Below are 144179 nucleotides of genomic sequence, written 5' to 3'. Positions count from 1 at the left end.
TTTTAGAAGATTATTTTCTTTGGTATTAGCAGTTTCCTATAAAAGACCAACCTTTTCTGGCAGTAATCTGCTCTTGATAGACACAAGAAAACCTGGCAAGAGGCACCTAAATATCCACCTAAAGTGGATACAAAGCAGATCATGACATCAGTGAAGTGGTGAAATACTCATTTACAAGCCTGGTGCTGGCCTTCAGGTTGGTGGTCTCAGGGAGAGCATAGGATGGATGAAAGTGGATACTCCAGCTTTTACACCTTTGTGCTGCAAACCTGCTGAGAGGCAGCTGCTCATTAAAGCACAGCAGTTTGCTCAACACCAACTAGATATTATAGCTGGTTTTGGGTCAGACCACAGACAGAGAATAATTAGGATTTTACATTGATTTCATACTTGTCACCTCCTTAGAAGAAGATACGGGAAATAAAACATTTTTAACTGATACTTCAGAAAATCGGGATTCTGTTCCATTCAAAAGCACTGCAGTTATTCACTGTAGAGTTCTGGTTGACTGTTATTTGCTCCATACCAATGGCAGTGGATTTGCTTTTCATTTACTTCGCAAAATATATTATGATTTCACTATGTATCTTTTCATAGACTCTCATAAGAAAGTAGTCGGCACCACAACCCAAGGAAAAGCAAACACTGCCTCTGCCCAGTACCCCTCGTTGGGTGTGGAGCCCCATTAGCTAAAGACCATTGCAGACTCCCACCCAGCAGCTGCTTATTAATTTTCCTGTGCAATATGCACAGATGATACAAAGGCTGTGAAACTGTAATTATTGTAATAAACTGACCAAATTTGCTCTTGACTTAACTTCTGGTCTTCCTTATTTTATTTATTTTTTGTGGAATGTGTTAGTAAAAAATGGTTACATCCTTACATTCATGACCCATAAAATCCTGTGGTTTGCTTCCTGTAAAACACCACTCTAGTATAAAGAATACTGGAAATACTGCAGTATTCTCTTTCATTGCTCTGCTGCAATCTGTGGACTTTAAAGAATATACATTCTTACAGTGATTATTCTGTACTGTGTACCTATGCACGAAGCGGTGGAATTGGTGTCACATTCCTATACTACCTTAAGTGATTTATTATCCTTATTTCCTTAGGGCTTTTTGTAGTAATGGCAACCTGCATAACAACACTGATTACATAGCACTTGATTCCACTTTTGCTTAATTCAGTTCTACTTTTTGCACTTTGCTAAAAATGCATTTTCTAAGCATTCACTTATCATATAGGCAGCTAATTAATAGTCTTCATATTTATCAATGTACATGTTACAAATTTCATGTTATGTAGTTTTCTAAATAATAATTTTGAAAATTTTATTACAATTGTTCAAAAATTTAACATAAATCTGTGAAGGTGATACTTGAAAGCAAGCAAGAGAGAAATCAGCTCCTCCCCCCTTGTTACCTGAAACCTGGTTTAATATACTTGTGAATGTTTTAGAAACTTACTTTTGGTTCAGTCATCCTGCACTTTGCATTTGCATGAGCAAATCACTGCTAATTCCCTTTCAGTGAGCTGGTCTTCCAGTACATTGACTAAATCTTAGTTCATTTGGACACAGTTGTGTGAATTGTGGATGGTCTCATAATTTCTGTTTGCTTATTTTCAAGGTCAGTGTTGATAATGAAAATTTGTTACTATTGACACCATAATATTTTCACTTGCATATCCCTGTTTTTGCATTTTTGTTTTTGTTTTTGTTTTTTTGTTTTTTTTTTGCTTTAGCTAGTGGCAAAATGTTCTGAGTGAAGGGAACTTATAACAACATTGGCACAACGTTTATTAATTATAATTGGTAATTATTCACTTTTTCACATTACTTTTCTCTTGTATCTTGAAATTGTAGAGACTATTTGAAATACGACTTCATCTTGATAGCTGTAGCCCATTCCTGTCTATTAGAGACAAGATGTGTACTTTATATATATATGTATACACACACTAGTGGGCTTAATTAGTTAGTATGATTACCATGAAAAGACATTAAATCTGAGCTACAATCTCAATCTACACATAACTGTTGCCAGCCACCTTATTTTTTAAACAAGCAACTGGTGTTAAATCCTAGAACCCTATTATATTTGAGCTTTGACTTCTGTTAGATACACAGATGCTCCAAGTATTGTAGAAGAAAATAAAAAGCCACTGACTAATTGTTCAAAAGACAGAGCCTTGATCTTTTATGCTGTTGTCTTATCTAAATACTAGTGAGTAAAGCAAATCAGATTAAAGGAGGAATGTTTGTTTCTTATCCCTTAGACTTGGTGAAATCTCGGTTTATCTGCCGATTATCAGACATATTTGTGCTTCAAAATCCAAACATCTGTTTTCAGGCAGTGTTTTCCTTTTTTATTGACCTTCATCACAGCCCAGCATCTGTCTAGTAATTCTGTATTAGAATTCTAAAGATTTCAAACGTACAACGGAGATCAATCTAAAAGCAAGATTGTGTGGTCACCTCTAAATATGAAAGGTAAAACCAAAAGAAGCAAGAATAGCTCAGTGTAAAAATCAGTTCAATTCCCTTTTATTTCCCCGTAGGCTCTTTCATTTCTAGCAGAAACTTGTCCTCCTGACATCTTCATAAGAAATCATCATGGTACCATTCATGTTCAAACAATTTTTATTCAAAAACTGTAAGTCACAGCAGTTCAGATGGACTTGGATTGGTAAACATTCTTGTATTACAGTATTCCAAAAGGGGAAAAAATCCTGTAAAAAACAATTTAATTTTTGTGATTATGTAGTATTCATTTCTGAAGGAGAAGATGGATGTTAAAGACATAAACAAAGTAGAAAATGTTGTTTACCTGAATTAACAATATTTGAAATACAGCCAGAATTGAAGCTGCAGTAAAGTTTGTAAGTTTATCTTCTATGTCAATAGCATGTAGAATAACTGCTTGCTTTGCTTAACTAGTTATTTTGCAGAAAAGAAAATCAGCATATCTATCTGCAGATTAATTATGAGCAATTATTAATAATTAAATTTTAAAAAGAAATCTTATTTTTATTTCAAGTTCAAATAATGTACATATTTATGAGTTTTTCCTTCTTAACATCTTAAAAACCTGTTTTAAAACCCATCATGATACTTCACAAAACTAACAGCTTTAATTGCTTGTTGTTCTCAGGATAACCTTTGCATGTTTTCTATTGGTTACAAAGTTAATAAAATTAAGCTCAGTATTCTGCAGCTGTTGAAAGGATGTTTATAAATGGCTTCACAGTATGATGCCAGAATTTTCTGTGTTTTCAGTTCAGAAAATATAAGTACCTTTTTGAAATTTCAGATGTGTCACTGACTTTTCTGGTCACATCCACATTTAGGCAACAAGTGTAAATGGGCTGTACACGGAAATGTTAATTATTAAAATTTTGCATGGATTTAGGTGTCTGACTTCCTTGGATGACCAAGGGAATTACAGACCAGTCAGTCTCACCTCTGTCACTGGCAAAATCTTGGAGCGGACTCTCCTGGAAGGCATACTAAGGCACATGAAAAACAACGAGGTGCTTGGTGACAGCCAGGATGGCTTCACTAGGGGGAAAACCTGCCTGACCAATTTGGTGGGCTTCTATGATGGTGCTATGGAACTGATGGACAAGGGCAGAGCAGTTGATGTCATCTACCTGGACTTGTGCAAAGTATTTGACACTGTCCCACATTACATCGTTGTCTCTAAATTGGAGTGTCATCAATTTGATAGGTGGACCACTCAGTGGATAAAGAACTGTCTGGATGGCTGCACGCAAAGAGTTCTGGTCAACAGCTCAATGTCTGGCTGGAGATCAGTAACGAGTGCTGTTCCTCAGGGATCGGTGTTGGGATCGGTCTTGTTCAACATCTTTGATGGTGACATGGACAGTGGGATTGAGTGCGCCCTCAGCAATTTTGCCGATGACACCAAGCTCTGTGGTTCGGTTGATACACTGGAGGGAAGGAATGCCATCCAGAGGGACCTTGACAGGCTTGTGAGGTAGGCTGATGCCAACCTCATGAAGTTTAACCATGCCAAGATCAAGGTCCTACGCCTGGGCGGGAGCAATCCCAGGCGAAACTACAGGTTCGGCAGAGAATAGATTCAGAGCAGCTCTGCGGAGAAGGACTTGGAGGTGTTGTTCCATGAAAAAATGAACATGAGCCAGATTCAGTGTGTGCTCACAGCCCAGAAAGCCAGCCTTATCCTGGGTTGCAACAAAAGGAGCATGACCAGGAGGTTGAAGGAGGTGATCCTGTCCCTCTACTCTGCTCTCTTGAGACCTCACTTGGAGTGTTGTGTGCAGTTCTGGTGTCCTCAACATAAAAAGGACATGGAACTGTTGGAACAAGTCCAGAGGAGGGCCACGAGGATGATCAGGGGACTGGAGCACCTCCCATATGAAGACAGGCTGAGAAAGTTGGTGCTGTTCAGCCTGGAGAAGAGAAGGCTGCGTGGAGACCTCATAGCAGCCTTCCAGTATCTGAAGGGGGCCTACAGGGGTGCTGGGGAGGGACTATTCGTTAGGGACTGTAGTGGCAGAACAAGAGGTAACAGGTTGAAACTTAAACAGGGGGGATTTGAATTGGATATAAGGAAGAAGTTCTTTACTGTAAGGGTAGTGAGACACTGGAATGGGTTGCCCAGGGAGGTTGTGAATGCTCCATCCCTGGCAGCATTCAAGGCCGGGTTGAACAGAGCATTGGGTGGCATGCTGTGAGGTGTCCCTGTCCATGGCAGGGGGTTGGAACTGGATGATCTTAAGGTCCTTTTCAACCCTAACTATCCTATGATTTTATGATTCAATGACTACTGAATGCTGCTTATAGTAATTAGCTACCTTTTTCATAAAGAGTTTCATAAATTAAACAAAAAAAACCCAAAACACTACCACCAATGAAAACAACAAAACAAAACACAAGCTAAACTGAGTAAAATCCAAATTTTAGAGGTATTAAATTTATCTGGGGAAAAAAAAAACAAAACCAAAAAACAACAAGCAAATAACAAAACAAGGACCCCTCCCCCAACAATATCAAACAAACAATAAAAGTAACAAAGGATCTTTATATGCTTTGTTGGCTTATTGGGTTTTTTTCATTGTGTGTTCTAGACCAGAAAATCTCCAACTGGTGTCCCTTGGTGACTCACAGCCACTTAACTTATTGAATGCTATTAGCCAGCTTCCTATTTTCAAGGCTTTAAATCAAAGTGAGACTGTGGATATTTATGTTCTTCTGAATTCTGCATAAGTAAATAAAAAAGGCAGAAAACTATTTTATACTATATGACTGTATGGTGCTCGCATGCAGAACACCATCAACTTTGTGGATGCATTTTGAAATAATGTAATTAAAGCTAACGATCTTACTATAATTTCTTTTATGAAAGGCATTTAGCCCTATTATAGACTTAAGAGACTTTTACACAGGTTTACTTACTTGATATGGTTTAGAAAACAACCTGAATATGTAATGAAATTCCATTACCAGTATTAGTGTTGTTTCCCTGTCCATCATTGGTAGTAGCACTTTGAAACACTTATGGTGGGATCAGAGGACTTTTCAGATGCTTAAGCTTTACCTGTAAATCAGTAAAGGACAGTCCTAAATTTTTAAGTGCTTTAGAATATGCTCCAAAAGTGCTTGAACAATGCAAGCATTGTATTGTAATGGCTATTGTGATCACTGCAGTTCTTGCCAGCTTTACACTGCAATTTTCAAAATTGTCCAAGAAATATGTATTTCATTTCTAATGAACATCTTGTAATATAATATACCTGAATGAAGGCAATATTTTGGTAGTTTGACATGACTTGGTCAAGAGAACAGTTGTAACAAAAAATTTTAAGATGCCTTTCTTTCCTAAGACTCCCCTCTGCACCAAGAGCTCTGGGAATCACTCATCTGCTGTATTAGGAGATATTGTGCTTCTATTGCTCATGTAGTTCCAGTCCAAACAAGCTGCCTCTGACTCCTACAGGGAACACAAACTTTCTTATTGCTTCATTTGGGGGATGAACATGCCAGTGTTATCTCTGCCACTGTCAGTCATTTGGAAGAGGATTTATTTTGGTCATCGGTGCCAGGGGGCACAAAAGCACTTCAGTATGAAGCAGCTGAGGATAATCTCCACAAAAGACGTGACTGTTCACCCAGCCGATACATACACCTGTGTGCCAGATCTCTGCAGCTGTGGTCAATGTGGACTGAAGTGCTGCTCGTGGTGCACAGTGTACCATATGTCATAATTTTATTAGAGAACGGTTACAATAAAGGAAAAGAATTAAATGTCTAAGGTTTTGGGTTTTTTCACATGTTGTATAATTTTTACCTGCTTGCTTTTCATTATTTTGCTCCCATTCTACCAAAAATGGATGAGATAGATAATGAGTAGTGTCACCCCATTAAGCACTTCTGTAACATTTTTAGTCCATGAATAGCAGAATAAAGTCACCATGTACATGATCTAAAAGAGTTATAACATGCACCAGCATGTAAAGTTTATGTGTGCAAGTCTTCACTTGAATTCATTCACAAAAGATAGTCAACATTATAACCTTGGAAGTTTTGGCTTTATAATTTCACCTCAATGACAACAAATGTCCTCAAAACTACTTCAAATGTAATACATCCTGGCATATTAGCTAAAGAGCATAGCTATTTGATAGGATTAACTTAAATGCACAATTAGTTATTTAAAAATTCAGGCAATACATTTGTTTTGAAATGGTATTAGAGTGGAGATGTGTATTTTTTCTTTTCTGTTTAGATAAATACCTGTAGAAAAGTAAAATATTGCATTAATGTATGCAGGTGGAAGTTTTTTAGAATGCTTTCACTTGTTTAGATCCTCAGAGTAGTTTCAAAAGTAGTCCAAGAGTTTCTGTAGCATTTAACTAGGGATGCTTCTGACAAACTAAGACCTATTGCTCACAGCACATCAATGTTCAGGTAGCAGCAGACAGCAGTGGTTTAATGGATAATTTTTCACTTCCACCTGCTGTTATCAAGATGATCCATTTCTTTAAAACTGAAGCTGGTGTTGTGTTCACAGTTATCAGATGGTATTGTGTTCACAGTCTGTTATTTCATCGCATTCAGTGACAAGTCACCCACTGGAATATGACAGCCATGCTGTAATGAAAAGAGCCCCACACTACATTTCTAACCACATGTGAAACTACTCAAATGATGTCTCTGCTGCCTGTAGGTGAGTACAGAGAGCAGTTCTGAAAAAAACACAGCACATTTTCCAAGCTGAAGCAGGTGACAGTAATATTATTGCATAACTTATACTGCAGAGGAAGTGGCTTCTGACATTTTCATGTCATATGAGACCTCAAGGCCATGGAACAATTTGCATCATACGTTAATTCTTGTTATATAAGGTTAGAAGAGTACTAACCTCAAAGCACTTTTTGCTGTCATTACACATACTAATAACTACACATTGTTCGTGAAAGGGGGAGGTGGTGCTTGACCCTCTTTGTCATCCCCATGGCCCTCCTCTGGATTTGCTCCAACAGTTACATGTCCTTCTTAAGCTGAGGATACCAAAACTGGTACTCCAAGCAGGGTCACATTAGAACACAGTAGAGGGACAGAATCACCTCCTTCAACCTGCTGGTCACACTCCTTTTGATGCAGCCCAGGATACGGTTGGCTTTCTGGGCTGCAAGCGCACACTGAATCCAGCTCATGTTCAGTTTCTCATCAATTAACTGCCCCAAGTCCTTCTCCTCAGGGCTGCTCAGAATCTATTCTCTGCCCAGCTGCTCAGCCTGGAGAAGGGAAGGCTGTGTGGAGACCTTATAGCAATCTTCCAGTGTCCGAAGGGAGCCTAGAAGGATGCTGGGAAGGGACTCATCATCAGGGACTGTAGCTACAGGATAAGGGGAAATGAGTTTAAACTTAAACAGGAAAAGTTCAGGTTAGATATAAGGGTTAGATATAAGGAAGGTTAGATATAAGGAAGAAGTTCCTTACTGTGAGGGTGAAACAAGTTGCACAAGGAAGTTCTGAATGCTTCATCCCTGGCAGTGTTCAGTGCCAGCTTGGTTGGAGTCTTGGGTGACATGGTTTAGTGTGTGATGTCCCTGCCAACGGCATTGGGGTTGTAATGAGATGATCTTAAGATCCTTTTCAATCCTGACTATTCTATGATTCTATAATTCTATGAAACATACCAGTGGCATAGAAGCTTGTGTTACCTGTCTAAACTCAAAACAGCAGCACATCTCTGTGTAAAGATGTCAAGTGAACAGAGTATGCACATTTTGTAAAAGTTTGAGGAACAACATATTTAATTACAGAAATTCCAGCCAGAGTTACTATGCACAAATAGCAAATGCACAGCTAAGTAGTCCATAGTTAACTGTGGTGAGAGCATTGCGGCCATCCTCCTACAGCAGTGGGATCAGAGGAGCATCTCATCTGTATGCTTAGGAAGTGGTACTAGAAGCTGTAGCCCAAATGTAATCTCTTAGTTTCATATGTATGCAAAATTTTATTTTTTTTATTTAGAGGAAGCTAATGTTATTAAGTATGTAGATGAATGGTTTGACTACAAACCATTAATATTGACACCATCTCTGGCAAATGCCCCTCATTCCCTCTATTGTCCTCTGCCCCTCCAAGCAAGCACACAGATGGTTATATATTCAGCAGCAATTACAAGGTTTGCAAATTGAAGTCAGACCTCTGAAAGGTTTGGTGACAGCAAAAAATTACTTCAGACTCTTCAGGAAAAGGATAATGAAACAATATCCAAAGCCAGCTTATGTACTGGCTAATCTATGGTTTATTTTCTTTTTAAAGTCTCTTCAAAATAATGGCACTTTTATAAAGAGAGAGAAAGATCTGACCCCCAGTGCCAAAAAACTTTGATCCACTGTATAAAAGATATAATGATGAAGAAAACAGGAAATTTGTTTAAGAGACTTTATGAAAGGAGGAGTTTCTACATTTTAATATGAAAATCATACAGGAGACATTTTATTCTGCTGAATATTGTCTATAGTAACTTTCATTACTCCTATCATACATCCGATTTTTCGTCTCTAACCAGACATCTTTATTTTATATTTTTTGCATGCTCAATAACCTTTCAAATAATTTTTACTAGGTGAAGAATATCATGCCATTTAAGATACTTTCTAATACGGAGAAGAACAACTTCTCAAGCAAGTTTTCCAGAATTGTGAAAGCCTCCTGATAGCAGTAATTATAAAGAATGACAGTATAGGTGGAACATTCCTGTCTTTTTAAATTTCTTTTTAGCTATGTGTTATATAATGTCTTTTTATTATATTCGAATCTTTCATTTTTGAAACTAACTGCACATGAAATCCTAGGCTTCTCAAGCTTCTTTTACCATTTGGACTCAAAGCAAAGTAATTTTTCCTGCATCATTTCTCCTTTGTTATCTTGTCTTTCCATCAGATTCTCCATTAGCTCAGTTATAGGACTGCTACAATTTTTACTGCTACTATTATGTATGAACTATTAAATCATTTGCTATTCTCCAAAACATATTTGTGTATAAAGGTCTAATTTTGAAAGGCTGAAAACTCATCTCAACATTATCACACTGGTAATCAAAGAAGTAATTGCACAAAATAGTTTAGAATAAGATGCACAGTAATTCAGCTTTAGGCATGCAATTTATTTGCAGTTATAAAAGATAATATTTGCATATATGGTTGGTTATTTTTCTTTCTTGACTACCTTAAGATTTTCAATGTGGAAATAAAGAGAACTCATAACATAATATGAGATACTGCTGCAAAATCCACACCATATTGGCTATCAGATAATTCAATTGAAATGTTTTAATAAATTTTATCTCGGGCAAGTGATGAGTATTTGAGCTGTACACCAATGTTTTTAATGCAGTCTCTTCTTCAATCCACAGGATAGTAACAAATGAATAACTGCTACAGATGTATCTCTAAGCAGAGTGAGCAGGACCTGGTGCAGATTCAGCAGATCACTCTTCCCTCCTTTCCACAGCACTCTTACAGAATGAATCAATGGAGATTTTAATTTCCTCAGCTTAACCTTTTCTCTCTCATATGCTGTAATGCAGAGTACCCCTAGTCATAGTGTTTACTGCTAAAATCCATCAGGTGTTGCATACTCTGCAAAAGATTTTGTGTAAATGGGGTATGTCATTATCACGTGAATATTAATTGCTCTGTTGTGGCACACTATTGACTTTTTTGCTCTTCCAAAGAAAAGCTCCCCATGAGGTCAAAATTACTTAAGTAACTGAGAAGTTATAACAGATGCTTGAGTCAAACTGATGCACAGAAAGAATAATTCCAGTTATACTCTGGAAGTAAAATATATTATATTTGTACCCTAGCAAGCTTGCACAGTGTACAAATCATTGTAAAATTTGGTATAATGTGGTTGGAAATTTGTATGATTAAGGCACTATTTGTTGTAAGCAGTATGATTCTTCATGACTCATCTTATTTTACTCTTTTTCAGTTCATATTTCTCCAGCAGAGCATAGCAAAGTGGTAATCTGCTCAGATTTCAGTCATGTACTTCAGGTGAAAGAAAAAAAGTTTCCCCTGAATGATCTGCTCCAGGAGCAACAAACACCAGGAGTATTGCAGTTCAGAAGTTAATATCTTATAACATGAAAATTAAATAACAGAATTTAATGGAATATAAACATTGTCCATAATATAGGGTGAGATATATATTGCATTATACTTAGCTGGTAAGTATAATTCAAGGTGATATATCTTTAGCTTTAAAAGGTTGTTTAGACTTGTTACAACAAATAAACCAGGAGCTCTGCCAACCAGTGTATATTGGCTTAACTGCTTGTATAATTACTACTTAAATCATCAAGTAAAGTAAAAGACTAGCTATTATGGCTTTTATACATGGGGAAGAAAATATTTCTTCTTTATTCTATATATTTGTAGAACAATATACCCCAACTGCTCGAACGCAGTTTCAGAACTATATGGGCCCTAAATCTACAAGATAATTATATGCTGAAATTTTATGATTTTAAGTTATGCAAATATTGTATCCTGAAAGAAATTCTTCTGCTTCAATTATAGAGTTAGGCACTTTGAAATTATGTTCTTGTGCGTATAAAGGCACAGCTAATTTTTACATGTGTAAAGATTGTGTAAATCATGGTCGAATTCTGTTTGTCTTGCATGTCTAAACATTCTTCTTTTTTGTTGCTGAAAATAGAGTAGAAAATGCATAAATGTCATAAGACCCTTCAGGATATACACTGAATTCATAATTGTGAGGGTCAGTCAAAAATGGGTGATCAGAAATAGCTGCTCAGATGTTAATGTATTTCTTGTGTGAAAACATGCATGGATATTCACTGCTTATGAACCTGCAATTGTTATAGCCTTGTATTGCATAATCTCAAACCCCTACTTCAAGGATGAAAATTCTGTCCTTTACGCCATTGATTTCCATGGTCTTGCAGTTTCTCCAAAGACAAATAATGTTGGAACAAAATAGTAACGTTAAGCAGTAAAGTGTCATCACTAAGAGGATTTGCTCTTAAAGGTCAAATAAGAATATGTCACCCCTCTTTGATTAATAGTCCATGATGTTAGTGGATATTGATTACATTTAAGAGCCTGTGGGTAAGAGGCAATTTAAATTATCTTCAAGCAACCATACAAAAAAAAAAAAAAAAAAAAAAGAAATAAGGCTCATTTAAAAGTACATACTAACAGGTGTTATTCCTGTGAATTCTGTTTGAGGAAGGGGAGATAGAAGAGAATTACCCGTTTTGTAAAAACTGATTGTAAGCACTAGTGAAGACATCATGAAGGCAGTAGTTGTCTACATTCTGATCTGCTCTGCTCATGGTATCAATTACAGCAGTGTGGCTATACAGCATTTTTTCATTTTGTCACACAAATTCAAATCACAGTGTCATCCTCAGCTTTTGACATCTGAACAAATAATACTTTTGATTGAAGTACTGTGGGAAAAAACAGAATATATCACCCTATCAGATGCTTTTTCAAGTTCTTTTAGGCAATTTATCATTCCCTTGTGTTTTATTCATAGTAGTAGAAATTTATTGCTCTGGAGCTGATATAGAATAACAATCTGTACTCATGAACTTTTGTATTACTCATTTAACTAACAATTCCAAATTTAGAGGTTTCTTTGTGTAAGTAAGTTTCGCATATGCTTAGCAAATATTGCATACCATAATTGAGTAGGGAGACCCTGGGTCTTTGTTTACAGAAAGCAAAGCTGTGCTGTTAAAACAGTGGTGAAATATTGCCTCCCTGTTCTAATAATCTACATTTACAGTTCCATGCTAATAAGTATATAACTTAAGGGAAAAATTATGTCCAGATTGCACAGGGGGAAAGTCATGTACTCTTAACATTCACTTGTGTTTTCAGAGCCATCTGAAATCTGCTATTCTGTCAATATAGGGAGATCTGCTGTTTCTGAATGGTTGTAATCGTATATTATGTTATTATGTAATTATGTTAATCTTATAATTAATTGTCTTTTAATGAAGGTATGCATATTTCAATGTTTACTTCCATTAAGAATCATAGTCTATCACCAGTTTTGAAAGCAAGTTGTCTCAGTCTTTCTATTTTAGAACCTCATGGTATTTCACATGTACAGTATGAAAGTATTAGAGTACAGTACTGTTTAAAAGTTATTTAACATACAAACCAGCATAGAGATAAAATACAGGGTTGCCTGAATGGAAAGAGCAGTATGTGAACACAGTATGTATGCAGGCCACCTATGGACATACACAGGCAATCTGAAACTCCCCATATGTGTCAGATTCATGCACATATGCCACTTCTACAATATGCATGTTATTATATGGTAGCATTTTTCTGACTATTAATCATATTAAAAGGAAGCTTTTAAGTCACCAATGCCACCTTCGTAGTCATTATCTGCTTATTTAATTACTTTGTGTTCTCACACCACAAAACCAAAATTCACGTAAGAAGAAGCAGTAAGAGTTTGCACTTTTATAGAATCATAGAATAGTTAGGGTTGGAAAGGGCCTTAAGATCATATGATTCCAACCTGCTTGCCATGGGAAGGGACATCTCACACTAAAGCATGCCAGGCAAGGTTTCGTCAAACCTGTCCTTGAACACTGCCAGAGATGGAGCATTCACAGCCTAACTGGGTAACCCATTCCAGGGCCTTACAATAAAGAACTTCTTCCTTATATCCAATTCTAACCTCCGCTGTTTAAGTTTTAGCCTGTTACCCCTTGTCCTGTCACTACAGTTCCTAAAGAAGGGTCCCTCCCCAGCATCCCTATAGGCCTCCTGCAGACACTGGAAGGCTGCTATGAGGTCTCCATGCAGCCTTCTCTTCTCCAGACTGAACAGCCCCAACTTTCTCAGCCTGTCTTCATACAGGAGGTGCTCCAGTTCCCTGATCATCCTCGTGGACCTCCTCTGGACTTGTTTCAATGGTTCCATGTCCGTTTTAGGTTGAGGACATCAGAACTGCACACAGTACTCCAAGTGAGATCTCAAGAGAGCAGAGTAGAGGGGCAGGATCATGTAACATCTAGATTGTATTTATTATAGTTTATTATGAAATTATGTATTATGTTGAAAATGTATTTGAAATTATGTATTATGTTATGAAATTATGAAATTATGTATTATTAATTATGTTATGTATTTATTATATTTATAAATATTTCATCTCTTTTATAGTTCTTTCTTAATGTTTTGTAATTTATTCTTTCACAGGAACAATATTCCTATTCAGTTTTGTCGACTATACAATCACCATCAAAGGAGGCCTTTGACCTGCTGGTCATGCTTCCTTTGATGCAGCCCAGAATACGGTTGGCTTTCTGGGCTGTGAGGGCACACGGAAGCCAGCTTATGTTCATTTTCTCACTGACTAGCACCCCCAAATCCTTCTCCGCAGGTCTGCTCTGAATCTCTTCTCTGCCCAACCTGTAACTGTGCCTGGGATTGCTCCCACCCAGGTGTAGGACCTTGATCTTGGCATGGTTAAACTTCATAAGGTTGGCATCAGCCTACCTCACAAGCGTGTCCAAGTCCCTCTGGATGGCATTCCTTCCCTCCAGAGTATCAACCGAACCACAGAGTTTGATGCCATCAACAAACTTGCTGAGGGCACACTCATTCCCACTCTCCATGTCACCATCAAAGATGTTGAACAAGACCGATCCCAACACCAATCCCTGAAGGACAGCACTCGTTACTGGTCTCCAGATGGACATTGAGCTGTTGACCAGAACTCTTTGCGTGCAGCCATCCAGACAGTTCTTTATCCACTGAGTGGTCCACCTATCAAATTGATGTCTCTCCAATTTTGAGACAAGGATGTCAGGTGGGCTAGAACTAGATGATATTAAGGTCCTTTCCAACTCTAGCTATTCTGTGATTCTATGTGGGACAGTGTCAAACACTTTGCACAAGTCCAGGTAGATGATGTCAACTGCTCTACCCCTGTCCATCAATTCCTTAGGCCCATCATAGAAGGCCACCAAATTGGTCAGGCAGGATTTCCCCTTAGTGAAGCCATGCTGGTGGATTTCATCAGGTTCCATGGACTTGTGTACATTCAGGTTCTTAAGATCAAATCTTTCAAATCAGATCCTCTCCTAGAGTGGGCCTAGGGTCTTCATTCTCACAGCCCTGGCATCTGCATTCCAAGACTTGGGTAGTGTGGTCAGAGCATTTGCCAGTGAAGACTGAGAAAAAGAAGTCATCCAGAACCTCAGCCTTCTCCAAATTCAGGGTAGCCAGTTCTCCCTATAGCTTCCGGAGGGGGCCTGTGTTGTCTCTAGTCTGTCTTTTATTCATTATGTACCTATAGAATTCCTTTCTGTTATCCTTAACATCCCTAGACAAGTTTAATTCTAACTGGGCCTTAGCTTTCCTAACCTGGTCCCTAGATTCCCAGACAACATCCCTGTATTCTTCCCTGGCCACCTGTCCTTGCTTCCACCTTTTATAAGCCCCTTTTTCACTTTGAATTTTCCTCAGCAGCTCCTTCGCATCCAAGGAGGTCTCCCGGCCCTCTGCTGCATCTCATCCTAGTTGGGATGCAACACTCCTGAGCTTGTAGTAGGTGATCCTTGAATATCAACCAACAGTCTTGGCCCCCCTGCCCTCTAGGGCTATATTCCATGTAACCTTACTAAGCAGGTTCCTGAAGATGCCAAAGTCTTCTTTGTTGAAGTCCAGGGCAGCGAGCTTGCTGCACACTCTTCTCACCCTCCTGAGGATATCAAACTCAACAATCTCGTGATCACTGCATCCAAGGCTGCCCTGGAGCATCACATTTCCAAAGAGCCCTTCCTTGTTGGTGAACACGAGGTCAAGCATGGCACCTCTCCTCATCAGCTCCTCTATTACTTGCAGAAGGAAGTTGTCTTCCACACGATCGAGAAACCTCCTATATTGCTTGTGCCAGGTCATACCATCGCTATAACAGATGTCAGGGTGGTTGAAGTCCCCCATGAGAACAAGGGCCTGTGAGCATGAGGCTTCTCCTATGTGTCTGTAGAGTTCTTCATCCACAGGTTCCTCTTGATCAGGCGGTCTGTAACAGATCCCCACAGTAATGTCCCCCATCGCTCTTTTCCCTTTAACCTTGACCCAGAAACTCTCTGTTGATAGTTCACATGTCCCCAGACAGAGTTCCATATTCTCCAGCCTATCCCTAACATAAATAGCAACTCGCCTTCTTCCAATCCAACACTCTAGTCATAGGAACCATCCCACTATGTTTCTGTGATGCCTATTATATCATACTCCTGTAGATCTGCCAACATCTCTAATTCCTCTCTGAGTGTTTCTGAGTGTAGAATTTGTTATATTATTTTAAAGATTATTCCTGCTTTTTGGAAAAACAAATACTAGAAGCCATTTTCCTGATATTTTAAGGAAACAATTTAAGGAAATCATGTTTTACATCTTGCATCTATAATAAATTTTTCATCTCTTTTATAGTTCTTGCTTAATGTTTTGTAATTTATTCTTTCACAGTAACAATATTCCTATTCAGTTTTGTCGACTATACAATCAGCAATTGTCCACACACAAAAAAATCCTTAAACAAACTTTAGGCAACAGTTAAATGAAATACAGATGAATTTATAAATGAAATACAAATGTGTCCACATACAAGCCGAACAAAGGAACGTATATACAAGTTGTTCCTTTTGCAGTTTAGTGTTATTTTTTTTTAAAGAACAATAGGGTGTTTGTTTGAAAACCAGCAACTTTTGGAAAGTATTCATATCAGCTCCATAAAAAAATGGCAGGCAGTTTGAAAGTGCAGACATATCCTTATGCCTTTATAAAAAGTACAAGCTCATGAATTATTTTATGTTACCTTTTTTAAAAATTTCCTGGATCCAGCTGAGAAAGACTCTGACTCACAGCAATAATATGGTAAAACACTGAATTTCTACTAGTTACTAAAACTGTTTTATGCATTTATTTCATGAATAAAACATTTTTGCTTAGACTTTTTTATAATTTTTCACCTTTCATCTCTAGTGCACTAACAGATAATTCAAAGAAAAAAAAAGCAAGACTGATAAACATTTAACATCAAGGTGTATTAATTTATTCATTTATTGAGAACAGTGGTAATCAGAGCACCAACAAATTTCATGTTTCATTGACAAATTGCTTTGAATTTCAAAATATATGAGTATTAAAACAATAATTTACTCCAAAGCATTTTTGTCATGCCAAAGAAAAATGAATTGCATATAAGTATTAATAATGTTTCTGATCTGTCAGCTATTCTTTATCTGCTTCTCCAGTGATTTAAGTTAGAATAGATTTGACTTGTTTAAATTTTTAAGTATTTCCTTTTAAGTAATTAATCACACCCATATGTACTAATATCTGTTCACATGCTGAGATCAAATGTGATTCATTGAGCAACCTGATATAGGTAAAGATATCTCTGCTCATTGCAGGGGGGTTAAACTAGATGATCTTTGGAGGTCCCTTCCAACCCAAACTATTCTATGATTCTATAACATACAACATAATGAACTTTTGCAGTGATATTTGCCTAGGATGCCCAAATAGAGAAGGATAAATTTTCCTGCCTATTTCATGATTAGGAGATGATGGTGATGATTTTCAAAACAAATACAGTTTATTCATTAAATACAATTCAAAAATCATGCTTAAAAATTGTGTAAATTCAACAAAAATATAAATTCTTTGATTCATAGAAACCAGATGAATTCCAGTGTGAAAAGTTGAAGATAAGGCTTTTTTTCCCCTTTTTTGCACATAAGTCACTTAAGACTATAATTCAGAAGAAACTCACAAAAGATCACTCAAGCTACTGACTGAGCAAAAAGGATAGTCTAGATTATACTCTAGGATAATTAAATATTTTGCACAAAAAAATGATATTGAAAAGTAAAGAAGTCAGTAGATGACAAGGCAACTGGAATCACTTGGGTCAGTTTCTTGTTAGAGCTGGATAGCTATTTCTGGATGTCTTAGACTGCAGAATTCTGCAATATGCCAGAAGTTTTATTGAGGAGTCACCATCCACTGTTATCGGTATTTAACTTCAGGAATTTATTATTGTTAATGTAAAATATGATTTTTCTTTTGACAGTGAGTTCTGATTGATTGCCTCTATTTCTTGGAAATATTATTGAAATACGACTGTAGCATGTCTTATTTGGGAAAACTCCTCAGTTACCTTACATGGGTTGGCAATGTGAGATAATATGTGCAGAGAAATGACACATCAAGTGGCATGAGAAAGGGGACAAAGACACGAGAGATGGTCAGATATTAAATATAAAAATGTGGATAGCTCTTATCTAGGATGGTAGGTCAACTCAGTATTTCAGCTTGTCACACTGTAGTAATAATAAAAAATAATGGGAAACAATTCAAAGAGTTCACAGTGAGAAAAAAATACCAAGTTCAAAAGAGTTAAAGATTTTCCTTTTTTTTTTAATTATACCTCCTTTCCATTCACCAACCCCCCCTTCCCCATCACAAGATTAGCAACCTTGCTTACTAATGATTATTGATATTGCATGCAGTCACTGATGATGTTTAAAGGCAACTAAGTTGTGAGTTTTCTCTCTTGATTCTGGAATCATTTTTGATTCCAGTCTTAAAGGAAAGGTTAATAAAATAAACAATTCTGATTTGTTCTCCACAGGTGAACATCCTGCTTCTCAGGAAGTTCTATGGGGCTTTGAGGGGATGCTACTGTAGAAATTGGAGTTGTTCAGGTGCTTCTCATCTTAGTTGGGGTATATTTCAAAAAAAATCCTCATGATACCTAAACAGCAGAACTAGATGTAAAGAAATATTTTGCATCTCAAAGCACAAACACAAAGATTCAACTCCTAAGTAATAACCACAAACTGCTAAACCTGCAAAGCTTACCAGATCTGTAGGATGGGAGATTAAACTTCAGCTTGAGTAGTTTCTTCATATTATTTGTCCTAGCAAAGCATTTGTTATGAATTCTGCTTAAAGAAAGCAGTTTTAGGAGAAAAAGTATCCTATTTGCAAACAAAAGCTGACGTATCTATTAGAGAAATGTGTACATAATATGCTTGACTGTGTATTTATAACGTGAATTTGCTAAAGTTAACTTATGTCTACACATATTATAATATTCCAGTAAGTAAAAATTATCACATTATGACTGTGGAAGACCCATTGCTATCCATTTCCAAACTTTCTTCCAAAAGTTCTTTGTGTTTATACTACCCCTCAAATGGTGTATAATTCTCAAATTCTGTCTCCTTCCAGTGTCACTTTCTGAAAAATAGTCTATTTATGTTAAACACAAAGTTAACAGTAGCTTTCATGTGTATTTTCTAAGTCATCCTGTCTGAAGACAGTCTGCCACCAATGTTTAAGGGTGGCAGTGTTTCGTTACAAGGCCTTTGAAGTAGCAGAGGTACCATGACTGTTATTGAAAATTTTCCTTGATTATTATATTTACTGCCAGACTTTTAAACCATACAATATCAGCTTTCTTTGGACTTCGCTTCTTAGTTCTTTTTATGGTAAATCCTAATACAGTGAACATATGGAGCTGCTGAAAGGCTGCCAAATGTTTGAATGACAAAGTTATAAATATAGAGACAGCATGGATTTTTTTTTCACCCTTAATGTATAGCCCTGTTGGTTTGAGCCAAAGCAGACAATAAATCAGAACATGTAACTTGTTTTGCCAAAAACTGTATAGACTTATAACATGTAGAGAGTACCTTAGTCTAATGGAAGGTTTTGTAACAAAGTTTATGTAACTGCAAAGGAATGCTAAATAACATCCACAGAGGACACCTATGCTATTCAAAGAAAAAGTTGGTCTTTTTGAGTTTTGTTTTACAAAAAGTTCCTAACAAAAGTCAATGGCTAAGGACATGCCTTCGTACTGCTGATTTGGTCCTTGGCCGCAGACTATCTTTATTGACTGACCTGCTCCTCTGGGTAGAGAAGAAATACCTTTTGCTTTTCTTTTTACCTGCAAGTAAGAAAGATGCTCTATGTGTCTGAAAAAAGAGAGACTCCATCACATGTCTAGTACTTTCTTCTGAGTAGCGGATCCCTCCTTGCTCTAGTCTGGCATTCTCTTGCAGCTATTGCTGTTTTCCCATAGCATCTGAGGATACGAGACTAGTGTCTGTTAATGCTGCTTGGACACTCAAGCATTTAGTTTTGGTAGGAATTAAGCTACTGTTTGTGTAAGCATTAGAGAAAGCAAAGCAGTGCAAGGTACCTTGCATGTGGAGGGAAAATGATACTGCTTATGAAAGTCATTTTTCTTTTGCAGTAATTCTAGTAGGAGTTATTTAAAACTTAGAAAGCAAAAGCTTCTGTATACTAATATCTTGTATATGTCAGCTGCACCTGTGCTTTCTTAATGTACTGTGTTATTTTTTGTTATCCAGATTTTATAGCTATGTTTAATGAGAAACTTGTGAATGTAAAGTTCTTATATTTTATCAGCAGAACACATTAAGACTATATAAGGTTTTGTGTTTCTGTTTTCTACCAGACGCAAATGTTTTTTCTCAGCCATCCACTACCAGAAGAGAGCTACCCTACACCAGAAATACAGCTATGAGAGAATCAGCACTCCTAAAAATAATAATTTGGATTATTTGCAAACAGATGGCTAGAAACACAAACGCTTTATCTTACAACCATCACTTATCCCTTTGGCTGCCAATACTCCACTGCACATGTCTTTGTTGCTATATGCTAATAATATCAATTGAAAGGACTTGGAATGTCAGCCCCTACCTGCTGTACTCAGCAAGAGAAGTGCCAGCTGGGCTAGTCAAGGAGAAAAGAACAGCTTTGTGGTTAAAGCATTTGGTTTAAGCTCAGGAGACATGTGCTTGAACCAGGGTTCTGCCATAGATTTCCTGTGTGACCTTGAACAAATAACAGTCTCTAATCTCAGCTGCCCATCTGTTAACACAGGAATGGTAATTATGATGGTAATGGATTTCACTTTGTAGGAGTACTTAAGGTTGCAGACCCCTCATCAAATGTGTAGCTTGAACCATAGCTCTGAAGACAGATTCCATCTGAGTACTGGTAACAGAGGACAAGGTGGTTTCCATAGTGTGATCCTTTTGGTTGCACTGATTGCTGCTAGTGACAGGAATAGAGTAACCTTAAAGCTTAGCTCATTTTTCAGAAGTCCTACACTGGGCATCTCTGCTCTCTCTCTTGCCATGGTCATTGTTCTGCTGCTTCACTCTGGACATCCAGTATTCCTTTTGCTTCCCAGCTCTGGCACTGGGATTTCTCTTGCAGAGAACTTAGTTACCTTTATTTTCAGCTCTAGCTTTTCCTCACTTTCCAAGTATTTGTGAAGGTTGCCTATTTCCATAGCTGCAGCTGTTTACATCACAAAATGAACTTTTCTTTGGCTGTTTAATGCATCTGAATACTTCTCAGTGATGAGTAACCTTTGCTACAAGAGCTGATACGTGGACCATGGAGGACCAAGTAGCAAAGAATGCTAGGAATCATTGCTAATAAGTGAATATTCCGTACAGATACAACAAAACCCATTCTTTAAGTGGTTATTCACACTGATGATTTGCACACCCACTTGTTTATTTGCCTGAATTGAACAGTCCCTAGCCAGATGTCCTCTTTGGTGTGAGACACGGGTTCTCGACTGATGGTCCATGCCTTCTTCCCGACAGGAGTACTGCCTTATTTAGTTTTAGTACTCTGCTGTCTACGAGTTAATGCTGCTAGCTTCTGCATGCATGTGGCTAGTAATCAAGCTACCTGTATCTGTCTTTCATTATTTTTGTTTTCTAAGGAGGGCTTTGCCAGCATCACAGTATTTTTGGGCATGCATATAGCTGAGGTATCACTATAGAAGTCAGGGATCTGGGAGTCAAGAGCAGGATGAATATGGTCATCATACCCCTTACCCAAGATTTCTTTAAAATTGAGTCACTTTGGAGAAGTACAAGGAATAGTGGTGGACAGTGCAGTGATTTGGACATGTCCTGGTTTTCAGAGACAGCTTGCAGATGAAATCACACGTTTTAGAGGTGTTCAAGGAGGTTATGTGACACCTTCTATCAAAGTGTACTGTATAGAGCACAGAGACTTTCTCATTGCTCTCTGAATATGCTTTTGTGTAGTTGGATGCTGTACTACCATTTTAACATCCTTTTATGTAAGTAAATGCATACAAAATTGTTCTGAGCTAAGTGTTTGCCTGGTGGATTTTAAATATATTGGAGTTCAATTGCGGTTTGATTCACAGGTCAGTTAGCACTTCAGGGGAAAACTGTCTGCATATGTTTGCATCTCCTGAGTTTTGCTTAGGGTTTCAGCTTCAAAGAAAATTGAAAGCTCAAAGACAACCCAGACTGAACTGCCAGCATAGTCTGACTTGGTGCTGGAACTATGCAAAATCTCTATATTCAGTTCTGTTTCAAACAGGTGCCTTAAATCCTTATGCAGATCCCAGGATGTGTTTTAAATTTCACTCAGTGCTTCCCCCAAGTTCCTTTGAAATATTTGATAATTTTTAAATTTTCTATATGGTCTACAAAAAATTTAGGTGTATAAGAAAACTTGATATAACAACACCACACCACCACCCCACCCCCATATGTCTCGCTCTACTCCCCTGCAATAGACAAAATGCTAAGAGTGAGTGTGAGTTGTATCTTCCTTTTAAAGACAGATGTGGAGTAAAACCCTGAGAAACTACTGCTGCAGTTCATCCTCTCACTCCTACACCAGTTCTCAACAATTTCTACAATATTTTCTTAAGTAATAACTGGCTCTGACCTTGGCAGTTAGTCCTTTGGAAGCTTTCATCTGGATCTCTTTACAGAAAAGTATCACAAAATAGACTGTGATGTGAATAACCATGGAATGTTTTTCTTGAGCTGGGCTTACCACTTACAGAGCTATAGCAAGGCACATACATTACTAAAAATAATAGCCTGAAACTATTCCAGTGTCATTTGTTCATTATTAAGTCTATTACCTCTGAAATGAGGCTGCAAATACTCAGTCCTTTCTTTTTCTACATAGAGCAGTTTATTAATGCTCCCTTTGTTTAAAAGGGATGAGACAGGGAGATGAGAGGAAGACTTGAAGCTGTTCAGCAGCTATGAAGCAGCTACTAGGTGCTGTTTAATATTTTAAATGACTCAATGCACATAAATCAGCCAGCTGTAAATTATATTTAATGCAGAAAAATAACCACCAACCAAAAAAGATCTTTAACTTGTAAACGTTAATTCTGTTTGTTAATACTTCGTGGTTCCAGCAGTGCTCTGAGGCTACACAAGTTATTATTCATTTTGACTCCATTCCAGCCCTTTTTCAGAAAAGCCACAAGGCCCCCACCATCAAACAGAAGAACTATGAATGCTGCAGTCAAAAACTTGGAAAACAGTTCATACCTCAACTGCCTAAAACACTGAACCATAAGAGCCCTGGAAGGTGTATGCATGAAGTAAGTTATATCTTAGAAGAAGTATTAAATGGAAAGTGAATTAGAGCTAACCCTCTGCTTGATCTGCTGACTATGGAATGACTGCAGGTGTTTGGGCCAGTGGTACGACAGCTACACTTCCAGAGCAATTCAAGCCAGCTCAGATGACTCTGTGCTACACCACTGCATGACTATCATCCTGCCTGCAATGCTGAGAAAGACCAGCGCAGACAGCCAGTGGGAAGGGATTGAGGGGGCCACACTTACAGGTGCCCTGAAGGGGAAGCTAGAATACAATTTAAAGATGAAAGGAGGTTCATTCCCTTCCTTCCCTATTTCATTTAATCTCAGCTATATTTCCCTCCCTTCCTTCTGTGAACTGCATCTATCAATCTGTACAGATAGAAAACCCCAACATTTTCTTTATGTTCGATATTGTGGGGAGTGGGCAAACTTAACTCCTTTATATCAGCAACATGATTTTACTCTCTCTGGGGTGAACATAGAAGAGGACTCTGGATTGCAAAATGGAGATAAGGGGAGTGAAGAGCAGAACATCCCTCTCCAGGAGTCCTTCCTTACTCTCAGCTACTCATAATGTGTGACTGGGTCCTATTCTGTTTTGGTGATGCATACATTATTTTGTGAATCAGATCCTATACATCTGATGCTCATTTAAATGCTGTTTTGTTTTTTTTTAAGTCAGTGAGAGTGAGCAATTCAGAAACTGCAAGCACAACATTAGGTGTCTATGTACCTTTAAAATTCTACTGTTGAAATCCTTAATCTATATTGTCCATAATGCTTTCTGCTTCCAACTTTGTCTGTTGAAATCACTTCTCCTTGAATAAAGCTAATTCTCACTGTGAACCTTGTCTTTCTTTGTTCTTTCTGAGCAATATAAAGATCAAAGAGATTATGATGTAAAATAATTTTGTGCAGCAGTAATCCAGCTGGATGCTAAATCTATTTTGCACATAATTGTATTTTATTATTTTGTCCCTGCATTTAGCTAAGTATAAGTGTTTGGAAATTAAGTTAGTTAAAAGATGGCAAAAATCTGTTGGAACTGGTAATGAACTTTTCAGTTAAATATTTTATCTATGTTTGAAAACAGTTTAAAAACAGTAACTAATTGTGCATGCATTTGCGTGTGCACACATGTGCATGTGTGTTGGTACTTTATTCTTACATTAGTAAAATACCACTGTCTTGGGGAAACAGGCTTTTTCCTATTTCTTCACTGATGATTAGGGACAAGTCCAAACTATGAAGCTGTTTTGTCCCCTGTTTAGCTGTAAACTATATTATATACATATATATATACACACTTTTTCAGTTTGATTTTATATGTGACAAAACCTGACATTATATATAAACTAAAGGAGGAACATTAATTCTGGAAGTCGAAATATTTACATTATAAACAGATTTATCATTATAGTTACATTTCATTACCTAACATAAAATGCTCTTGAAAAAAATATTGGCCTTTATCTAAGCCGGTGTCCAGCAACAAGAAAAACATATTCATATTTCTCTTCTCTAATGTGCCTGCTCCAAAAATATAACACAGAAAATGAATAATACAGAAACTGGGCAGACAATAAAATGTAAGTGGGAAACAAATGTTAACATTCTACTTATCAAGCTCTTGCAAGCAGAAAAAGAGCATGTAGAATGGTAATTAACACCCACTCATCACATTCTAGAAGATTAAAGAACAGGTCCTAACCTCAGTACTTACCTTTGCAAATATAATCTCATCAATTAATCTAATTCAGACGAGAATGGGGTTTTCTTTTGAACTCACTTAGCCAGGGTTTTTTTCTCATTAGACTGTTTTTCTCATTTACCAAGCAAGAATCCATATCTCACTTAGAGGTGAAAATTCCTTGACCTTTAAATGCACTCAGTTAAGTCTTCCCCAGAATAGATGAGATATCGCAGATGTAAGAATTACGAGAATTGGGTTTATGATGTATGGTAAAGCTGAATTTTATCTGCTTCAGAAAGTGTTAGTGGCATATATCTAACCATGGAAGCAGAGATTTCTATTTTCACCCAACTTGCCACATATCTACATTGCTAACTGTGCTAGCATAGATCAATAGCTGTTTTCAAAAGACCATAATTTTATCTCCCCTTTCTTGTAGAAATGCCATGTAACATTGCTTTTTATTCAAATTATTAAAAATATGTATTAATTTAGTTTGTTTTTCAAAATGTATATTAGCTAATAGCACGACTGCTTGGCTGTGTAATTTATGAGAAGTTACTTGCATAGCCATTAGATAAATTTATATAAAAGTTTTATTCATGTGTATATAAATAGACTTCAAGAATATAAGTATTTATCCTAAAGAAGAACCCTTAACAGTTTAAAAATATTTTTTATTTTTGCATCCAAGCATATTTCTTTAACAGACTTCCGGTTTGGTGATTTCTTCTGTGCTCTGAGACCTTATAACACAAATGGCTTTATTAGCTGGGGAATCACATTCCTTTGCTATACAGTTCATTTACATCTGGCAGAATCTATCCCTGCAAGCACCCTCTCAGTCATGAGCCTTTCCTTCATGTTGTCATGCAAATGTTTCCAGGCACTATCTTGCTAAGACTTTAGCAGATGCAGATATTGTGGGTTTGTTTTTGAATATTTTGTAAATGCAGCTGAAATATGCCTTCCATGTGAATTTGAGAGTGCAAACATCTTAGTAAATTTGCTTTGAACTGGGATTGATGGTTCTTGGCCAGGTGGTATTAGTTAAGCACTGTAGAAGCAGATGTAACAAGGCAATGAAGGTGATCACTAATGATATTATATACATTTGCTGGAGCAAAAGTGAAAATTTCAATTTCCACACCATTAGGAGCCCGAAGAAGTATATAAATACATTTTGCAGTCTTCACTCAGATAAATGATTGCATCTCTCAAACCCTTGAATAGTTTTAACAAATGATTACTGTCTAAGTTCCACTGTTGGACCGTAGCTTTAGGAAAACTGTACTATTTAAATACATAAATGGACTGTTAATGAAGCCATTTTCTATATTTCCTCCACAATTACTGGTAGAAAACGTTTAGTTGAATATGACTAGAAAACTGAACTGATACCAAGGTTTTCTAATCTCTCTGTTCTATTGAATTTATAGATGTGCTCCTGTTGATTTATTATTGAAATTTCTTTTCAGAAAAGTATGGAACTAGAATGACACATGAAATGTAGTCCAAGGTAAACTGAAGTATTTCATGCAGTAGCTATTGTCTGATTATAACTAAGTACATTAGACAGTTCAGTATCCTTGCAAACAGTGAATATATTAAGATGATCAACACAGATCTCTTCATCTTGCTGTTATTATGATTCACTTTTATAGAAAATGAGCTCTTGAGTTCTATATAGGTAGGGAGAGTTAAGCAAAAACAAAAAAGGGGAAATTTCAGTGCAGTTATACCATGACAACTATAGCTTGATTTCTCCACTGATTTGATGGTTACTCTAATAATGAATAATGAGGAGTTAATGTGACCTTTGTGAATCTGAGTGTGTGACACAGAAACCTGTAAAAAATAACAGGGAAATATGGAATCTCTAGTTCTAAAATTAGATAACTGTCAGCTGCAGACATAAAACAATTTTTCTGTATTTATCAGGAAGAATTAAAATCTTGTTTATGATCACATGATAAGGCAGCAGGGCATATCCTCTCTTAAAAGAGTATCTCCTGGTAAGTTTCCAGGCATTGTAAGTTGATTCTGGTACCAAAAGACAGTAGAGAAACTACTTAGGACTGCACCAGTTCGTGTGCCTTCCAATATTGTCCACTGAACATTGCTATTGTTATTTAATTTCCAAATATACCAATCCCAGAAAACAGGAAAAAGAAAACAACAAAGTGTTAGAATAACAAGACGCATCAGAAAATTCAGAAGCTGTAGGTAAAATTGATCTGATGCCTCTCAGATGAGTTTTATACTTACCAAACTTTTCCAGACAGGAGAGTAAACTGGAAAGTTCTGTTTTGTTGCTGAAATTTCAAGGTTCATACTATTTGTTGCAATAAAATCATATGTGTCCTAGAATATATGAAAAGCTTGAACTATCAGTTACTTTCGTTCCTCCACGGCTTCATTTTTAGCAGCTGAAGGAAAAACCTTCTTCTTAGTCTACAGTTATTTGAACCACAGAATAACCATCATAAATGTTTAAAAAATTATAATAAACTGAAAATAATAATAATAATGATAATAATAAAAATTGGAAAATTAAGAATGGGGGGAGAGATCTGAAGAGCATAAAATTGAACCTAGAGTCTGAAAAGAATATTATTAAAAACAGTAGAGCATTGCAGATATCTTGGAAACAACAGAAAAATAAAGAAAATGTCATCTATCATACAAAAATACCCTTTCAGGTTTCTATTCTTCAATGACAATTGTAAAAAAGAAACAAGACTACACTTCTCAACAAATATAATTTAGAGGTGAACCAAGTGTAGGCAGTGGCCGACTAAGGAACTGTCTGTATCAAGCTCTAATTTGCTTGTGATCGAATGCCACAAGTGCACCGGTCAGTGCCACACTATCTCTTTTACTTGCCTGAAAATTAAAGTATATTGGAAACCACTAACTGTAATCTGCAATGAGCTGTCTTAATGACACATTCCTTTCAGCCTGTTCTGAACTCAGAGCTGAGAGCTGAGTCATGGCTGCATCACAGCATGTAGCATATGTGTGATTTAAATGAATGTACTCTTTGTGCAGATCATTATTATATTCTGTGTTTTCTCAGGGGTTAAGAACAGGCTAGGGACAGGGGAAGAAAAAGTTTTTTGTTCTTCCACAGGACAATTTTACACTGTCACAGTAATTGACTGGGCTGCATTTGGTGTTACTAAATTGACATAATTATCACAACACATACAGCATGCTTGATATGTCAAATCAGCAAAACACTGGAATTTTTGTTTAACACTAAGCACACACATAATAGCAGCCTTACTTATAAAATACATGACTGTATTGGAGTAGAACCAAAAATAAACTATGCTCCACAAATTAGCATTAAGCTTTGGTGCTAGTTATTCCTTGTCAGACATGCAATGTAATTACCTCATGCTAGGAAGGTAATTACATGGGGTGTCCTTCCACAGGTTGTTGTGTGGAAAAAAAATCTTATCTGTCTCCCTCTCTCATTTAATGTGCTTGAATAATGTTTCTGTTCTGGAATTGATATGTACAGTAGAAAGCTTTCTAAAAAGTTCAAAGTGATATATTTTTTGATTCATTATTTGCACTGTAATTTACTTTTGATTAATTTGACACTTTAGGTTTGTTGGTTTTGCTTTTTAAAATGACTTTCAATAGCAAGTATATTTCTGTTATTGATTTCGTTATTGTTTTAGAGCACAGACAGGAATTATTTGCTGTGAAGCAGAGAATACTGTGCACTGTGCTGAAAACAGAATTCCAGTTTTATAAAACCTTTTCTTTCATTATTGATAGCTCATCACAGATAAGCCTAACTGATATTACACTTTGATACTGAAAAAATATACATTGCCTCTTTCAGCTTCTGAGAAGACCCAGCAACAGAGCCATCAGAAAACCCCAAAATGTAAACTGGGTTTGCAAGATGCAAGAATATGTTTAGAAGTCTGTTATCAATAACTTACACTTCACTTGTCAAAATAGAAGATGGATATATATGCTGTTGTGCATTTTCCTTATGTATTGCATTTGCTAATCCACCAACAATCTGCCAAACTGATTTAAAAGGCATTTCCATTTCTGAAGGAAAGCTGCCTCAAACTTTCAAGATCAAAGATTGTGTGAATTTGACAGTGTTAACTTATGTTGAATAGCACACTAATAGAGAGACTAAAATGTTCATTATTTTTCAGTGGCTACAGTAGATTCCATTGATGTTTTCCTTGTGGCTGGAAGCACTTGGGAACAGACAAAATTGAATCTGTTCAAGTGAGTGCTCTCTCTGTACTGTTCAATCTGTCTGACATTAGAGAATTCTTCCAGAAAAAGTTCTCTGCAGGCTGTGTTTGAGCTCTGCAACTTTTCTGAGTGAATTCCAAAAATTTTAAGGAAACTTCCAAAGGGGTGTGTTGCAGTTCTTCTGTACATAGGCAAAGAAGGAAAAAGTAGGTGGTACAAAAGGTCACTCTTTGATTTATGCACTTGACCCAGTAATGGTTTAGCAGAAGCTGCTTAGTATCTACTGAGCATTAGCTGCATAAACAGCTACAAAAGTAATTTCAGTTTATTTCTGTTTCTCACACTTCAATCATGCTCCATGTATTTCCAGTCTATATAAACCATTCTGTTTTATTATCAAGCACATGAACACCCCATACTGCATAAGTTCTCTTTCTCTCTCCACCCCACTCTCCCCCAAATCTGAGTAGTCTGCTTTCACCTCACAAGGCTCACAGGTAATCTACAACTAGGATGTGCAGTGATTGTTCACAGAGAACCCAGCAGCCTTTATCCCACTGTCCCAGGGGTGTAAGAATAAGAGACACAAGAAATTAAAGTGGCAGCATCAGCCCATAGATATGGTAGCAAGGGCATAGCAATGTGCACACTCTTTCTCACAGCAGCTCTTTTTTTCTAGGGAGCAGTTCTGTGTCCAAGTCAGGTAGATCTCTTGTAATTTACAAATCCGTCTGTCTGAAGTTTGACCCTTTCTTTGAATGGTTGCAAGATGAACATTAATTGCCAAAATGACTACAAGGTAAGAGCATGAGATGAATTTAAGCAGTCAGCCATCCGACAAAGATTTTCATCAATATTCACAGTACTTAGAGTGCAACAGAGCAGATATGCAATGTGATACTGATCTTATTCTGGAAAAGATATGCATATACACTTTTAGAAGAGACAGCTCTTCACACCAGCCATGATTTCTGTCTCAGGGTAAGGATGTGGTGTGCTGTTATACAGCCTAACCACGGTAAAGGTGTAAACAGTTGTTAAATACTATCACAACAGGAGGTGGAAAAGCCATAATGCTCTGCTTACCCTTTTGCATGGTGATAAAATTTCAAGCCAAAGGATTTTCTAGGTTGGTCCAGATTGGTGATTGTCATTTTGAAGGAATGTCTTATGCATATGTGAATTTGCTCTATAAATTAAAAGTTAAAAGAAGCACACAAAACTAAGACAAAAGCTTTATATACTGTTATGTCTTTTTAAACCTTAGGCTATTGGAGAGGTCATCCTTCAAGAAGATAATGATGAAGGAAACGATGTAAAAAAAAAATCAAATAACGATTGGCTAGGCACTGAAAATCAAATGGTGTTAACAAAATAAGAAAAAATTAAAGTGGAAAATGCAGTCAATCTTTTTGTACCTGCCACAGATCAACACATCTCAATAAATCTCTGGTTCTTAGCAAGTCACCAGAAAAAGTATTCCGGAAAAGATAGCTGGCAGAAGTATTTTCTTTCTTTTGCCACATATTTCAAAATATTTCTATTTCTTTGGTATTTGAATTGCTTTAAATTTGAACACTGTTGTAAAGTTAATTCCATTTGTACTAACAAAGAGGTAAATTTCCAAGATGTTCGTTAGATTTCTCCAAGATGTAACATACTTATTGGTGTTCTCAAGTGAGCCTACAGCAAATCTGAATCATTTAAGGGTTCACCCTCATCTAGTTAAAAATCTGTGTTTGAATATCTATCAGTATGCAAAACATTCATTTGCTACTAGAATTAGAGATTCTTATTATACCAGGAAGAATTTAAGTTTTAATTAGGATTTCCTCTGGTGTACTAAACCCAGTGAGATTACTACACTTAGTAAAATTTAATTAACTTGACAAAAGACCCTAATTGTTTTCATGCCACTAGTCCTTAGTGGGGCTAAAAATAATACCCTTCAAATTAAGCATCTACAACCAACCTTACTTTCGGTTGTCCTATATACATAAAATTGGTTGGCCTACATATAATTATAGTTGGTAGAAAACATTGCCCACCATAGAATCAAGATTTTTTTCTCAAAGATGGAGATTTTTATGGCAATGCATAACTTATTAGTCAAAATATATTGATTCTTCCCAGCGTCTTATTAAGTTTTGCAATAGGTTTATTGATTCATATAGCTGCCCAAACTAATCAACAAGATATAATGTTCATTTAAATCAATACAATATCATAATATTGACAAAAAGAAAATAAAGTTAAATGTATCAATAATAAACAGTTAGAGGGCAGAAATACTGGAGTCCAGTGAATCTTTTGGCTGTGGTCTAAAGAACAGATTTTAATTAAAAAGGAAGAAGAAAAAAATACCTGAGCTGCTCTGCCAGCATTGGGATTTCATCACACACATCCTCATGTTATAGGTATCAGATATGTTTGTCTAATTATTATCTCAAAAACTTTAGAAATTAATAAGATTATCATTCTAGGAAATCAAATCAATCACTTGCTGTTCCTGTACTGAGTTTTGTTGGAGCTGAATATTCCCTATGTTCTTTGAAATTACTGCTAATATAGATATGTTTTGGGGAACATAAACCATTATATGAATGCTCTTTTTTTTTTAAGAAATTGGGTTTTAAGAAGGCTTAAACTGCATCCCATTCTGAAATAACATATTTCAGACTGAGATCTTGCTATTGAGGATGCAAGAGTATACTAAATATATACATTTTTAAGTCCTTGTAACACACTGGAAGGAAAAAAATAAACAACTGTAAATCTGTGGCATCTGAAGTCTTCATCTTCTTTTTCAGCCCCAACATCTGGCTGCTTTATAACGTTTGAATACTAAGATTATCTTGGCTGACGATCCATCCAGATTGGCTGTTAAACACCTCTTTTCTGCTTTCCTTGCCAAGTTCCTCCTTTATTTCCTTCCCTCTCAATTTAAACCACAATGTGCTTTTACAAGCCTCAATCTGCATCAAGATTTCTTGATGTGATATCTATCTATGAAGATACCTGTCTATTTCAGTTAAAATATTAGAATCTTCTAAATAAACATAAACAGCTCTATAGAGTTCACATTTATAAATTTTGTCCTAAGGATAGAAGTTTAATGATGACCCTTTCATTCAAATACACCATTTATGTGTGCATTTAATGTAAAGAAATCATAGAATCATAGAATAGTTAGGGTTGGAAAGGACTTTAAAGGTCATTTAGTTCCAGCCGCAACGCCATGGACAGGGAATTCTCACACTAGACTATGTCACCCAAGGCTCTGTCCAAGCTGGCCTTGAATATCATCAGGGATGAAGTATTTACCAGTTTCTTGGGCAACCCATTCCAGTGCCTCAGCACTCACAATGAAGAACTTCTTCCTTATATCTAACTTGAACTTCTCCTGTTTCAGTTTGAACCCTATTACCCCTTGTTCTATCACTACAGTCCCTTATGAAGAGTCCCTCTCTGGTATCCTTGTAGGCCCCTTTCAGATACTAGAAGACTGCTATGAGGTCTTCATCCTCATGCATCTTCATGCATCCAATATTTAAATTATACTCCCATTAACTTTCTTCAGAGTGTATTAAGTAGCTTACTCTGGAGAGTTGTCAAAGGCTAAAGTTTAGTACACAAAAATTGAAATAAGCTAGGTATACAGTTGATCAAATGGGGTTCACAATAATAGCAATTCACAAAAGGTTCAATACAGAAAACTTTATGCATTTGGAAGAGATTAAGTTCATGTTTCTAGGAAAATGGAAATGCTGTTCATCTTTGTTCCTGTCAATAATATATTTAGAACACTAAAAATCTTAAGTAAACTGTTGTGCCTTTTCCCATCTCTGACTTTGATTTTTTTCTTTGTATGGCTAATGAATCGTTGGCAACATGAGATAAAATATTAAATAGGAACTTTATCTCTCTTGTTTAACAACTGTGAATAGCAGCTTGGAATACTCTCCTATTCTCATAATCACTTATTAGAATGCATTAACTTTTAAAAAGACTGTTTTCAGCAGTTTTTCATTACTTGACCTACTGTTCACCTCAAGTATTTAGACACATAATGCCTATAATGAAAAAGAAGGTATTTTATAAAACAATTAATTATGATACAATTTTCTGACCCAGCATTTTCACACACCTTTGGAGTTTTACATTATGCCATAACAATTTATGCATTTAGAAAATTGAAGTGTAATTGAAAATTATAATGTGTAGAAGCAGTTCTGATTAACATAACATAGAGGCATGTAAGAAGAATGTTGAAGACTCAACAAAGCAAATAAAATATCTCAAGCCTCTGAAGTTTTAAGTGTCTCTGTCCAGAATATAAGCCATTAATAATACAGTGACTTGGGGGAACATGGAGAACATTTGCAAAATCATCTTCTCATTATCTTTTATAGAGAAAACTATCCAAATAATACCATTTAGATCTAGTCTTCCTCTATTCTAATAGTCTTTCTTTTATTATGTAGATATTTTTTTTTAAATTGAATATTCTTAATATTTTATTTTTAAGTTACTCATGAATTTTAAAGGAAAAATAGGTCCTCAAAGCAACTAGTAGTGGATTGAGAATGGTCCTTTTGAAAGAAATACTTTGAGAAGAGAATGTATGCTTGATTTTAAATGAGTCTGAGTGTTTTTAAGTACTCTACATTTTCTACTTTTCTACTGTAAATTTCAGACTTGACTCTGTGTGAATCAAGCAAAAGAAGAATTTGTCATGGAGTAATTTATCAGAAGTTTGGTGGGATTTTTTTGTTTGGTGTTTTTTTTTCACTTGCCAATAACTGATGAAGCATATGCATAGTACAGTTTCTTTACATAAATGGAGGCAAGAGCAATGATAGAAAAATATGAGGTTTGATTTGAGGTTGGATTTTAGGGAGATAGAGCTGTTGTTGGGATGCATTTCTGATATTTGTCCATAAAAACACTTTGTATAAGGTACTTCTAACCAATTTTAAATGCCAGTAGCATGAATATTCATCTTCTGCTGATTATAACAAAAGCATTTATAAGAAAAGCATGAAGAAGCTAAAGGCTTAGCGAGTGTTAACATTTCTCTCTTAAAATCAGTCGGGCTACACTAGTTTACATTACTTAAGGTTTCAAATACAAAAACAATACCTTTTTTTGAAAGAATATTACTTTATACTTTCTTTAACTATCAAATTACATTGGAATTCTAAAGTATCAGATTTTTTTTTCTGGGAATGAAACATAATATCAGGCTGGAAGAACACTGGTGCCATGAGGAAGGAATAGCTATTTCATAAAGTTTTGACAGCCATGGCATTATATACAAGACTGAAAAGACAAGTTAATATTTTTGTAGGAAAAATCCCAAACTGATGGAAAAACATCTGCTCCATTTAAAAACTAATGGAAAATATCAGTGCAATAAAAAGAACTAGTGCAATTAAAAGAAAGGGAAATGCGGAGGGAATATAGTTTGTGGAAAACATTTATCAGCTTCGTACATCCACTGAGGATTGCTTAGGCACTTCTCTCATAAAAATAGAAAGCCCAATAATGTTACAGCATATGTAAACGAACTGTTCTTTTTAAAGCAGATCTACAAACTCAAACATTTAACATTAAGTCATAGCAAATGTTACAACTATGTACATAGCTGTAACAGCCACAATGTTACTGTATTTTTTGTCTTGGATTCTTTGGTAAGTAGAAGACTCAGAATATATAGGGGAAAAGTGCATAATTTTCTTTTCCAAAAAGCATCCTTATGTCCTCTGAACCCAAAACCACAATAATAATTTGGCTTTATATAATGATATTTTCTATGTTGGCCAAAATTGTACAAATTTTCCGAACTCTTTCCCACACAAGTTTTGCCAATGTGAGTTTTTCCCATGTCGTTTCTTCTTAAACCATATATTTCTAATGCAAGCTTTTAACTCACATGGGTTTTTACCCACATTAGAATTGTAGACCTTAGTACAGACACTAACATGACTGGATAGGCAGGGGAATTCTAGATATATGCAGCCTGAATTAATATTATGATAGACATTCTATGCTGAGCTGGAAGAGTGGGATAGAGGCAACCCTGTTTTTGGTCCTGTCCTTGTCACCTGGTGATATGTGATCTTATGTACATCTCTTTGGACCTCGGTATTCCTAAGCCTGTCAAAGTCCTGAATTCCATCTTGTCTTCATTTTGCTTTGATCTCACCAGCTCTAAAAATCAGTTCCTTTGTTGATTTGATTGATATCTCAACCTGACACAAAGAAGGTTGTCCAGCTCCTGGAGTTTGGTTTCCAGACGACAGTTGCTCAGTGACCTCTAGTCACCCAAGACCCAGTTCCATAAAACAGCTGGATGTGATGCTTACTCAAAATCCAATTTTAAATGCTTTGCTGAAAGACTATATGTTACCTAACAATGTTCACATGAAGATAAAACTGGGCTTCTTGTCCTTGTTAGAACATTGCTAAGCTTATCATGTTGTCTGTCTGTCTATATTAAAAACAGACTTCTGTGGTGGAATGTTGAAGTTAAAAAATGAGCTCACCAAAGTCAAGAAAAACACAGATAATGCTCTGCTTGTCACAGCCTAAGCTGAGCCTACTATTTGCCATTCCTTAAAAGATATGGATCTCAAAACAAGCTGTTGTTGATGCCAGATGGGCAGACCTTTCTCTGTAGATAAGTGTGTGCCTGAAGCCTTCTGCCAAAATAACCTCTGGAATGCTGGAAAAGAAGAACTCCACATTGACTGGGAATCAGACTCAACAGCTGCTGCACTGCCCTTGGAGCTGGAGAACTTATTAAGAGCTATAAAATTAGTTTTTGGTTACGCAGAAAGTATGTTCAGACTTCTTTTATAAGATCAAATGTTGTGAAGGGAAATACAGTTTGAACCAAACCAGAAAGGAATGTGCTGTGTTCAAAGCACTGATGCTCTCAGCTGCGTATGCCTTAGTTTATGGCTGTGTTATATACCTCTTTCATTTTCAGAGACCAGAGAAAACTGTCAGATACCTTCAGACCTGATGTTTTGTTTCCTGCACTCTCAGAAGTTTAATGACACATCAAGTAAGGAGTGGACAAGCAAATTAACTGTACCTATGAAAGCAATTAAAACATTTCATATTTCATGTCAAAATTCATAATAGAGGGTGAAATCAGCCTTTCTGAACAGCTGCCCAGAACATTTATGTAGGACATCATCTGGCCTGCACAGAAGAAATTTCTTATATCTTCTAATGTTTCTTTGTTTGGTTTATGTAGATCAGGTAGCCAAATACTTTGTATTTTAGCTGACATGAAAAGACTTTCTCAGTACAATGAGGTTTAGAAGAATCTATTCAGTCAGGAAAAAAGGTTGTGATGACCCATCAAGGAAACATTCCTTAAAACCCAGATGTTTAGTTTAAAAATGTCTTGTTCTGTCTGTTAATCCTAAACAAGTCCTGGACTTTTTTGAACTATGCAACTAATCCTGAGAATGCTCACTCATGCAAATTCTTGCTTGAAAGGGAATAAAAGAATATGCTGTCAGGTTTCATGTCTAACATATGTAGGACTTCACATTTTAGATTGTAGAAATGTCACTACTCTTCTGGGATAATGAAACATGCTTTAACCTTGCACAGGTATTATTTTACTATCATTAAAGTAAATAGAATGAATAATAATAGTAGTATTTGGCCTGTTTAGGATGGAAGATGGTATCTGTACCAAAATGGAGCTCATAAAAGAGAAATTGGCCTACCTACTTAAAACTCCTTCAAGTATATTAGTATTCCAAATGCTGTGATGAGATAATGTGATTTTTTTAAAATGTATGAGGATAAGGCTTCTTCCAACACATTCAATATCTGTGTGAGTAGAGGATGCCTTTTGATGAACGAGAGCAGGAGTGATTTCCTAATAGAAGTTTCTCCATTTCTTCTGCCTCTGTATCTATGGCTCTTCCATCCACAAGCTATCAGACATGGTGAATATTTACATTTCTTGAGGGAAGAGGAGAGCATGAGTTCATAGCCCTAGATGATACGGTCATAGTAAATTATTTATTAGTGTGATATAAATATATATAGCATCTGCCTTAAGTGGTACTTCAGCAACATGAAGCATGACGGGTTGTTTCTTTATTTCTAATGGTTAAACAGACAAAAAGCCTGAGACTTTTTTCCTCTGTTACACTTTTTTGCTTCTTTTGTTTCCTTTTTTTTAAAAAAAAAAATCATGAATGCATGCTTTATATGAAATAATATGATGAAAGAATGAAGGTGGTAGTTACAGCAGAACAGAACTCTTTCCAGCACACTATGTAAAGCATCTTGCATGCATTGACATTATTCCTCTCATATAAATTTAAAATGCATATTTCAAATTTTTCCCATGCTTCTAAAGCATAAATATTTAATTCTCAATATTATCATCAATCAGGTTAGATGATCTATGATGGACACTGGTGGTAAAAGCTTCTTGTGTTGCTTGCTCTAAGTCTCCAAAAGCACTCCAGTTTCACAGACACCTTCTAAGGAGCTGATGGCAGAGGGGGGCATTGATTAATGGCTCCCTGGGACACTCTGACACCTCTGCCAGGATCAGGGAGATAAGAGACAGCCGACATCTGCCAGAGAGCAGTGCTTTATCCAAGTGAGGCAAAGGTTAGCAGCATAGAGAAATTCCTGCAAAAGAAAAGGGAGATACATGGCTTCCTCTAGGGCAGACGTGCAGACGTCTGCAAAGAGGAGTAATAGAGTGAACAATCATTTTGTAGTACTCAAGCAAAAACAAAAGACAAGACAGATGATGTTAAAGGGCTAGAATAAAAGCAAGAATAAGAATCCATGAAGAAATGAACCTTAAAGTATGTCAGGTTTTGTTGCATTTTTTTTTTAAGTTTAATTTATCATCCATAAGAGAGGGCTCTTGTCATGAGAGTTTTGTTTATTCATTCGTTTACATCATAATTTGGCATGCTAAATAAAATGTGTTTCTCCATTGAAGAAAGAATATCACCAATACACCTATCAGTACAGTCCTTATTTAGTCAAAACAACGGTCACAATATAGTGGCACTAGAAAAATGCAGCCAGATTGGTTAGAGTAGTTTGTTCTGCAAATGTGTTTTATTTGTGGTATTTGGCACAAAATTTCTGTTGTAACAAGGCAGTTTCCATGACCCAGAAACTTTGCTTGGAAGCATTTCTTCCATGTAAACTAAAATAGAATGCAGGAATTGGCAATTCTTAGTCATCCGTTTATCGCAGCACCTTGCCTTCAGAAGTGTCTAGAATCACGTTTTACAAGAAAATAGAAAAAATGTATCTTGAGTTACCTTCTCCCCAAACTGTGCTTAGACTTCATGATACCATGATACAAAAACAAGTCATCTTCTCACAATCAGTTTCTACTTGAAGTCATTGGAATATTTTTCTAAAGTAAAATGTCATCACACAGGTTGAAATTCTGACCAATCAGGGAGCTTTGTAATTTACAGATCTAACTTTTAGTCAATGCCTTGCATAGAAATAAAAGTGGCTTTAAATTCTGCAAACCTCTTTTGTAAAGAAAGGCATGTGACAGCCTTGGGAGAATACTGTAAATGGGATTTGATTCAGAGAACCTGGGAATCATAGGACAGAAAAAGTAATTTGGCTTTAATAAGTTTTGACTTAGCATTCAAAATAGGAAATTTGGACACATTTGGTCATACTTTGCACTAGCACAGATGAGAAAGAAGCACAAATCCTTAGAATGAGAATTATTTCAAAATTATTGTAGAGTGACACCATTGACAGGGTTTAATTGCATCCTTTTTTTTTCTGGGAAAGGTAAGAGGGAAAGGTCCATCAGTGGATGACAATACAAACTTGTGCTTGGCATAGAGTCTGAAAAGGACAAACATCTCCAACATCTCTCAGGTGTGGGTGGGCAAAGCCCAGAAAAGATAGTTAGAAGCTCGTATCCCAGAAGTGCTCTGCTACACAGTAAACTGTATTGTCCACTGGACTTGGAAAGAGCTGCAAGTGAAAAATGGGGGAATGTCAGTGCTTGTCATGGAGGAATGTACATAAGTGAAAACCACCTCCAGAAACTCAAGCAAAAGGGTTTCTTTGGGCCAAGAAGGAGTATCTAGAAAGCTCCACAAAAAGCTTTTATCAGAGACATATTTTGAGACCACAAGGATACAAATTACAGGAAATGTATTACTCATAAGAGATCACACACCACCCACATTTGCAGGGCTCATTGTCAAAATGCAGTAAGAGAGCAACAAAACATAAACTTGGAAAACAATATAATTTCATACGGAGTCAGTCTTTCAACAACAGTTGAGGATTAATAAATATCATTTTAAAGACAAATCTTTGCTGCTTGAAGCAGCAGAAATTTTAAAATTGCATTGTTTCACTAAAAGAAAATAATTTTATTGTCATTACTATATAGAAAAGAATGCCCAGAGGGTACTGTAAGCAAAGGTATTGTTTGCTATATGCTAGGCATAGCTGCAAACTGTGAGAGTCTGTGCCATAATTACTTTGCTACAAAATCTCTGATAAGCATTACTGCAATCCGAAAGCACAAGATTTTAAAAGAGGCATCCAAGAATATTTTTTTTAGGCAAATGAGCAGCTAGTGGAATTTGTTGCCTATAACTATTTATAAAAATATCCCACTAAATACCCTGCACAAGTGGAACAGTTTAAGAAATTACTTTTGTAATTCTGTAAGATTTGAATGGCCCATTCTTCTTACCTAGGTCTGTGAGACGTTGACCATGTTTTTCTTATGGGCTTAGGCCTTTAATGTCAAGATTGCTGGAACTGAAAAGCAAATCTGTGAGGGGAGTTTTGCTAGTTTAAGAAACTTAAAAGTACAGTCTCACTAGTGAAAGAGATTTGGAAATAAAGGGATAAGCTAATTATTTATAACTAGGTCAGACAGGGTAGGCTGATTACCATAATTAACATTATCTAATGACTGTCCTCAGGGATTTTACTTGGAAATACCAGGTGAAATCTGGTAAAAGTGGATATCTATTCTGCTCGACTGGTGTGAGAGCATTTACAGCTTCCAGCTAAAGCAGATGTGTGAGCAGAGATGTGGGCAGGAGGCTGGAAGCAGTATGGGCACAGCACAGGTTGGAGAGCTTCAGGAAAATGTAGGTTACTGTGCTGGGGGAGCTGAGTGGACTGGGTTAATGCAAGTGCTCTCAGGAGGGAAATATGTGTGGGCTGGGGAACGTTCGTGAGTTAGCAATGAGGGAGCTTCATGAAGCTTACAAGGAGTTAAGAGATTGTGCATTGAAGAAAACTGCAACATTTCTTAATTGAAATGGAATGTCTAGAAAATAGAGAAGTAGAGAATAGCTAGGGGCACTTCTTACAGACTGAGCTAACCAGGGGTACACAGATTGCACATGTAAATATTTCACACAGGAATAATAAGTCATTAAAATTTTCATTCCTTTAGCTTCTTGCAGGATAAGCTCAGATAAGATTCTGCAGGATCCATATTGAGTCTGTGCTAGTGGCTGTAATGGACTGCACAGCATTCTCCTACAGCACAGTGTTTTCTTACCTTCCTTTGTCTCACTGTAGAAACATTTTCTTCCTGCAGTCTCATTGCTTTAATCCTCTCTATGGCACATATAAAATGAAGCTGAATGATTCCTAAACGGACTTAAGAAATAATTAATAGTGAAGAAGATAGAAAAGAACAGGGGACTGAGTAACTTCAAGCCCGCTTAGGAAGAGGACCAACCGTACACACCTTGAAAGATCAATATCATGAGCAAAAATCCTGAGATGACCTTCATGCAGCTTTCCATCTGGGTGTTATAGATGACTGTTAAAAATTACAGAATCACAGAATCATAGAATAGTTAGGGTTGGAAAGGACCTTAAAGGTCTTTTAGTTCCAGCCCCAATGCCATGAACAGGGAATTCTCACACTAGACCATGACACCCAAGGCTCTGTCCAACCTGGCCTGGAACATCCCCAGGGAAGGAACATTCACAGCTTCCCTGGGCAACCCATTCCAGTGCCTCACCATCCTTACAGTAAAGAACATCCTCCTTATATCCAATATAAACTTCCTCTGCTTACATTTTAACCCGTTACCCCTTGTCCTGTCATTACAGTCCCTAATGAAGAGTTCAGCCCCAGCATCCCTATAGGCCTCCTTCACATACTGGAAGGCGGCTATGAGGTCTCCACGCAGCCTTCTCTTCTCCAGGCTGAACAACACCAACTTTCTCAGCCTATCTTTATATGGGAAGTGCTCCAATCTCCTGATCATCCTCATGGAACTACTCTGGACTTGCTCCAAGAGCTCCATGTCCTTCTTATGTTGAGGACACCAGAACTACACACAATGCTTCAAGTGAGGTCTGACAAGAGCAGAGTAAAGGGGCAGTATCACCTCCTTTGATCTGCTGATCATGCTTCTTTTGTTGCAGCCCAGGCTACTGTTGGCTCTCTGGGCTGCAAGGGCACACTGAAGCCAGCTCATGTTCATTTTCTCATCGACCAACACCTCCAAGTCTTTCTCCGCAGGTCTGCTCTGAATCTGTTCTCTGCCCAACCTGTAGCTGTGCCTGGGATTGCTCCAACCCAGGTGTAGGACCTTGCATATTATCTTCTTATTACAAATTTTTGTATTCAACAACTGTAGTTAGGCACCCTGTGGGCCTTTTCATGTCTTGATTTTCTGAAGGTTGTTCTCACCAGGTTACCATCAGTGTCTCGTCCATACATTTTTTGAAGTTAGTTAGGACCTGTCTCAATAAGCCTCATTCTGCCTCCCACCTGCGTTAAATGTTCCTGTTCCTGTCACCTTCTTGCAGGGGAAGACTATTGGGGTGCAGTTTTAACTACTGTATTGTAAAGGACATTATCCATGACCCAATGAAAAACAATACATCATTGTCTTACAATTATAGGCCATATTAAAGAGGACCATTATAAGCCTGCAATTCACAGGTAGGATTGTCAGCCTGGAAATCCCACGCTGACACTCAGGGGTATGCAGCAGCCACTGGAGGAACTGTGAACTAAATGAATGAGTTCCATTGAAACTGGTACTAGAAGAAAAGACTTAGGCACTCTTAACCAGCACAAGATTGTTCATTATAAAAAAAAAAAGAAGTATCTCCACATTTTAAACTAATGATAACTTTCAAGCATGGTGTAATTATAGCACCAGTGGGAGCCCATATGTCACCGAACTTTCAAATGTAAAGGTTGTGCCTACAAAATGAAGCCATATATTCCCATTAATTGAAGCAGTTGATTTCTAGTTACACAATATTAGTTTTAATGGTGTGCTATAAGAAAGTCTATGAATTTCTTTTTGCTATTGATTTGTAATGTTAAGTTGGCACACTTTAAACTGATCAAATTTGGTAACAGGGTGACATTCATGCCAGTGAAATTGTATTTATAAGTGACTCTTATAGTTGTCGTCTGTAAGTTAGCATTAGAGTAACCTTGGAGGAATGCTAGTTTTGTGCTGTCAGCACAGTCTTCGCAGCTAGAGCATAAAGGATTAGCAAGAGAAATTTTGATGAGGGTATTTACTACTAATGACTGCCTTCAAAATTGCCTTTTATCTACAGCTTTTCAAAGCATTTTCCATTCATTAAGCCTTATAAAACCTTTGCAAAATTGGTAGAATATATAGAAATGCAGATATTTTCATGCCAAAACATAAAGTAATACTTTGACAGAAAAGGGCAGCAGTATGCACTAAGCATTTAAAATAGGAATTGCACAATTTTACAGTGATGTTATTGCTTTGTTAATTAGAATTTGACCAGAACAGGGTAACAGTCCTGGAATAAATCATGCTCAGGGTTTCTGTTTTGAGTTACAGCAGTAAGACAGATATATGTTATGCAGTGATTTAAAAAAAAATAAAGAAAAAAAGAGTAAAAGCTAAGAATATGTATGACACCTGTTCCTTTACTGTAATGAAATCTGCTTCCCAAACTGCCAGCTCCAAGAGATCAAAAGCAGTGAGTCAGGCTTACTCAAAATCCTGAGATTTTAAAAAGTAATAAATGTAAGGTTTGGGTTGTTTTTTTTTTTTTTTGCGTGTTTTGTTGTTGTTGTTTTTTCCTGAGGTCTTTTGAGACAGATCTTTAGAGTCAGATTTCTGTTCCTCTGCAGTCGCAAGGAAAGTAACATGGGCAAGAAGGAAAGGGGGGGGGGAGTTAGACACCAAAGGATATCCTCATCAGTGTTTACAAATATGTAAAGGGTGGGTGTCAGGATGATAGAGCTAGGCTTTTTTCAGTGATATCCAGTGATAGAACAAGGGACAATGGGTGTAAATTGGAGCATAGGAGGTTCCACGTTAACATCAGGAAGAACTCCTGTACTGTGAGAGTGACAGAGCACTGGAACAGGTTGCCCAGGGGGGTTGTGTAGTCTCCTACTTTGGAGATATTCAAGGCCTGCCTGGACAAGTTCCTGTGTGATGTACTCTAGGTTTCCCTGCTCTTGCAGGGTGGTTGGACTAGATGATCTTTCAAGGTCTCTTCCAACCCTTGGGATTCTGTGATTCTGTGATATATATCCACAGAGAAAATAGAGATACATAGAAATCAAAATACAATTGTATAGAAATAATAGAAATATACAGAGAAATCCATAGAAATGATCAGTCTAGTGGTGTACCAGAGATGTCCAGAGCCAGAAGTCATATTTCTGAGTGTGAGAACCAGGGAGATCAGGCTTAGGCTGGTAGTATTATTACTGCGTTGCTGTGGGTGAGGATATGAGGTCAGCCTGGCTGCATTATCAGTACTCCAGTGTGCAGACAAACCTATTTCTTAAAATAAATTAGCAAAGAGCAGCACATGGACCAGAAATTAAGACAATGACTACACAGTGGCCCAGCAACTCAGGAGCCAGCTCTGATTGCATCAGTATGGGAGCTTGTGTCTCCAACCACCTACATAGATTTTAGTTTTAATTTGGGCAGCTCTAGTGTGGTTGAGGTCTTCATTAATGATCTGGATGATGGGACAGAGTACAGCCTCAGCAAGTTAGCAGATGATATAAAACTGAGAGGAGCAGCTAATACACCAAATTGGTGTGCTGCTCATCTGGGCTAGAGAAACATTGATTTGAAGACTGTTATAGCGCAGTCATGGTAAGAGAAGGTGTGAGGTTTTCTAGTAAGCTTTCCTTTTTCTTTTCTTTTCTTTTCTTTTCTTTCCCTTTTTCCTTTTCCTTTTCCTTCCTTTTCTTTCCCTTTTTCCTTTTCCTTTTCCTTCCTTTTCCCTTCTTTTCCCCTTCCTTTCCTCCTTCTCTCCCTGCCACATTAAAATGCAGCAGTTGCTATAGGAGCACTGTTTAAGGGCTATGAATACAATTAGTTCTATAAAAATATAAGTAATTTAATAGCATATGACTGAAAGCTGCCAAAATATACAGCAGTCTGTTGGAAGTTACACACACGTGTGTCAGTGTGACTCAACAAATAATATGTGCATTAAAAAAAGCAAGAATAAAAACATATTTTCACTTGGAAATGACTTGTGGAATAAACTTCACAGCATCTCTGATTATTTTTAAAGGGAAAAACATAAAAGGTTACACACAGGATGACTTGCAAGATCAACAACACTATTCAAAGAGCTACAGGATTTTTTTAAATCACTGAATGATAACACCTTCGTGCAGTGATCGGAAGACTCGGTAAGAATGAAGGGTCACCATCACTGTGAATAAAACATTGCATCCAATTTGGGTGGCTTCTAGGAAATTTTGTTATTTAGCCAGTTTTATTATTGGTTTATCATTTCAGCTCATTAAACCAGCTAGAATTTAACTCCATTTAAATATATATATATATATATTTCTGCCAGTTAAATGTTACAGAAGAAAGTTGGATGAGCACCAGGGCTGGTACACTGAGAATGTGTGAGAGGCAGCAGAAGGGTGCAAGAAGTCTCTTTACAGCTTTTGTAATAGTATGTAGAGAAAACTTGCCGAAGTTTACTCTTTCATTTTTGGTGGGTGTGACAATCCCTACCAATCTAGTGTAGAGGCCAAAGTATGTCAATAATGGTTAAAATAAGGGTATTATAAAAAAATCAATGAAGTCTTTTCTAGGTAACTTGGCTTGAAAGTGCTTATGAAGTAGTCAGTTTTTTGTTTCTGTAAAACTGTTAAGGAATCATTTGCTGGGTGAGAAGAAGCAATCTTGTTCCTGTGTAGAGTGCAACAAGCTCTCTGCCCAGTTTGCAGTGTCGTGCCAGTTAATATATTCCAATTCTGCAGTGTTAATCCATTCTTTAATAGCCTGGCTATGGCCATTGAAATTCACTGTAGGATTTTTTCCCCACACAGTTTGATTCTCAGCATTTTTAATTATTTAGATAGAAAACAAGAAAACAAGCAAACAAAAAATTGCTTAGTCCCACAAGAAGATGGAAACTTTCAAATAGGTTTATGGAGCTCAGATGCTTTTACAAGGAGGATCTCAGGAAATGCTTTGAAAAAAAGAGCATTCAGCTTTAGGGTTCTTTTGAAGCCCACATTAGGCAGCAACAGAGCTTTAAAGTCTTTAAAATGCTTCTTTTGTATTCAATTGGCACACAGCTCAGTTTAAACACTCAGCTACTTTTTAATCAGATATATGAAAAAACATAGAATAAGTGTGTGGGTTTCTTTTGTAAGACTGGTTGGTCATCACAGTACCATTGAAAAAAAGCAGTTACATTTCAGTAGTTTGTGTGATGGTCATAACTGCATGGCCACAAACCATTAGGTTCTTCATCTGATTGATAGATGATTAATTTCCAGATAACATATGTTAAGAGAATGACTTATATCCCTAAATCTTCTGCTCAAAAGGTTCTCACAGAACAATGTCAATGCTTTGCATTTTTTGATAAAAAAATTAAAAGATGAAAAAATAAAAGAATAAGATTTAAAAAGTTATTCCAGCAAAACTAGTTCCAGTGATTTGGTCACTAGAGGGGAAACAAATACTCCTACAATTTTTGTAAAGTTCCATAAAGTAGTCATGAGGAAAAAATGATTGCAACTATCTTACTATAAGCATGGAACATATTGCTACTGTTTCCTGACTTCTGGAACTGAGTAATGCAAGTTCATAAAATGACCATAATTTCTTAAGAAAACTTATTTAAGCTCATTTAAAATAAACAGGAATATCATTGTGGTGACCCCTCCCACATTCTGTTTTAATTGTCCTTATTGGCAGCTCAGTGCTCAAGCTTGTCCATGAGGCACTGAGCCTGGGGAGGACAAGGAGAGGACTGGAAAATTTTCTGCCTAGACTCTAAAGAATTTTGCTGCCAAGTACAAACCGGTCTTCACTGACCAATAACTGAGATTTATTTCCTCTCCTCCCCCTGACAAGTTCATACATTTTCTCCATTTGAATGGATTTTCTTAGGGAGAGGTAAGTGTAAATCAGTGATGATGTGGTTATCCTCCTGCCAGTTTCCACATCCCAGCTCCAAATCTCAGCAGTGCTGAAATATCATAAAAAACACAGTCGTCAGGATCTTTTTAACCTTAGCTCTAACATTTTCACTGAAACTTTTCACCTATTCTTTCCTCAAAAACAAGTTAACTTTAAAAAAAAAAAAAAGTAATTAGTCTAAATATGAATCGCTCTGTGTGTGCATGTCCATCCAGGGTAACTCTCATTAATGCGAAGCTACAATGCAGTCTATATTGTTGTCTAAGGACACTTCAATAAGATTTTCAAGGGTATCTTATGTCAATGCTAATGGTGAAAATTAGTGAACCACTACATCTGCTTTTAAAATTCCCTATTTATTGTGTAAGCTTTCAACATATGTACTTAAATATCAGTATCAAAGTCATCTATTTCACCTGTCTCATTACAGAAGGATATGTAACAGCTAGAAAAATATAAGGGTTATATAAAATTGTATCCACTATTTATGTATTATTGTATCCAACACATATGTCCATTCCATATGGGATGTTCTCACTGTACAGAACACGGTTGGTTCCAAGTACAACTCAACAGAAGCATTCAACCTTTGATTTTAAAACTGCTATCATCTCCACTTCAACAACCCACGTTGAAAGGAAATTCCAGATTGTGGGGGGGAAATGGCTGCCAATCTGAATAAGGAGGAACATTGTCAGATGGCAGGGAAGTATTTGTACTAGTTGTATTAACAGAAGCAATGACCTTTACACACTCCAAAACAAGCCATATGGGCCTTGGATCACAGCAATCGTTTGTCAAGCAAAACTCCTGAATCATTTCAAGCAGTGTTCAAACACAGTTGTAAGAAGCCTGAACACAAAACACCCTTCTAAAATGCATCTCTGAAAGAGGGGAGATACACCAGACTTTTAGGTAACTGTTATTTAAACTTTCAAATCCTAGAGCAATTTGGGGTTTTGGTTTTTTTTTTTCATACATTTTGGCCCACTATTGCTGGGGATGGAAAACAGATGGGCTGCAATTTAGCACTGCAGCAAGAATCCAAATTCAATTCTCTGGCTTTTTCTTAGGAGAGTTAATGAAAGTTGAATAATATGCACTGGCAGCCCCTAAAATCCTCTGTGTTTTTCTTTCTCTTTTCTTTGGCAGGGTGAGACTATTCTGCATGAAATTTGCATATGGCCACCTTTCTCCCTAGCATGAATCTAGATTCCTCTGACCTTATTTCTGATTAATATGGGGCCTAAACTTTACAAACTTCGTCCTCATAGACAATATCTATTCGCCTTATAGGTTCTGGAAGTGAAACACAGGAACCTGCAGAAGTGAGCAATGATTTAGCATTTATTCACTTATTCACTAAGTTATTCATTCATTTATCCATTCTTCTAGTATTTATTCATTCAACTGGTGAGAGTGACTCTATTCTTCTGTGAAAACACTGATCTCTAACTAAAAAAAATAAACACTTACTGTAAATTTTCTTAGCAGAGAGTAATCCACTGAGTTCTGGATGCTTATGACAAGCAATATTAATGGAGTACTCAGGTGGCAAGCAGAACACATTTTAACTGCAATCTAAAAGAGATCAAGAAAGAAAATACCATCTTTCGGGGAAAACAACTGAAAACAGAGACCAAATTGAGCATGCAACCTTTCCTGTGAGTAGCATAAATAGAGTAAAAAAAGCATGCTGAACTCTGCTTGGGGAACCTGAAGAAAAAGTTGTGTCAGACATCAGGTCTAATAAAGCAACACAACAATAAAGTTCTCTGAGTTTAAATAATAATGGGATTCAAAATGATAGGCAATGACCAAATCTGACATTCCTGAGAGATGGAATGTCTTCACAAATAAATAAGTCTTAATTATGCCCATTAAGGTCAACAGTCTTTCACCTACTGGACACCCCACTTTACTGTCATTTGGCTGTGAACAAGGAAGCTTTTGTGAGCAAAGCACTTAAAGAATATTTCATGTTTTATAATGGTCTGACATGACTCCCTCACTGCTATGATGGCAGAGATGTACTAAACCAACAGGGGACTCCTGGATCACAACATAATTAGAAAGGAACCCAGCAGAGAACAGATGAAAGTTTTCTAGGGGTGTGTCACTATTCTTAAAGATCAGTGAGGTTATGAAAGAGATTTTTAAGAGCTCGAAGATTACATTTCAAGTCAGTGTTGGTCTAGATTCTTTAAGATGTCTCACCCTCAACAGACCTGCAGGGCCTCTGTCTGCCATGACCTCAGAACAACCATCTTCTAGCAGAGGAGTAAACTTTTTCCCCACATTGATCTGTCTCCCTGACCGTGCTTTGGTGTCAGGTCTTCATCACGTCAATACAAACAAAGCAGCAGCTGCACAACGGGGCCTGATGCGAGCTTTGAGAATCAAGTCCCTTTAACACCTCTGTAAGCGCTCATATTATCTTGCTTGTCTTGTAGAATTTGATTTCTAGTCCTGCATGACATTGTACCAATCAGCCACAAAATAGTTTGCCTCAACCTTCTCCCACTCTTCCGTGAAGCAGCTTTCAAGACAAACAGTAAAGTAAACACAGGGAGGTTAAGATTGTTTAAGCTGATCTCCTTCTCCTTTCCCTAATGCTTTTGCTTCAGCGCTTTGTCTGTTACCTAGCTTTTATATGTAGGCAGCCTACCTAGGAATACTTCTCTTCACTGGTTTCCTGACTTCACAAGATGGGAAGTGGTTTTCTGTCTGGAGGATGGTGCTTTGGTCACATCATTCTTTTTGTAGATGAAGCTCTGCAGTTCATACATCTACACTGTTCCCAAGATAGCCCATGTCCCCTCTGCCAGGCAGGGCATCCTGAATCTCTTGCCCATCTGTGACTATTCCAGCTTCTGACTCCCAGGAATGTGTCATAAATTTTGTCCTTACACTCTGCAGTGAACACATATTGGTAACAAAGCGTGATAACACACAAGGCTTGTGAGGGAGGTCAAAAGAAAGGACACAGTCTATGTTCTTGGAGACAGGTTATTACAGTAACCTCCATAGTGCCAAGCAAACAGAACAGCTGACTGTTACTGAAATTTGACTCACCTCTTGCACGTGAGATGGGAAGGAAGCATTTCTGCAATGAATCTCTGGCATGAGGCTTCATGAACTGCACTGGAAGAGTTAGTTTACGTTCTGAATTTTATAGGTGCAGTGGGAGTCTAATGCTCTTTTATTAGCACAACTCCATACTGACCTCTATGCTAAAAAAAGGAGGGATTATGTTATCTCATAATCCACAAAGGGCAAATAAACATTCAGAAATTCTAGTCTTTATTTTTTCTCAACTCTCATTAAAACTGTAGTCTCTGTTATTATCATACAGACATTTTGCACTAGTTTTATTTATTACAGTCATGTACAGATGCCCTTTTTATTTGAAACAGAGTTAATAACACAGCTTTTTTTGCTAAAGTTTCTGATGATATGCTATGGTTAAGAGCAGTTTACTAGCAACAGCCTCCTTGGAATATACAGGGATACACACAGCTTTTGATTCTTTAAAGAGTTTGGTAATAAATAGCTTGTTTACACTCTGATCTCATTTGAAAAGCAGCCAGCAGATTTCTGCATGTGCTTGTCCATTTCTTCCACTACCAAGCCACTGGTGCAGCATCAGAAATGTGAAGCTGATAGTGCAAAAGCCATGCCATGTATTTACAAATCTATCCAATTAGTATTAGATGGTTTTACAGTGTCTTAGGGTATGTACAAAAAAGCCTCCTATCTATGCTGTAGGTGCTAGTGCGGTTTTGTGTTCAGTCCAATGGCTTCTGGCCTTGAGTCTTTACACTTGGAGAAGTTTAGTTTTTCAATTATGATGGGAAAGGGGAGGAGGGGGCAGCAAGAAAGAAAGTCTTTTGATCTATATGTCACTGGGTCGATAGTAGCTGCTGACCTCACTGTTGATTTACAGTATTTCTCAATACAAAGAATACATGCAGTTTTCTTGCTTTTTGAAAACATTTTAAAGCAAGTATTGCAGCTTTATTTATTTTCTTCTTCTATTTTTTTTCCCCATTTACTACAGTTGCATATTGTTACTTACATGAATTAAACATACAATCAGTTCTCTTTGGGTGGTCATGACAAAACAATATTCCATTTCAGTAGTTCTTAGTGAGATGTTTAGGCGTTATTGGGGAAATTTTTCTCCATGAAAGGAATTTTTACGTGACACTGGGCACTTCAGAGTAGTCTGCAGTGCAGCAGCAGTATGCGTAGGCACATAAAGTGTTCATATTCTTTCATTTAACAATGTTTCAACACAGGGCGAGATATCAGCTTCCAGTAGTGTCAGAGCATTTAGATTATAGTAGTGTTACCTCATTATACTTACTTACTACGAGTGCGATCATTTATTCTCAATAAATAGTAAGTGTATAAAGGATCTAGGGCTTTAGAGAATAATACAATTACTAGCACTGAATGATCTTGAGAGATTGTGTTTGGTGGAAAGCATTTGCTAAAGCATGGTGTAAAGCCACAGGAATAGGAAGTGCTCAGTGGTCAGGAGCCTTTCCCTTTGAATTTTTTTTCCCCCAGATAAAATTCTGAAAGAAATTAAATGTCTGAGATTAAATATGATTCATTAGCAACCAAAACTGCAGAACCTAGGGCAGTCAGTCATTCTGGCTTTGACCTCTTCCAAGACTTTTAGCTAGAGTGATAGATAGTTGGGGTTTGAAGTGTAGATTTCTGCTAAATCTATAGACAAGACATGTCAAATTTCCAGTAATTTCCAAGAGCTTCTGTCAGCCCCCTACAAATAGCTACTCTTTCAGTCACTATTGCAGTATACTAGAGCTACATAAATTAACACATATTACAGAGAGAAGCCTGTTCTCTGAGGTTTTATAGTTTAGTGCATTCAACTTTCTATTTTAGAAAGCAAAGAATGTAAGCAAGTTTTGCTTATATGTCTGGGTAACATACAACAGCTCCATAATCAATAATAGAAAATGTTACTGAAAGGCCCAGTAGACCTCAAAGAGATAATGTGAATCGGCCATTAACAGTAAGTCATTATAGAACTTATTAAGTGAAGCCTTGGGGCTGTCATAGAGCCTAAAGGTTGACATAAATTTTTCATACACATTGAACTTTGCTAAATGTGCTTGCATTTGATTAATGATGACTTTCTTCAGTGTGATAATATGAAGGAAAATATGAGCTCAGGCTGAGAAGGGAGAATCGTCTCCTGGAAGGAAAGCCATCTTTGGAAGCAGGGAACAATAGGGCTTTCTAAAGACACCCTGCCAACTATGAGGGAGTATATTACTCCCTGAAAAATTGCTCCTTACCACCGAGAGATAGGGCACTGAGCACCGCATGCAAGCATGGAAAGCTAGTTTTGTAGCTGTGGAAGTTAAAGCACTGTAGCTCCAAAACAAACAAAAAAAATATCCACTCCTGTCCTCATTAAGACCTCCATTTATCACAAAGAACAATACAGAAGTGCTTCATACTTATAAAGGAGATCTGTGAGAGGAGAGGTATGTCTGCAAGGCCTGCTGGTGATAGAGCTAGAGGAAATTTGCCTTGGCAGCCAAAGTAGTGAGTCACAGATTCATGGAATGATTTAGGTTGCAAAAGAAGACAACACCAACAAAATGAAACCTTCACTTGCAGAAAGGCCTGGAGAACAGCATATGGATTTGGTCAATTAAAACAAATATGTTTTTCATGTGTTTAAAAAATGAAATATAAAAGGAAAGCAATTCTTAACATCAGCCCAGAGCAGGCACAAAGCCTGAGTCTCTTTCACTAACCATCAGAAATGCTAGGCGTTTCTTAAAATTAGGGAATTGCTTGAAAAATACCTACAGAGTAAGGTTGAGTTTTTTTTTTCTCTTTCTAGTTTTTAAACCTACTAAAATTAAAACTATTAAGCTTTTATTTTGATTTGTTTTAAAAAAGCACCGCTGTAATCAAAAGTCTTAACATATTGCCCTAGATGAAAGAATTTAAGACAAATCAAAAGTCTTCTCCCAGATTTAGGTAAGTATTTAGTTATTGGCCCTGATTTTGCAAACATAAAAGGAAAAGAAATGCAGTAAACACAAGATGTGTCTGTTCCTTTTACCTTCTGGCAGTATGGGGTAAATATGTTTTATTCCCCATCATTACCAGCTATGAATTTGCCACTCCTAATTTGCCATGCCAAAGCAGATTTCCTCCCCAGCTGCAGAGTACTTTGCCCATGAGCCTAGCTGGTATTTCAGCTGTTGCTATTGTTGATGCAGTTATAAGCAAATGGACTAAACAAGTATGAAAAAAGAAAAAAAAAAAAAGAATCAGGTTTTGAGTTTGACAGAGAACTCACCAGGACTTAGATAATCTCAGGGTAAATTTCCTGTCCCAATTAATATTTAATTATTTATAGAACAAAAATTGGCTTCAACAGAATGCCTTAAAGACTCCTCAAATGTATACCTCACTGACCTGAAAAGAGATCTGTTAGAGCCACACACAGTCCAAAGCAAGTCTCCTCTCTTCGTACATCTATGCTATCTTTCTTTCTGTGAAGAGACTGAAATGCAGAAACCCCAGCATGGGAAAACACTTGTCTCTGTTATGTACAACCCACCACTTCTGTCCAGGAGATAGGAGCAAAGTTTATTGTGTGTATGCACACATGAAGTTATTGCATTGTACATGACAAAGCTGCTATCTGTGCATGAAGTCATTGCTTCTGCACCTCCTTTGCTCTCAGAAGATCTAAAAGAAGCAAAGTTTGCAATTACTAAGAGAGGGAGTAACAAATACTGAGCAGTGAGCAGGCAAGGCCCAGGATTTTTTGCAGAGCTAGAAGCATGTTTTTCAAACCACTAAAAATTCGTAAATCAGAGTTTAACCTCTACTATATTCTAGAATAATCCTGTGTTATATATTTTAAATCTACTCCAGTAAAATTAAAATATACTCCTCCTCATGCTGTATACTTGCCTCAAAGCAACAGAAGGTAGGTAGGAGATCAGCAGCTCTTTGCAGCATTTCTTGAAATCTGCAGAAAGTATCCTATATGAGTTGATGTGATTCAGATCTGATTATAGATTCCAACATATTAATTATATATTTAATATATAGTACATAAGTGTGTTTATATTTTTATATAAATATATATCATATGTAATATAAATTACATATAATATTATATATTATTATAAATATATATTAGAGAAATACATATAATGTAATGATATTAATTTTAACCAAGCAGAGACGGTTAAAATTGTTCTTCTTGCAACTTACATAGTCATAGCTAGCCCAGGTCAGTCAGTGAAGGATTTGGAACAGTCTTCCTTATCAAATGCTGAAATTAGTGACATTAAATAATGGAAAATTTGTTCACTAGCATGCCTGGGTCAAACTGATTGATCCCTAGTCTCAACCTAAGCCCAGGTTGGTGAAAACAATAGCAAAGCTCTAGAGACCTGCATCTAATTTACAAGCTTACTCATTCCCTTTTGGAAGCCATTCCTTTTTCTTCTCTCTCTCACTTTTATTACCATTATTATTACTCTTTTAATACAGAATGTGATTCTGGTGCTGATTGTTCAGCTTTGGTTTACAGTAGCTCAGTATTTTGATCAGTCAAATTGGAAACATGCATAGGGTCTACCTAGCTTTTTGTTTTCTGAGTCTTTCAATAAACATACATAATTCTGACAATTCTGCTGAATGGAAAAGACATAAACGAATTCCAGGCTTTCGCATCCCAGAAAACTAAGGCTGTTTCTTTGAACCTGATTTAAACTTCTATTCTTCACATTTTCTGTAAGCTCATCAGCACTAACATGGTAAAATTCAACATCTTATTTTGTCAGTGAGTCAACAGTATGTGGCCAAGAAAACATGCAAATTATTTAAAAGCTTTTCTTATCTGCGGTTGTATCAGTTTCTGAGACATGATCTTACTTACAAGATCACTTAAATGCTAGTGGCAAGATGGAAAGCTTGCACCCCTTGACATAGTATCAAACCCTGCTTGACATAATGGCAAGAGCATGACAAAGGCAATCTGAAAAATCCCAAACAAACCCTTCGTTTCCATATTGGTGTAAGTTTTGAGAGTTGCCTTAGCAACCAGCACTGAACTTGCATACTTAATTCTTTCTTACACTTGATGAGAGAAATTGTGTACAAATGAACTTTGGATATATGTGAGATGAGGGGCATGTCAGCCTTGTTCAGATGCAAGATTCCTGGTGGTAAGCAGCTAGACAAGGAGCTGTGTATTTTTGCCAACAGGAGCACATGCATAAACTTAGCTCACAGAAGAAATATCACTCCTAGTAACATCACACTGTCTGTTACCGACGGTATTTGGAAGGTGTTCATTGGGCCCTGCAGTAGCCACCACCCCCTCTCAATGATGTCTCAGGTGGGACTTAAGGGAAAGAACGTCACCTGCACTTGTTACGATCCCTTACGTTACCTGGCTCAGTAATGGTGATTTTCCTTTTAATTAAGGTTTGTCTTCAAACCCACTGAAGTTGTAATTAAGCTTTCAGTTGCTTTTTCTGCATATGAGGCTCAGTTCTTTCCTGAGCTCAGTAGTGAAGAGAAAGACACTATGCTAAAGTAACTCGCACAAGTAAATCCCTTCCCAGGTTGCTCAGATCCTTGGGAGCAGTGCGACAAATTACAACCCCAGCACACAGGCTTCTCTGATTTGTGTCGGAGACTAACCCAGTACTGCTGCACTGGGCTGGTTTTTACACTTTCAGATTATAAGCCTGAGACTCCAGCGACCACTGCTGTGAAATTTAACACAAATAAATATCCTGTTGTTGTGCCAAAACACGCTGTTCATTTCGGGTGCTGCAGATGATACATAATTAGTATAATTCCCAGCATTTCAGAGGTAGTGTTGGCTGAGATTAGCAAGACCAACTTAATAAAGCACTATGATAATACATATTCACTGGGAGGGGGAAAAATAATCAAACGAAAAAAAGACAAAATCAGCAGGGAAAGAAAATTTATTTCCAAGCATCTATGAGAGTGCTACAAACAATAGAGACTAAAACTCAAGGCATTTAAAACTATTAAAAAATGTAGTTGACAATGTCCTTCATAAAAATTAAACATAAAAATGTAGAAAATGCAGTTATTAATTCTAAAACTTGCTCAAAAGTGAAATAAACCCATACAGCATCAATGACGATGGAGTCCTACAAATCACTTTTTTTTTGCTTTATTTCAATTTGTTAATTTGTAAATTGATACTAATTTCATTTTTTAAGGTTTATTTAAATTTATAATGGAGAAATGTGCAAATCTAGCAAAATATTCTTTGGATTATAAACAGAGAAAAATCAACAACCAAAGAAATTTGAATCAAGTTAATAATAAACTATAGAACTATATAGAATGCATACAGCTATAGTAAAGTGAAATATTACAATAAACATTGTAGAGCAAATCTTCTGATTTAGCAAACCCTGCCTTATAAAACATAGGGATATAATGGGACAAGTGAATATGTTATGAATATAGAGCTGAAACAACATTCATAATTTTAACAAGTTAAATTTTTATCTAACTACATATACGGAGGTCTTCAGAAGAGCAATGCACCAACAAATCAGGTTTCCTGTGAGATCAAGCAGTTTGGTATCTGACTGCAAATGAAGGAGAGGGTCTGTAAAATGAACAATAGAAAAATGTATATAATTTCCATTTATTGTCTCTTCCGTATTGCAGCTGCTGATCTCTGACTGTATAGCAAACTCCATTAAGTTTAGCAAAAGTATAACTGTACATAGATGCTGAAATGTTGGTGCACAGAACATATCCCCTGCTCATTCTGAACTAATATAAAAAAGTTATAGATCATTTTCCGATTAAAAACATACATTACGAAGAACAACTCTGAGAGCACTCTGTATTTCTGCCATCACAAATTAAAATGTATTCCTATCAGTAGACGACGCTATTCTACTGCAGTAAGTGAAAAAAAAAAAAAAAAGAATCAAAAGATGAAAAAAAGTGCCAGAATCTTAATTACTACTCAAGCAAGGTAATTGTCAGGTAGAACAGTCTTTAGGGAACTTACAGCTAAACTGGGTCAGATTTAAGTCTCTAGAACCCACAGAAGCTCAGCACAGATACGGAAATTCACAAGCGTGGAGTAAATTGTAAGTACAGAGTACTCCTGTCCACTTACAAAGTCATTTCTGAAACCTCTGGAATTTCTAAGATATAAGATAAATGCATATTACATGGGAAATACTGAAAAGTATTACACTTAATTTAATCCAGAAAACACAGTCATATTACATGAAGATTATTACTGTGTTCTGGGAGCAGCCACAAAGCTGTAGATAGAGAGGGTACAAAATGTTCACCAGACATTACATTTTTTTTTAATCTAAAAAACATTTTCAAAATGTACTTGATTTTTAAATAATCACTTAACAAGGCAACAAACCAACTACAAACACATAATAAATAAGGCTATTAAAAGGTCACAATTGTAGTAAATTAGTCAGAACTATAAATGGGACATTAGAAACACTATGTTTTTTCTTATATGCTTAATAACCAGAACAAGAATTAAAAAAGAATCCGTTTATTTCAAAGTCTGCTTCTTATATTGAAGCACATATTAAAGCAACAGTACAATGTTCATAAAATATAAGTGTGATGCTTTAACATTTCTTACATGTCAGAATACTGATATTTGTATGTATACTAAAATAAGAATTTTTAAATTGTACAAATAGATACATTAAAAATGACATAGAAATAGGGCGCCTCCCACTGCAACAAGACAAGAGTTTTTTATATCTGGCACATATTAGTTCAAGATGAAAGTATAAGCAAAAAGATTTACAAGAATCAGCAGTAACAAGTTTGATGCTCAAGAGACATAATAATTGTACATTGTACTGTACATACATCATACGAGTTTAAGCTGGCTGAATATTATATATTTCAAGTTTAAAAATGCACTACCATATAGAGTGTCCATAGTTTAAGGCGACATTACAGCTCACAACTGTTATCTTTTCTAATGTGTGGAAGCTTCTTTGACATAAAAGAATTAGCTGTTCATAATACATAAAATATTCCCCATATTTGTAAGTTTGCATTTAGCATTTTCCTTCATTTAAATATTTTGTGTTTTGTAAGTGGATTTTTTTCCACTAGTGAAGTTGGCAGCCAACTTCTACATTTGCCTTTTGTAGGAAAAGGTACTTCACAGTATTTACCACTTCTACGTCCTTTATCAAAGCAATCCTCTCTGTCAGACTTAAATGTTTAAATGAGACTTTTCTTGATTTTTAAAAAAATACCTGCTTACATTTCTTCTGGATTTATCACATCATCGGACACAGTTCTTAAGGCCAAATCTTAAACTTTCTTGTTAAGAATCATCATCAAAAGTGTCTTTGGAGCCATACAAGTCTGCAAGTTTCTTAAATCGAGGTCCCCAGTTTTGTAGATAGTCGTAGTCCAAATCAGAATCTGTTGTCGCTGACTCTAAGGAGCTAAGTGAACCAGCCACTGAGCCTCTTCCTTCATAGCCATAGATCTGAATAGAGTCATAAGGAGGAGCAGTTGGATCGTTATCAGCCTCTTGTATTCTTGTGTTGATGAAATCATCCACATCAACGCTATTGGGAGCTGGCCTAAGCCCTGGTCTTGGCATATACTGATACTCAGGTTTTATGTCTTTGCGAGGAATAAATCCGTTGATGCCATCAGGGTTCTGCAAAGTAGCTATATCAAAAGCTTCAGTATCTTCCTCTCCTCCACCTTCATCGTCATAAGTAATAATGTTCTCTCTCACATCTTCTTCTTCAAAAACAATTAGAGGTTCCTTTTTCTGCCTTTTCAGTGTTACAAACAACACTACAATGACTAGGAAAAAAAAAAAAGTTAGACTGCACTCTAAAACTGTAGGTCATTTATAAATATACTAATGCATTCACTGAAACCTCAGCTTTTGTGTTGCATTTCATCCCTTGTTTTTGCTAACATCTGCATTTTTAGGATACCTAACTAGGTAAAAACATTTGTGTTTGTATACAAAATTGAACATGCTGCTTTGAGGCTTTTTGTTTGGGCTGAATGCTATTGCTTTTACTAATTGCTCATTACTGCAAAGCTAATTCAAAAAAAAGTGGGCTACCAGTGTTACATGAACAGTCACACTGCCTTGGAGTAGCTCAAACAGGTGTACATCTGCAACAAAGCAAAGGTGAATATTTACTCACTCCTGTATGACAAAACTTAACTAATTCCAAGTTTCATTTCCATGAAAACAGAATTTTTCTTAAGCAACACCTCAAAACGCGTCTCTATTGTTATGTTCCTTCTCACTTCACATTTCTATAAGATAACTTAAAATACATAAGAAAGAAAGACTATAAATTGCTATAGGCAAATTAAAACATTTTATATAAATATTTTCATATCATCAGGAAATGCTTTACAGCACTTTCTTAAAAGCAGGTCTTCTCATTTGTCTTAAACACAAGAGGAGTCAGAGGGAAATAGCTGTCAGGAGCCATTAATCCTGGCTGACCTCAAAAAGGAACTTATCATCCAGGGAAGGTCACAAAACTTAAAACTGTATGCCATGACCTCCTTTAAGCAGTGTCCCCAGTATGATATCAGGTGACAAAAGAACATTATCTGAACACACCTAGACAAATTCTCTGGTGTCTGCTATTGCAGTTATCAAATACTGTATTTCAGCCAGTGAGGTTAGTACCTCCTATAAAAATAAAAGCTAAGAAATGAAGATTCATTTACTCATCTTGAAGGTGAAGATAAAGCTAATTTCTTTAACACAAACAAATATAGAAGAGTAATAAGTAAAAAAATTTTTTACCTAACAAAATCACAATGCAAGCAAGAATGGCAATTAAAGCTCCAGTGCTTAATCCAGCATTGAGGATGTAGGCTTCAGCGTTACAGGAAAGCAAGGAGCCATTGCTGTCACAACCGCAGACACGAATGGTGAGAGTATTAGTGCTGCTCATAGGGGGGAGTCCACCATCACTTATTACAATAGGAAGAAGATACAAATCTTGCTTTTGGCGACTAAATCCTTCACGTCTAACAAGAACACTTGCTGTGTTATCTGTTTAAAGAAGAAAGTAATAATTTTTCCACAGTCTTTCTCATAGTAATATTGCAAAAAAAAAAAACAAAACCTTGCTACAACAGCTATGAATTTTGAGATGCCTTAGTATTATTTGTACAATAACCCAGTACATAGTATCCCCTTCTTAACAACCCAAGAACAATTACAGTACTGAGTTTCATTTATTCCATAACACACTCAATTTTAATTATTTTAAAGTGATGAGGGTAACATAAGGAACATAAAAAATCTGTTAGTACCTCCTTTTAGCACCCCACTAACTTTCTGGGAAATACAATACCTCATCAACTACCAACTACTTGGCCTTGGTACTGCTGTTTGAGCTGGTTTTACTCTCCAGAATTAAGCCCCCAGTTAAGGGAGAAAAAAAAAACTCCCTGATTTATTGCTCTCAATGTCAGACCTGCAGGAATGGAGGGCAGAAATCTGCACCAAAATGGCCTGTCTTAATGAGACTCCCACTAAAATGAAAGCCAACATTTGCTGTCTATTAGCAGATTTAAGCCTCAGTATTGGCCTGTTTCAGTAAGAAACACTAAAGCACACAGTATTTTATCAGAACCCGGTTTTTACCCTAACCCACAAAGTCAGAATTCAGACAGCTTGATCACACACGCACAGTACATGTGGGCACATTTTAAATCTTGTGGATATATATAAAAAGAGATAAATTATTGTGATAACACTATTTCTAGTTTTTCTCAGAGACCTGTCATGGGCCTCCTGTCACAGGGGATAGAAACTGAGCTGCTGCCTTAGCACAGCAGGTCATTTTGGATGGTCCTGCACATTTCCTGCGGCAAAAGTATTTGAAAGGGAAGCATGTGACATGAAACACTAGGATGAGATGGCCAGGAGTGCTTCCTGCTCCCAGACATGCCAGACAAAGACTAGGAAACACGGACAGCTTTTCTTTGTGCTCCTTTTCTCTCAGTTCTCAAACTGAACCAAAGTTTATACAATTGTAAACATCCTGAAGTAAATAAAATAAAACAATAATATCTGTGGCTTTCAGATCTTCAAAAACTAGTTTCGGATGAGGATTTACTTCACACAACCTTTTCTGTTTTGTCATGTTCTTTATTTTTCACTATAGAATGAAAAAAAAAAAGAATGATTCTTTTATCTACTAAGGGAGGGCTGTTCACCTCCTGTGGTACAATTTTACTATAGCCTTGAGGTACTGCAGAAGATTAATCATTTTCCTGTTGAAGAGTCAGCATAAATTCCAGAATTTAATAATGCAAATCATAAAATCTTTCTTAATGATCTAATCACTGCTATTTCCATGAAAGTTTGTGAATAAATTACACCAAAAGAGAAGTACTCTGTCTTTATACTAACTACCCTTGCAGGCAGTATCCTGATGTAGGATGAGGTCTGAAACTGTTCCCAGTTTTGGCGGACCGAGGTCAATTTATGGGATGAGAAGGATGTTTGCACTAGGGTCCTGCTTGTCTGATACTTTTACTAGTAACTTCTGCAGATCACACCAGAAACAATGAAATTCATTTAGGACTGCCCTAGATAGGATCTGCTTGTTATATGCCAAATTAAATTAATCTCCCCATATTTACACTTCTCCTGCCAGGACCACCACACTGGATTCCCAGTGTGGTTATTACCTCAGCATGACATCTGCAGTCTTTCTGATACTGAAGTCTCACAGAAATAACATATGGATAGCAAACAGCTTGCTAACTTCTCCTTTATGTAATATTCATATTTGCTAAGGACAGAGAAGCTGATAAAGAATTATTTATTACTTCTGGGTTTTGGAGGTGCCCTTCATCTCTTTTCAGAATCTTTCTAACCTTCTAAATACTTATAAGCAACATTTGCCCAGCTAGGCTTTGTGACACAATTTTTTAAAGGACCTTGGTAATAGCAGTATCTGTTTGATGTGAGTTTTATTTTAGGACTTTAAATTAAGGGGCTCACAACAATTTGGTATAAACAAGAAATGTAGTATCTAATATCAGTATCAGCTAGCACTTCAATTAATATATATTGATATAAAATAAAACTATTCCACAGAATTCTCTAAAATGTATTTAATACTTCATTTCCTCAATATAAGAACAAAAACCTACTCTATTACATGAAAGATCCCAATAGGATAGATTATTCTTGTGGCAAAAAAACCCCAACATTAACAGTGGGCTAAACTACAACTGCCTAGAGTCTGCAAAGGCAATATGGAAGGAAACACAGGTGATATCATTAGTATACTTAGCCTGTTGGCTATGCATTTTTTATTATAATGAATTCTATTTTTCTGAAATGTTGGCAGCTTAAATAGTATTCCTAACTAGAAGTAAGAAAAGGATGTCAATTTATTCAATTATACAGACTGGCCAATGCAATTGCAGTCACCTACATTACACTAAGGCTGAATTTGATCCAATGGTTGATTTGTCTGGTTAACTTTAAACGATTTCTAGTTTAATATATTTTCTTTTTTTAAAAAAAAAGAAAAGCCAATCAACATGCCTGACTAAAGTTTGAAATTACTACAATATATCAACTCTAAAAGGTCATTTTTTAAACTTTTTTTCTGTTTATGTTCTCTTCTCATATTCAAAAGAAACATAATATCCATAAGGAGAAAAAAAACCCTCTTTTACATAGATAAAAGATAACATATAATCCTAGCTAATATTCTCATCCTTCTTTTTTCATTATTTTCAAGTCCCAGGAGTATAACTATAATCCAGGTATAATGGCATTTTCTAAGCAAAGAAACAAGTTAAATGTCAATACCAGCTTATAACTATTACTTAACACATAAGGGAGCTACTTGACTGACAGTCTTAACAAACACAATGGGGGTTAACACAAGACAGAAGGATGAAAACAGCCTTCTCAACACAATCCAGAGAAATATACATGCTCTGTTTTTACCAGCTTTTGTTATCTGGGATATTCAATATCCAGGGGTGTTGCAAGTGTAGATTACCTATGCTCTCCATAAAATCTTCATAATTAGAAGTTAAAATTGCTTTACTTAATGGTGACCTTTAGTGATCTTCCTGACCTTTCATTTTTATATTTTTCTCTGGTGATCTTATTGATGGTTTCCCAATTTTTCCTCTATACACATGCAAATTTAGCTTGGCTTTTCTGTCTGCATTTCTTAACAATACCTTAGTTAACAAATACATATTGTGTAAGTAGGCTTCTAGATAAAAGACGCTGACTGCAGTGTGAACATTATTCACCTACATCAGAGCGTGAGTGCTGATTCAGCAAGAAACCCAAACCATTAGAGAGGTCCAACTGTCTAAAATCATTATCAGGCACTAGCAACTTCTGTGAATAATCCTTGGCAAACTCCTGTAATAATATTGTTAATATATTTCAAAATGCCTTGATTAAAAGGTCTGGAATTGAGAGGCAACGTTTCTGTTAAAAAAGCAGATTTTAGTCACTGATTTAGTGCACTCAATTTCAGTATTTGTAAAGCACTATCATGTGTATTTGAGAACATCACTACATCTTGCTTTTGCCACTGCAATGTAATTTGTCCTTGTGCAGCATGGCAAAGCAAGGTGGCTGCAATCCTCTCAGCAACCCTGGCTATGTGCCAGGCCTTCATGCAAGGTGAGTGAGCCCAAGTAAAGGGCATTTCAGTTTAGAACAGAGCAGATTAAAAGCAGCAGATCCATTTGCAAAAAATCCATCTCTCTGCTGTGAGGTGTCAGTAGCCTCTACCACTCTTTTGAAGCTCTGGCTTCAATGGGAGTAAAATTGAACAGAGCCTAGGCAAACACAATGCTGTTTATTTATGCGGTACAATGTAAGTAAACAGCACAAAAGTAATTCAGTGTTTTATCACAGCATGTGATAAGCCATTATCTCATGTTTTCTATGGAAGATAGCCTCAGCTGAAAAACTTGGTAACACAGTAGGCTATTAATAGGATGTAGAATGTGATTACATTTTTTTGATTACTGCAATATGTGATTACTTTTAGGAGTTGGTAGAAAGAAACTCTATTAAATGATAATTATAGGACTGTATTCATTTTAAAGTTCTGTAATAGACCCAAACATTGGAGTTTTCATTAACTGTTCTCCGCAGTTAATAAAGCCATTTTTCTTTGAAACTAGCAATTCCCTCTGAAAGCAATGGCATGGTGTATACAGATTACTCAGATTTACAACCAAAGGAAACTCTAAAGTTGAAATGGTCATGTAAGTTTATTTGACTTGCAAATGGTAACACAGTCTAAGAGAATGTTGTTTTTTTTTATATGGAACGACATAGAATTTTAAATTTTTAATTTGCTCTCTACCATAACTTACCTAACTCCCCCCTCAGAAATAGTTATACTAACAACATAATTGCACTAAGGACTGTACAAAAATGAGAAAAAAACAAGATGAAAATTAATGGATTTCATGACACTAGTCATTTCCCAAACACAAAATTACACAGGAATATTCAGCACTTAAATACTGTCTTGTTGAAATAAACTTTTGCAGTATTGTCAGGTACAGTCACTACACTTAACTATCATCATAATTTCAATTACAAAACATTTTTATGTTTTGTATAGAACATTTTTATGTTCTATAATTGAATATTTTTATGTTTTATTCTTTTATCATTAAAAAAGGAATTAATTTGCTGCATAAGGAAATAAAGGATGAGTGGAATTGGCTGGAGCCAGGAACCATAATACCATTTGTCTGCATCTCCATCAGAGTATCTCAATTCTGACCTATGATTTCTTTGTTAGATTCTAAAATCTAATCTATTTTCAGTTTGAGAAGGTGATCTCAAATTTCTTTTAAAGAGAAACTTGGCCTCAGGATCTCAAGCAAAGAATGCATTTTAATTTAGTTATCTCTAAAAATACAGTAATCACTTTTTAAAAAATTGTGGTTTAATACTTTAAAGAGAATAAATGTATCCCCTCCACAGGATTCATTATGAATTGCCTACATATGTATGATTGTCAAGTACCAGGCAACAGCATTACTTTGGTCCTTCAAGAGTAACAGGAATTTTGTTTGGGAACTCTGATGACAGTTGCCCTCACTTCAGAGCCTGACAGAAATATAAAGTATGACAGCATAACACTCAAGAGAGATGAGTTTTTATTGAAGTAATGTATCTGGATTATTTTGTCTTTTGTACTTCTGGCAATCTACAAAAAAAGTTTGGATTTGTTATTTAAACCAGTTTAACTGAGTTTTACTTTTCAGAAAAAGATAAAACTTCCTTCAAACATTAAAACTTGTTAATTCAAAGAAATTTCTTAGAAGCTGAAGCAGATTTTTACCTGTACAGGAAAATGAGAAGTTAACATTGAATGAGACTATGCAATCGATTACCATAAAATGAATATAATAAATATGTATAATTGCTGAACTTTTTTTTGTTTGTTTGTTGGGTTTTTTTTTTTTTTGTTTGTTTGTTTGTTTTTTTGTTTACCCCTCTCTGCCTTCCTCAACCTCTAGCAAGCTTGGTTCACTGATGCTCTTATGCTAGATAATATGGTTTTGGTGCTCGCTCATGCCTGGACATTTTTGCCTACAAAGTTCTAATATCTTAACAACAATCTGAATGCAAGGCTATCTCAAGTATCTCAAATATTATAGTTCATGAGCAGAAAACTGTCAAAGAGATCATGATACCCATATCTGGGTAGGTTTCAGACCAGACATCCACATTTGTATGTCCTACAAAAGGTTAGTGTGGCAATGATAATATTCCATTGGGAACTTAGTTCATGTCTTTTGTGATCCATAATTTACAAAAACTAGCACGCAGACAAAGATGAACAAATGCAAGTGACCTAACAATTTATCCTGCCTCAGCTAATTTTAGCTTAACAAGTTAGTTTTCCCTAAATCGAGGGGATCTGCCAATTATATTTAGCGAACGTTTCTGTCAATGTTTTTAACCTGCTTCCTGGGATATAAAATGGCAGTGATTTTTTATGCAAGGTATTATTATGTAATTTAAAATATATCTTCAAGAAAATGGGAGTGAGTTAACAAGCATTATATTATTTCAAGAACATCCTTGTATTTCAGCTGTATTTTTTCTGCCTTCCTCCACTAAATCTATAGAAAAGAGACACTGTCAAAGCTAATGAAAACACTGTTGCATGACATTATACTGGCTATTAGTTTTACTTTGTAATATCTTTGGATTCTAGTATAAAGGGAATCTTCACACAAACCTCTGTTGTCTCTGAGTGTAAAATTTGGGTTATGAATAATTTCAGGCGGTAAACTGAAGATAAATCTTGGTCCATTGGCTGAGTCATCCTTGTCATCAGCACTAATTGTAATAAATTGCTGTAAAAGAAAAGTACTCTGTAAACAAACAGCTCCTTCTCTGGATACATCACATATAGAGAGAATTCTGAGAAATCTCTCGAATACAAACAACTTTGAAATAGCAGAAACCCCCAAAATACCTCAACAAATGTATGCAGTTATAAACACAGATCAGACTCAAAACTAACAAACAGGCAATTTTTATTTGCTATTGCATTTAAACACAGAATTATAGATGTAAAAGTATATACATATATGAATTCTTATATACAAATATATGGTAGTGATAATAGACTAAATAAAATTCTCAGAAAAATCAGCAACTCAGAGGGGGTTAAACACAATGTCCTTTTCAAACTACTACACTAACTGCAGAAATGCAGATAATGAGTAGAACCATATTTCTGTGTGATACTAACACCTCATTCTCACAAATTGTTCAGGGATAAATCTGTAGGCCAAACTCTACAGACACTGTACCACGATTCTTCCCATAAGAAGGTATTTCTGTAATATACAAAACAGGCTCACAAGTGGAAAAGCTGCTCCCAATCAGCTTCATTGCCCATGTGGTGGTGGATACTAACAATCAACACCAATGATATTAAATGCATGAAGCATTGGATCTATAACTGTTAATAGCTGTTAAAAACACAGGAAAGGGCCTTTCTGCAAATGTGCAGAAAGTGCCCTTTCCAAAATGCCCTAAGCATTTTGGCCAACATTTCAAAAGAAATATTTGTTTATTAGCACTCATTTGAGCTGCCAACACAAAACTAGGTAAACACCCTACAGAAAGGAAGGTGGTGGGCACAGGCATACCTGATTGCTTCGAGCATTCTCACAGACAAATGCTTCATAAGCTGCCGCAAATTTTGGAGCATTGTCATTGACATCAACAACCTTAATTGCAACTGGAACTTTGGCTTCCTGGTGCTGTTTGTCTACAGGAGCAAGCAAAACTGAAATGAAAAGGAAGCAAGAAATACCCTCAAAGCAAACAAAACCCCAGCTGTATCCAGGTAAAAATTGAATAGGCTAAGGTATTTCTATTGAGATTTATTTCAGCTTATCAAACTGAGACAACTAGAAGTCTACAGAATTTATACCACTGATTATAAAATACCTCAGTAAAATACTTACGGACTTCAACTGCAAAGACAGAGATATTATGCCAAGCAATTTCTTCCCTGTCCAAAGCTTTTATTGTCTTGATATTGCCATCTTCTGCATTAATAATAAAGTATCTTTCAAGGTCAGTGTGACGATCAATTGAATATCTAAAGAAGATTGAAAGCCAGTAATTAGATAAAAGAAAGACATAGTATTTTCATGAATCCAAATTGGTTAATTTTTATTTTTTTAAAACTGTAAGTAGTGCACTTATTGTTACCCTTAATATCACTGTCAACGGGATGATATGCACACTTTAAAGGGAGATTCATCTTGTTGGTTATTACATTTTTTTTTAAAAAAATGCATCAGAATGTTTGTAGTGAGTGAAAACGATTGTTTTCTTAAAGTGTTTATGTGTAAGCTAGCCCCCAAATAGTCTGTATTTTCTTCTTTTATAACATGATAAACATATCTACTGAAATATTTATGTTTTCTTCTGTTTCATATTAATCATTAAGATCTTTTAATTTTTCTGGTTGCTGGACTACTCAGAATGTTAATTAATCATACCAGATTACTAAATATTATCCATTATCTACACATTTGTGTGGCTTTACACAGCTCTGCTTTACGTATCTCTAGGTTACAATTCTTTGAAATGTTACTTATAACCACAAAAGAGTTTCCATACTTAAATTTACACTGAGAACACGACAAACAAAAATAAATGAATAGAAGACTACCCAATGTAACTGCAGAGAGTGTTCATGTGCTCATCATTATGCTTAGCAATTAGCCAACATAATCTAAAATCTACTGTGTAGACTCCTAAATTTTGAGAAGAAACATGCTGTGATAACAGCACAGGATATTTATGGAAAATATAATTTAGAATAGAGTTTAGCACAGATGTCAAACATATTTTAGACATAGCTATGGTATGCTTTCTTAGTGATACAGGCTTTGAGAAACTGGTAGCTTAGGGAGCAAGACATAAAAACAATGCTGTATGGTTAAAGTTATTATTCTCGGTGAATTTAGAATATTACTATGGTAGATCTATCACACTATCTTAATAACTTGCGTAACAATTCTAAAAACTAACGCTTAGAAAGAAACAGCCTACCCTAAGGAAGCATACCTTATAGCACTGTTTGCAGCATCAGGGTCTTTGGCATGTACTTTTCCAACCACAGTACCAGATGCTGCATTTTCTTGTACTTCAAAAATATAACTTGGCTTTAAAAACACAGGTGGTTCATCAGCATCTTCTACTGATATCTTCACTGTTACTGTGTCTTTAAATGGTCCATTACTGATGAACTTAGGATCAATATGTACATTGGCTGCCTCTACCTTCAGACTGTAGGACTTTTTGGTTTCAAAATCCAAGATCTGCAAGAAGCAAGACAATAGTGCATTGCAGAGTCAGGAAAACTAGAATGCAAAAGTAGTAAGCAGTCCTCTCGTATTCAATGACATAAAACAAATGTAAGCATCTGTCAACAAGCTTGGACTGAAATGTGTGTATTTAAAAGCATAAAGACTCAAATGGAAGGAGCTACATTCTATGTATGGAGCAGCATAGGACAGCACTCAAAATATCATGACAGTGTCCTTGTCTTGCTCTCTGACTGTTGTATAACTCAGGAAATTATCTTTTATAGGAAAATTAACCTTTTTTACGTGAAACCTTCCAGGTAGTACAAAGGTGATGGATAGGAAAGTGTTTTCTATAAAATGCCATGCTTGGTCTATCCCAGACTGGCAGGCATTTCTTTAGAGATATGGATGTGTCTTGAATTGCTACTAGGTGCACCATGAGATAGGACACAGACAAGTTAAATTTAAGTAGTAGAGGAAACAGGATGGTTTACAGTGCTTTCAATTCTGTAATTCTATCTATCCATAGATGTCATAGAATTTTACAAAGGGGATCTAAATAGCACCCCATGATCTAAGTCCTTTTGGAAGCCTGACCAAAGTGACAGCATATCTGCACTGTCATTGACATGAAATGGCTGCAGTGTTGCAGTATTGGTAGCCTCAAAATGGTCATGCAGGCACCAACCACAATTCACAAAGTATGCTAATCCATAGACTGAATGGTGTGACAGTTTGCTCACATGTTAAAATACACAAAAAATACAATACACTCCCACCTCTAGAACAGACACAGTAATTGAACTACAGCATAGTTTTGACCAGAGGAGACCTCTGGGTCTCTTCCTGAGAGACTGCCCCGATGCGCAGGGCAGGGCTAACTTTGAAGTTAAGTTGTCCAGGCCTTCTTCTTTGAGTTTTGATTATCTCCAAGAGAGATTAACAGCTATAAAGATACAAAGGGCAAAATAATAATGCTTAAATAATGAATAAGATTTATGATTTATAATTTGTAATTGAAAATTCATTTAATAACACTTTTAAAGATCACACTGTTGTATTGCATGTGAAATCACCTTAATATTCTTGCTGCTTTTCGCATAGCCTGTGACTCCTTCAGAACAATATTGTGGACAATGCACAGCTGAAGAATTCAAACTACAGGGCATGAGGCTATTCAGACTGAACATAAAGCAACAGTGAATGTCTGCTACTTATCAGCACTAGGCAAAACTTCATTAACAATGAAGCTGATGGCATTGTATTTTACCGTGACTTTTTATTATGAATTCATTTAGTTTGTGCAATTAATCCACTGTACAGTATTTATGTAACTCTTCTGGGTTATTTTCTTCCATTCCAATTCAGCTAATGGGGAAATGGAATATTAAGAGTTAATCACAGCTTTAGAAACAAATTAAGTGAAATTGCATTTACTGATATTTTAGCTTAGGTGGCAATCTATTATTGCCAAATATTCTGTCAGCACCAAAGAATGCCACACGTTAGTAGGCATTGCTCACCTTCTTAAGCTTTACAACACCTTCCTGAGTCTCATAATCTGTTGTAATTTCAAACATATCCATGCCATCCCCATCAATAATGCTGTAAGTTACTAAGCCATTTTCCCCAATATCTGGATCTTTGGCCTTCACTTTTCCTACTTCTTCCCCTGGAACAGCTGCTTCTGACACTGACATCTGGTACACACCTGGTGGAAGAAAAAAAGTAATTTGACTTCAAGTATTGAGTCTGCTCTCCAGGTATATATTTACCCATTTAACTTGTGACTTCCAAATAAGCACAGCAGTTTTTACACCCTCTGAAGAAATACTATGTTATAGAGAGCTCTGAGAAGCAAGTAATCTCTGAAATCTTAAAATTCGTTAGTAATCTATACATTACCTTCTCACTGATGTTTTAAACAATATCTGCGTATCTCTGTTCAGGGTGGAATTAAAAAGACAACCAATCATTCAGAATGCAGAAATTGCTGTGACATTAAGGTTATCAATTATATCAGAAATGTTATTAGAAAAATGGAAGGAAAATTCTCTTTCATATGACTCATGGTATGACCTTATATTCTGTAGAGTCCAAGAGCTTTTCTGCTCATTCATTCAGGAGCCACAAATAATATACAATTAATTGGATAAGAGCTCGCTGCTGTGTTAGCCTGAAAATAAATCTGCTGCTTTCTATGGCTTTAGTGTGAGCATACAGTAACAATGATTATTAAAATTTAACACAACAGAGACTATATACCAATTATTATGGAATTCCATACCAAACAAAAAATTACTTTCCCTCATCAGACTCTAATAGGAAAACCATCTCCAAGCATCCCACAGATGTGGTGCCACACAGGATTCTCCTTGAGTATTTGGGCGTACTAGAGGAAAGCAATACTGACCCTGGATAAATTTGCTCTCCTAAAGTTGTCTTTTAGGCAGCATTAATTCTAGAACCTTCCCAACTCATTCTAGAGTTCAGATAACACAATCTGATCCTGAATGTGAGATCTATGTTAACATTTTCTGTCACTTCATCAGTATTAATACATTGAAAAAAAAGAAACATGAGAAAATAAAATAACCTAATTTATGTCCCCCTTCATAATTGCTCTTTGTTGCTACATGAGCACCCTAGGAATATCAGGAGACTTACAACAGGAAGAAACTTGGCTCATTACCCACAAAAACAGTTGGCACATGTCACAGAAATAGGTCATTAACTCCAGTCACAAGGAACTATAAATTCAAGCACATAACTCATTAAGAGTTTGAGCAATGAACAAGGAAAAAAAAAAAGTCAGTCTGGATGTTTATGTAAACATGTCAAATCCTGGTTTTCAGGTACAAAGCATTCCAAATTAAGTTTTTAAGTTGAAAGTGCATGATTACAGTAACTGTGATCACTTCTGATAATTTTAAATATTCTCCCAAAACATTCAGTAAAGTAGCTTGAATTTGTAGAGAAAAATCCATAATTTGGTGGAGTTTCTCAATAAAATACCATATACTGGGATCCCAGACTATGATTTGGAGTGAAAAGGTATTTTGTGAAGTATGTAAAACCTGACATTTTAATACTTTCTTATTAGAATGGTAGAAAATGCTGACATAGAATTTTACATGTAGGTATTGGCTTTGTCATTTAAGCACTTGCATGAGAGCCCAAGCCTGCAACACTGGAAGAAGAGCTGTTGTCAGGAGATACAGTCACATCCAGAATATATCAATGTCATAATGGCTGCTCAGAGGAGAATCATGGTGGGCTAGGATGATGCGCACACTGCACCCAAAGAAAAAAAAAAAACAGCCATGTACCCATGAGGAGATGAGATGCAGAACAGATGTGTGGGTCTTTTAATGTACTTCCACCCAACTGTGAAGACTGAATCTGTTAATGTCAACCCTGATTAATTTTATATGTAAAAAATAAATAGCACAGATATAAAAAGTAGCTTTATTTAACCACCAACAATATACATCAAATTTAAGTTTAAAAATGCAATTGTACTAAATTTAGTTTGCATTGCCATGACAAATGCTGAGAGTCCAGTCTTAACTTTTATTTTTATGGACATTTATCGTTCACTTGAAATGTTTATAGAAGTGAATGAAGAAACATCAACATTTAACATGGAAAGCTATCTGAAATAAAAAATGATGCCCACTCATTTGAAGATCTGTCAAAGACCTGAAAGGACATAATTGGGAGATGTTAATGTATTGTGTAACACTTTCATCAAGGGCCAAGAAACGTAAGAGACTTCAAACCTGAGAAACGCAGCTGTAAGAATATAAAGTAGATCTCCTTTCCTTTGTCCATCTTCATCAAAGAACAAAGTGGATTTGTTCATTGAAAACTGCCATCATAACTATACTGGCAAATAGCTATGAACTTGGAGTACTGAAAAACATGATGAGACTACTTGGGAAATTCTTTCAAACACTGTAAATCTAACTTGCAAGCTTTCTGATGCACGAATGCTATGTTTGCACACTGCAACTCTCCCAACACAGAAGAATCTGTTTCTTCACAATACATGTATGGAGATTAACTCCCCCAATTTCCCTGCAATGATTTCTTAAAGTTCTTGTGGTCTGTGCAGAGTAGTAAACACTGCTTCCTTTTTTAAAGTCTTTTTTTCATCCACAGCATAATTGAGAAAATGGGAAATTAAGTAAACCAGTTTATCCCAGCATTGCTGCAGGTACTGTTTCCAGTATTTTTTACTGGTTTGATTTAACACACAAAACAAAACTCAAGAAATGTGGCTTCTTTCTCTGCTAACAGAGAAGACCAAACTATGTGTCCCTGATCATATCATAGGTGTATTTCTAATACGACATGGTCCAGTAGTTTCAAAAATGAAGTGTAGGTTTAGAAATCTTTGTAATGTAATCTTAACCTTGAAAAAGTCTTACTTTCCAACAGAAAGCAAATAATTCAGGTATTAAAGCTGTATATGTTGCAAGCAAAAATGTGTAAATAATACTCATTTATTCGCATATGTGCTGTGAAAATCCATCACTTACTGCTTTTTTAAGTTTAGAGTATGTCTTTTACTATACATATATAGGTACCACTAGTAAATATGATTAAGGATTTTGTTGTTACTTACTCTGTGGGAACTTTGGTGGGTTGTCATTGACATCTGTAAGTGTAATTGTCACTTTGGTTGTCCCTGAGAGGCCTCCCATGTGTCCTCCCATATCTTTTGCCTGTATTACAACGTGATACTCTTCCTTAGCTTCTCTGTCCATATTCGGAAGGGCGGTTCGTATAATTCCTATGAATACAAAGAAAATACAGTGCATAAAAAATTTCACAAGCTCACATCATAAAAAATATGGTTACTGCATTTATATCTTGCATGAAAATACAGCAATACTTGCAGTGATAGTGCAGATTCTGTTTTTCCTTCACTGTGCATGTATTCAGGTAGGAGAGTGGATAGCAGTTTGGAATGTGATAGGACGAGAAGCAGAAAGCAAAGAACCAGTGTTAATTTACACTGATTCATATGCTGCATTCAAGGGATGCACTGAATGGCTCCCATTTTGGGAAAAAAAAAAAACAGCTGGAAATTAATCAAGTATTGGTGTGGCAGCAAGAAAAATGGGAAGAAATCCTCAGCATTGCTAAACAGAAATCTTTCCTAGTAGGATGGAGAGCTGCACACCAAACAGGAGATCACCCTGCTCACCTTTTGAACAATCAAGTAGATCCACTAACCCATCCAGTCACATTAGCAGTGGAAGTGGAGGGAGAAAAATGAGGACAGCTGTTAGAATGTTAAATGAGGCAATTCTGGAAGGAAAGACCTTTATAAAGAGGCAATCAGTAGGGGATGGTCTGTGATGTAACACCGTTATCTCAGCAAGTGGCCTATGATGTACATGACTATGGGAACATAACCTTCTCAAGGACCAAACCCTACATTTAAGGGACAACAAGGGGCTGTAAGATACTTGGCAAATAGATTACATCAGTCCTTTTTGTCTCTCAGAAGAAAAAAGGTGTGGGTTGGTAGGAGTTGAGGTAATTTCTGGACTAACTCAAGTTGAAGCTGTCCTGAGAGCAACAGGGAAATATATAGTGGACAGTCTGAAGCCATGGTTTAGTTTTTTTTCTAAATGCACAGTTACCTAATCAGATAATGGTATCCACTTTATTGCTGGTGTGGTACAAAAATAGGCATGAGGTGAAGGGATACAATGGATTTTCCATATTCCATTTTATCCCCACGCAAATGGTATTGTAAAATGTACTAATGGACTCCTAACATGAACCTGAGACCACATGACCTTGGATAGGCAGGACAAATATCTGATGCAGTAACTAAAGTCAGTGGATGATGGGGAATATATGGTAACCCAAGACTCACAGCTTTTTGCAGTAACCCTCAATCTCTCTTAGCCAGAACCACAGAGAATAAGAACTCAAGGAATCCATTGTACTACCCAGGACAACCAGTTCTAGTGACCTTACCCACTGAGGGACAAACATCTCTAGTACTGAAAGCTCAAAAAAATCTGTATAGATTTTTATAATATCAGTAGGTACTGATGCCCATGGGAAAGATCATCGGATCCATATCAGATGGATCATCCCTTCCTTTTAGATCAGTTATGTACAAGTGTGGTTGGACTATGAAGTCCAAACAAATTCCTTTGCAGGAGTGACTGGCCAAAAATCAAATCAGGTGAAGATCCATGTGTCCACCTGCTGATGTTCCACTACTGGGTCCATCTCCATTAATTTTTCTCTACCAGGTACCGCCAATGGTTTGGGGAATTTCTAAGTATTTTATGGGGTATTTTTTGCACTTTTGCCCACCATATCTGGGTGACAGACCCAACAGGAATCAAGATGTATGACTAGGGTGACAAACTTCAGAGAATTGTGATCCATCTATGCTCATCCTCTAAGTAAGCTAACTGCAGTTGTATTGCCCCACCAACTTAACTGGTTTGAAGTTAAGTCAAATAGCATTTTTAATCTGTGTTAGAAAGGTATGTCTTGGGTTAATGTATTTATATGTGCTATGGCACATCTACTGCCAGAATCAGGAACATAACCAACATAAAAATACTTTATCCACTCAAACCACTCATGGTTTGGAGGACAGCTTAGTCCTAACATTGATAAAAGGGTTTGTAACTGCTCTCAATGAATGTAGTATTACTGCTTGTTTGCCTCTGCCTGAATCTGTAGAAGATTCCCTTTCCATGGATATTCTTCCCATAGACATATCAGGAAGTTTGCTATGACTGTGGAATACCCAAGGTATCTTTGAAGTAGCCAATTCTTATTCCTCAGATAGAAGGCAAGTTTCTGTACAAATTAATCAGCTATTCAATTTTTCCACCATCAGTAGCACAACCTGCACATATTATGAAGAAATCTTAAACACAATTTCTGTCTGCAATCAGATTTTATGGGGAAAAATATATTTACAACACTGGGGATGGGAAACCAATATCCTATAGTTTAATCAACCAGTAAATACACACAATAAACACAATCTGGTGTATGCAATGGAACAGAGAACAAGATTGTCCCACAAGAAAAGGTAATACCCTCCCTGCCCTCCCCCCCGCAATAACCATCCAATAATAATAGTGCCTGATTTGAATTAGACATTCAGGGTTTCACACCATTCAAACCAGGATTCACTTTTGCTTCAGTATCAAACAAGTCAGCATTGTGGTCTTGCCAAAATGTGGCAAACTGCTCTAACTGGAAACAATATGATTTTTATATGTGTTTTTTTGCCTTGTGATTGCCAGTTTGAATAATCACCATCCTCTGATCTCCCAGAGCCATAATTCTCAAACTTGCAGTGGGACACTTTTTGGTTTTGTAGGAACAGTTACCTTTAGATATGCTATTGTTAAATGAAGATATTGTTCATGACTGGCACAGCTATCGTGCAACACATGATTACATGTATTTTCACTTCTATACTTTCTTCTGATCTTATATGTCTATAATCACTGTGAATGAAGACACCAGACACTGAGCCCAGTAGTGTTTGATCCACAGTCTTGTGAGAACCTGGATATTGAGCTTGTCTCAGGCACCATTTGCATCTGACTATGGGAAGCTTTGAGCCTAAACAAAGCAAATAAGGAGGATTTTATAACGGCCATCAATACTGCTTAGATAGGATTGTTCTGACCCTTTTCTTCAAGGCTGATAAGTCTCCACAGGAATGTGAAAGGATGACTCAAGGATCACTCAGAGGATGGATTTGCAAAGCAGACACCATGACATGAGGGATAAGGACCACATGGAGAACTCTTAAGGGAACCCCAGATTCAGAACTTCACAAGTGCCCACTAAACTGTGCCCGTCCTTATCATAGTAATGCCTTGCTATGCTTTGCATGCAAATTATGGACAACACTCCAAAAGAATATGAGCACAAAAGTGCCAGGCTCAGGTCAGAGGGAGAGCTCGCACCACCGATGGTACCATGGACAAAGAGGACCAACAAGACATCACTGCATCCATGAATAGTGATACTTCTCTGTCTCTTTCCTTTTTTTTTTCTCTGTTTTCTCTTCTCCTCTCTTTTTCACTGATTATCGATAAGATCTAAGTAAAAATTCACAGCATGGGACTTACTTATTCAGGTAAAGTAATCATTGTTGAGCTATTATATCTAACCACATGCCTTATATTTTGTATTAATAAATCATAAATCTAGTTCGTTGGTGTCTTTTCACCTTAATTCAGTACAAGAGTATCATGAACTTGGTTGCTGGTCCGGAGGGGAGGGAGGTCATATTAAACGACTCCTTTTGGGTCACACCATGATGTAGGTCACGGGTACTGGTAACATACCCAGAAACTCTACCAAATGCCAGGGGACAGACCTGTGAAAGCGCTTAGCTAGAATCAGAAGAGAATGAAAGAAGTTTTGCTCAGACACATCAGCAGATGTATACAACTGTACTGCCTCAATCAATACCTTTAGTTCTACATTCAATGTATTCCATTTATGAGGTCCTACTCAAATAAACTGCTCAATAATACCTGTTTGAGCTTCCACCGAGAAGTACGGCTGACCTTCAAGAATACTGTAAACCAATTTGGCACTGTTCCCATAGGTAGGATCATCAGCATCTGAAGCTGTTACCTGAATAACTGATGTACCTGAAAAAGGAGAGCAAACACAGAAACAATTCAGTCAAAATCAAACATGTCTGTAAGAACCATGCAGAGAAGGTTTCAGTCATACAGCATAACTATTTTGTAACATTTTCATTTCTAGGTTTGGTAAATGAAAAACTACTTCGCAATTTATATATGACAAAATAAACACATATGATCCAACAAGATTTGTCACTAGTTGTGATGTGGATTAGTGTTCTAAACAGTGAGGTAGATATAAAAGTCAGCAGTCACCCTGCACCATTATGTTTCTTCCTCAGTAGTTTAAGCATTATACTGCTTTTGTCATTAGACAGCCAAACAATATAGATTTCTTTTTATATTTTCCTCATTAAACTTCAGAGAAACAATCCCTGTAGAAATCTCTGTTATAGACTCAAACTCAAACAGGAGATGAAGATGCATTAGACAGTGTGGCAGTAACACCTTTTTTTATTACACAGCTCTGCCAGAGGAATGATCATGGTGTTCAGCGCACAGAGGATTCATACTCCATAAATTCCAGGGGATCCTAATGGCCCTTCCTAGGAAGAAAAAGTCCTATACTAGGAACCACCTTGAGACACCTCAGCCATGAAGGTAAGTGCTGTGTAGGGCTTGATTTGATCAGCAAATAAGATAAATTGACTGAGTCATTGGCTGAGCGTGAAGTGAATTTTACTTCTCCAAATTCTAGACAATAAGAATTAAAGTCAATACATACTGACAATGTAACATCTTCTATAAAGCCAGGAACTGAAGTGTATTTAGGAGTACTTACCTACATTTGATCTCTCTGGCACATTTGCATGGTAGTTTTCATGAAGAAACTCAGGCGGGTTGTCATTTATATCTTGAACTTTAACAATGAATTCAGAAGGTGGTTCTAAAGGTCTGTTAGTGTTCCTGTCTACAGCCTGTGCCGTGAGAGTGTACTGAGCTCTCTCCTCCCGGTCCAGTGTCTTTGTTGCGTGGATGTTCCCTGATTTGTCATCAATAACGAAAATGATTCCTGCTCCTTCACCTGAGAGAATGTATTTAATATTTCCATCCCCAGAATCAATATCTGAATGCAGCTACAAAATGAGAAACAGATATACCTTAACAGGATGGTATACATTTTGTGTACCTGTTCATTAAAAAAAGAGTTTATGATATTACTGTCATTTCACATCTTTCAAAAATCTTGCCTTCCATCAAGCAATAATCCATATTCGGGCACATGCTGTGAACACATCTGCCCTGCATTCAGAGAGCTGCCTGCAGAGATCTGCATGCTGCTACCACACTTAGGGTGCTACTGAGACCCAAGCCTGAAGACTTCAGGAAGAGAATACATAAGAAGATAGTTATAAAAGGTTATTTATTCAAATGGTGTTGGAAGGAAGAGCAATTTTTACACTTTGTGCAATTTTTACACTTTGTACACTTTGTCCTAGTCATATTCTACTAGGTTGCAAGTGAAAGGTATTAAGTGACAAATGGGATGTAAAGAATGATCCAGTCAGTGATTAGCAACAAGTTTTTAATTACCACCTCTTTAATAATAAAAGAAGGAATAAATACTTACTAAATAATCTTACTTTCACAACCAATGCACAATTCAGTTTGATGAATTGGGGAAACATTGAGTCAAATTACAGAGTTATTGATTTTATATTGACATCTACAAATTGCACAACACAATTTTTTAAACCAGAATACCCAGAACAGTATTTGCTGTCACTGATCCTATTCTCCACTCTTTTAGTGCTGAGGTTAACACAGTTATGCTGACCATTTATAAACTAGCAAACACACTGTTTTATATATGTATTTATATTCTTTTAGTGTTTGATAGGAAGAGAATAAAAAACAATCGAGGATGTGTGTACATACACGTGCACACAGCTATATCTCCCTCCATATCTACTCCTCATATATTTAATTTTACTGATGACTTGAAAATGAAAAGAGAACAAGATACATATTGAGCAGTACACTTTCACTGAGATGCTGGGTTAGACATTACTATTTTTAAAGACCAAATGTGATACCACGCATTCTTGAGACATATTGTTGCTCTAGTGGTTGCTTTGGCTCTTGCTGTTGTTTTAGATAAGAGCTTGTACACCTTTATTTGAAGACTGGTGTGGTCAATGGAAAAAAAAAGTGTATTTTCTTCAGTACTGTTTTGTTTATCATCTGAAATCTCATTGAATAAGTAGCTGCTGAAGAAGCAGCTAATACAACAGAAAGGAACAGCAAGAAGAAAAGCAACTCACAAAATAATATAAATTAACTGATGAATGCAAAAAGAAATTCATTCTTACCCTTCCTACTAGTACAGGATCTGGTCCTGTATACTCTTCTATAACAAAGAACTGATTCCACACCCATCCTCTTTTTGACCGATGCAGAACTTGTCCTTCTTTTCCTTTCTCATGGTGACCATGAAGTGATGGCCTTGTGTGGTTCAGTTTTTCTGTAGTTATGGCATGGCTGTAATACAACATGCCCAGGCAGATAAGAGCAGCATGTAAACAATTGTCCTCCTTCATTTTTGGTTATTTTGTAGGCACAGGAGTATCCAAGAATCTACCCCTTCCACCTTTGAAGTCAAAAAGTTTGGGGCTACTGAAAAGTTTCAGATAAAATGTTGTGCACATAGGATGCCACCACACATTAAGTGCATCACTTTAATGCTCTGAAGCTTCCCAACTTAATTCCTGAAAGAAAGTAAAATAGAGAAGATTGTCAGTTATGTCTTTGAAGTGCAGTAATTTTTTCATTAAGCAAAATAAAACTAGAACTACTTTAGGAAATATTGACATAATAAGAAGAGTAAAATATATTAATAATTATGACATACTGAATAATGAACATATTTGTAGTTTTGTTACATGTACATGTTATATGTAACTGCCACCTTGTAAAATCCCCTGGCTTGCTGTTCCTGACTCATTTGGAATTTGAAAGATAGAGAATCATATTCTCCTATGATCCTTCCAAATGGATTTAGCCCAAGATGCAAGGTAAGTGTAGAAATATCTAATTTATATCTAAGCCGTCTTTGGAGCTTAGATACAAGGCTTAGATATAAGCTGTTAAGCTATAGGTTTAGATATAAGATAGATAGCAAGATATTTGCTTATCAAGAACGGAAAACTTCTACACATGCCTGAAGAAATGTTTTTTTATGACCAACAGATTTTCATGCTGAAAATAACTACTGGTATTTTACTAGGCAGGAACAGTGGCTGACAGAACTCAGAGGACCTACGTTTTGGATTTAGACTGTTGAAGCAGCTGTTCTATCTCCCTCTCATGCTCAAGTCATTAACACAGAGAAGCAGCATTGATTGCCAAATCTGCTGTCTTTGGGCTGGGACAGTAAGTGTCACAAACCAGTAAAAGCATATTCAGATACTTTTGATGATACAACATTTTATTTGGGTATTTATTGTTATTTTTCCTGTGATTTTAATTACCAGAATTATATAGATTTCTTACTTTCTAATAATTATTAAAGGTCAGAATTAATATTTGAAGCAGAAATTGCATAATACAGTGAAATTTGAACAGAGCTCTATACTTCCAGTAGCTAGCAATCTATCATAAAAGCCACTTTGATTTATCTCTGGGGTTTCCAATATATTCTCCTTCAGCTTTTAAAGAACAGGCAATTTTTACAAGGTGCCTACAATGTTTCAGCTTTTAGTGTAATTCACTTCACCTTCTGCAAGATACTAATGAAACCTCAATGTTTCAACCAGGCGTATGCAAAAAAAGATAGTTAATTCTAAAAGGAAATAATAGTTAACTCTAAAAGGAAAGGACACTTCTTTTCTCCCCAGTTTTGCGTAGAAAAAAACAAAATTGAAGGCCATAGTATGCAGTACTTACTAAGATTCTCTATCATTGAACTTTATTAAACCATAGTAAATCTTTTTTAAAGACAAGCCATTGTATTCTCTACTCATCCCACAGATTTAAATGATTTATTCTGTCCTGCTTAGTAAACACCTCCAGATTTATATCCCTGTGGCAGGTGTAGATTTATTTCCACAACAAGCAGGCTCTGAGGTTACTTTTGTCTACAGAAATTCACACACATATTAAGGCCAGTTCAATCTGCTTCATAATTGCATGCAGTTAATCACGATACTGCTGTTTCAGATGTAGTTTGCTATGGAGTACCCTTTGAGCTCAACAGTCTTCAATGTCATGCCCAGCATAGCTAATTATGCTGAGCAAGTATTCCTGCTATAGGGATCTACAGCATGTTACTCCTGTGTTGCATTTGGAGCTTGGTCTGTGGAGTCTACATATTCCAAACACCAATGAAATAGAAAGGTAACGCCTAGACAGCTATGCATTTTCAAACCTGCTGTGAAAAAAAAAGGGAAGTAAGGTACTTAGATTAACAGATTTTGGAAGTGTTTGAAAATTAAACTCACTGATTCATCATTATTCATCATTAATACCACATAAGGATATCAATAATTATAATAAGTAAACAAATATGACCATTATTCCCAAACTTTTCAATACTGTTATGTAAATCAGTAAACATTTTATAAAGATGTTTAACAATAATGGAAGAGCCAGGCTGATACATATGATACTTATTATCAGCTGTTCTAGTGTGAAGGGCTGCAAATGACATATTAATTACATATCCATGCTTAATTTACTAATAAGAATTTAAAGCAATAATTGTTTGCTATTTATTTTATCTTCTGCATACACATGTATAGAGAGGAAGCAATAAGACCACATGTCTTCAAGATAAAGAAAGCTTTGATGTTATCTCTCATCCACTACTGGAGGAAAAAAAAAATCACTAGGATTTTTATGGTAATTGCTTCAGGTTTGAGTTATAATGTTAAAGGATTCCTCACCAGTAATGCCAAGTTGGCTCTTTAATAACTGACCTACTTGTAGATAGGCTGAAATTAAAGCTAGAGCTGCAGCCAGTACGGTCTTTCTGGCGTCCTCATGCCTCTTGCATCTCCACTCTTCCTAAGGTTCATACTCTGTTCAGTTACATAGAGGTTGTCACAGTAGTAAGCCTTCTGACTACTACTGCATAAGAAAAGCTAATAGAATAAACCAACAGGATGCCACTGAAGTCTGTGAAATTACTTACATTCAAAACAGCTACAGTTTGGCTTTTCATAAACTAGTTTCTTCCTAAAAGGCAAGGTACATAAGATGCTCTTAAGTTAAAGCTAAAATAGGCTTCATTAAAAAGCAAAGTAGTCTTTACTAACTAGAAAGAAGACACCTTTTTCTTTTTTTTTTTTCCCCAAAACAATCTACTTAAAACCTTTCAAACTTTTCAAACCTTAACTCAGCTGCTGAAATTCTACAGTTTCCTACTTCTTCAAGCAGGAAATACGGAAAAGCAGGTAAAAAAATTATAAAGTAGTTCCTTTTCTCATGGAAAAATAATCCTGTGAGCATGGAATACAGACCTGGCAGTGGCAATTGCCACAGCTGACTTGACTGCTGCTCTGGTGAGCACAAATTCTTTGAGTGCAGCACATTTATTCAGGCATTGCACAACACTACACAGATTAGAAATTGTCAGAATCATTTGTTGTGAATGTCTAGTTTATTTAAAAATCATTACCTTGTAGATACCCACAATATCATTGTTATTTCTGCACATAGATTATAATCCTCAACTATAGCAAAGCCAACCTCAGTGGGAAGTTGACCAAACTGCAACATCCTGTTTTTTTCCATTGTCATTTAGAATTGCACAACATGTAATTTTGAAATCCTAAGTTTTCCCAAGAAATCTGTAAAAAAATCTGCTTCCTGCTCCCTTAAATTTAGTGTGTGAACTAAGATGGACTTTTTCCTAAAAGGAAGAATTTCATTAACATACTTGAACTGAATACAAACAAATATTGGCAAATTTTGGTACTAAATAATAGCTCTATAAGGGTAAAGGGAAAATGAGAGTTAACCAGTCACCACACAAGAGCAAAGCACATCAGAGTGGCACATGAATGCAATGAGATTCCCAACACTGCCTGTGTAAGTTGATCTGTCAATGTACTCAGCACAGAGTAGAATCAGAGTCTGGACTGCTCCACAGTGCATCAGCTCCATCCTCTTTGTGCAATCTTGCACTGAGACGGCCAAGCACAGAGACTCAACTTGCAGCACAGCACAGGGGAGAGATGGCATTCTGGAGTTATCCCATCTCTAATGGGCTATTCTAAAGTCAGTCTGCTCCACAGAACTTCACACACAAATTTGAATGACTTTTCATAGATGACTAAAAGACAAAAATAAAGAGCCAGCAAAGATTATTTTAATGACAAGATCAGTTGCGGAAGTGAAGTCTAGCCAATTTTACATTTCTTTCATTATATTTATAGAGAAGATAATCCCAAACAGTCATGATGACTTCCTGTGGGCTATTAAATGACTATATGCCAAATTATAATAGACTAAACAATTTTCCTGATTTGTGTAGGCCATAACTTCTGGATGATATATTGAAACAGCAATTGTTCTCAGGAATACACTTGGGAGAGAACACTCCAGAACACATTGTAGAAATATAATAATGGATGATTATGTTCTGAAATATTTTGCAAAAGTATCAAGTAAATATAGAGAAATCCCATTCCAATCGAGACTTTAGCTGTAATTAAAATTAGCTGAAAAGATGAATGACTAATTTTACAATAATTTTATTGTCAGACAAAGACGTGAATAGTTTTTTAACAACAGAATAAATATTGGACTGTATTAGTTCTGAAGTAAAAATGTCTGCATTTCAGGCATAAGGATGCAGTGGCGGGTACAGATGGCTGATCCTCATGGAGGCAGGGAGGGACCTACTGTGGCTAGGCAATGCACCCAGCTTTGTAGGGGCCTCTCCTCTGTGTGATCCAGCACAGTAAAGCTAACAAGAACTTGGGCATTTTCTGCTTTTGTGAAGGGCTGTTCTGAGCAGCCTCAGGGTTCATACTCCATGGTTTAACTTCAGTGGTTAGCTAACACTCTCTTTCTTCCTAGAATACTGTAACCAGGGTCATGAAAAATGAACAGTTCACACGGAAAGAAGTCAGGAAAAGATTTCCAGACCAAATAATCAGTCAAATCCTACTGAGCCCACACTGGTTAATCTTTAGGGCATATCATGAATTTAACTATTTTAGGAGTTTTTTGTAAAATACATGAATTGAATAGTTGTGGAATAGTTCCATGTTTCATTGCTTGTGTGCGTTGAGTATGTATGAATGTATACATAGCAGTGAGAATGCAAAAGTTCAGTCTGGCATGTATTTTTATCCCCTTGTAGATTCCTGTATTCAAATACCTGATGCTTAAGTACTTTAAAGAAATTTCTATAAATTAGTATGAAAATATTTTGGAAGATACTAGTTCTTGCTGCAGAAAGCTATTCAGCCATAACCAGTAAATTTCATGCGTATTCATAACTTAACATTTGGGTTTAGTTTGCAATTAAAAATTTAAATTAGCTGTTTTTTTTTAATTTTTATTTTTTCGCTGTTTAAGAAAACTTTGTTCTCTTCCTTGACCCATTTCAAGGAAATGGTACATGAAAGTAAATGAATAGCCTGGTCCCTTTTGTTTATGAAAAAAGATATAATACTAAGAATTAGTAGCTTCCACATACCAATTTTCCCAATTATTTGCTGATTTTAAGATATTCTGCATTATCAGACCAATCTTTGAATAGATTTTATCTTAGACTCACTGTACAACCCACTTGTGAAAAAGAAGGCATCTCATTTTATTTACATGAAATAATATTATGCAATGCATCAAGATCTGCTATACAGCATATCCAGTGTGCACGACACATATAGCAAAGCTAATTCTTAAATCATTCTGTCTTAAGGAATGCCAAACTTTCTCTGAGAAACTCTTTGAGATACCCTAAGTCTGGACAAGACTATAATTAGGATTATGGCTTTTTTTTCACTGGAACTAGAGTATGCCTTACTTTTTCTTGGTAGAGCTACTTATGACATTGTCGTGGTTTAAACCAAGTCCCCCAACTCCCGGAGAGTTAGGAAGGAAAATCCAAAGAATGTAGCCCCCACTGATTGAGATAAGAACGGTTTAATAGCTAAGGCATAACACAATAATAATGATACAGCCAATAACAAGCGAAAAGAATACAACACCCCACCAGCCACCGACCCATAACTCATCCCACCCTGCCCGGCCGAGCACCTCGTGCTCCCTCCTCCATTTTCCTCCAGCACTCTCCCCCCCTCCTGCTCTCTCTCTCCCAGTTGCATCCTGTGCATGACGTGCTATGGTATGGAATACCTCATTGGCTAGCCTGGGTCAGGTGTCCTGTCTCTCCTTACTCCTGGCCTCCCCTCCTCCACCTGGCTGGAGTACGTGCTCAGAAAAGGCCCTGAACAAAAACACCCTCAAAACATGCTCACTATCAAGCAACTATTCCCAGCCCAGAAGTCAAAACACAGCACTGCACCAGCTACAAGAAGGAGAAAAATGACTGCCATGGCTGAACCCATGACAGATATGAAGAACTGAGAAAGGATCAACACTGGTGCATTATCATTTGCAAGATGCACTTTAAATGGAACAAACTGAACTGGAGAACAAGACAACATGAGCTTTTTAAACTTGCAGCTGCACTTCAGCAGTCAAGGGCTTTATGCATGTCTTTCCAGTAGGAAATCATCCCATTAGGAGATGGAGTTTTACTTCCTCAGATGAACCCCTTTTCCAAGGGCAGCATTAGGACATAGAGCTCTATTCACATATCAGCAGAGTTCACTCTCCAAGTGCCAGGTCCACGGCCCTTACTCATCACATACAAAATAGGAAAATTAAAAACTGAAGGACTCCATATCCAGCAAACTGATTTTATGAATATGACTAACCCCATGAGACTAGTCATATATATATATGTATCTACTGGGAGCCAAGCATTAAAGGCCAATAAGCTACTGTCTAAGGTAAACCATTTTGTTTCAATGACAAGAGCTCTGATCTCTGATACAGGAAAACATTTTCATGATGAATATGCAACTGCTAAATCTCATTTTTCCCAATTCTAAAGCAGACCACCAGCAGTTAACTCCCTGTGAGCCCTTCTGAAACATTGAATCTCCCGTTGAAGCACATTTCAGTTCTCACTGGAGCGAACAGCAAATAACCCTCGCCTGAATCTGAATGCAAATTGATATAAAGTCTTTTGTGTCATTCACAAAACATAATTAGTCTTATAAGACAAAGTGTTTAGTCCAGAAAAGGAAGTTTTTCATATTTAAAGATACTTGGCAAAAAAAAAATCTTATAGTTATTCCACTAAATAGTGAGAACCTCACACTCCCCCAGTTCATATTCTGCTGTTTTGAGTGGGAGCAAAATGCAATTACAAAGGTTATAATTTGAGGTTGCAGTTCTGCAGAGCTAAGCATATATATAACTTTGTATATGGTATGCAAACAGCCAAGATTCTAGAGGTATTCTACTACAGAGGCATTCCAGGTCATGGCAAGGTTTGTATGTACTAAATACATACATATAATCATTACAGAACTGGCAATTTTCATCTTTAGCAATAGTTCCCTCAAAAATGCTAAGTTTTGTAGAATCCTATTCTGAGTTCTGTAGAAATCCTATGAAAGGAAGGCTTAATCTTTTGCATTTTAAAATTATGTTTTATAGCACTGTATTGGATTACTGAGAGGTTTAAAGCCAATAATCCCCAGCTGCTCTAAAGAATATTTCTTGAAATGAAGCCATATTTTGCTATAGCAGCTTTGAGAGTCAGCATTAGGAAGCCATAGACAAGACCATGAAATGATGGCTTTTTGAAAATAGAAGTCTTTTTGCATGAAAGAGCAGGAGAAATAACCTCCTGACTAATATGATGTAACATATCCTTCAGTATCCAACTTTGAAGTCATCATGGAAAGAAAGCATATTCATCAAGCCTTGAATTAACTTGTACTCATCCAAGAAGAATGAAATTGCCACTTGGTGTACCACATGCAAAGCAATAGAAAGTAGGAAGAAAACTTAGTACATTATGAAGTGAATAACATAAATAAGCCTGAGAGAGTGATATTAAAAGGCTTGGGAAGTGAAAAATGGCTGTAAATAGTTTTACATTTACTTGCTGCCCTGGGGAGATCCACTTAAGATAAATGTGACAGAGGATGTCTGTTTTTAAGTATAAACTCTACAGGAAAACAACTAACATAAGAAAGGCAGTCTTATTAAAGAACATGGTGATTGATAGAGTCAATTGAAGTAATGACTAGGCTCTTGGTACAGTTTATTTTAAATAGTAATTGTGTTCTTGTGCATCTCAGACAAACTGGAATTCTCGTGATTTCCTGTATACTCAAGAGCCAATATGGCTGCAGCTTATGTCCATGCTAATTTCAAAATAGGTTGCTCTTATGTAAGTGGCTATAAATGACATCCCAAGGAGGATACAAATGGCAACTGAAGTCAGCTTATGTCCAACTACTAATGCTGTACTTACACACTAAGCTAACCCTGAATATTTTTTTCCTCTAAAAACTTATATTTATGAATGGTTAAATAACACTTGTGTTGTTACTGATGGTCTTCGTTTATGCCAAAAAATGAGTCAGAAATACAGGATTATGGAGTGGTAACTGAAAACCTATCAAAAACTAATGACTACAGGCAAGCCTATTTTGTTACCAAACCAAACCAGAAAGAATTCCAATGAGCAATCCATTTCTGTTCTGATCTATAATCTCTTGCTGAAGGGCTGACAGCCTTCATGCAATCAGAAACCTAAACTCAGTCTGTGGTATTGTACTTACAACTTCATTTCTAGAGGCCTTTCAGCAGTGCTGCTGAAATGCCAAATATTACAGCATCTTGTGTGGTCTTTATAGGACCAATATGTTTTTCTACAGAACATTTTTCCACTTTGAATATAATTCTACTAGACTGCTTGATTCCCTGGTCCTTTCAATTTGGTCTCCCTCGAGTAGGAAATTTTCTGATAAAAGATTGCCACTTCAGAAGCACATGCAATGCACCCTGACAGCAGCTTGTTTAAGTCTGGAGGCCATTGTGGCTCTCATTTAGAGAGGTTCACATAATTAGATCCTCTGTAACACTTATCTTTATGAAACTTGACAAGTTAGAGAATTACTAAGAGTGTCTTTTTCAAATACATTTGCTAAAGAAAGAAAAGTGAGAGGTAAATTTCTAATCAAAGAGCCTTCTCCTTTTCTCAGTTTTCTTGGAGCTTCACAGGGAAGAGTTCAGATCCTTCAGCCATGCATGCACATGTAAGGGTCTTTTTTATAGTTTGCTTAACTGCTCCAGTGTAGTGCAAATTTCTTCCATAAGGAGCATAAAAGCCATTTTGAGATCTTCTGAGTGAAAAACTGAGTCAATAATTAATTTTTGCATAGACAGAGACTGTCTGTGAAGAGACTTATTTTGGTTCAATATAATGAAATAACATCAGAATATTCAAACACATTTCTAATACAGCACCAAAAGCTCTAATAAAGGAAACTATTGTTGTTTAAGTACCTAATGGCAAGTTACAGCTGAAAGGACTGAGACTTAAAATTTAAATTATTATTTATAATTTATTAAATCACAGGATTATAATTCAAACTATATTTGCATAACTATCTTCTGAGATGTATTGTGGTAAAGAGTTACCATAGAATATTTCCATTTACCTTAAAACCCATGAAAACACTCACAAAGAAAACACCACCTTCATTATATACAACCTTCCCTTTGGCTTCCTATGTAGCCTGACCCGCTCTGAGCACAAATCAGAAGACCTATCTGTATTTCCAGTGTTCCAAGGTTAAGGTTAAGATATAATGCCCAACATTATGATACAAAACCAAAAATGCAACAAGAGGTGCAAAGGTGATTCAATTAGACACTAAGCATATAAATAGCACAAAAAGGACAGGCTTGACAACTTGCAATTAAAATTTGGTTTTCATGCAAATGGTACATTTGCAAAAAAGGGCAAATGATTCAGTATATTTTGCGTGGACATAATTCATTTTGAGTTAAACCTGTTCATTACATATCTCTAACTGATCATACGAGACACTAATACATCCCAGAGATTATGGATTGGCACTAGCTCTGACCTTGAATTGCAGATGATTGCTACAAAACATTCCTATTCTTCTCACAGAAGTCATTAACAACAGTAGTTTTAAGGCAGTTTCTTGTTGTAGCTGAAACCATGATATCACGCACATGAGACAAAATTTAAATAATTTGCACCTTTGTCTGGTCTTGCATAAAAGCCCCACTATCAGAAACACATGTTCCACATGAAAGCTGGTCCTGGGAAATTGGCAAACATGGGCGTTTATTTAATTAGATCAGTGTTATTCATAGCTGAAACCTATGCATCATATAAAATTAGATGTATTCCAGAAGTGCATTATTTGTTTTGTAAAGAGGAATTCCATTTGCCACCATTTCTCTGAAGCTAAGGGCAAGTCTTGACCTAAAAAGTGCAATATCAGGGCTTGTGGCATAGATCTGAATCCTAGATCACCAATGTGCTAGATCACCAACAGGACAGTAAAAGTACTCGAGTGTGAACCAATGTGTGTCCAGTCAGGTAAAGTTCTATCTTCCAAATCAGTAACAGCCAGTTTTGTCCCTAATGAAGACCAGTGAAGTGTAACTTGAAAATGAGCTTGTGAAAGAGGAAAAGAAGCTGATAGAACTGCTGGACTGAGAACAGTACAATATTTGGATGAAATGACTTTAACATGAGACCAGTACAGGAGGAAATATTTATATTCATGGAAGAAAAATAAAGTCTGATAAAATCAATAAAAAGAATTAACATGTGTACATATATACACACACATATATTTAAAAAAAAACTTAAATATACCCTTACATACAGCACATTTTCTATCAAAATATTCTTTTCAAATAGTTCCCAGGGTGTTATCACTATTTCAATCCAATCAATTTCCTCTGAAGTCTCCCATAATGATAATTAAATAAATTGCTCTTGGAGTAATTATGTTTTTTTTATGGAAAAGGAACTATTAAAGTAAAGAGAGATGAGAGAGTGTGTCACCAAACATAATCTTTCTAAATACATTGATACATGTTACATTTATAGGAAGAAGGATGGACTACTTAGAAACTTTGGACCTTTTTCGGTTTTGTGAAAGACATGTTGACTTCATAGTTGAAGCAAGAAAAAACTAAAATTACTGCTGACAGTTCTGTGAGAGCATAGAGAAAAAAAATGGAAGTTGTGTCAGTAGAAAGCTTTTAAAGACCATATGTTTCAAGCTCAACAGAGTTAGTGTGAACTAGAAGCCAAGTTGCCATGTTAGAAGCAAGTAGCTGGTAAACAAGATGAAGGTGACTAAAAGCCCAAGACTAATGAGCAAGTGTATTGTATCAAATGGCACTTTCCATGCAGGCACAAATACATGTTTGCAAGAGCATGAGGTTTTGGAGACCAGGTTACTATAGGTCTATTAATAAGGTTCGGTGAATGGCAATTCATCAGACCAAATACCTATCATCTCTGTGAATTTTACTATGCTTGATAGAGAGAAATGGGGCTTTCACGGTTCCAAGTAATTTCCAAATATGTGTTTCACCCATACTTCTCTTGCTTACAACTCAGGCTAAAATTGTCAGTTGCAGTGTTTTAAACGTATCATGAGTTTTGTTTATGTTTCTTCTCAGATTAAGTTCCAGCTTTTCTAAAGTTTCACAGAATCACAGAATCCCAAGGCTTGGAAGCGACCTCGAAAAATTACCATATACCTGCTAAGCAATGTGTATCATTCACTGATGTAACCACCAGAACAAGCTGACATAACCATCTATCTTGTTCTCTCTTCTAGTCTCGTATCTGAGACTTCACAGAATTTAAATGCAATACTGCTGCTTGTTGGTTTTGTTCACATTACAAAGAATCTGGATCTTTTAATTTAAAAGTCTATGCAAAATTCCAGTGTTTATTTTTTTCTTTGTGTATAATGCTGAACACTCCTGTCTTCCTTTTTCTTCTAAATCTCTTTGGTAAATAAAATTGTGTAAGACTAACCCATATGGATTAGTATTTGAATTTTGTGATGATGTTTTTAAAATATCACATCCAAGGACTGTGTTATAATGCTTTTCTGCTAACTTGTTATTTTATGGCCACTGTGAAAGCCAAAAGTAAGTGTTTTCAACTCAAAAACTCAGAAGAGTTAGTAAAAGAAAAATAAATTACTTGGTACCACTTGTACTATACCTACAATCAAAAATAGCTTCCTGGAAATCCAGTGGACAGAGATAATAAAGCATCAGACAGGCACCAGCTGGAGAAACTGGATCTGGGGAGTCATCCAAGAACTGGGAACATCTTTCTGAACAGACAGTCATATTACTTGTTCAAATGTAATGGCTGTCAGAGTAAACATTGCCTTAAAAACTTTTTTTTTTTTTAAATCTGTGCAAATTTTGTGGACCCCTTCTGGTTTAAGCTTCAGTAAGTGAGCTTAGAATCAGACTCAAAGAACGATAAATATAAGGAGAAAGATCTCATTATGAGGGTCATAAGCAGCCATTAATGCTTGTAAACCCAACTGTATCTAAACCCAACTATAATGTGACACAAACTATTATGTAAGAATAAGATTGCTGATATGAACATTTGCTAAGTGTGTATATTATGGTTCATCAGGACTTGTTCTGGCCTGCCTGAGGCTTGGTTTTGGTTAGCTTTTTTGTTTATAACAGGTTATCTACAGACCAGATGCCTACTGCCTAATTCATTTTGGCTTTTTGCTTAGGTTTGGATGGCTGTGTGTTGTACTACATTATGTTTATGCATATATTTGTAATGGATAACAACAACAACTCACTATTCCATATAGAACAAACTGTCTATGGCTCCAAACAAAATACAGCATAGAGACAGGCGGGAGACAATATGAAGCAATTTGAAAGTCCAGGTACAAGATGATATCGGAGACCTCAGGGCTGTATACTGCTATCAGGGTCAGCTACCAGCCACTGAACAAATGCAACCTTGGAAGCTGCACAAAACCAGTTTTAGAGGTAACACAGAGAACAAAAGACAATATTGAATATACATAGAAGACACCATTCACAGTAAAACTGGATGTAATGTAGAACTACAGACCAATGAAGAACGTGCAAGGTATGGAGATGTGAAAGTTTAAGTTGTCAAACTTAAAAATTACTCTAAGTGGGTTGTAGAGTAATAAGGAAGAAGGAACCATCAGTCTATAGCTATCGGTGCAAGGGTCTCCATTCCTATCCCTGCAAGAATATATCTGCCTAAGGGGCAGCTGATGGTGAGTGTAGCACCAGGGAAAGGGTAGATACTAGAAAGCTTATGTGTTTCATGTTTAACTGTACATAACTTGGATAAGAGCTCAGCTTGTATGAGAGCTCAGCACAGGTTAACTAATGATTTTTGGTTAGAGTGTTAAGACTTTACATTAACTACAGTTTCTGGCTTGTTCTTTTTGCCTAAATCAGTTCCACAAGCTGTAGCATAATAAACTGATGGAAACTTCAAGCAACCTAAGTTGAAACCTCGATGCAACACACCTGTATTCAATCACAGGCAAAGTGACTGTTCAGTCAAACAGAAGACAATGTTGTCAACCACGTGTGAGGTCATAGAGTTTCAGCTTAAAGGAGGTAAGAGCATGTGGGGAGCAAATCAAATCACTACAGACTTACAAAAAAAAAAGGTCGTTCCATTTGATGATGAGGTTTCTTGAACACACAACTACGGTATTATTCTGTTTATCCTGCAAGCAGCACAGTAGCAGAAGCCACTGGGTCACTAGCTTTACTGTGAAACAGCACAAGATAGTCTTTGCTGAACTTTCCTTGCAGTAAGTCATTGTGATTCACTGAAACTGTTCCCTGTGAGAGGGCTGTTGTCTCTTGTGTCTGACACAGGGCAGAGAGGGAGAGAAGATGGAAGTGCCTTAGGATACGTAAATAGAACAGAGCAATGAAGTCTGCAGTTAGTGCCCAGTGTTGAAATGAACAGCTAATTAGTGAGCACAAAAGGTTTGTGCAAACGCATTTTCTGTAAAAATTAAAAGAAATTTTCTTCTCTCCAACATACTGCAACTCATACATGTTGCCTGCAGTGAAAACATGAAAACAGCTCAGAAGGTCGAGGGAGTCTTTTGGTTGGTTGGTTATTTTTTGCTTCAGTGCAGCCTTGGTTCACAAAATATAGCTCATAGCATGAAACTAAGCCAAGATATCCAGGAGGCCTCTCTGAGACCAGACTTTTGAGGTTACATAATCTGTTTCTATTTTGGGGGGAGAGAAGAGAGAATGAGAGGCCAAGTATCCAAGTTCTCTCATAAAAGTAGGCATAAACCTGTAAAAGTACAGAACCATGACTTTTCAGTATTTTAGGTTGTTTCTAAAAGAAGGTTGTGTTCATAAACAGAATCAGAGAATACCCTGGAGGGTCAGTCCTGTATTTGATTCCAAACATCATATTGGCTCAGACTTCCCCTTTTCTGGCCTCTCCTGTTATCCCCTTGAATTCATTAGAAGGTTGTGGCCACCAGCCAAAAATAATGGTTAATACATCCCACAGCACATATTCTTTGAAGTATCTTCTGAGACAGGAATTTATAGTATTGTTATAATAAAACTCAGATTTCAACATTAAAGTCTGTGTACTTGCCATACATACCAGAATTATACAGAAAATTTGAACCATGAAACCCTGAGGAAACTAGGAAAATATGCAGTAACATCTAGCAAGAGGCCATTAGGACTTGCTTATACCTTTAAGAACAACCTTAAGCAACAGATAAATCACATATGATGTTAGACAGGTAGAAGCAATGGACCTAAAATAAATGCCACTGAATCGCAAATGTTCTATTTTTTGTACACTGAAATATAGTGATTTTACCCTGGTCTAGAGCAATTACTACCTTAGATAAGAAAAGATGGGATTGAGTCCTGACTTTGTCCTTTCTTTGGTGCTCCATGCCTCTGCCCAGCTCTGAGAAGGTTAGTTTTTTGCTTTGATGTAGTGGTCCACTGTGTGCTATTCTATTCTTTTATATTTGGCCTGTTATTATGCATTCAAAGATTATTAAATATGTGATTTTCATCCCAAAAGAGTACATATTAATCTTCTGCAGGAATTATAAAGTATTGCTTTTACAGACTAGAAACTGTAAAGCTTTTTGCTGTAAAGGAACAGAAGTATAGACTTTGCCTAAAACCTTGGAACAAACCTTCATTTACAAGACAAGGGAATCATTTTTATTTCACTACATGAATTCAGTGGGCTGCCACAGTTCAGTCATAATCTGTTATTGTTTCCCTGCAATCTTGTACTATTAATTTTTCTTTTTAATGAACTGTCCAGTCTAGTTTAGCTGTGGGAACTATGATGGAGCTACAATGTAAATGGTTTATGTCATGCCTCTGTCAAAAGGCTTTTCCCTGCAGCACTAGAATGTAATTGAAAAGCCATTTTAAAATAAAGCAACTAAATGGTTGCAAATGCAGGTTGTCAGGAATAAAATGGGAATATCCTTTGCATTACATTAGCTTTTACCACTCATACCTTGAGTGACTTTATGAAGATTAGTAAAGCCACATAAATTACATATGCTAACATGCTTGTATTAGCAAGTACTCCTGAAAGATACTGAAGACATTTTTAGGAAGTTTTTCTTCAAAAATGACTTTCAATTACACAATTGGTTTGGTTAAATACCTTTAAAGTATCAAATACACTAAATTTTGCTTTATTTTATAATATACAGAACGTATGAGATGGCAAACTAGCTTCTGAGGTTATGTTGCATATGAAACCTTGAATGGCTAAGTTCACCGTAATGTTTTTATATATACCATGTACGTACAAAACATGCACTGGATTATTTTTTAACATAAAATAATGTCTAATTCTGGTCTTAAAAGCTATATAAGCATCGCTTGTATAGAAGCAAAGTGAGAAGTGTAATACAAGATAAAGCAGGACATTGAAGTTATAACACTTTTCTATTCAGGTATGTAAGCCTCATTAAATGTGCTAGGACTGTAAGATATAATCCCTTAATGAATCTACTGGCCATTCTCCAGTGACTGAGTAGCCAAGACTGTGTTACATCTCCAGATGAGCTCAGCAGTACCTTTCTGTCTGCCCTGTTCTTTGTTCCATTATTCATGTTTAACAATAGTTAAACATGAATATTTTACCTTAACTGTTTAACAATCTAGATATTATAACACAAAATTTGCATTTCTGCACAGGCACAGCTATGAGCAACTTAAGAAAAAAATCCTTCAAAAGAAGAGAATTTAAGGAGCACATGCAAAGCATATAGAACCAGGATGCCCAGGTTTACATAATAATCAACAAAAGCAGTTCTTGTTTCTCCTCTTTTACAGGGAGGTACTTCACACGCCAAGCAATATCTCACAGTCACTATGCAGGAAGCTTTCTTTCAGAAATTATTTGCTTGAACTCTGAAATGTAAAAAAGTCTCTGAAAATAAACACAACAGTTTCTCAGATCAGACATGAAGAAAACTTCAATAGGGACCCAGTTTGTAAATTCACTTATCTCCTATACTAGTGAGAGCAATGGGCCTTAAAGTTTTCCTTTAATATTATTCTTCACATTTTTTTAATTTGTAAAAATTAAGTTTACTTGGAAGTGTAGCTTTGAAGCCAAGAATAAGATGACTAGAAAGAGGCGTGAGCTAAACTTTGAATTGTGATATATGAAAATGTCAGAAGTGGCAAACTGAAACAGTGGTGAGAAAATTCACATACCACTGCATGGAGGGGAGACTCAGAGAAACTGATGTGTAACTAATTTAAGATATTTTTGTTATGTTTTCCTGAGACTCATATATGAGTTTGAAACCTAGTCAGGAAGCCTTCAGTTAGACCAAACTCACTTTAATTTCATTCACTTAAAAAGCTGTATCTGAACAAGAATTGAGCATTGTTTGCAAAATTTGTCTCTTGTTTTTAGACAGGATAAAAATCTCACATGCTGAGCTACAGCTCTTCCTCAGAAGGAAAGGAATTTACACATTTCCACCTAAGTTAAATTGAATGCTATTGGTGTCACTGTCAAAGACACTCTGTTTCAGCCTGATACTAATAGCTGCAGTCTACCTTAACAACTCAGTGAATACCATAAACATATATCCTATATAGCTGCTCACAAGGCTGTTTAAAGTATACAGCCCATTTGGTTGCCAGAAATAAGTTCATCATCATTCAAGGACATTTACACAGAAATGAAGCATCTGCCAAACAGAACTTGATTGTACTGAATGAAAAAACTGTGGATGAGTCAGCTAGACAAAGAGTTTTAATATCCTGGCTTTGTGCTCTTTATCCAAATAATTCAGGTGGAATCATGCCTTTGATTCTATAAAAATGATAGTATTTACATGTTTATTATCTATTACATTTAATCTGTTTCTCTATTAAGTTTTTCTAAAAACATGGAAACTCCTTTAAATGTACAGTTCTTACCTCTATGGAATCACTTGTTTCAGTGATATCACAACTGAAAGCAACAGATGATATGGGAAAATTAAAGGCATCAGAGAAGCAGATACAACTATTTTGAGGTCTAGAGTTTCCCATACTTTTTCCAAACTTTCCACAGCCACCTTCTCTAAAATGTAAAAGTCACCACTGAAGTATTTTTCTAACCCAAGTCTGAGTAGTTATATTAAGCTGAGTGGTATTGTACAAAATACCAGAGAAATAAAACAAATATGGAATTAATTACTTATTTATGTAGGCCTAGAATAAGGAAAGCATGAATCCATTTGGCTTGCTAAAACCAAGTTGGAAAACTATTAGAAAACATATTACATTTCTCTTCCTCAGTACTCTACTGCTGTGAGTTTTCAAGAGATTCTCTGTTGTTTTAAGCAAGAAATTAAACAAATGTGATCCAAAAATATGTACCATGTCAAACTGTGCTTTACCAACACAGCAGGATGGTCAGTGTCCTGCAGCATTAGTTCTCCTGAGTGACAATCAAAACCAATGGATAAACTCTACATTGCATGAGAAAAGTGGTAGACAGCAGGCAACAGGCAAGTGATTAGCCATTGAAGAATTATTCCATATATTGTACAAATATTGCAGACACTTTAGAAACAAAAGCCTAACTGTGCATACCTGACATCACTCAGAATTTGTACTTTGATGTACTACTTACCTTCACCCACTGGAAACTTGTTGCCAATTTATGTAGCATATTCCACACATTTGAAATGCCACTTAATGAGGCTGTGACGACAATGCAGATGTATATTTTCTGCTGCCACTCATCCAGTACTTCAGTTCTGGCTACAACGAATGAAAAAGTGCATTTGAAACCCAACACAATAGTGGTACCATAACAAAAGAAAACTAAAATCTAGCCTATCACAGTAGCCTAAAAAGCATTTGAAGACTAGCAAAACAAATACTCAGTGTGATCTATTATTATGTAGTGATGTAGACACTATATTTCTGATGTTCATTTGATACATTGATAAAGTCTTAAATGGGTACTAAATGAATTCTAGGACCAGTATTCATTCTAGCCAAGGAAATCAGGCTAGATTATGCTGTACTTTAATTTTTTTTTAATTTTTTTTGAGAATTTACAGGAAGAATTATTCAAAATAGCTTCTGTAATTTGGGTTGATACATGCAAATAAGGAATTTTTTTCAGTATTTAATTGTTAAAGCTGTTTCATTTATATCAAGCGTCCATTTTGTACTCACTTTTCACCCCCATTAAAGCAACAAAATTGCAAAAAAATATTTCAGCAGCACAGCCCAAATTTCAAAGTTGCTAACAAAATCATTGAGGAGAAATTAACAGACATTCACTGAATATTACATATCCAATATTGCAGTATTACTCAAATATATTTCACACTCCATCAAAGGAATGAATAATGTCACATGGCTTCTATTGCCAGTTGCGACTGCAGATACATTGACTCATGTTTTTTTAGAAATCTGTGATAAATGTCCAATAAAACCCATATTCCTAGAAAGCAAATTTGCTAAGGTGAGCCCTCTCAAGTGAGATACGTTTTGTGTGATGACCTAGTCAGTAACATAGAAAGCATTTGGTTTATAAAAATAATTTATACATTCAATGTACTTATGCAATGAGCTATGAAATACATATGGCATTTTAAAATATTCTCATTTTGCACAGTCTTCTGTCCCAGAGGACTCTTTTGAACTAATTCACAATTAATATGATGAATGAAAAGAAAGACTAAATCTGAATAAACTTTCTTTTTTTGACAATTTGTTCAGTATCTTCACAGATGTCTTTACAGATGACTTTGAAGCTGAAGATTAATTTTTGCCCAAGACATTTGAAGTAGCTTAAGTAAGTATTTCTCAAAAGCTCCTCTTACATATCCCTGTTGTCTAATTTTTTGAGATCTGTTTTGTTTTTAAGAACAACAAATAGTTAATTGAAACTACCAGTCCTCAATCTAACCTGCTTTACTTTTAAGCTTTTTCCTGTGCATATACCTACTAGCAGTGAAGTGCCCATGCACATAAAAATTTAACTATCAAGGCTCCATTTTCCAGTTACACTGCCTTTAAACAGACATCAGAAATTACAAATCAATATTTTTTCAGCACTAATCACTTTTTGAAGCAAATAAATCTTCATATTATCCTTAAGCAAGGAGAAACTCCTCCAGACACAAATTTCAAGAAAAACGTAATCCAAGACTGTTGAATGATTTCCATCATTGCAGTACAAGACATAGTTCAAATGATGAATTGATATGGGGTATCAGACACTAGTTTTACACATATTACCTTTTTTATTTTCTTATTTTATGCTGCAGCTAAACATGTCTTCAATAGTAAGGATTTACTTACTCTATAACCTTTACAAAAAGCAGAAAAGTCAAAGAAAAACAGCTGCTGTATTTACAGAGGGCTGTTTCAAAGTCCAATCATAATCACAAGAAAACTAAAAAAAAAAATAAAATAAAATACATTAAACAGTTTTCCAATGTTCCAAATAGATTGGGCACAGTGGCATTTTACATCAAATTTCCTAACAAGATTTTTTTTTAATTTTTTTAAATAAGCTGTGGCTTCAGAGTCAGTTTATCCGAAGTGACAACTAGAACAATTTTGAAATGTTGCTAGTTAAAGGCAGAAAAAAAACCAACCCAAACCCATTGTCACTATGGTAATTATTTCACAATGCCTGATGTTAAATGGGCAGTCCTGTGGCCCAAGAAGCAGCTGAATCCTGCATTGTCCTTGCATGATAAAAAGATTTGAAAGTCTGAAAAGCAGAGGAACGGAATCTCACAGCTTCTTAGACTTCCCTCTGAAAGGGCCATTGTAACATCATCATAAATCCTGGGCTCCCCAGGCACTTGACAACTAAAGCAGTGGACAATAGAATTCTTGTGTTGAACAAAACACTCCTTGTCTGCCAAAGGGTTTATCTGCTTCATTTACAAATGTCTTTCATTGTACCAAAATAATTTAGTATTAGAAAAACTATTAGGAAGAGCACTAAATAAATATTCACAGCTTTGTGGTCTGTTTGGCAAAATGAATAAATTAATACAACCAAGAAGCATGCAAAATATGAGATTTAAATTAAGGACACCCAAAACAACCCCAAACTTCTCTTTTCTTTTCCTCTCTATTTTTTCCCTTCCTTATTGCATGGAATTACACTGAATACACAAAAAAAGATGTAGGTACATTACACTCACTAAAAAAAATTCAAAGTATTAGAAAACTTCAAAGATCTCAGAAAATTTCAAAGATCTCAGATGTAGGCAAAATTGTACCCAGTGTCTTTTTAAATTTAAATATTTTCAGAAGAGCAATTACAGAAGTAAACTTGGGAACATATCTGAGGCTTTAATGAAATAGAGACAAAATACTTACAGCCATAAAAGGATTTAAACTGTGGATTTATAGCTGCACGTTTAGCTCCCTGTTAGTGAGAGGCATTTGGGATCAGTTTCTGAAATGAAGCAGTTGCCAGATTATTGCAACTTTTTCAATCCCAATAAAAATTCTAGCAGCTATCACAGAAATGAAAGATATCAAAATATTCCAAGTATATATATGCAACTTCAAAAAGCATCTCTAACATAGTCAGAATTCCATTGTATAAGGTTTCTGTAAACAGTTATTTGCTTACAATTTACTAGAAGTGGTTACTTTACACCATACACAATTACTAAGGAAAAATATTATTAATCTTTTTAAAGTATGGCTCAAACAAACTGTACTGACCATATTCAAAGTGCCAGAGTAATCTGTATGGCTGAAATAAAACCTGAAGAAGTTGAAACTCCTTGACTGAATTATTGATTATCAATTACTTATTCAAATCCAATATGGAAACAATGTTTTTTACATAGCCCTGGCAAATAGGTTGAGTAGCTGAAAAGCTTTTTTTTTCCCTGTGTCTAATCACTACAAGCCTATAAAACATAGAGGTATTTCTAATCTGCGTATTAAACAGATAAGTGGGAAAATATAATATTCAAAATGTACATAATAACCAACCAGAATACTGTTAAAATGTAAAAAAAACCAAAAAAAGTCTAACAGCCTTTAAAATAAAAATAGCATCACAAGTCTTAAGCTTATAATCACAAAACAGAATCTGAGATTTAGGCATATGTGAGCTTTCCATGGTTTCCACCATGAATTTGTAGTCTGGCCCTGTCACACACCACTTAACCTTGGAACTATTTCTAACAGGAACAAAGGCACACTATAAAACATTTCACCTATGAAAAATGTACTAGTCAGTATAAAAATCAGAGGAAAGAGACCTCAATTCAACCTCCTACAAGCCAGCTGAGTATCTCTACTGTTTGGATGCATAGCTTCATCATGTTTTTTTCTCACCTTCTCTCTTCAGTGAATAATTAACTGTTCAAGCCAAGTAACATGAATCCATACATGAAGTAACCAGTATCCATCCTAGAATAATGCAGGTGGGAAGGGACCTCTGGAGGACATCTGATCCAACTTCACCACATAAAGCAGCACCAAGATCAGTTACTTTAAGTTATTAAGGTTGTCACTTCATTAATGTTAATAGCTGAAATTAGCAGCATGACCAAGGTCACTGTATGGACATGAACACTTTAAGGGCTTACCATCTTATGCTGAAAGATTGTCACATAAAAAGTAACACAACAAAACAAAGAGCAAGAATTGCATTAGAAATAATGCAATTATATCTGCTTTATAAATACATATGTGTGTAATTACAGGGACTGTTGGCAGGTCAGAGATAATGACTTTGATACCTGACCTCATTTCTGAGTCAGGAGATATTTGAAATGCTCTGTGTGTGCTCCTGAGCACCTAGGACACCTTCAGTATACTTAAGGTGTACCTCTAGTTCAGCAGCAATAATGGAGCATACATTTCCTCTGTTACTGGCTTCCACCACCATGATAGTTCAGCTTTTTTTTATTACCTCCTGGTTCTGAGGTAGGAAAGTGTTAAAAAGTGTCCTACAGCACAGAGTTCAGTCCTGGAGGAACTAAGTTTTCAACCTATGATTTGCATAAGGCTATCATAAAATGAAGCTTGAAACCAAATTTTGAACCATGCAGTTGTACCATCCTGTTCCTTCCTGCAGAAGGAAAGAAGGACCTTTCCACACGGGGGTGGCTTGTTGAATGAAGGACATGCAAAAAAGTCAGGACACACAGCAAAAGGAGAAAACCTAAGAGCTGCAGAGGTTTCACACAAATAAGGTTATTTTCAAAGCAGGTAAACAGCCTCTTTCTTTTTCTTATTAACTATTTTCATTTTACATTATACTTTCTACAAAAATATTTTCCCTTAGTATTTCCATACATTCACAATGCTGTTGAGTGCTGACTAACATTCAGCAGGTTGCAAATAGCACAAGCAGGGAATTGGTGAGACTGACTCCTTATAAATCCTTTGTATTGAAAAGTAGTTGACTGTCCTGAATACTAAGCTGCTAGACATGGAAAGACATGAATGATGGCAGAAATCAACAAACTAAAAACCAGAATAGCTGTTTGTTATCACAAGGGACAGAAATACATTTTAAGGGGTTTCAGAATATTCACAGACTGCAGACTAATGACCAAATCTCACCTGTTCAAGGCCAAATTAAATAGCAGTAAGAGAAGAGGTTTATGTGGATTCACAAGGAGCAAATAAGCTCCACTTAAATAAGCTATTTACAGATCACATGAGTGCCCAGGCTCTGCATACACACAATATAGTATGACTTTATCAGTTTTTTTCTTGCTTTTGGGTCACAAGTGCCTGGAGGTAAATGATAGACCCTTGAGGATAAAGTCTGTATTAATTAGCTTCATGCTGCTATATCATGCTCCTATCCAGGTACTAAGAATACAAGTGGATTGGGTGGCCTGAAGGCAGGTATGTTCTGTCATTTTAAATATCATAAATCAAGCCTTCCAATGTTTCCAACTTCCCTGAGTTTCTTCTAAAAAGTAAATTTGGAAGACGAGGATCCACAGCAAGTAGATACATACTTTCTATACATACATGCGCATAGAGCTATATATGCATGTAAATAAATCTTAATAAAATACTTTATAACTTTTTCATGCATAAAAAAAATATTTCTGTGTACTACACTGTACATAATTTGAATTCCCTGCATCTGGAAAATGCCTTTATTTGTCCTCTAAAAATTTGACTTTTTATATTTGCTGTTTAACACATCAACTTATGTTCTTGAGCCACCACCAGTAAAATGTGCATATATATTCTCTCTTGGAAAAGCATATTATACATACAAAGCATTTAAAATCAGTTACTACCATTGCAAGAGGCACACGGAATTACTCCAAAGCCCTCTAAGTCAATCTGGAACTCAGCTTCCACTGGCAGCAGATGACAGAGACTGCTAGAGTGGGATCTTGCACTTTTTTTTTTTTTTTTGCTTGTTTCCTCCCCTCGCCATTTTCATATTTATATTCTTGCGTGATTTTCTTCCATTAAACACAAATGGACAGATCCTTCCTCTGGAGGAAAACTATATCAAAGACTGTCTTCACTAGCATTTGGAGCTCTATTTATCTTATTTTTCTCTGCTGCCAATTTCAGTAGGTTGCTCTCTATTTCTTTCCTCTGGCTTTCTTCTGCTCTCTTATCAATCTCTTCCAGTGACCTGAAAAAAAAAAAAAACTAAAAATTGAGAGCTACTGAAGTATATGCTGAATGCCCCCATTAGTCTAGCTGTAGGGGACACACAGAAGTTAAAAAAATATAAAAAAAAATCAACTTGCCTTTCAAAAAACCGTTTATATAAATGTACAAAATCATCCTGCTGGTTCCAGGTCCACTAGATACACCCAAGAAAGAATAATTCTGGGACATCAGAGATATCTTAATGGAGAATAGCACAGAATTCTTCCAAGAGACTCAAGGGAGACAGAGTTCTTTGGTCTTACAGACATTTTTTTTTCCTACACCTTCTCCCTTTTATTAATAAATAAAGAAAAGAGGACGTGTTAAGAGTCACCACAGAGATCTGACATTTCTGAATTTCTGTGTGCCTCATTCAACACTCTGTCAGCCTGTGAAAGATACATGATTCATTCTGGGAAACCTATTGCAAACCCAGAAAAGTACCTTCAAACATTTTTAAAGTTTTTTTAAAAAGTTGAATTCAGTTTTATTTCTGGACTGAATACACCTTTTTCTCTATTCCACCCCATCCTCTTCCCAAACTCCCATAGGTCATAGCTTGTCTAGATGTAGGGAGGGTGAAAGGAAGGGAAAATAGATAGTAAGCTCATATTATGTCAAACAAAACGGATTCAGTGATTCAGTCTCTGTCTTTTCCTCATTTCCTTTTGTGTTTTCTCAAATGACATTACACAGTTGGCTTCTCAATCAAGGACAAGGCAATGTCAAACACATTTGTCCATTAAACAGTCTTCAAGTGTTGACAAAAGGAAGCTTAGAAATTGAAGGCGGACAAGTTAAACATTACTGATTCTAAATCTAAGTCTCTTTCAAAGATCCATTTCAGTTTTGAGGACTCAACAATACTAACCAACTGATGTTCTGACACTATCCTGAACTATATAATTTTTAAGAAATGGTAATTAAAGATACAGAAAAATATCGGTGACTGATAGAACTTGGAAGTTGTGATAGAACTTGGAAGATATGCAAGAACTAGGAGTGCCTGGTGTGCAGTTTCTACTCATAACTAATACAACTTTCCAGAATTTCAGCAATGTTTAAAGCAAAGATGATAGAATTTCCCACCACCTACAATTTCAGGGTATTCCACTCCAGAAATTATAATATACTTGTACATTTTATGGAGTTATTTTGCTATTTGGTAACATGCCCACCTATCTTTTCTTGAGAGCTGAAACATAAACACAGATCTGTATTTCAGCTGCATCATGTAATGAAGTGCTTGTAACAGTGAAGTTCACAGCCAAAATTAAACAGAATATTTGACAATTTTAATATTTAACATTCTTCTGCTATTCATTATGCCTCCCAAATAACAACGAGACTTTAATTTTCTGTAGTGTAATTATTGTAAACTACGAGCAAGTGCATTATGAGGTTTCTTCAAAAAAATGATTGTGAAATAGAAATATGCATAACCAAATAATAACAGAACAAGTACTCTGCATATTCAGGAGAAATTGTATAATTAGGAAAGAATTCCTACCGACATCAATGGGAGTTTTGCTTCATGTAGATAGTCCTAGGTGTAATTAAGGCATTTCTTTAAATAACAATAAACGAGTTCCAGAGTGCTAAAAAACCCAAACAACAACAACAAATAAACAGCCTTCCCCCTGTTGGTTGAAACTTGAGGACCTGTATGCACAATTTTAAATTATTTCAGGAATGCAGCTGCTCTCTAAGTTTCAGTTACTTTCTTGTGGGTCTCAGCCAGGAGTGTCCAGTGTTAACATATATAGACAAAAAGGATGACTGCATATGGAAATAATCCTAATGCCTAATAAAAATCAAAGATAACTACATAATAATGAAAGAAGTCTCTTTGCCATCTGTGCAGGCACGTGACTTACCAGCTAATGAAAGGTCTATTTGCTAAAAGCTTATCTAAACCTGTGTAAGCGTAATCATTTTTATACAGCAGTAACTCTCTTCTATTTCAACTGAACTGGACAGGGATGGAATATTCCAGGCCATAACTTAAGACTCCTTGGTGGCCTTGGGCAGATTTGCTGGAAGTATCTACACAGTATATTGCTGGCAGATGTGAGCTTTTCCTGCTCAAGTTCCAAGATGAGTTGAAGCTGAATAAATGTGGTTAGCACAGCACACTGTGCCCAACCCACCAAATCCTACTGCGAGCCAAGGCATAGGAGCTTGTGATCAGACCTGCTAATTCAGATTTGGCACTGTGATAAACATGGTTGTGTAGCTGTGGTGGGCTGAGATTCCATCTGCTAACAATAAACTTTGTCGACATGCCCTCTGCTCCTCAGCTCCATCACTAAAATGGCGATAATAATTAATGCCTATATCTGAAAATGATATTGTGAAGGTAAGTTAATTTAATCTAACAATGAATGTTAAGATGTTCTAAAACTAGACTCATATAGCCGTATAATTACTACTTAAGAGAGTAAACCTTTTTGCATATTTATGCTGTAGAACTGAGCCAAAATAAGGCTTTATACATACTTTATGTTCAATTTGGTGAGCTCTCCATTTGGATAGTATAAATAGATGCTCACATCTTTGGTATTATCTTCACGTTCATAAGACTTATGAGTACTGACAACTCAACTTATCTAAACAAACCTCTTATTTTCAGAAAGTTTTGACCCAAGTCACCTAATAATTTTACCTAAGAGTGTGGGCAACTTTGCTTCAACCCCTTTCTCATTCTCCAGTCAGTACTCACAGCAATTGCAAATTATAATGTAGTCCTTTTTAACAGACAGCATTCTACATGCTAAATTATGGCTGAACACTTCAGAAAATTCACTTGAGAAGTTTCAAATGGCAATAATATGCTTCCCCACTCTGTTTTTTAAAAGAAATCTAATTATTCATGCTTTCAATCTCACACAAAAAGTTAATTGTTTTTACATTACTATTTACTTATTACTGTAACTGTAGTGCACAAGGTAAGACAGAGGATGAGAAATAAACCACAGAAACTCCATTAAATGTTGAATTGTAAAATTTTTCCTTTTATATTTTGCATTTTATTCTTCAGGGCACAGGAATTTTCCCAACCACTTTTGAGAAAATAAACCTCAACAATCCCCCACATCAAGACAGCATAATTTTATGAGTGGATACATAAATTATCTTCCAAAATACTTTGTGAACAAATATCTTGTGGTATCAAGAAATACACAATGTTGTAACTCAAAAGGTCAAGGTTTTATGGTTTAAAACATCTCACATCCATGAATGTGGTACAATAGACAAACAAAAATGACCAAAAGATTCAAGTTTCAGAGCAAACTCCTGTGCTGCAAACAGATAAATTTAGATGACAACAGGGAAGCCCACACATCTGTATATAATCAGGGCAAAGCACCCTTTCAAAATGCAGTGTAAGATTCCCACACACATGCTTGTACTGGAGCACTGTGTAACTGAGGCAAGACATAGTCATACACTGTTCTCCTGTTGTATAAAATAATCCACCCATTTACCTATGCTTGCATGGTGCAGGCATGGCCTCTGAAAATACACAGACCTGGTAAAGCTGTACTTTATGCTACACAGATGTTAATAAACACCTTAGAAACAGGAAGTAAAGTTGCATATTATCAGAAATATGAAAGACAGGCAGTTGGAAGTGGAGTTGTTGAGCTGTACGTTTTCCCTATAGTTTCCAGTACTAAAGTTACCTCATTCCAGCAGAGAAATATTTCAATTAATTAAAAATAGTAATTGCAGGAAAGGATACTTACAGGGAAGCAAAAAATAATCCAAACCATCAAAGAGCTTTAGGAGCATAAATTCTTTTGCAAGTCTTAAGTTCTTACATGATTAAATCACACAGACTTTGAAAAAACTTGTGATGGTATGCATCTTCCCCCATAATGGCGAGCTCAGAGTGTAATAAACCCATATGTGCAACAAAACTTAAGTGGAACTTTCCACTGATTTTCAGAAAATGTCATTTATTTTAATTTCCAAAATCAGAGCCAGCAGAATATTTGTACTTTAAAATGTATATTTATACAGGTAGGGAGGATATTGCTATCTGAGCTCTCGTATGTACAGGGTTGAATGATTGAATAATTACCTTAGGGACATGCCAAGCTCAGCACCAGTCAAGAAACAGCACATTGAGCCATACCTCTGCCAACAGATGTGCCCACTCTCACATGGCAGGTCAGGGGCTGTAGAGGAAGATGGGCTTGCTAAACTCAGCTCTGAGTAGAACAGAGCAACTTCTGAAATAGAAAAGTTTAGCTGTCTTGGGGAAAAAGAAGAAACAAAAGGAAGACTTAAGAATGAAGCCAGAAAGCTTTGAAAAGCCAGCAGGCTCCTATGTTAGCCATATGCCTTCATATGTCTGTTCAGTGGGAGTGTTACAGCTCCTGCTGTTCCATTCTTCACATTTTAAAGAAAACGTTACAAGGCCACAAGGACTCACAAACATTTGTTGACATTTCTTCTAGGTCAGCCTTAGGAGGGCTGCAAGAATTTAAACATATGGCAGTATTTAGTTGCATGAGGGAATGGGCTGTTCAGAGAAAAGCAGTAAAGCAGTATTTAGCTCCAAAACAGTTTAATCCACCATAAAGGTTTTATTTTTTTTTTTTTTGGCCAAAGTCCAAACTTTTCTCATTATATTTTCACATTATATTTTTTAAAGCAACAGAAGCTTATCAGTGGAGCTACTATTATGAAATATTTTGCATTTTTTACTGTCCTCCACACAAATAATGTCTTGGTCTGGGGTTCCAGATCAAATGGATTTGATGTGCATTTAGACTTAGATTGGCTATTGAAATAAAATCTACTTCTCAACCTTGTCAAAGGACACAGAACCTTTGCCATTTTGAACCACAAGATTATTTGAATTGGGTTCTCAACATGTTTCAGGAGCCATACGTACACATTTGCAAAGCAGAAAAATAGGATTTCCAAAGCTTTATCTTGTACTCAGATAGCATTGTTCCAAGTCAGATGCTAGCAAGCGTACAATAGCTCACTTGTTGGCATTCTTTATATTTTGCTGTTAAGAAAATTACATTGTGAAGAGTCATCAGAGCTGAGGCTTGTCTCAACCAGTGAATAAAGGGCAGCACAATGTTAAACTTACTCAGAACCACAAAGGGAGCACACCTGACACAGGTATACTGACCGGGCTGCAATATCAGGTGTGGACAATAGTAACCTATGTCACAAGTAAAGGTAACAGCCCTGTGCAGACTGTTTTTGGTACTTCCTTCGATATTACAGCACACTAAGGAATGAGCCGCCAACACCCTTTTCACCTGCATGCTATTATATAAGCCACAATCTTGTCCATTATTTTTGTGGCACAGTATTTAAAATTAGTCATTTAAGCAGCTGAACTGAAAGGTCATGCATGGAAAACAGGGATGCAAGGGCCATCCTCTGTTAAAAAACATGTTTCTTTTTTTCCAAACTATGCAGCAGACATAGTTTTTAAAAGGCAGCTCTAATCCAGAAATTACGTTTTTCCTAAACTTTCTGTTAGCTAGTATCTAATCTAACACATTAACTAACATGAACCAGAAGCTGTCAAACAAGCTACTAGCTCTTGCAAGCAGCCACAGGTGTTAGGAGTACTTGTGTGCGCCCTTGCACCCATCATTCCCTGCTGGGCAGAGGCAGTCATGCCCTGTACCAAGAAGGGCCTGGAGGGCAGGGTGGGTTCCTGGGGTTTTCAAGTGTATGCCCCAGCACATACCTCAGGAAAAGCTAACATAAACATTGAGAGACCATAGGTTTTGCTGGGATTTCTGTGCAAGCAGGCATGCTGCAGAATTTTAAAACAATGCTCCCCTCTGTTTTTGGACAACTTTTTGAAGCTTAAAAAAGAACCCAAGATTATTTAGCGAAAACAAGTGTAAGAAATTAATTTATGAATTACTGAGATGGGTAAAGACATTTTATAGACATTATAAGGGAAAAGCAAGGCTGTCTAATTTTAAGAAGTATAGTACATAAATAAATAAAACATCTGGAAAAGGAAGTTTAAAAGATACATGTAGTATGTATATGGGCTTTCTCAAGAGGTGATTAGCTGGCAGCAGGCAGGGCTAGGTGCACTATCTGCATTGTTAACCAGACAAATGAAAGTTGCTTATATGTGTTATTTTAACCCAGTTATAGACTAGAAAACTAAATCTTCTGGAATTTAAAATGAGTCAGAGGAAAAAAAAAATTAGTCATTACAAATTTTGTGGATGTATAAATCATATGAATAAAAATTCAATGTCAAGTTACTTTTACCTAACTTTCCTACTCTTAACAAAAGTATCCAAATTTGCTTAGAGATACAGCAACTCAAACTGCTGTGGACTTTGCTGTTCTTAAAAAACAAAGCATATTACATTTCATAAAGCTTTGGAAAAAAAAAAGTTTTTCTAATCTTGCTAAAATTAATTTGACATTTCCTGAAAGTTGCTACCGACATTTAACCTTTATCCAAAATTACTTTTTATTCTAAATCATTCAGTAATAAAACTGCATGAGGTATTTTGACACTAAGGGAAGGTAAAAAAATGAGTTTCAGAATCCAATAATCAGCAGTGATCACAACCAACAAAACAAAGGTTGTTATGAATAAGAATCAATAATTTCAGAGAAAATGGTAAATAAAAAAAGTAATTATTGCTAGTCACCACAAAACATGGTGACCTAGGGATGGAATGATTTGTGCTCAAAAGCTGAAGGCAAAAGGTCTTAACTGTATGGAAAACACATTGCATCGTAAGAAGAAACTAGTGTCCTTGATAGAAATTGGCTGCAAAGATTTTAGTCAAATGCACATTTGATGCACTAAATAAAAACTAGTATTTGAAAACAAATGATCTAACACAGTAATGCCCAACCTTGATACTGAACTAAACATAAGTGAGCTAAACAGATCAAAAGATCAGCAGCGTGGGAAAGAGAACAAAACAATGAATAAAAGAGACTGTATGACTCACTCCAACGTCAGCAAGAAAATGCCATCAGAGAGCTGAAGACATTAGGTTGTAAGTAAAAGGTTAAAAATAAATTTTATGTATCCAAAGAGTTGCAGGAAGTCTTAAATGCAAACTTTTCATTATTTTCAAACCAAAGTTGTAAAACAATTAAAGTTGTGAATTTTAAAGAAATTTTTATAATGAAATATTTATACAAGAGCTTGACGTGAAATTCACATTCTTGTTAATATGACAGAAAGCAAGACACACAATTTTTGCCTTTGAGTAAGGCAAACAATTACAGTATTTTAAGTATTTCTGTGTGAGGAAAAAAGGCATCTTAGATTCTTGAGCCTACAAATAGACAATATTTTTCAAGGAGGGGCAAGATGGATCCAGTTCTCAATCTGGACAGAATATAAACAAATACAACAATAACAGTATGCAGCTTGGAACAGCAGCAAGGCAGTATTGAGTTGGGAGATCCTACAGGAGTGCCAGTTTTCTGTAGGACGTTGTTGACATGCTAAAGGTTTTCCCAAACACTTAAGTTCAGAGCGGCGTGCAGGGCTGCTACAAGGAGCCAGTTAAACTGTTCTGCCCAGGCACAACAGTCTGTCTTGTGCTGTGCTGCAAAACCAGTGTGATTTATCATGGGGTTCACTATTACAAGTCTTTGTCTTACACAGATGAGCAGCTGTGCTTTGGACCATTGGAACCAGTTTAGCTGTCACCTTTATTGAGGAGAACCTAATTCAAGTTATCTGAAAGCAGAGAAGTTTGTTTCTGTATTTAGCTACTTATCGCTATTTAATTTATTCCTCTTTTACATGATAAGGAATCGAAGATATTCTGATACAGCCATAAGCAATTATAGAAATTATGCAAATATTGCCATTGCATCTATAAATATTCATATATTAAATGCTTTTATCAGATTCACACACTTTCAGATTCCTTTTCTGCAAGCATTTCCCTGAATTCAGATTATCAAGCATGTTTGCTGAAACAGCATATTTTACTTAACCATTCACACAGACTTTCAACTGTAATTGCTAATATTACTGTCAGAAACCTAACTTAAAGAAATACACATCCATTTAGGAAACTTAAGGGTATCACATTACTTGTACATACCATCAACACAACTCAAACTGCATCAAATGGCTATAAAAAATGACCAAAATAAAATATTATTATCTTAACAACATATTAGTGATTGTGCAAGTGGTCTACTGAGATGATGAAAGCTGATGACACAGAAGTGTTTGCTTAATATTTTGCTGAAACAATTAATTAATTTTCAAATAATATATTAGTAACTATTGTGAACATATTACCAATGGTAAAGCAAGATTACCACAATTAATGAATACTTTTTACAAATTATCTACCATCTTATAAAAAAAATACTTAATCTCAAATATATATATAAATGTTGCTGTATTAAATGGATTCATAATGCTTTATTAAAAGATACAATTCTAGAATGCACAACTGAAAATTAAGTCGATGTGGTTTAATATTGTTCTTTGCAGACCTGAAGTACCTCCAGATGAAATCAATGCAAGCCAGTTAAATAAATGCCCTTGGCAGCTACTTTTTCGTGCCTTAACATATTAACCATTCTTTTCATGAAATCGATATTTATTAATGATTTTTTTATTTCACTTTTAAAACACTGCAACTGTTTCTGAAAGTCACCAAATGTGTACTGTCTTCTGCAGTGTATACAAACATGTAAACAAAAAATATTGACTACCAAGTTAATAATTACAACACATTTTCAACTGGTACACTCTTACATTATTTTTGGTCAATATTTGTATTCCTTTGCCTGCTTTGTGTGAGGCTACAGCTATTTGTAGAGACTTTCATCCAGCAAAGCTACCTCTGAGGCAGCGTTTTCTGTTACTGCTTAGTTTTCTTAATACAACACATTCAGCTGAACCTGCTTCCATATGCCACCATCAGCAACATAACCATGACAAATCCAAAAACTCAGAAGGATTTCTACTGTATCTAGCTATATCTTTCATTTATATGAAGGGTTATGAAACATCAAAAGGCCTAACTAATATTAGATAGTTGCAAAGCTTCTTTAGCTGCCTGCATTCATTTCAACAATTTGTAATAAATATCTCAAGATTTTTTTAAGACAGACACTGGATGACACAACATGTGCTAGCTTCTGTTTGAACCTCTCATACCACGGCTGATAAAGTGTTGTGAGCCAGGTTCTGTAGCAACATATAGATATTTAGATACATCATAATAAAAAAAAATGTAAACCTCGTTCCATGTGACATTACATAGTTCATCCATTTGTTTAATTTTAATTTATAAATTCTGATGAAAGGAGAATACATAACCATGATTTTATGGCAGGTCAGGAGCATCTGGTAGGATAAACTGTAAAAATCACAGTTAGAATTTATTATCTATGTCCAACATTTCTGTCATCAAATCTAAACAAACTGCAGTCCAGTTTTTAGCAATAATTAGCTACGTTTAGAAAACTTGATGGCTGCCTCAGCGAAAAACATAACAAGTGAGGTTCTGAAATCCCCACCACTTGGGCTGAAATGCAGATTTGGTCAAGATAATTTTAATTGATACAAAGCCTAATAAAAATATATCAGCTCAAGCAACAATTATTTTTATTATCCAACAATATAAATGGCTTTGCTGTACTGAAACAACAAACATAATAAAGCCATTCAGATGTCTAATTTATACTCAAAATTTAGTCCCCCAAAATTAGGAAAAAGTAAGTAAGCCAAGCACAAGTTCAACTTGCCACTAGAATTTTTCAGAGTTCAAGCCATTCTAATATACCACCAATACTACTCTGTGATCCTGGTAAGATACTAGCAGAAGCTCAGTTTGATTTGGAGCACCTCTGCAATACCTAGCAAGCACTTCATCCTCCTTCATTACCGTTTAGTACAATCCCAAATAAACTGCATACACTCAATGAGTAAATTCTTTCTGCTCTTGGGAAGGAAAAACTCCAATTCAGTAAATTTATGTTAACATTTTTACTGTCTTAAACACTAGCATGTTTTCAGTAATAATTTTGGTTCACATTTTCTCAGGTAGTTTTTGACTGGACATAAAGCATCTTGCAACTACTATCTGTTTAACAAGAGCTAAAGATTAACCAGCTTCAGCTGGAAGGCAGGCAAGATGAACTTGACTGTATCTCTAAGAAGACCACAACTTTTTCTAGATGTCCAAAATGCCATTGCTAGGATCTCTTCAGCGCAGCCATTGTGCCAATATGCCACCCTTCTTTCATTCCAAGCTAAGTTCTATGTGCTTTAAAATGTACGTATTTTTTTTATTTATCATTTTCACAACCTTATGTATCTTTATAGCATCTGCATTGGTCTTCTTTTTCCTGTTTAGGCTTACCTCATCTTTCTTATTCCTAAATCCCCAAAGCAAAGAATATGTTTTTCTTAATTCATGTTATTTTTTTATGTAAAAAGGTGACAAAAATAATAAAATTCAAAGCATTCTATCAAATATAGAGCAGAAACAAAAATATGGAACATATAAAGTTAGTCAGAACTCACTCTCATACACAAATAGACCAAATCTGTACCCCATTTTCAGTAAACCTAATTTTTTTCAGAAAGAAGAACAAAAAAAACCCACAACCAGGAATCCATGCTAAAGGACAATGCTACCAAAAAGGATACATTTGCCAAGCACTTTTCTCAACCTAACAGCAAAGAAAAGATCTAGTGTCAGCCAATTCTCACTCTGTATTTATTTTGATTTGTGCTAAATCTCCATGTTATACATTCACAGATACATTACATAAACCAATAACAGTGATGAAGAAATAAACCCACAAACACTTCCATTGGAAGGAATGCTCCTCACATTTGTAGCTCACATCACTTACATATTTTCTCTACTTGCACATCTTCCTTAGTCTCTGACTTCTGTTTAACAGCTCTAGCATATCTTAACCTAAGACAACTGCAACCCATGACTGCTCTGACCTAAAGAATCAGCTCTCTGATTTTGGAAGAACAAGAACTTGGCACTGACAATTTCTCAGTTATCAGCAACAATAAGGTGCATTTTGCACAGCAGAAAAATGCTAAAAAGCCATGTATACAGCAGTAATATTAGCTTTCTTAGTCAGGAAGCAGCAAAAGAGCTGTACCAATTTAGCACTTTTGTCCTCATGTAACTGCTATTGACATATCCAAGGACTGATCTGTAACAAATGACTTTTTTTACTTATGTTTTTGTCCTGCCTTTCCTTAAACAATCACACCTCCAGACACAGTGAAAAACACCCCAAGTTTGGACTAAATATGTTTTGCCCTCAACAGCCTATACTCTGAAGAATGGAACACGGTGCTCAACCGTAAGCACTATGGATTGTATCACACTGTGTATGAATGATGTATATGTTCCACTAACAATCTGTTAATGACATTTCCAAGACAAGAAGTGATCTATTTTGCTAATTTTATGTCGATGCATATAGTTAACTATAAATCTTTCTTCAGGTTCTGAAGTGAAGGTCACTGTTGGCCATACTCAGCCATAGTCAGACTGTTACTCATATCCATGGGTTTTTAGTCTCCTGCACAAGGCTTTTATGCAAGAAAACCCTTCAGACATTTAGATTACTTAGAATAGAAATTATTTCTGCTTTGACAGTAGGCTATATTTCGCTAAAGGCTCTAGATTTCTAAAACCATGTGCAAACATATCATAAGTGGTGGGCACAGGCATCTCATAAAGTGTAAAGAGATAAATGACCAGGATAAAGGCCATAAAACATGCCATTTAAGGAATCCACAATGATAGGAGAACTATCCACATCTTTTACTAAGATCCTTCTAGATTAGGAAATGTGATGTTAACACACATGCTCTCTCTACAAATCTGTTTTGTCAGTTTTTACGGGACCTAAAATCCCTTTTCACTCACACCTTTTTCCATTACTCCAGAAATAATTTTTTTAAGTAGCAGAAACTTTAGAGATGTCTAAATTAGCAACGTTTTACTTTCTCTGGCACCCTGAAAATATGAGTGCAGCCTACATCAGACAGAGATGCACAGTTTCATCCTCTTCTCACAGATAACCATGTAAGACAAAAACCTGAGAATAGAAATATTTCAGCTAGTGAAGACGAATAATTTCTGCTATGTAAGTTTTATCTATGAATGGATGAAAGCATTTCTTTGCCAACACATATTGTGGGTAAAATAAGGACTGTTATTGATATGGATATCCTGGCATAACTATATCAGCAAACACTTTCTACTGCAGAAGAAGACCAAAATAATTTCTACTAGATTTTTTCTTTTTAATCTTGAACAAAAAAATAAACGTAGATCAGAAGATCTGGAGAGAGATAATTTTGTTAAAAGGTACCATCTTCTACTTTTGAAACAATTCTTGTTTTTTTTCTACCTAAAACTAAATACAAACACTAATATTAAAAAAAATAATAATAATAATTTCAGACATTTTGCCTATAAAGGCCACCTCTAGATTTGGTAGCTCCAGAAGTTTAATCTAGTGGATTTTTTCTGTTCTCATCAGGCTGAACAGAAACAGCTAGTAATGAGGGTACACAAAACAGCAGACTCTCCCACTAACTATACATACATTTCAATGCATCCACATGACTTCCAATATATCCATATAATCTGTCTTATACAGAAACAAGAGGCTGACAAAGACAAAAAATTTGGAAACTAGATTCAGCTAAGTCCAACTCACGTAATGTGGAAGCTAGCAATTCCTCTTAAATTCAACCTTCCATATTATCAAAAGAAGGATTTGCTAATTATCTTGAAAACTCCTACATGAGTCATTTGGTAAAGAACAGTAGGGGATGGCATTAATTTTCCTCTCAATTAAAATTTTTATTTCCCACCTCCCCCCACCCCCCCCCCCCCCCCCCCCCCCCCCGGAAGGAATTATCTAAAATCATAGCAAGTCTTTCACTTTATGATTTTTCCTGGTTTAGCATCTGAGAATTGCAACTATTTGCTCTGTGAGTGAAATGGATACTTGGCAACATTACTTGTAAAAAAAGAGAAAATAATAACAGTTCAAGAATACAGAAAAAAATCTACTGAAATTCTATAGAATAATATCTGGAAAAATACTTGAAAGAAATTTAGTCTTATTGATTTAATTCTCTTTCTTTTGGAAACCATAACAGTTCTCTGGGAGACTATCACAGCAAGATTTACCTGTTTTTTTTCTTATTTCTTATTCTGTGGTACCCCCATACCTCCCTGAAGAGCAGTTTACTGAAGAAACAAAATATTTACATTTCCTCCCTCTTAAATCTAAAGAAAGAGCCAGAGCTGAATTAATATTATTGAACTTCTTGGGGAGAAAAAAAAAAGAAAAACCAACAAAAAACCCACAACAAAAAAAAAAAACTTGCAAAAGAATAAAGGAAATATAGGTAACATCCTATGATCTGGTACACCGTCACGAATATTCACAAAATCTGTTTTTCAATGGTAAGAAGAAGACTATGGATATCAATATAGGCCTATTATTCAAATATATACCCCATGGTTTTCTCAGGCTCTAAGAATATAACAAATATGTAATATTTAATTTGAAATATTGTAAGAGCTATTTCATACAGGAAAACAGACTGAAAATAAAGGTTATCTTCTCCAAGCTGGAAGATGTCAAATAAATCTGAAAAGGATAACTGTAACAAATTAATCCTTAATTTTCTTATTAGCAGAAATTTTGAGAAAAGTGTTGGTGTTCTTTTGCTCAAAGATGCCTATTCCAATAGTGTTTCTTCCAACTGACTTAGAAGCAACAACTCACACCAGGGTGTTTCTGGGGATAAGTTATTTAATGACTGCAGTTAAGAAGAACAAGACTGATTTAGTGGGTTTAGTCCAGGTTTAGGTAATTAAAGCTTGCACAGCTGAATGAGTTGGAAGGACTGTAGCAGCTTTATCTTGATCACTGAACAGGAGAGACTCTTCTGACAATCATTTAGGCTCAGTGCCATGTAAATATTCTGGCATAAGTAATCCAATCCTCTTCACTCAGCTTCCTTGCAGCAATCTATGGCCTCTTCAAGAGACTTCTAATACTGTTTGCTTCTGAGGATAAGATGCATATGATCTGCCTGTTTTAGTGTTTTGCATATCATTTAGTACTTCCAAAATTTTGAAGTACATAATTGTGCTTGAAAAAATTAGAATTGCAGTTTAAAAAAAAAAAATAAATAAGGGGAATCCCTGTAGTAAGTATCCTAGAAAATTTAAACTGAATACAATGGGTCAATTATCTGACCCATTGAAAGTAAGAAGTAAAACCTCATTGCAAGGAGTAAGAGAATGGGGAAAAAGAATCTGTGAAAGAACTGGCTGGATGGTCGCACTCAAAGAGTTGTGGTCAACGGTTCAATGTCCGGCTGGAGATCAGTAACGAGTGGTGTCCCTCAGGGATCGGTGTTGGGACTGGTCTTGTTTAATATCTTTGTCGCTGACATGCACAATGGAATTGAGTGTGCCCTCAGCAAGTTTGCCGATGACACCAAGCTGTGTGGTTCTGTTGATACGCTAGAGGGAAGGAATGCCATTCAGAGGGACCTTGACACACTTGTGAGGTAGGCTGATGCCAACTCATGAAGTTTAACCATGCCAAGTGCAAGGTCCTACACCTGGGTCAGAGCAATCCCAGGCACAGCTACAGGTTGGGAAAAAAGGAAATTCATGGTAGTCCTGCGGAGAAGGACTTGGGGGTGTTAGTCAATGAGAAAATGAACATGAGCCAACAGTGTGCACTCACAGCCCAGAAAGCCAACTGTGTCCTGGGCTGCATCAAGAGGAGCGTGACCAGCAGGTTGAAGGAGGTGATCCTGCCCCTCTACTCTGCTTTCGTGAGACCTCACTTGGAGTATTATGTGCAGTTCTGGTGTCCTCAACATAAAAAGGACATGGTACTGTTAGAACAAGTCCAGAGGAGGCCACGAGTATGATCATGGGACTGGAGCACCTCCCATATGAAAACAGGCTGAGAAAGTTGGTGCTGTTCAGCCTGGAGAAGAGAAGGCTGCGTGAAGACCTCATAGCAGCCTTCCAGTATTTGAAGGGGGCCTACAGGGATGCTGGTGAAGGACTATTCATTAGGGACTGTAGTGACAGGACAAGGGGTAACGGGTTGAAACTTAAACAGCAGAGGTTTAGACTGGATATAAGGAAGAAATTCTTCACTGTGCGGGTGGTGAGGCACTGGAATGGGTTGCCCGGGGAGGTGGTGAATGCTCCATCCCTGGCAGCATTCAAGACCAGGTTGGATGAAGCCTTGGGTGATATGGTTTAGTGTGAGGTGTTGCTGCCCATGGCATGGGGGTTGGAACTAGATGATCTTGAGGTCCTTTCCAGTCCTAACTGATGATTCTATATTAATAAGTTTAAGTATGGGCAATAGACATGGGTTAAAAGAAGGATCCAGGCACTTAAAAAATTAAAAACTAAGCAATATATGGGTGAAAGTCAAGAATAAGAATTAATTTTATCTCTGTCTTCTTTAATGCAAGAGGAATAAAAAGAAATTTATTTTGACAGAGTGCATATGCAGCAAAGAAGATCCATGTTCTTCCTGGCTCAGGCACTGCTTAATCTACCTTTTATCTCAGCTCTCACAACGAAGCACATGAACATAGCACACTGCAGAATAAAACCTAACATGAAACAGAAATTTTAAGTACAAAACTTCCATGATCTTTTTCTTTGCCTGTAATTGAGCATGTTAATCCATCCTCAAAACCATTGACGACTTCCACACAAATACGTGCTGAGATCCCTTAGATATTCAGGAATATATAGAGTTGTTTATCATCCCTTATCACAATGCTATACCCTACCCAAAATTCACTTCAGAAAAGAGGAAACAATAAACTGATGTCGGCGATACTCATGTGTTAGTTATATTTGAAGTCAAGGGTCCATTTCCTCACAAACATTAAGATATCATAAATTTCATGGAAAAATTCTTTGGAAATTTCTTTAAGAAGCACTGGTGCATATCCTGTGTTCAGTGACATAAAGGAAAACAGAAATAATTATCCTGTGAGCATGGAGTCAGTGCAGTGTAAAAAAGATGCCAAAAATTCCAATGCTGTCATTAACTTCTGCTGCCTGTTTGTCATCTGAGAGTGTAGGACAACCCATCAGCCTGTACTGGTAGATGGGGAGATGAGAACATACCTGTACACAGCAGGATATTTATAAAATCTATCAGCCAGGGAAAAAATAAATAAATAAATAAATTGCCTCACAAAGAGTTATAGTGCTTATTTCAGTTACATGATATTTCATTTTTCCTCTAGAGCTGGCAATGTCATATTGCTGATATTTCCATGATTTAAAACAAGTTTCCAAAAACATATTAAATACTGAAGTTTTGTATAGCCCTTGAATTGAAACAGGATCAAGGAGGTAAAGAAACACTAAATTAGCGAACTATTTTGTCTATTTGAAGCTGATCTATTTCCTTTGAAAGCTGTCAAAATTACTATTTTTAGCTTTGTCTAAAGAACTGTGCAAATATTAGCACTTAAAACAAGGAACGTCTGCTCTCACTTCTGTGTTATGATGCAAATAAGCAAAGAAATTGCTTCTATGCACACATAAAAAAAGAGAGGAGCACCAGATATTTTTAGTCTCTAACTCCAGCCACCTCAGGCGGGCAAAGCAGAAACACTTTTGAAAAGTGCATCTACTCACAAGCACTATCATGTGTTGTAGCATGTAGGTTTCAGCACATACCATAGTAAACCGAAGACACGCAGTACAAGACCAAAAATCTAAAAGTATAATGTGCCATAACAGCAGAGGTTGAGAAATCAAAAGGTTTCACCATTGTCATATGTCCTGGAAGAGGAACATATTTGTTATATAAAAGCCCCAGATGATACTATAAAAAAAAATGCCAAGTTACAGAAGAAAAAGAGTACAAATTGAAAAAGAATCAGAGGAAGTCTGATCTGAACCTCCCTAAGTCCTGCCCAAACCACAACATCTAAGAGAAAGATGAACCCTTCCCTTCTCCTGCCTGGATGCCAAACAATCCCTCAGGGAGTAAGAAGGGAAGCACCAGTGGTATTTTAATTACTGCAATTTAACGCATTTCTCTAGTCAGCTATAGCCTTTTCAAACAAAGCTAAGTTATTGAGTTGATAACGAAACTGCATTTTGGTTTGAAGAAAAATAGTGTTCCTGTTTATTTGTAGCACCATAGTATTTATAATAATTATATTTATCTGATATTTCAACTAAGCAATGATTTTATTTATTTTATTTTATTATTTTATATTTTATTTTTTATTTTATTTTATTCTACTGGCTAGCCAAGTTCTGTAACCATATGAAGACACAACTTCTTAAACTTCTAAAATATTTTAACTTTATCTGATTTCTCTTTCATCTCTCATACTGAGCTGTAAACCACATTTTTCTTATTTATAAAGAGTGCCACAAACACAGATTTCAGCTGAAGTCTGATCTACATGACAGCTGCTGAAGCCACAGACAAGAAAAACTGTGTATCAAATTGAATGAAGCAGGATATAAACAATAGCACCGAAGTAGTAGGTGCACTGCTGAATATCACGTCAGCAGAGCTGGTTAAGATATATGGCTTTGACTACTGTATTTTACTCCCATGGCAACAGCAGATTGAGTGTACCTCTGTTTAGGCTTCAGCAGGTCTTACTCTCCTAGAAAGCTCAAAGCATCAGGACTGAGCCAACTCTGAGGTGCTATTGAATAAAGTAAAATTTCCCAAACTGAACTCAGGAGTTTATTTCGTCTGTGTTAGATGTAAACATAGCACTTCACTTGGTTTAATTAACCTCCCTATGCAACTCCCTAGAGAAGCATGAACTGGCATTGCATCTAGTTCTTTATATATTTCCACCTTCCCCCTTTTCTTCTTGGGCCTTCAGGAACATCCGTTCTCACCCATGCAGGCTGGCAGGCTCCCCCCAGATGGCCAAGAGAACCTCTAACAAAGAACAGTTTTCATACCATTTCCAGCTGGCATTTTTTCAGCTGATGCTTAATCAACAGCAAGATGTGCTGATGCTTCCAAACATCAGAGTCCAAAACCAGGTGTGGGTCAAGCAAGATTTCAATATGACAAGAATATTCTGCAAAGCTCACAAAATCAGCGTGGGGTTCATACAATTGTCTCACACTGTTCACTGAAAGGAAGTAGTTTAAAAGCTGTAGCACATTCCTTCACTATTTTACAGTCATACAGAAAGATTCCACTAGAACAATATGAATACTGAGCATCAGCATTATTTATCTCAGAGAACACGACTGGGCAAACAGGTAACACTTATTACTTTAGTTGCCTTTGCTACATCCATCTATCTGTAAACCTTCCCCTCTCAACAGTTCCTTGCAGATTTTTAGACAATATTCAGTGGATGTGGGGAAATCATGGGAAAACAGGTAAGAAAGTAAAAGGATGGAAGGTGGCAAAAGAATCCTCTCTCAAAGGAGCTTTGATAGCAGAAGGAGATGGCGTTTAAGGACTGTGCAGCCCATATGGTAACTTCTGTGAAAAGATATAAAAAAAAACCAAAGAAAATTAAAACCAAAACCAAACCAACCCAAAAAGTGGACAGTGTTAGAGCTTCATAATCACTTTAACAGGCCCTTTTATTGGTGAGCTCAGCTACAGAATTAGTCTCCTCTTACTCTGAATCTCTCTCAAAGTTTAACTGGCTTTATGTTTCTCTTTTGCACCTCTATAAATCTACTAAGCATAATCTTATTGTCTATGTATTAATCTTAGAACTTCAGTAATGCGAATTTATAGTCTCTTCTACGTATGCAGCTGTTGCAGCTACATTGACATAACACTGTTTAGAAGTATTTGGCACATGTTTGATGTTCACATCGCTGTATAAACTGAAGTTTCATTCCAGCTTCATACAGAGATCAAAAAATTCACAAATGTCAGATTTGTGTCTGCTTCGATACTTATATAACTTGAAAATACAAGTCATCATGCATGTAATACACCCACATGTCCTTTTCTTAGCATGGACTAAAATATAGTTCAAATACAATACACTGACGATTTTAAACTTTTAACATCAGATCAGTGATTTAATTATGTATTAATAAAATTATGTTTATGAAGTTTTCAGTAGAGGACAAACATGTGCCCATATAACCTCTTACTGAAAACATGACCCTCAACATCTAACTGCATACTGCAGTACTGTTTAGAGGTTCTACACACTTTTTCTTTGATCAAAGACAGACAAATCTTGTATGACCTGAATTTCTCTACATGCTAGCACATGGAATATATTTGTTTATTCTGTTGCATTATGAGACAGTACAATATAATAAAAATAAAAGTATATTCCTACATTTTAGTCTGAATATCCTCTGATGCATGTCTCATAGAACTCAGTCATTCAAAGATCTAAATGATAAACCTTATACTATGTTAGTTCTGTGACGCTCCATAGAAGACCTATATATCTAAACCACTGGATGACTTGCGTTGCTTATTTAGAAAGTATTTTGAACTGCTATAAATGTTATCAAAATTCTCTGTTTTTTTTTATCTGTTTACTAAAACAATGTCATATTAAAAATATCTCGTTAAACATTTTTCTTTTCATAAAGCAAAGGTTGCCCATAGCAGGCAACAATCAATGTTGAAATTTACATTTACAGTATTTAACTTCCTAGCTGCTTTTTACTCCCTAACAGGTGGAAAAAAAAAAATCATAGAATAGATTCTCTACAGTAATTGCCACTAAACAAGCAAAAAAGGAACCTTTCCATTCAATCTGTAAATGTCTGTCTTTGGTATACAGGGATAGTCCATACCACAGTGGTTTTTTTAACAGTTTTCTCCCAAAATCAGGAAACAGTCCTGTTTCCAATTCTTTCCCTTAGGTTAGAACCTCTCATCTTTCCATATGACATTTTATTAACTTATTTTTCTAAGAATCTGTCTCCTTAATAAATGTCTTATGGAACTCAAATTTAACAGGTTTATAGAAAATAAGATATAAACAAAATTGCAGAGGTGGGTATGGGGAAAGAAGGGATATTTCAGCAAGATGCAGCCTACTGTGTAAATTTGTCACCACACGCCATACATAATAAATAAACCTTGTGCTCTTAACACTTTGATTATAGACTATGCAGACAATGCAAATTAAAATTCCTGCCGCTCTATAAATGCAATGAGAGAAAATTATGTAAATTTTAACACATTGGATTGATTTGGTTGGAATGAAACCTGTTCCACTTGATGTTTCAGGGGAAGAGCCACAATTACAATGATTGAGAAAGTACAGTGTTAATGAAGTGTGTTATTGCTAATCAATTCCTCCTCCTCTGGTAATGGCACAGGCATGTGCACAGTCACTACATCATTCACTGGCAAATGTAACCACTCACATCACCATATAGTTTATATGCCAGAAATTAAGACTTCTATAAACTCACATATATGATTCTGTTTGTCATCAGCAATTTCACAGTAGAACTGTGATAGACATTGAGGGTGAGTGTTCTCATATGTGCATAGATATACACACACATAATGTTGTGTGTGCGTGTACGTATATGTATACATATATATACACACACGCACACAAATAAGAGCACCTTTTTGGCAATACTACCTGGCCAACTATAATACTGGTGTTGTGAATGCTACGGTATCACTGGTGTGATACCAGTCAAATATCTTCACCTGGAATTAAGTAATCACCCTTCTGCTGTCTGATCTCTTGGGAAATATGGAATGAGATTATCACATAGTAAAGGTCTGAACATGTTAATTGAAATTAAAAGCTAGGTCTTTCAAGCTTAAAACACAGTTTTCTGTCCATTGTCATGGTGGTTTTAAAAGTTTGACAAAAACAGTGTTTTCTTCCAACAACAGGGTTACCTAGGAATTATGATAGAAATTTGGAATGTCTTTACAAAAATAAGTATAGTTGATTTCATTCTATAACCTTGATGTAAGGAACTGTAGTGCATGTAGCTAATAGAACAGTTTTGCAGCTAGCTGATATGTGAAGTAGACTGTACCTTCTTCACAGAAAGCAGAGGAGCATGTCTTACCACGCATCATGTCACCATTTAAAAGAAAATACTTTGTAGAGCTCCTCACCAGTACGATAATGAATTACGCATTGCTAATCTTGTCTTAATTATTTATTGTCTTTATGAGATAATTATATTATTTATCACAATTTTGCAGTCCTTTTCTTCTATAAAAATTTCTATGTAATTTTTTAAGAAAACTTTTCATTTGCAAAAGGATTTTCTGTATTAGAAGTTTCACAGGTATATATATATTTCTCATTTCACAGGTAAATAGGAAAAGGTGGGATGAGCCAACCTCTATTATTTTCTTTCTAACCTCCATATTATTCTCAGAAACATTTGTCACCACATGTAGCAACTGCATTTGTTTCCTGTCTCTTCTGACTGTCTCCTACTAATTTATTTCTGTTCCTGCTAATATGTAAGGAAGCAGTCTGCACAAAGACAGCTCCCTGGCTTCAGTAGCTTTTTGACATACAGTATTGTTGCAGGTCATAACAGATACATATTCAGGATAACATAGGCAATGTAAGAGCTTTTACATGGGAATGACATAACAGATAAACATACAATACACACAGAATGTGGCACCATAAGAAATTTTAGTACATGTTATGTTTAGTTTATGTTTGGTCCATGAACATGTTAAAAAGAGGAGTCAGGTCCCAGCTGTGAACGGAAATCTGGCAGACCAAATGAAGAAATATAGAAATAAAAATACAAGGGAAAGATACAAAAGAATCAATCTTTCTCTGAAATAAAGTGTCATTTATTTTTGCAGGCTGAGAATCCATTCTTGTATCAGCATGCACATCTCCACTATGTTTGGGGTTTTAAATTTGCCAACCAATTTTTACTTCATTAATCCTCAACTAATGCAACTGCCACCAATGGTGAGAAGCACAGACAGCCCTTGGGACTGAATACTGTTCTTTCAGATCATAGGCTTCCCTCGCCACCCTGAATTTATACTGACTTTTGGCTGGGGCTGCTGGAAGAATTAGCTATGAAAGCTCTCCTCCAAATTAGGGTGCACAGTCTACATCACACTGCTAATTTGAATCTCAAAGCATGACTGGTCAAAGACAGAGTTTGGCAAACAGATATTTGCAAAACAAAGCACAAAAACTCAGGTAAAACTGAGAAGCAGGAAAACCAATGTCAGCAAGTGAAGTTACAGGAGTGGGAGCTAAGTGTTTTAGTTTGCAAGATTTGATACAGATGTTTAGTTGATATAAAATAAACACAAAGAATCACAGTGGTAAATATCTCACCCTACAGGAATCAGCTTAATTTCTAGCTCACAAAGATCCTAAAAAACTGAATCTCTCCGCGCTAGCTTTTGCTTGAATTCTGTGACTTCAGACTGCTTTGTTTATAGCGAAAAGCTCTCTTTGATGTTGGAATATTAGAAGGAGTGAAACAATAAATTTCCTATATTCTAATATCCAGACATCCTGAGCTTGTTCAAGGACCCCTTGATTCATGAAGGCAAATAATTAAATTACCTGAGCTTTGATCAACAAGTTGCTGCAGCACTTTTTTGATGTAGAATGTGGCTGTTTGAAGCTCCAAACAGATAACTAGCCCATATGGTTTTTAATCTTTTGCCACTAGCAGCAGATTTTATGCAATGTTCTGGCATTTCAAAGTGAGCACCTCAATATCATTTGGGGATGCTGCTCCAATAGGAGTACAATAGGTATACTAGGCCCAATAGGATCCTTACACCACAGACTTGATGCTAAATTCATTGAAAGATTAAAACTCCCTCCCTAAACAAGCTGAACTTATTTTTCTGTCAAGTTAACTTGACTTAATATTATGCTTTGAAAGCTGCTCTTTAGATAGCATGTCACTGAGACATATAAGCATATTTCTGAGAAGCAAGGAGGCTTGCCTTTGCAATACAAGTTTTCATCATGTTCCATGTTTTCCAACTATTTCCCCTAAAAGAAACCCGAGTGGGCACACACTCATCTAGCCAGGTGAAAGGACACTTTTTAAACAGGGAAAACAAATGGATAGATTTAAGTCTTTCATTCTTTTCTCTCCTCAAATGCAAGCACCTGGATGAAGTCCTTAAGTCATTAAGAAGTCAAAGTCCAAGTGAACAGAAACTAGATTTCAGTGCAGATGCTGTCCTCTCAGCTGATCTGTAATTTTGAACATGACTACTGAAAGAATTACTTTCCATAAATGAAGAATTGGGCTCTCTTCATTCATTCTAGGATTCTTTCAGGAAGTGAGTAGGTTACTAAAACAAGCAGCATGATTAGAAGACATAATTAATGTATAGGGATCTTTTACTCACTTCCCTATACAGCTTCAACAACATTGCTATATATATATATATATATATATATATACCCCTAATTTTAGCAACAGTTCCATGGATTATGGAAATGACCTCACCAGACTACTGAGAAGTGGGAAAAGCAGTTTCACAACAGGACATTTTCTGGCTTCATTCATGGTAGAAAGGCATCTGTCCTTCAAAGCACAGCTGCAGAAAGGGATTCATGTTGTTCAGACTGACATCTCAATTCATAAGGATACAGGCTTAGGAAAGCACAATGAATATGCCTGGTTTTCTATAGATAATAGACAAATTATTTTGGTGCATAAGGATGTAGACAGAAATCATGTCTTTACATTTAAAACACTTGATATGTTATTCAAAAGTTGGTATGTTTCTAACTTGTTGAAAAATAAATCCTGGGGTTTTTTAGAAAGCCCAAAGAGGAAATGCGTATAATCAATTAGTAAGAACGAAAAAGGAAGTTAAGATGTATACAATTTAATATTTTTTCCATTAAGTTAGGGGAGCTGCATATATAACTAACATGTGAAACAGGAAACTGTCATATCTGACTCAAAACACTCCTTGTAACATTGAAGAGCCTGAAAGGAGGAGCTGCTGAACTTAAATTCAAGAAGCAATTAGCATTTGTTAACTCAAAGTAATAAAATGCCCAAAGCATTTATGGGTTAAATAAAGTATATGTTTAAGCACATGGAAACAGTTAAAACACAAGCATTTGTGCAGTTTATTTTGAATTATTTCATTTCAACTAAAAATGAATTTAGTTTCCAGATGGGGTAAACCTCTGGGCAAAAAAATTCTTGACTCTCCTCCAGCAGGCAAACTGATTTAACACCGATGGAAAAGTCTTTTGTACATATTCTTAATTTCATTTACATCACTTTCTTTTCCTGATAAAGTATCAATAACTTCCCTTTTATTTATTTTTTTTTTTTTGCAAAACCTAAGCAAAAGTTCAGTTTTTGGTATTTCTCACATTATGTACAGCTTTCAAGAAATAACTTGCTAGTCATTCATTTTTGAGGAAAATATAAGGGCTAAGCTGTTCCACAGGGTGTATATAGTGATGGAAACAGGTTTAACAGCTGTGAGAACAAAATACAGATTTGCACTCAGTCCCATCAGTAATGAGATACATGTACACAATCTGGTTCAAGTCTGCTGCAGAGGATAGCCTACAAAATCTTATGAAGGCAGTAATTACAGCTAGCATACTTTCTGACCTCTAACTCATCACAAAAAAATCCAAGGTCATGACAACGAGCAACTGTCAAATCTTGGTAAGTATCAGAGCTGGCACTTTCTCTATAGACTTGATTATTTCAGCCAAACTCATCTCTTGTTCAATTTGATTGGATAATTAAACAAATATTAGTGCAATTTCCTACATATGGTGTTGGATTTAGAGCATTCTTAATGCTAGTAGGACTAAAAGCTGGCTTAGCCTTGAAATGTACACCTCCATGTAAACTCTGTTGAAAAACATGAGTTAATATAGTCGCCAAAAATCCTTTAAATATACATATCAAGGATTTTGTTTAGTAACACCATGTCTATTAGTAACCCCACAGACTCCAGTTCCTCTGGTTTGTATCAGACTGACTAGACAGAATTTCAAACAGTAAAGTGAAAAGATCAGTTAAAGAGTTTAAACTTCTCTACTCACAGAAGTCATTGAAAAAAGTCTGCTAACAACGATAACAAAATTCTGAGCATATATTAAATAAGGTGAATGTTTAGCTAGCTTCCTAAATCTACAAATACATACTGAAGGTCAAAATAAGATGGCTGTGCCTTGAGCAACCTGGTCTAGTGGAAGATGTCCCTGCCCATGGCAGGTGAGTTTGAACTAGATGATCTTTGAGGTCCCTTTCAAACCTATTACTTCTGTGATTCTATGATTCAATGTCAACTCAATGCCACTCAAAAATAATAGACTTTTATAATGTGACTTTCGATTTTCATAATGTGTTTTGACTGCTTCTTTAAAACCCAAGGCCAGAAGCCACTTACTCACTAATTTGTAATGCTATAGAATCACAGCATTTCACTGCAGCACTGCAGCATGGAGTAAATCTTTGCATCATCTTTTTCAATGGAGTTCATCATGTTCTAGTTATATGTGACATCCGTATACTGTATATAAATGGTCTAGGGAGGCAGTAAGGCTAGTTTCCATTTCTTTTTTCATGGTATTGCTTAATTTGGGCAATAACTATATTGGCACTAACTAAATAAACTTATTGTTCATTTCACACAAATATCACCTTATTTAAATGTGGACTTTTCTTTGTTTTGAATATATAGGAAGCCATTGAACAGACCAAGAATAAGTTTTTATCATATCCCAGTAGTTTGGCATACATAGCCAAATACAAAGAAAGTAAGACTTCTGCTTATGGATCCAAAAAACTAAGTAAGTAACATTCACAGAGGGTAACGGCATTACATGATTGCAATGATTACACTGCAGCCTAGGAATGAGAAGCCCTTGTTTAGTTCAGGTAGATGTAATTGTTAAAGGAAAAGCCATGTGTCGTTTAGCCTGACCCAATCATAAAAGAATATCTCCACATTTGAGGATACGTAGCAATGGCTGAGTAAAGAAAAAATATGAAAATAGAAAAGTCCATTATACCTGATAAAATGGAGGTTATGGAGGGTAGAACAAAGTTCACCTTGAAAAGTGGGAAACTGTGAAGGTGAAAAGTTCACTGAATATTAGATTTTCATGGTAGAGGGGAGCAGATGCTAATAAAGTAAGGCACAAGAAATATCGTCTAAACATAAGCAGTTTCAGTGACCTCAGGATGATGATGCAGAAATCTAAGAAGCCAACAACTATGCCTAGGAGCACAGTCTCTAAGTTACCAAGGTCTCATAGACAGTAACCTTGACTACTGTACATGTTTTGTTTTAATACAGATCATGGAGATACCCCAATTAGCTCTGAAGTCTCCAAATCAACTTTGTATAGATCAGTGGACTGTGAACTGCAGTACGGGATTGTGCATCACTGGGGAATGGATAGTCTTAAGCTAGCTTCACTACAGTATAGGCAAAGACTGCACCACAGAAAACCACATACTAGAGATCTCTAAGAAGATTGTTAAATTTAGTACTTGAACCATGACTACATACTCATACTTTATGAACACTTTTTTTTCCCCACATAAATATTGCAAATTTCACAATTTTAAGGACAGAAAGAACTATAATGCCCCTCCTAAATCTGACCTACAGTCACTTGGTATTGCTACCTAAATCAGCCTTTTTGTGTGTAAATGATAAATTGTTTGTATGTAAATGTCAATGCCTGCTATGTTTTCTTCTTGTTTTAGAAAAAAAAAAAAAAAAGCTATGTAAATTGCCACTGTGCTAAAAAGAATTTAAATGCATACTAATCAGACACATTCTCTGAGCTATACCAGCTATAACTAAAACTGTAACAAATAAAAAGGAAACAATCAGTGGTGGACTCTTTTGTTTATTTGAATCACAGCCCCAAATAAAATTATTCAATTGCTTTTCAAAATTTTGGAACCTCTTATGTCTGGAGAAATTAGGTTTGGATCTGAATGAACAGTAGCTTTCACTAATGTGAAATATTGAGGATTTTCACTGGAATTTTAATTGCAAGAAAAATATGCTGAAAAAAAATGGCAAGAAGATGTTTAAGCATTTCTGTTCACTGTGTGCATTGGATAAATATTTGAGTCCTTTCTCAGTTACATCAGTTTGGTAATCTCTGTGGTTCATGCAGTATGAGACCTGAGGTTTTGAGCACTATGCCTTATACACACTGAATTAACCTGGCAGCATTCAATGGCTTTAATACTGGTCATTCCTCCGAAAAAGCTTACAATCATTTCTGCATTGACCAGAAAGTACCCTGTGATGAAGAAATGCACTAAAACCTTGTCTTGAATGGTGATCTAAAATGAACTGTGTGATACTTCAAAACACCTAACTATATCAATATGTGGTCAAGTCAGCTGAAAGAGATGTCTGCTTGTCAGAAGACCTGTTCTGAAAGGACAAGATTTAATCCAAAAATTTCAAGTATGTTTCTGAGTGCTAACGAGACTAGGTTTTTATTTTGAAAATACTATCCAAAGTCCTATGTTTAGCTCAGGATTTCATGCAGATAAAATGATTTCCAAGATTTTGGTACAAACCTTTTGTCAATTTTGTCAAAGAATTTAAATTTGCATTTTTTAAACCTGTTGCTTCAATTAAACTTTTTCACTAACACACAAAATTAATTTTAACTATATAAATGAAAATATACATAAATGTGCATGAAATACACGTAAGGTAGAGGCAGATCCGTAATGTTATATAACTCTTAACTGAGAATCCTTGTCTGGGGGCTGGTGTAGTTACAGGTGTTCTGCTCTGGTAATTAAAATGCATTTATTTTTGGCTCAAACACCATCTAACTTTGCACAAACTGTATTTCTTTTGTTTGCCTTACAGTATCTACATATAAAAAAAGCAGACAGAAGTTGATAAAAGATGAAAGCAGTAATTCGGTTATTCGTTTAGCAGCCAAGATCTTTGAGATAATTACTTTAAATCAAGAAGGGACAGACCATTTAAATTTGTGACTTAATGCCGACACATGCATATATTAATAAAACAGTTAACATTAATGGAAATAGGGTTTAGTCTCCTGATTCAAATAGAGCTATCATTTCTGGTTTATACTGAACTAATGACTTATCCTTGGCAGAATAATATGCATGCATGTATTTAACTATTTAACTTAACCACTGAGACCAATTAATATGTTTCTGAAGTTTTATTTTACTTAAATATATATATATATATATATCAGAAGCCTCACTGGGATAAAATTATGTTGAACCAGAGTTTATATGGCACTGGCTTATTCTTAAACATAATACTTCCACATGGAATATCTGATGATTGTACTTTATAAAAGGAAGAGTGCTGAAATGCAGCACAGAAGATGGAGCTCTGCAATGGGATTGACATCAAGTTAAGGAACTTGTTAGTATACCAAACTAGCACAAACCCTGTGCAATTAGGAGCTTATGTGAAAAGAATAACCCCACACACAGGCATATAAGCCAGGCTGTTTCCAAGCTATGAAGTACTGCTGATGTGTGCTGGTAGGACAGTAAAACCTGTTGCACAATTCAAACATAAGGGAGCTTAATGTGGTACTATGAAGCTCATAAACATGGAAATTCTGTGAATTGTATTTTAAAGGGTTACTGAACAGAAGTTCTTCTGCTCATCACTCTGATCTTTGCCTGTGTGGGCCAATGTGTTCACAGCATTACTGGGAGCTCTGGAACAGTGTCAAACCATACCAACACAATTAAAGAAAAGCTTAAGTGTAATTACTGAGTAGATGGGTACTCTCTACAGCATACATTCATGTATCAAAGTTCTGTTCAGTCTTGACAGCTTTATAATCCTTCATGACCCACAACTGCATTTTATGTTAATTTATCTACAATGTGGCTACAGTGTATCTGTAGATGAACAATTAAATGATCATTTGAACCTATTGCTTCATTGTTCACCAATCACTCTAGAAAATCCTGGCTACTCTTTTATATTCAGTTCCCTAGTCCTTTTCTTTCAATCCATTTACATTGATTTCTACTACTCCAACTCTGCCTGCCATTGTATTACAATTAAGAGTTCAGATGAGCAGTTGCTGATGCAAAAGGGGAAGGGTTTCTACTCATTTTGGAGAAAACACAAAACTCCTTAGAATTTGCTTAAGCCAGCACTTTAAAATTGAAGAGATAAATTATGGTTCATGGAGCGCACAGAGCTCAGTGGGACTGGGATGCCAGAAAACCACTGCACCACCCAAGCAGTTATGGAAGAAAGCCTCATGTCTTTGTCAAGCAAAATTAACCATAATGTCACCTTCCCCACAGACACTGCTCAGCAGCAGGCCTGGCTGCTCCAGATATTTGCCTCTGAATTCTTGCTGGCTTGCAAGGCACCGCTAATGTCCCAGCCATGCATAATGTTCCCTGGGGAGCCTTGAACAGGACTGCCAGCTCTAACTTTTGCATCCACCTTGGGCAAATCTAACAGTTTGAGGGATGCTCCCTGCCCTGGAGCACAGAGAATGCAGCTAAGGAGTCTTGGACTGCTCTTTGTACCACAGTGTTCCCCAGCAAAGCAGTGCTCATTTTCCAGTGCAGTAGCTGATCTCTCACCAAGAGTTGTTACTTTATGATAAGTCTTAATTACGATCCTAAATCCTGTGATTGACAGAAACTTATACAACTATTAACAGCACTGTGTTGCCCATCTTTGGCATCGATGTTATAGACAACATCTATTAGACACATTAGTTTCTCTGGCTGCGTATCTGCCAGAGATACAAAACAATATTATAACACTCTGCACTCTATTACTTACAGTAGATATTTCTCATACACAGGAATTCAACTAGTCTATGAGTTAAATCAAAAATCTGTGCAGTCAGGCATCCTGCCCTTAGCAGTAGCCCAAAGCAGATGTCTAAGGAAGAACATCAGAAGAGGACAGGTGGAAATGAGACTCCTTCCAAGCCTGCAACTATTTAACATGTAAAGTGTCACGTATGTCCTTTTTGGTCAGAATTTCCAAGGACAGGTTGTAACATCTTTTCTGTTCCAAGGTGCTACAGGTTATATAGAAATGATTTGGACCAGTATGCTTTTTTCAGTTCGTCAGTTCTAAGTTCCACTAACCTAGATGTCAGTGTATGGGCAAAATTAGACCAATTTGGCTTGATATTTTGGATTTCTTTTTTTTTCTTTCAAGGACGTCTTTATAAGACCTATCAAGCATAACAGTATTTCGAAAGACGTATTTTTTGTTTTGACATATAGTTTCTGTCTTTAAACTCTTTCTCTTGGCATAGCAGAAGCTGACACTGCCTTTGAACAAGGAAGAAAGAGATAGTAAACCCCTTACAAACCACTGCCACTGAGAACTGAGTGGTGGTTAGTTTAAAGATAGACTACAGCAGTGGCACTCTTCAGCTAACCTGAAGTTACAGGATTCCAAAACTCTGCAAGGCGGTAACACGACGCCGAAGGTAACGCGATCCACCGACTAGAACGATGCTAATCCTGACAAACTGCCCGAGCATTAGCCCGCACCACAGAGAGATTGAATCCCGTCTCCCCTGAGAGGGCCTGCGACGCTGGTGGCAACAAAACGGTTTTTCACAGCGCCCGAAGAAGCGGCGGGGCCGGCGGCGAAGAGCGTCAGTGCCCTCTAGTGATCGACCGGCCGCCACCTCGCCGAGCTCCGCAGAGCACCCCTCCGGTCCGCGGTAGCTACTCTCTCAGCCATTCGTCCGGCCGCCTTCAATGGACCCGTTGGGCAAAGCGGAGCCGTAGCAGTAAGCTCAACACCAGGAGAACGGCTTTCACTAACCCCGGCTCCCGAGTAAAAACCTCTCCGCTGGGAGCGCCGTGAGCAAATTTGCCACCTTTCGGTAGTATTTAAAATAATTCGAAAGTCCTGTCTTACACAGGAAAGGCGAATGAATGGGTTTACTAATCTGGCATAGTCAGGTTTGCACTTAAATAATTTCCCAGCCTAGGAGTATCAGAGTCTTCAGCATCATAACCCAAACACAGGACTACGTTTTCTCCTGAAATATTATAAAAGAGTTGTAGAGTACATGACCACATTGCTCCTTTTCTGATAAGAGATAAAGTAAAATATAAGGATATAACATGAAAAGACAATACTTCAGTGTAAAGTAGAACCTTTTAGTTCATATGGACAAAGTGCCTCATCCAAACTATGTTTAAATTTGTGGCCACCTTTCAATTGATATCCCAAAGCTTTGGCTTGGTCCCAACAAGGAACAATGAAAACTGAAGTGTTATTAGACAAAAAGGGAAGTATAGCATAGGAAATTATGCACAGATTTTTAGCTTAAAATGTTCACAGAAAAACTCAGGCACAAAACAAGTCTAGAAAGCATGTTGCTAAACTGCTTGGAATTAATTGTTTCCAGATGAGACCTCTGCTTCTCACACACTGAAGATATTTCGCTAAACACCCAGCTCACAAAATGGATTCAGAAATGATTAAGGATGTTCACCAAAAAGGGGAGACACTAGCCTCAAATTGGAATTAACTTTTAATTTTTATAATATCTGAGCTAGAAATAACTTCTACTTTGAAAATCATAGCAATAAAATATTTGTTTCACAAGTTAAGCTTTGGTTAGTTACAGCATCTACAGAAAACAATTGTTAGTCTACAGGAACTCCAAACTTTACATTTTTATTACATTAAGTATGTCAAATAATGGTGTCAGAATAACATATTAATTGAAGCTGAAATCACATGATAAATTTTAAAGCATTTGATCAGATAAATCACACAAGTCATCATAATCTTTGTAGTTTCCCCTCATTGTTATGCAGAAGAAAAATGGATTTAGTTGTCCCATCTCTCAATCAACCATTTTCACCATTTTCACATATATTTCCTTCTGAAACTGATGATGATAAATCGTAATGACTTATCCCATCTCTTGACATACCCTATTGTAGCAGCATTTCTGGAAATGAAGTAATCTACTCCCTAGTGATTTTTTTGGACAGGCAACACTTAAAATTTTAGCAAAGCTAAAGCTGATGTAGAGAAGTCTATAAATAGCATTCTCTGTCCATGCTCACTCTCTGATGCTCCAGTGCAAGGCTGAGGTGAAAAAAAACCCAAAACCATATCCTATTCCAGGGCCTAAGAACAAAGCCTACAGAAGAAAGATGTTTTGTAGGCAATTTTCCTGAAGAATTTCCGGTTGTTTTATTGAAGATGTTGCTCTTAGTTCTTCTCCAAGAGGAGAGACACCTAGAAACTTCTATTTTCTAGAGTATAGTAGACTAAGAAATACGCTAGAAGAATGTTTTGCATGTTAAGGTATGAAGCTCAAATCAGACCTTCTGCTCTCTGTCTCTTTACGGTTCTTACTGCCCTCACCCAACAACATGAATTGCACCACTCAGCTATAAAAATGCTGTTCACAAGCAAACATCTGCAATTCCATTTCCATATACTTCTATATATCTCTCCATATAAAAACATGCAAAGGGCTAAGTACAATCATCGATTTGTGTTCCAAATCTCAGTGGACAGACCTGACTGAGGCAGATGTCAAATTAATTATTGCAGAACTCCTACACTGAAAGCAAATTTATTTATTGGCATACATTAGCCAGTATAGAAAAAGAACAAAGTACCTGGAGAAACACACAGATTTTGGAAACACTGAAGCAAGCATAAAAGCAATGAGGGGAAAAGAGATGGACATTCAGGAATGTCTGAGTGTGTGCTTCTCTACTTCTGAATCTGTTACTGATTTTCGCATTCAACAGTTTCATTATTAAACAATTAAAAATATTTAATTTCTTAATAGAGGGGTGCAGAGTCTGCAAAATGCTTTCTGTATCACCATCACAAATCAACAGGAAGAAAGTCTTTTCCAGTGAGTTTCTAGTCACTGGAATGTGAAAAAGAAATGAGCATTCTCCTTATAAAGAGCCAATTTCTGAATTAATGACCTCATTTACTAAAGAGGTTCCTTTGTCACAGATATCTCGGTAGGTAAATACTGTGTTACACAGCCACACTGTCCTTTGTAGCAGTGGTACAAAGAAGATCTCCTAGCATACACTGGTTCTCTCCTCGCTAAATGAATATTTAAAAGAGTAGACAATAAAGGGGGACTTCTGTAGAAGGTAAAGGCATTTGTATCATGATGTCAGACTGCTATATGTGCTCCCGAAGGACTGCACAGGAAGCACTTTTATTCTAAAAGTTAATGGTATTTATGGGGACCCGCAGCCTGATCTATTTTACCTTTCTTGGAGATGTGCTTATGCATGTGTCACCCAAGAGTCTAATGCTTTTTGGACTAGCCCGTATAAGAGACAGATACCATTTTGGTACCTTGTGAATAGTAAAGCACTTGAAAACCAGCAAGCAAAATAAAAATAAAGATAAAAGGAAACAAAAAAAAAAAAAACCAACCCACAACCCACGAAAAACCTCCATAACATATAAATCAAAGTCTTTCCCATTTTTTATTCCGGATAGAGCATCCTTCATTTCACGCACTCATAATTTCTGCATATCCATTTCATGCCTGGGAGCTACAGCGCGAGTAAAAGATTTCCATTTCGGGGGTTTCAATATCTGCTTATCCGGAGGAACATTTTAAAACGGACAAATGCTCGCCAGCCCCCTTCCCCGAGCAAAAACGGATTTTTTAAAAACAATGCTACCGTTTCCCACAGTGTTCCGTTTCAGCCTGTGGAGAGACCACCTCGTCTCTCTGCTTCCAGCCACAGCGGAGCCCGCACCCCCGGGGTCGGCACCAAGCACCCCGCCCCAGCCCCGCGGCTGCTGTTAAGTTTCGGCTGTGCACGCAGGCATCCTCCGCTCAGTCCTCTTGCTCTGAGCTGCAGCGAAGGACCATTTCCCCGCCGCCCCGCTCCTGCTCCTTGTCTTTCCTTTCGCTGCCGCCTCGCCAGGCAGAAGCTCTCCCAGCTCCCCCAAAATGAGTCTGGCGCCGGCGTGTCCCGCTGCTCCCCAGAGCTGCCGGCTGCTGCCGCCGCTTACCTGCCGGTCCAGCGGGGGCTGGCTGTTTCCCTTAGACACCTCCGGAGGAGAGAGAGGAGGCAAGTCCCATTCACAACTAGAAACTGAGCAGACACGGCAGCATCTTCAGCCTATTACACTCCACGGGCAGCGGCTGCTGAATGAGGCTCTGAGCTAGTGGCAGGAATTAGAAAGAGGGAGGGAGGGGAAAGGGGAAAGGAAAGGAGAGAGGGAGGGAGAGGGAGCAAGGGGGAGTGAAGCAAGATTAGAGGAAGGGAAAAGCTGGAGGCTGTTGCTTCTCTATTTTCTTCTCCCTTCCCCCCACCCCAAAGGAAAGCAGACCCCAGAGCCTGCCCTCCCCCAGGGCCCAGAGTCCCGTCTGCCCTCTGATGCCTGCGGGTGAGAAGCTGGGGTTGGGAGGGCAAGCAGAGTGGTTGAGGAGCCCTGGGTTCTCTCTGCACCCCCAAGTCCCGGCGATGAAGAGCGTTCGCCGTCCCCGCCCCACGAGCCGGTCCTGCACCACCGCTCACGGGCACCCACACACACGTCTGCGGGGACACGGGGACACGCGTCCTGCTGCCCGCGGGCTGCCGGCAGCAATGCCCAGTCCCTTTCCTGGCGCCACTTCTCTGCGGGGAGCTCAGGACCACCCCACGACGGCGGAGGCGCGGGGGGGGGCTGGAACCCCTACGAAAGCCCTGAGCACGGCAACCGGACCACCGCCGCTGCAGGAGTGCTCCTGCGCGGGGCTACCCCCACCGCGGAGCACCGTCAGGGACGCCGTCTGAGCTGCACAAACAGCAGGAGCGTTTTATACTGAATTCACTCCTGTTTCCTGTCATGAGCAGACATTTGTCCAGGGGCAAAAAAAAAAAAAAAAAAAAAAAAGGAGAGAGGAAAGGAAAAAAAAAAAAAAAAGAAAAGAAAAGAAAACCGAATAAGTTTCCCAGGCATTTCTGGACGTGGAAAATCCTGGTCGGGTGCAGCACAGAGGCCAGGCTTCTGCCCCAGCAGACTGCCCTACCACTTGGGTGGACGGGGTGATGCTTTCCTTTCCAAACACACCTGGCTCAGGGGCTACCATTCTGACTCTCCGTGTTTTCTTTACCTAAAGTGAAACCCTCAGCAAAAATTAATTCTGCGTCAGGGTTCAGCTCTATGAGCCCAGGGATAAGTGCCCTGAGTCAATGTACCTATCCAAATCCAGAAGCACCATGAAGTGCTCTCCTGTCATGCCCACACAGGCACACCTGAGCTCTCTAAGTCCCCTCTCACCCACCAGCTTTTCTCACAATGGCCAAGACCTGCATGCTCTAAGGTGGCTGTCTGCATAGTCAGTGCCATCTGCGGAGCTGTGGAGCACTGCGGAGAGAGCAAAGGATGCAGTGTGCAGCCCCTCAAAAATAAGGATTGCATTTACTGTTGGAAATAACTATGTGCTTCTTTGTCAAGATAATCTGCCCATCCTCAGGCAACCCACCCGACTGCTCATCTCCCACGCCACAAGACAGCACTCACACTGCTCTGTGACCACATCACTCAGCCCCAAAGAACAAGGCTTTTATATTCTGTGGTTAATTAGCTCTGCCAATAACTCCAGGCAAAGAAAAAAAAATAATTGGCACAAAAGCTGCCACTGTACAAACAAAGAATCTAGGAGGAGGAAAACCGATAAACAGTGCATTCTTGCAGGCCAAGGGACACCGAACTTAGCACAGCATGGTAGCAAGTCATAGAATCATAGAATAGTTCAGGTTGGAAAATACCTTCAAGCACATCAAGTCCAACTGTTAACATAGCACTGCCACATCCACCACTAAACCATGTCCCTAAGCACCACATCTACACATCTTTTAAACACCTCCAGGGATGGTGACTCAACCACTTCCCTGGGCAGCCTGTTCCAGTACTTGGCACTCCTTTAGGTGAAGAAATTTTTCCTAACATCCAGCCTAAACCTCCCCTGGCACAACTTGAGGCCATTTCCTCTTGTCTTATCACTTATTACTTGAGAGAAGGGCCTTACTCCTACCTTGCTACAATCTCTTTTCAGGCAATTGTAGAGCACAACAAGGTCTCCCCTTAGTCTCCTTTTCTCCAGCTAAACCACCCCAGTCCTGTCTGATGTCATCCCTAAGAAAATAGCATGAGTGCTCTGGCTACAGAACTGGGGGCCTTGGAGAATTTAAGACTAAAACATGCTTCAGAAAGCAGTTGAGAGTTCACAGTTTGATTCACAAATGTAGCAGGAAACGGTGTGTGTGTGCCATGAAGTGAAAGGGAACAGGGTGGAAGGGTTCTGAGGTGAATGCAGGGAAAAGTAACCCAGAACACTGAGCAGCACCCAGGTCCTCACCAGGATCCAGTGAGCTGAGCATAAGGCGAGCAATCAGCAGAGCAGCTCTGGTGTGGGCTTAGAGCTTGGAACAGGCATGGGAAAACAGTAAGCAAACTCAGAAACATGCTGGGCTGAGGTAAAAGCAGGAGGTAACAAGACCACTATTTAATTGGTATTGAAATACTAAGTGCGTCACTTAGATGGGATTAAGGCTGTGGTGCTAAGAAAACTACTTTTAGGAATGTTTTTTGATAGAAAATTCAAGGAGTAATAAATTGCCATCGAGAAATAAAATATGTAAAGGATCACTCCAGAATGTTTAGGGGGAGATGTAGCTGAGGAAGGAGGGTGATGTACATTAATTTTGAACAGTTTTGTCAAGAAATTGGGTTTGGAGAAAAAACGTGAGAGGAAGAGAAATGTGTCTCAAAATAGTTCCATATAGTCCCAGTCCAAGCATGTTGCCTTTAATGGACACTATCAATCTCCTGTGATGATAGCATGAGAATTACCATTTGTTTTCTTTATGGATACACTGCAGCAAACACTGCTTAGTGCATCTCTGCCAAAATTGCCACCAAGCTGAAGGCCAGAGCTGGGCAGTTGGCTGAGGATTTTTTCCCATTTTCCCTTCTCTTGCTGGCTTTAGCAGCACAATGGAGGGGATGACTTTTGTAATTCCCTTTTTTAAACTGCTGAGATCAGATTTTTTTGAATATAAAGGAAATGCAAAAGCAATTTCAATCTAATTATGCATATACAATAAGTACCCATAATATTCTCTAGTCAAAGAGAGTATTGATCTATAATGAAAGGTTTCATTAATTCCATTCAAGGAGGCACATTAACAAATGAGTGTAGTTACATCTGATCTGGTGAGTGGCTCGTTTCATCCCTTCCTTCTGTATTGAAATCTTGGTGGAAACAAATCAGATTGTAGTATTATTCTTCTCTCATTTGTTCATCTTCCTATAGGTTCTATAGATAAATAGTCCTTATCTGAAAACAAAATTACAGCAAATCTCCCGCTGAAACCTATGTGTTTGCACCTCTGGCTAACTCCCAAATCTGATCTCATTAATAACCACTGTGAAATTAATTTCACCTACCTTAAGCCATTTAAAATGGAGTATGTACGGCCCAGCACAAGCAATCCAGGAGGTTCCTCTATTGTGTGGAAGAAAACTTCCTCTTGCAAGTAATAGAGGGGCTGACAAAGAGAAGTGCCGTGCTTGACCTCATACTCACAAACAGAGAGGGGCTGGTGGGGAATGTGATGCTCCAAGGCAGCCTTGGCTGCAGTGATCATAAGATGGTCAAGGTTGAGGTCCTCAAGGCAGTGAGAAGGGCACGTAGCAAGTTCACTGCCCTGGACTTCAAGAGAGCAGACTTTGGCCTCTTCAGGAACCTGCTCAGTAAGGTTCCATGGGATAAAGCCTTAGAGGATAGGGAGGCCAAGAATGCAAGTTGATATTCAAGGATCACCTGCTCCAAGCTCAGGAACATTACATCCCACAAGGAAAAGAGGATAATCTATTGCAAATTTCTGCTTTGTAGACTTTCTACTGGTTGGTGATTCTTCATCTATGAAACATTAGGCTAGATGAATGGCATGTTGAAACCAATGTAAATTCAATGTGGACAGTATCAGATTGGGATAATCCCACAGAAATAATTGAGAATTTGGAGAACAAATTTGGGGGTTTTAGAATGAGTCTTAAGGTACTTAAAGGGTAAGCACCAGTGGTGTTCTGATTGACTTTAACTTCATAATGTAGACACCTACTATCATGAGAGCTTAAATCACCATGTTTTTTAACAACTTAATAAAACCATATTGAATTATGACAAGCTAAGGCTTACTTCAGTCTTCAGTGGTAACTTCACCAATTGTCTCCCTTCTGCTATTCATTTTTATACAACAAAGATTGTAGGTGGTAAGTTAATTACATGGATTTAGTGTAATTTCCCAAGTGGGAAATCTTAAACACAGTTGCCACCTCTCTTCACAAAATGTTAGATGCAAACCAAAAAAGCACACCTTAGCTATGCTACTGGCATGGAAGTCATGGCAGAGCAGCAGGGGAGTACTGCAGAGCCTAGAGTTAGCATTTACAGCTGTTTAAAACCTGGTGTCAGAATGAAATCAGTGTCACATAAACAAAGGAAGTTTATACATATTTTAAACATTATTTGGTTTTATATATCCATATATTTAGGTTAAGAACATCTGTGATAACAAAACTGAAAAACCTAAGAAAAGTCTTCTTTATCTACTGTAGACTTACAGAATCTAAAGTTTGTTAAAATTCTGCTCATTGCTGGGTAAGTTAACCCATTTATCATTTGCAAATAAGCTGGCTGATTTGTTTTCTAAGCATTTGAAGGGGTACATGCACTTCTAATTGAATCATTGTTCTAACAAACATTGCAACTGAGTTCATGAAATAAGCATCATCAGGTATAAGTTTGAGCCAGACATTTGTATTAGGGTGAATGAAAAAACTTGAACTGTGAACTCCAGAAACTGAACTCCAAAAAGCCTTTCACAATTTAAAAGAATTTATCAGTGTTTCACTTACTTAATAGTTTTGACATATCTATGCATAAGTATGAAAGAAGAAACTTCTTTCCATCTTTTGACCCTGTTTTCTCCATGCCCTAAAGGCCCAGGGCTTCCAGCAGACTCTCCTCCTTCTCTGCTACCTTTAACAGACCTGCAATTTCCTTCACTTTTCTTCTCACCTGGAAAGTATTAGGGACTTAAAAGGCACATGAACAGCATAGTGCTATCTGCAGGAGCTGGGAGTTCCGTGAGAAGCAAAAGAGGCAGTGAAAGAGAAGAGGTTTATAATAAGAGTATTCCACGTACTCTGAACAAGGCTTTTGTCCAAAATGCCCTTCAGTTTCAGTGTCATTTTGCTAGTGCAATAAAGTTTGATTCCCATGTGAAAATGTGAGGGTGAGCAGGATTGAAAGAGGAGAAAAAAATTGTTCTTAATGACTCTAAAAAAAAAAAAAGGAAAACTAATTAAGCCAATGTACCAGCACAGTGAGAAGACAAGTGTATAAGAAGAGTATAACTTAACAGAAGCATGTATCTTGTTTTACACAATGAAGAATGGACAGCTCAAAGCAGCTACAATCTAAAGCTGTTTTTTCCAATTACAAATTACCTGTAGAAATATAAGAATATAACAAGTGCGTACTTGAGAAAAAGGTTAAAAAAAAGCAAAACCACTGAGGTTAAAAAAATTCTACACAAAGCAACTAATACAGAAAATATTTCCACAAAGTTAGCAATGCAAAAATCTTTCTTTGGCTTTATTTTTCTCACGTGCATTATATTTGAAGCTTTGAAACCCAGAGAGACCAGGAAATTTTGAAATGGGAAGAGAAATACAGTAAAAACCAAACTGAACTACAGAAATACTACAATTCTATAAACAGTGCTATGCAAGGTTTGGGGATAGTGGTATTTTTTTACATTTCAGATATGCACATGGAGCTTCTTATAAGTGCACTACCTACACTGATAAATCATCAGTATGAATCACCTATTCCAAGAGGTGCCCAAGGTGGTACTTTCAAATACAGGATTGATATGCCTTGTGTATCAAGAAGGAACTGGTATTTTGGTCTTGTTTTCCTTTCCCTGCTGACTGCAAAAAAAGGTCTCATTCTCACAGCAGACTGAGGCAAATCTCTTCACATTCATTTGCAGATGGAGTCTGGCCTTGATGACATTTCACGTTTTGACTTGCTTTCATGGTAAAAATTAAAATCCTCATCTTCAGCCAAACCCAAGTGGCCAGACTCAGAACACAGTATAAGCACCTGCCTACCCATAAAAGACAACAACTGAGTCCAATTTCATTTAGGCAGCAGTAGAAGAAAAGACTATTTTTCTCTAGGTTTCAGAGCTCTTTTAGAGCTAGGTCTGTTTTTGTTAAGACTTTGATGAGAGGTGCTACATTGTTTTACAAAATCTGAGGAAGTGGTTTGGTATGTACTGAGTATGGACAATTAGACATTTCTTTCACTGAGTTTTGAGGACATCATACAGTTCTCAGAATCTTTTGGGACTATTTTATTCAGTTCTTTAAAGTGTTGCAATAAGTAAGGATGCAGCAGCATACTGGCCATCAACCTGTTTCCTCAGCTCTGCTGTGATGTACTGAAAACCAGGCAGGACTGGACCAGTCAGGTTTTGTGTTCTGAAGGGTTCTCTCAAGGCTGGGAAATTTTTAGAGGCACTGAAACAGCCTTTTGGTTGCCTTGGGTTACAGATTTGACCCAATCAAGGATGAAGCCCTGTCTGGGTGGATTTTACAGTACCAAAGTAGATTATCATAGTATTCAGAAGGACATCAACTGAAAAATGCTGTATGCAGAGGATCTGCTAACCAATGTATAAACTCTATTTATAGTTTCAATCTAGTATCCAAACACTGAAGCACAAAAGAATTCAAGGAGAAAAAAGGCCTCAATGGTGAGTCAGATCTTGAGTTTTGTAATGTATTAATG

General features: G+C 36.7%; 1 protein-coding gene across 1 annotated transcript; it reads right to left on the bottom strand.

Moving 5' to 3' along the window:
* Positions 1–55420: 55420 nt before the first annotated feature.
* CDH11 (cadherin 11) lies at positions 55421–137651 on the bottom strand. The gene is made up of 13 exons (XM_005152165.2): positions 137336–137651; positions 97287–97417; positions 79351–79746; positions 77820–78114; positions 76922–77041; positions 73000–73167; positions 69893–70080; positions 68128–68381; positions 67014–67150; positions 66693–66814; positions 65771–65888; positions 59299–59550; positions 55421–58322 (listed from the first exon to the last, which is right to left on the bottom strand). The coding sequence occupies exons 3-13, from the start codon at positions 79576–79578 to the stop codon at positions 57826–57828; spliced, it is 2379 nt and encodes a 792-aa protein (XP_005152222.1). The 5' UTR covers positions 79579–79746; positions 97287–97417; positions 137336–137651; the 3' UTR covers positions 55421–57825.
* Positions 137652–144179: the final 6528 nt, after the last annotated feature.

Source organism: Melopsittacus undulatus, chromosome Z (assembly GCF_012275295.1).
Source record: "Melopsittacus undulatus isolate bMelUnd1 chromosome Z, bMelUnd1.mat.Z, whole genome shotgun sequence".
Classification (NCBI taxonomy): domain Eukaryota; kingdom Metazoa; phylum Chordata; class Aves; order Psittaciformes; family Psittaculidae; genus Melopsittacus; species Melopsittacus undulatus.
The sequence above is the reverse complement of the archived record's forward strand: the minus strand, read 5'-3'. Positions and strand labels throughout refer to the sequence as shown.

Excerpts from the sequence above, each read along its gene's own strand:
- CDH11 (XM_005152165.2), bottom strand. The coding sequence starts at position 79,578 with ATGAAGGAGGACAATTGTTTACATGCTGCTCTTATCTGCCTGGGCATG. Across the intron at positions 78,115-79,350 it reads ATCCTGTACTAGTAGGAAGG|CTGCATTCAGATATTGATTC; the intron begins GTAAGAATGAAT and ends CTCATTTTGTAG. Across the intron at positions 59,551-65,770 it reads TACACTCAGAGACAACAGAG|ATAACACAGCAAGTGTTCTT; the intron begins GTTTGTGTGAAG and ends TTCTTTAAACAG.